The 144,179-nt window shown below is 38.8% G+C and overlaps 4 protein-coding genes and 1 non-coding gene across 12 annotated transcripts; 2 read left to right on the forward strand and 3 right to left on the reverse strand.

Annotated features, from left to right (window-relative positions):
* The first annotated feature begins 8,703 nt into the window (after positions 1-8,703).
* Positions 8,704-77,357, forward strand: lyn.L (LYN proto-oncogene, Src family tyrosine kinase L homeolog). 6 transcript variants are annotated; one of them, XM_018266189.2, is made up of 14 exons: positions 8,704-8,834; positions 9,110-9,396; positions 39,028-39,092; positions 49,923-49,968; positions 50,049-50,154; positions 50,899-50,997; positions 51,432-51,535; positions 53,119-53,268; positions 54,423-54,575; positions 63,531-63,713; positions 64,789-64,865; positions 73,231-73,384; positions 74,956-75,087; positions 76,924-77,340. In XM_018266189.2, exons 3-14 carry the CDS (start codon positions 39,033-39,035, stop codon positions 77,124-77,126), a joined length of 1,467 nt encoding a protein of 488 aa, XP_018121678.1. In that variant the 5' UTR covers positions 8,704-8,834; positions 9,110-9,396; positions 39,028-39,032; the 3' UTR covers positions 77,127-77,340.
* A 5,388-nt stretch (positions 77,358-82,745) lies between these two features.
* On the reverse strand, positions 82,746-102,392 carry XB5953084.L (provisional ortholog of kinesin family member 20A L homeolog). 2 transcript variants are annotated; one of them, XM_018268006.2, is made up of 19 exons: positions 101,939-102,392; positions 99,907-100,032; positions 99,016-99,099; positions 95,876-95,995; positions 95,646-95,784; positions 95,379-95,563; positions 93,789-93,873; positions 93,140-93,319; positions 90,593-90,704; positions 90,373-90,444; positions 89,893-90,039; positions 87,987-88,149; positions 87,447-87,605; positions 86,481-86,620; positions 86,213-86,378; positions 85,865-85,943; positions 84,795-84,838; positions 84,568-84,678; positions 82,746-83,098 (listed from the first exon to the last, which is right to left on the reverse strand). In XM_018268006.2, exons 1-19 carry the CDS (start codon positions 102,002-102,004, stop codon positions 82,832-82,834), a joined length of 2,445 nt encoding a protein of 814 aa, XP_018123495.1. In that variant the 5' UTR covers positions 102,005-102,392; the 3' UTR covers positions 82,746-82,831. The 2 variants fall into 2 exon arrangements, with proteins under 2 accessions (XP_018123495.1, XP_018123496.1); XM_018268007.2 differs by lacking the exon at positions 101,939-102,392 and adding an exon at positions 101,659-101,905.
* A 2,428-nt stretch (positions 102,393-104,820) lies between these two features.
* rps20.L (ribosomal protein S20 L homeolog) lies at positions 104,821-120,532 on the reverse strand. 2 transcript variants are annotated; one of them, NM_001085938.1, is given in 5 exon segments: positions 104,821-105,044; positions 105,431-105,504; positions 105,818-105,917; positions 108,213-108,313; positions 120,506-120,532. In NM_001085938.1, coding segments are annotated over 4 exon segments (360 nt in total). In that variant the 5' UTR covers positions 108,216-108,313; positions 120,506-120,532; the 3' UTR covers positions 104,821-104,861.
* LOC121394936 lies at positions 105,594-105,658 on the reverse strand. The gene has a single exon (XR_005962107.1). It is a non-coding gene; the product is annotated as a small nucleolar RNA U54 (small nucleolar RNA).
* On the forward strand, positions 120,115-128,711 carry LOC121394492 (traf2 and NCK-interacting protein kinase-like). The gene is made up of 12 exons (XM_041565654.1): positions 120,115-120,174; positions 123,228-123,263; positions 123,383-123,448; positions 123,738-123,794; positions 124,559-124,681; positions 124,922-125,032; positions 125,157-125,247; positions 125,635-125,750; positions 126,106-126,160; positions 127,106-127,184; positions 127,758-127,909; positions 128,259-128,711. Exons 1-12 carry the CDS (start codon positions 120,115-120,117, stop codon positions 128,270-128,272), a joined length of 960 nt encoding a protein of 319 aa, XP_041421588.1. The 3' UTR covers positions 128,273-128,711.
* The last annotated feature ends 15,468 nt before the right edge of the window (positions 128,712-144,179 follow it).

Consider the following 144,179-nt stretch of genomic DNA (forward strand, 5'->3'; position numbering starts at 1 on the left):
ATTTTTTGGAACCCATACCCGCAACCTGCATTCTTACCCGCTTGTACCCGCTACCCGACCCGCAAGTACCTTATCCACAACCTGGACCCGCGACTCGCTGGCCATCAAGAATCAGGAAGTGCTGTCATTGTAAACGGCAATTGACATCATCGGAAGTAGGCATGATCAGAAAAATGGAGTAAAACAGGAAGTGCTGTCATTGTAAACTGGACGTGACATCATCGTAATTGGCCGTGATCAGAAAAAACGAGTAAAAATAGCGATTGAGCCTTACCGGCAGAACTGCCGACCCACATCTATACCTGCACCCAGAACTTCAACACAACCCACAGGGTACCGCAGGTTTTTGCGGGTACCCGACCCGTTGCAGGACTCGAATTCAGGTGCAGACTCTAAACTAACTGTGGCAGGACTGAGGGGCATAGTAGACTATACCTTATTAGTTTTATAAAGAACCATTATCCAACCAGGGGCCCTTAGCAATACACAGGGTCATACTGGACTTTGGGGGTCCACCAGACTGCAAACCTCCGGGGGTGCCCCCCCCCTGCAAATTTATTTTTAGGGGCCAGTGGAAGGGGGAAGGTGGTCAGGGCCAACAGGGGCCCACTGGGTTTTTTCCCTTTGTCCTAACATCCCAGTCTGACCCTGGCAATACATAATGGATAATGTGATTCCATGGCAATTAAACGTATTATGTGTTTCAGCTCCAAAGGCAGATCTTTGTGATAAATAATGTTCAGAAAAAATAGCCATTGCATTAGTGTTGTCTGCCCCATGGCTTGGTTTTATTCTACAGTCTGACTTACTAGTGAGTCCAGCTATTAGTTACAAGTTCCCAGTCTCTTGGTTTTGTTCCTCAGTCTTAATATTCAGTTGGTAGTCAAATAATTGTACTTTCTCTGCTTTTGGACTATGGTTCCAAGCCGTATTTTGCACTAGGACTCCAAAAAGCTTATTTATGTCTGCATTACAGTACCTTAAAATGTGCTCCTTGTACTTCCCTATGGTTGAGCTTGGTGCAGTCCTTCCTGCTTTCTGTTTCAAATCAAGGGCTGCTGCTACTGATGCAGGGAAACCCTGAAGCCACCACCAACTCTGGACCAGGTTGTAGCTCCAGGGTTCCCTCAGCACCCTGCATGAATTACTGCAGTTAAGTTGCTGCAAAATAATCAAGTCACATTCTGCTTTTGGCACAGTGATTCTAAGACAGAAAAGTAAATTGCACAAGAAACCTGCATGTACAAGTTTATATTCCATTGTTTTTAAGTTATGACATCTCATCTTAAAGGATACTGTCATGGGAAAACATGTTTTTTACAAAATGCATCAGTTAATAGTGCTGCTCCAGTAGTCATTGCATTGAAATCCATTATTCAAAAGAGCAAACTGATTTTTTATTTTCATTTTGAAATTTGACATGGGGCTCGACATGTTGCCTGCTGCCCCCCAGTCTTGTGACTTGTGCTCTGATAAACTTCAGTCACTCTTTACTGCTGCACTGCAAGTTGGAGTGATATCTTTCCCCTCCCTTTCCTGCAGTAGAACATTGGGAAGGTAACCAGGTAACAGCTCCTGCACTGCTAAAAATGCTCCAGTACTCCTAGTAGTAAATATCAGAACAGCACTCAATAGTAAAAATCCAAGTCTGGCTTACTCAAGTCACTACTCCTTCAGTTACATTGAGTAGGCGAAACACAGCCTGTCTGAAAGCAGTTCCATTGTAAAGTTCTGGCTCTTTCTGATCAGGCAAAATGACCTGACATGGCTGCCTATACACCAATATTACAACTAAAAAATACATTTATTGGTTCAAGAATAACATTTTAAATGGTAGAATTACGTGCAATGTACACAGTGTAATTTAGTAATAAAAGCAATTTTAATGTAAGTGTAAAACAGGTCCCAGCCTACTGCAGCTTTTCCCAAAGAATAGCTTCCCATTGACCTCTGAATGACAGTGACTTTACCAGCCTGAGATTTTATTTGCAGCCATGACACCGAATCAGAATGGTGCAGCCTGAAAGCGGTTTACATTAACTTTTCGGTTGGATTTTTGAAGAGATTGTATTTTCAAGCTCTTGTGCATAGCTTGTGTTTATTTAACAATGCACGGGACAATTCCCTGAACCTACATACTTAACCAGTTTCCCTTCAGTCGATAAGAGCCTTGCACAATGCCAGAAAGAAGTACATTTTGAAAGCAAGGGCAGGAAAGGATATATAAGGAACTGCAATTGAAAGGGAAAATATATCCCCCTTTTGAACATAAACTCATTCAGTTGGGGTTATATCAAAAAGTGGAATGAACTGAACTGTCAAAAATAAAAATAAATGTATTGTTTTTTTTAAACAGACATATCTGATTACATGGATTTTATTTACATGGATGCTCACAGGGACCCATTCTCCACCCTTCTTAGGGTCACAGTATAATGCAACCCCTCCTACACCTTGTTCCATGATATTGTTGGAATCTGGGACTTTAAATCCCTCTGCTTTCCGCAGAATCAGTGGCCAGCCCACAATGCAGAGGGACCTCAAGTACCAGAATGCATAATTTCAATTACAAAATATTCATAACGGCTTAAACCTGACCTGTTATATGTACAGTATGACCAGCTATGACACCTCACTATCATCATACCTGAAGATATATATAAATATATATATATATACATATTTAATATTGGATTAAGATGTAAAATCACTTGAATAAAAACTATTTTCTTCATCTACAAGTGTGCTGGTGCTGTGGGATAGTATATATATATATATATATATATATATATATATATATATATATATATATATATATATATATATATATATATAACGAAAAGAAAAAGATGCACACCAGGATTTGTGTACAAAAAATTAAAATTCCATATTTATTAATTTACATTAAAAATTCGGCCAACGTTTCGGTCTACTCCTCAGACCTTTATCAAGACCATATTCTTAGCAAATCCACCATGTTTTAAATAGCTAAAAACATGTCACTCACCCAGTCGTGCACACCCCCGCAATCATGTGACTGTGAAGAAACCCAGCACCATGTAGATAAAACAAGTTTGTGTTGTTACTACAAAGTATAAGAAAAACCTTGTTACACAAAAATTGATACAAAATAAAACAAAACATACAGACAAATCAATGTGGAAACATTTTAAAGCTTAATGGCAACTATATAGCTAGTAGCTCCTGATTATTGCTGATTTAGAAATCATAAGAAAGAATAAGTATTCATTTAATCCTGCGGGGGCAACAGTGTTACGTTTATGGATCCAAAAGGTTTCACGCTGCAGTAGCAATCTAGATCTGTCTCCACCTCGCTTCAGCGGTGGGATATGATCGATAGCTATGAACCTAAACGTGGGTAATCTGTGACCTTTTTCTAAAAAATGTTTGGCCACAGGTTTGGTGGTATGACCATCCCTGAAGGCTGTGCTGATGGCAGAGCGATGCCCATCCATCCGTAACCGCAATGTTTGATCAGTTTTGCCTATATATGATAATCCACAAGGGCACGTGATCAAATATATCACATGGGTGGTGGTGCAGGTAATGTGGTGTCTAATAGTTAGCCGTTTACCAGTTTGGGGATGGAGAAATGATGTACCTGGGCTCATGTATCTACAAGATGTAAAATTTGGACATCTGAAGCAACCGGGTTTCAAAGTGCTTAGCCAACCTCCGGGTTTCTTGGAATAACACATTGTTGGATCACTCTTGACCAATAGGTCTCTTAAATTAGTACCCCGTTTGTAGCACAGCATTGGAGGCCCTGATACCACTTGTCTTAAAGATTTATCCGCCTCAATAATTTCCACTGATCCCTGGATCTTTGTCAGGAGCATGTTTGTTTGTTTGTTTTTGCTCCTGACGAAGATCCCTGTGAGGGATCGAAACGTTGAGGCTTAATAATAAAACATTTTTTTGTTTTTTCACTAAAACCCTGTGAGTGCCGCAATCCTTGTTCACTATATATATATTATATATATCTATATCTATATATATACAGTATATATATATATATATATATTATATATATCGCTATAGTAAACTGACTTTGCTGTAGTCAGTTCTAGCTACTTTCCGTGTGGCATAATGCCACAAATGAGGCCCTCTCTCTCAGGGGTAAAACCCCCCCCAGGTGCGATAGCACAAATGATGGGCGCCAGTAGTTCTTTAAAGCTTAACCAATAGACTGCCTTTATTTAACATAGCACATAGCAAATATCCACAATGGAGCTTAGAACGATCAGACAGCATAAAGGTAGCATATACTCACAGTACCAGTATAGGCTGAATCCATGTAGGCCAGGGAATATACAGCATGTAAGGAGAATTACCAACTGTCTAACCCCTCACATTAAACACAATCCAGAGTTTTCTTGGTGCAATCACTCCAACTTTTATTTCTTCCAATTTCTCACAGCCAGGCAAATTTACATACAATCAGGCATTCCACTCTGTCACAGTATAGGCCCACGTACATCACGGGTTTCCTTCTTTCCAAAGGGATCCACCCGGAATACTGGAGAAGGGCATTCACAAACAGCTCCAGCCTACCTGCTTCGACAATCCGTTGCTCACACAGCACCCCTTTGCCACTCTCACAGGCTCACCCACTTTAACAATCCGGTACCCCGTCAGCACCCCTTTGCTATTCCAGTTGGTCTTCTTTGCTGGCAGCTCTCTGGCCCAAGGCCTTCATACCCTCTCTTCTCCTATTCATATCCCCTCTAACCTCCTCGTTGGGGCATTAAGCGGCCCTTGCTAAATTTCCTGTCTCACGCACCTAGTGCCTGCTCAACTTAAATCTTACTACCTCAGCCTGTCACTACTTACCGGGCCTCTCTATCTGGACCTTCTTTCTTGACAGTTCTTTCCCTTCACAAGACACTTAACCCTGGGTGGCTCCCTTTTATACCCCCTAGGAAGAAACCAACTCCCACTAGTGGCAGGGAAAATAATTACACTTGTACTTTTGTTACACTTGCCTGCCATCAATTGGCCATGTACCCACATTACACTTATTATTCTGCACACACATTTTGCTCACCTCCTTACAAGCAGAGAGAGTTGCCCAGTGGGGGTATTGCCCAGTCTTCAGGAATCAGGATCACTTTGAGTGGCAGTCTAGGGGAATTCCTATCATCCCTAGTCTCAACACTTTGGTCCCTACTCTGGGTCAGTAATACCCTGGGATCTTAATCCCTCTAATATCCTTGTCGGAGCCTTGAGCTGCTCAACTATATAACCTCTCTATCACTCCTAGAGTGATCTATAAACGAGTATGCTATAACTTTACTAGGGCCACTGGTCCTAGGATCACACTACCCATTCCCTTCCAGCCTGCTTGGTTGGGCTAAAGTAATGGACCCAGACCGTATGATTCCCAAGACCTTTACGAATGGAGCGCACACCTTACAAAAGATATAGCCTGGGTGCTAGTCAGAACAGGGTAAAATAAAAAATGCAGCAGCAACAGCACTTCAGGGGATTTCAACCAAATAATAGTGGTGAAATAAAAAGGTTTATTAATATCCAACGTTTCAGTTCCTAATTCGAACTTTCATCAGGGAAAACCAAACAACCAACTTGCAGGGCACATTTAAAGCTAAGAATTGGCGCCAGCTGTGGTTGCTAGGTAACCGGAAACAGGAAATGCAGGTCCGTGAGAAGTGACAGGGAAGGAGAAGTGTAGCGCAATATCGCTACTAAGAACAGCAGGGTACTGACCTCAGATGCATTATAATCCCCAGCCAAAGTGCGCACAAGCATTCAAAGGCACCTCTGTATATTCAGTTCTGGACTGCAGGGGGGCATGTCCAGCTCCCCGTCCAAGGCCCTGTAGAGGTGGGAGATCCCAGAATGGCAGGGAGGGGCAGTGGGATGACACAGAGTGTACAAACCCATCAATCACGCCCACACGTTACCATACAGCCATGGTCTTAGCAACGCCACGCGCCGTGTACACCAGCAATATTAATCTCGCAGCAAGGTGGTCAGGCCACGTAATAATGCAGCATGACCCACCTAGCTCAGGATAAAGCTCCAGAGCCTCCGGCTTTTGGTGGGAGCGTCAAACCACCTTACTCCCAAACCCACATACAGTGACCCAACAGAGCACTAGGGTCTGCTCAGAAGTGCGACTTAAAAGGCATACAGGGCTAGGTAACAGGAAACAACCTGTAAGTATAGAAATGCTCTGAGTCATGGATCAGAGTTAAAAACAATGTTACAGTATATACTGCAGCAAGAAGGAAACCAGGAAGGGTGGACATGATGAAATACTAGAGACAGGATGGACATAGCATGTGAGGACAAATGACACCATAATGTAGTAACTGGCAGATATATATATATATATATATGAAATCTCTGCTCTGGCTAGGGTTAGGCTTCATTTTCTGCTTTCTAGATCCAGGGTTAACTGAGAATACAAATTCTAACCATTTTATATATCATTATAAGTCTTCCAAATGTCAGCTTTCTTCAAGTCCTTGTTTGCAAAATAAAGAAAATCTATATAATTCTCAATAGTATATTATAATTCTATATATTTCTCTGTATTAGTGATATATATACTATACACACTCAATTTGAGTTTTTGTTAAAAATGTGAATTTGATTTTAGAGATTTATCATACTCTGGCTATTTACAAACTCGAATTTGACTATTCGCCACCTAAAACCGGCCAAATTGGTGTTTTAGTCAATTGGAGATGTCCTGGGATCAATTTGGAGTTGTTTGCTGCCTTCCTGACATTCAAGTTTTTTTCAGAGACAAAAACTCGAATCTATTTAGATTCAAATTCAATTTGAGTTTTCGGCTCAGCTATTTATTGGAAAATTTGATTTTTTTAATAAATTTTGATTTCGAGTTCATGGGAGTTTATGGGAGTTTTATAAAACCCCCATGAATTCGAAAGTCGACTCAATTTTGACGCCAGTGAGTTTTTGCCAGCATCACAATTCGCGATTCACAAATTTTTCGCCAATTTCGTGAATTTCGTGGCAAAGCTAAATGGGACAAATTCGCCAATCACTACTGGCTACATCACAAAGAAAAGAAAAGATGCCTCCAGTTGTGTGACACACCCTGACTGGGATTAACATTGATCTGCTGAAAAGCAAATGAAAATGCTACTAGCAGGAATTGAGTATTATGAGGAATGCTGTTAAGAGCCTTGGGAAACACACACTAAACCCTCTCTATTTTAGTATGAACATGGCTTTCCTTAATGGCACTAGGGTGTAAAAACCCAGCTCTATGTAAAACACATGAAGATACCAGAAAACACTCCCACAGGCGGATCTGAGCACTAGGCTACCTGCACCTGGAGGGAGCAGCCATGTCCGGTCACTCGCATTCGCATAATGAAAAGCTGCCCCGTATTGCTCATTATGCGCATGCACGTGACATGACATGCACGCTATGGTCATGCGAGTGACACAACATGGCTACTCGCACCGGGTGCTCCCTCCCAGTGCTGGTAGGCTATCGCTGGCGGGGATCATATAGCAGGCCTATATCCAGAGTCCCTCTGGCTGATGATTTCCAATCCTGTCCTATAGATTACAGGGCAGAATTTTAGCCAGATTTTAGCAAGGTAGGTCCTCCCAAGGGCCCAATGCATTGGCCTATAAACTGATACCTCAGTATGGAGGGAACAAGATCAGTGGCGGAACTACAGGGTTGAGGGGCCTGCTGGAGCAACAGGAAGGTTTCCTTTGTGGACAGGAGGGCTGGGAAATTTGAGCACAAGCGTGTGTTCAGTGCAAGGGGCACAAGTTCGCTGGAAGGGGGACCAGTTGCGCATCCATAACCTGATCTTCTTTAGTTACGTCACTGAACAAGATGTCCGTTTTATCTTCCCGTGTATGACCAACTAGTTGGCAGCAGAGTTTACTTGTTGCATTTAAAGGAAAACTATACCCCCAAAATGAATACTTAAGCAACACATAGTTTATATCAATTTAAGTGGCATATTAAAGAATCTCACCAAACTGGTATTTATATTTAAGTAAATTTTGCCATTTTACATCTCTTGCCCGTTTTATCTTCCCGTGTATGACCAACTAGTTGGCAGCAGAGTTTACTTGTTGCATTTAAAGGAAAACTATACCCCCAAAATGAATACTTAAGCAACACATAGTTTATATCAATTTAAGTGGCTTATTAAAGAATCTCACCAAACTGGTATTTATATTTAAGTAAATTTTGCCATTTTACATCTCTTGCCTTGATGGTCTGTGTGCTGCCTCAGAGATCACCTGACCAGAAATAACACAGCTCTAACTGTAACAGGAAGAAGTGCAGAAGCAAAAGACAGAACTCTGTCTGTTAATTGGCTCATGTGACCTAACATGTATGGATGGTTTGATTTGTTTGTGTGCACCGTGAATCCTAGGATCCCAGGGGCCGGCCCTTGTTTTTTAAAATGGCAATTTTCTATTTATGATATTCATTACCCAATGGCACATACTACTAAAAAAGTATGTTATCATGAAAATGGTTTATTTACATAAAGCAGGATTTTACATATGAGTTGTTTCATACAATATATTTTTATAGAGACCTACATTGTTCGGAGGGTATAGTTTTCCTTTAAGCTGTACTTCAGCCGCACGTTCATTGGCCAATAAAAGCTGCTGACTTGACCCTTCCAGATCGGGTTGACGGCTTATTGATACCTGTTTGGGCCTCTCAGAAGGGCCTGCCTGACCAATAACTGGCCAAAAATTGTCCAAATATCTATCAGGCAGATTTTGAAAACCCTGTCAGGGAAGGGCATAATGTATGATTTTGGCACAGCTCATGGGTAAGAAGAGATCTCATGAACTCCACATTTTACTAGCATTACAGTCTGTGTTTACATTATGTGACTGATCTGTAGTCTGTAAGAATTATAAGTGGTTGTTGTATTTATGCTGAACTACAACTTGCAACATCCATCACTCTGTAGTGAGTCTTCCCTGGATGTAGTTCCTATTCAGCTGCAGATCCTTGTGTCGCCTGAGTGACTTTGCCTGCAATTGTAATTACACCTTATGAGTTGATAAAACTAGCCCTGGGTTTCTTTTTCCCTCACAATAGGACTTTCCCTGCCCTCCAGCCTGCGAAACTCTATGCAAATCCACTGAGCACAGAGACACCAGGAAGTAAGTACTAAAAAATACACACAAAGCCCAGAGAGCAGAAGTTCCTCCAGTGACTGGAGCGAGGAGAGAGAAGTGGCAGAGCTGAGGCGGCTGTAGGACTGGTTTTACTTGGTGCTGGGAACCTAAAGACTCGTTTGGGCTGGGACCATTCCTTATTGAGACACACACTGTGCTTTATCTTGGGGACGGAAGGAACGACTTATAACTAACAGACCGACCACAGTAAGTGATCCACCTGCTCTGTGTCTGCATGTTCTCTCATTACTATTCCACAGCCTGTCACTCTCCTCACAGCGGAAAAGGCTCAGCCCCGATTGCCTGAAGCTTCTTTAACATTGGATCATGTGCTTCCCAAGTCAGTGGGTGGGGGTTGATGACTTGGGGGGGATCCTGCTCAGGCGAGCATAGTAACTGGTATCTTGTATATGATGTTTGTAGCAAATGATCTTGTTTCCTATTCCCTCGTGCCTCTGTGTGAGTAGCTAGGTTACTTTGCCTTTGAGACATTTCCTTATCTGGGAACCAAGCTAATCCCTTGACACACCAGCAACTTGAAGAAATGGGTTACACTATGAGGAAAGACAATCCTTACATTTAGGGCAGCGACACACGATCAGATTCTGAGAGATTTAGTCGCCTGGCGATAAATTGCCTCTTCTTCAGGGCGACTAATCTCCCCGAACTGCCTCCCGCCACTAGAATCTAAATCGCCGGCGGAGTGCTTCATTTACCGAAGTCGCCCAAAGTTTCCTCGTGAAATTAGTCGCCCCAAAGAAGGGGAGATTTATCGCCGGGGCGACTAAATCTCCCCTAATCTGAGCGTGTGTCTCTGCCCTTACAGTCCATGATGTTTGGCCCAAAGAATACATGAATATGAGAGAGGGTGACCTGTGACTTCCAATGCATTATTGCCCTATATCTCCCAGCATCCAACCACCAGCCAAAGGGTGTCATTGAGCGCTGAGAGTTGTAGTTTATCACTGCCACTGCAATAAAACTATGGCATAGCCTGTATATAGGTCATTCTAATGCAGCCACAGTGAAAGCAGTTGTCTGGCTGTTCTTGATTTCTGAAATTGTTCACAATGCTCTTTGTGAAATGTCCTGATGGGGTCTTTTATTCAGTGAACCTAGGCCACACAAGTGACTGATTGTAGCTGACTATAATCAACATAGTGAATGTCTGTACTAAAATGTGTGATCCATGTGGTCTGCCCTATAGAGGTATGCAGAGGTGTAACTAGATGTTACTGGGCCCCACAGCAAATTCATTTTATGACCCCCAGCATGTTCAGAATTTGTCCCATTTTACCAATATATGTTGAAATGTCTTATTAACTAGAGCCTCACGGGGCCCCCTATACCTCCTGGGCCCCCCTTCAGCCACAGGGTCTGCTTCCTCTGTAGTTACGCCCCTAGAGGTATGGGAGGTTTCATTATTTTTAAGCTGGCCATATATGTAAAGATTTTTAAAAGATCTGATCATTATCGTGAGACCACGAATATTTTGAAACGATCGTTTAAATGTACGATGTGTCCATCAACTAAAAAGACCATTTCAGGCGATATTGCCAGCAAAACTGAAGGGTAGCTGCCTGCTTGGCCCTGCAGACAAGATAGATTGCACTGGGACCGATAAAGATTTTTAAACCTGGCCTATCAATTTTCTGACGGATGTCGGGCGAAAAATCCTAAGATGTACGATCGTTCGATTCCCACTAACCGCACGATAATTTTAAGGATTGGTCGGACTTCGCTAAAATCGGTCATTCGGCAAGAAAAATCTTTGCGTCTATGGGGACCATTACTGTATAAAATAGATTACAACGTATAACTAATGGGTTCAAATGGGTTCAAATCTGCAATTGGCGGAGTATTCGTGTGAATACTGACCAGATCACCTTTTTAAGCTGGGCTTTATAATCACCCTTCAAAATGACTTTTTTTTCTTCCTGCACCTAAGGCATGCCTAGAAGAGGCTCTGTCCACATGAATCCATTCCTATAAGTTTTATAGAAAGAATATTGAGTTGCTAGATTATATCAAAAGCAGAAGTAAAGAGGAATGGAAATAATTACACAACTTCTCTTTTTTAAGTTGCTATGCATGGCAAAGATTTACAGTCTTTAGTTAGTGTTTCCCTTCCCCCTTTTCGGATTAAGTTAGTGAGGCCAAAATTATCTTTTTTTTGTTAAATGCTAAAACATCATTTTCTTTTATCTGAACTCAGTTCATCGTGTTAATAGCTGAAAAGCTCAGGAGTTTTACAATGAGTATACCAACCACTGATCTTGTCGTGAGTCCTATGATACTATTCTACATCTCATCAAAACTCCTTGTGGTTAATGGCACACACAGGGTCTAAACACTCTTCCAGCCATCAGCCACTTCCCATTCATCTGAATGGCTGACTTACAGTGGTACTGTCTGGTTTTGGTACATTTGCTTCTGGGTGTCCTGCTATGCTATAGAGCAGAATTCTCCCTTCAGCAGCCCCCCAGCCAATAGGAGACAATGTGAATTGTAGTTTCAATCAAGTCTCTTAAAGGGGTGGTTCACCTTTGAAATATTTTTAGTATGATGTAGAGAGTGATATTCTGAGACAATTTGCAATTGGTTTTCATTTTCTATTATTTTTAGTTTTTGAGTTATTTGTCCTTTTATTCAGCATTACTCCAGTCTGCAATTTCAGCAATGGGGTTGCCAGGGTTCAAATTACACTAGCAACCATGCACTGATTTGAATAGGAGAGGCCTGAATAGAAAACTGAGTAATAAACATTGAGAATAACAATACATTTGTAGCCTTGCAAAGCATTTGCTTTTTAAAAGGGGTCAGTGACGCCCATTTGAAAGCTGCAAAGAGTCAGAAGAAAAAAGGCATGTCATTATAAAACGATAAAAATAAAGACTCAAAACCAATTGAAAATTTGCTTAGAATTGGCCATTCATTTGGACATTCTATACCAGGGATCCCCAACCTTTTTCACCCGTGAGCAACATTCGGATGTAAAAAGAGTTGGGGAGTAGGGATGTAGCGAACCGCCGAGTATGTGTTCGCGAACGCCGTTCGCGAACACCGGCAAAAAATGCGAACAGTTCGCGAACTGTTCGCGAACTTCGAACATCCGAAAATCGTTCGATTCGAACGATCGAAGGATTTTAATCGTTCGATTTTAGCGACCGAATGGTCGAATGGTCGAACGATTTTGACGCGAACGCCTATTGGCGAACGTCGCGCGACGTTCGCGAACTTGCGGCGGACGCGAACAGTCGAAGTTCGCGCGAACTAGTTCGCCGGCGAACAGTTCGCTACATCCCTATTGGGGAGCAACACAAGCATAAAAAATGTTCCTGGATAGAGCCAAATAAGCACTGTGATTGGCTATTGGTAGCCCATATGTGGACTAGCAGCCTACAGGAGACTCTGTTTACCATTACACCTGGTTTTTATACAACCAAATCTTGCCTCCAAGCCTGGAATTCAAAAATAAGCACCTGCTTTGAGGCCACTGAGAGCAACACCCAAGGGTTTGGGGAGCAACATGTTGCTCACGAGCTACTGGTTGGGGATCACTGTTCTATACCATTCTAAAAGTTACCTTAAAGGTGAACCACCCCTTTAAAGGGGTGATTCACTTTTGTAGTAAATTGTAGCATGTTATAGAATATCTAAATCCTAGTAATGTTGCAATTGGTCTTAATTTTTTGTATTTTATAGTTTTTGAGTTATTTGCCTTTCTCTTCTGACTCTTTCCAGCTTTCAAACAGGGGTCACCTTTGAGCTAACTTAAAGCATGATATAGAGAGTGGTATTCTGAGACCATTTGCAATTGGTTTTCATTTTTTAATATTTGTGTAGTTTGCGTTTTTAGCTTTTTAGTCAGCAGCTCTCTTTTTTTGCAATTTCAGCAATCTGGTTGCTAGAGTCCAAAGTACTCTAGCAACCATGCATTGATTTGAATAATAAAAAGTAGCAATAACAATAAATGTTTGTTTTCGGATGAGGTCAGTGACCCCATAGGAAAGCTGGAAAGAGTGAGTGATTAAAAAATTATGCAAAATAGATAATGAAGACCATTTGAAAAATTGCTTGGAATTGACCATTCTATAACATACTCAAAGGTGAACCAATCCTTTAAATGATCTACACTCCTGGACAAATCAGATGACTTGGTGCTTATGCTGATAGGGTGTAACCAATACCCATTGCTTCAAATTCTTTGCAGCTTTCAACAGGGTAAACAAGCTTTACAAGTGTTTAAAATCTTTAATTTCTGATGTTTCAGAACATGATTTATTTGTTCATTTGCTTTGAATAAGAAATACACTGCTGTTCTGAAACATCAACCATTATAGTGGACCTGTCACCGAGACACACAAATCTGTATAATAAAAGTCCTTTTCAAATTAAACATGAAATCCAATTTCTATTTTTTATTAAAGCATTCATAGCTGCTGTAAACTCAATCTCAGCCAATCAAATATTGTCTGCCCCTTAGGCATAGAGGCGGGGCAAACCATTACTTTCACTTTCCATTCAGCACTTCCTAGATGTCACTGCTCTCCACACATTCCCCCGTTCTCTTAACCATTTAATTGTGTAACCAGGGCATGGGGATGGACATCAGGTCCTCCATTCTGGTGCACAAACAAGATTCTGAGATGATACAAGGCTTGTCTTAATAACAGTGTCCATGAAATGGCTCCTGCCTGCTTGCTATAATTATGATTTCCCAGATTGAAGGAAGCAAGATTCAAATAATTTATATAGTGTACTTAAAGTTCATTTTGCTTGACTAATGGGATAAAATAGGATTTTGAATATCTTGTAAATTATATCCTTATAAATGGTGAGTTCTGATGTCATCAGTTATAAACGTGAGTAGTGATGTCATTTCTGTCACATGACTCGCTGAAATTTGTGTATTATAATAAATAAAGTACCCCCAGTTGCAAAATATGAGGATATTAGAAGTTACCTCGGAGTTCAATGACCTGTATGAAACGCCTCGGTAACTTATAATATCCTTATAGTTTACAAGAGGGGGTACTTTATTCACTATATAATTTACAGGATATTCATGGCTCTTGTGTATTATAACAAAATGATCACAAGCACTGTACAGAAAACTTCCCAAAGGAAGGGGTTCAGATATGAACTGATGCAGATTTAAATTCTCAGGCTTCATTTGTAATGGAAAGGGAGAGCACCCACAGAACCGAGGCCACCAGTATTCGTTATTATCTCTGGAATTTAGAAATAAAAAGCTACTCGTATGAGCAAATGTTTGGCACAGTTCTGGATTTCAGGCGTCCAGTACATAGCACTTGTGTTCCGCAGATCAAATATACGGAAGAGTTTCAGGTTTGGCTTGTTTAGCGTATGTATTTTTCTGTTTGTTTATAAACAAAACAGCTTGTTGAAACTGATGAGAGTTGTAGTTTAGCAACAGCAGCTGGCGTGACAACTTCTTATTCTTGTTAGTGAATTAGTGTTGGACTGCAGTGCTATAGAAATGCTGCTTTCACCCCATGTACGGCTCAGCGCCATTTTTACTCTTACAAAGGCATAAGAACTGATTAGAAAATGAAACAATTAATGGTGTGCAAACAAGATGGAATGCTGCTTAGTAAATAATAGCTGGGTCAGCACAAATCTGCCTTTAATAGCATGAACAGGCAAAGTCTAATTAGCTTAATATGTTGTAACGATTCTCTTTTATCTGGACATTTCTTTCTCTCACTTCTGCTTGTTTTTTTTAATAAAGTAAATGTACAGTTCTAATGGGAGCAGGGCTCCTTAATGGTGATGCAACTGTGGCAAAATTAATATTTGGGGCCCTGTTTTTTTTTAATAATAAAACCTTAATTTTTCCAGGCGTTGCTGCACCTTAATTTCCAGCATGGCTAAGAGGGAATGCTGACCGTTGTAATTCAATAGGGATATACAGCATTTATTAAATGGGAGGTTCAGCTTTAAGTCAACTTTTAGTATGTTATAGAATGGCCATTCTATGAAGAAGAATGGTTCTTCACTGTCTATTTTTTATAGTCTTTTAATTATTTTCTTTGTTCTTCTAACTCTTGACAGCTTTTTGTATGGGGTCACTGACCACATCTAAAAAAAAAAAAAAATGCGCTATAAGGGAACACATTTAGGGGTGAATTTACATAGGGTCGAATATCGAGGGTTAATTAACCCTCAATATTCGACTGCCAAATGTAAATCCTTCGGCTTCGAATATCAAAGTCGAAGGATTTACTGCAATTCCTACGATCGAACGATTCGAAGGATTTTAATCCATCGATCGAAGGATTTTCCTTCGATCAGAAAATTGTTAGGAAGCCTATGGGGAGCTTACCCATAGGCTAACATTGGCCTAGGTAGGTTTTATTTGCCGAAGTAGGGGGTTGAAGTATTTTTTAAAGAGACAGTACTTCGACTATCGAATGGTCGAATAGTCGAACGTTTTTTAGTTCGAAGCGTTCGATTCGAAGTCGAAAGTCGAAGTAGCCATTTTCGACCATTCGAAATTCGAAGTATTTTTTCTTCTATTCCTTCACTCGAGCTAAGTAAATGGGCCCCTTGCTGTTATTTCTACTTTTTTATTACTCATCCTTCTATTCAGACCCTCCCCTATTCGTATTCCAGACTTGTATTCAAATCAATGCAGGGTTGCTAGGGTGATTTTGACCCTAGCAACCGGATTGCTGAAATTGCAAACTGGACAGCTGCTAAATAACTCAAAAACCACAAATAAAAAAATGAAAACCAATTGCAAATTGTCAAATATCACTCTCTACATCATAATAAACTCAAAGGTGAACAACCCCTTAAAAATTGACCTCACAATGCAGGCAGTTATGAATGTACAGCCAGTGAAAGCAGTCTGCTTGAAGCGGAGTGACTGGGTCGAGCTAACAAGTTTTTTGGGGAAATCTATAGTAAAGCAGCAGCAAAAGCTAAAACTTTTTAACAGCCCTTCTACTTTTAGATGTGTATAATCCAATAGCAAATATTTGTTCTATAACCTGTATGTGCCTTATTATGAACTGTGGGAGGCTACATGTAGGACAAGAAGAGTTACTAATATTGGATTTGCGAAGAGTTGCAGAGACCAAGGAGTCATTATAGTATATAAAGGTATGTGCCTCTCCTCTAGCTGGATGCAAAACCTTTGTTGACTTTGTTACCACTGATTTCAAATACATTAAAGGTACATATTTTGCAGTACATACAGTAACTTTCTTCCCCAAATTAAGATTTAATTTGGGTGTCATTGTATTCCTCACTGGTGAAACCAGTTTATTGCATTCAATAGGTATTTCTCTGTTGTTAGCAGCTATTTGCCTAAAAAAACACACTGCATGTCTTTTATCCTGTACAAATAATGCAAGGGCACAACAATTTGCTGTATTAGTTGATTCATTTTTCAGTGGCAGTCACATACTATCAGTTGTAATAGTTGACTTTAATAAAGTGATGTGTTTATGCTCAGTAGCAGGGGCATATCTACAGAGGAAGCAGACCGCAGGGGGGCCCATGAAGTATAGGGGGGGCCCCATGAGGCCCTGATTAATGAACAATCTCTACGTATATTGGTAAAACAGGACAACCGTTAGATATATTGGGGCCCTACAGTTAATTTTTCATTAGAGTTTCTAATGCTGACGGACTGCTGCTGCACAAATATGGAGGCTCTCTCATAGGCGATCACAGGGAGTTAGATAGGTAATGTAAAAGCATTGGGCAAATACTTTATAGCAAAATTTAAGAAGCATGCAAAATCAATATGGTAGATGGTATGGTAGAATTCCTGGTGTCAGTATATCTTTAAATTGTTTTTAGTAGCCTTAAGATACACTGATACAAATTACAGGCAAAACCTTGTTTTACCAGCAGCAGTGATAAGATGTGTATTCTTTAACTCATTAACATCATTTAACTCATTTAAACAAGGAATCGCGTAGCCTGATCACACTGTGCTGGCGGGCCACATTATTATTAATTTCATGATGGAGGCTGCGGGCCGGTGTAAATTTGAAAATGGGCCGCAATTGGCCCCTGGGCCTGACTTTGGACATGCCTGCTCTACATCATACTAAAAGTTGATTTAATTTAAAGTTGAACAACCCCTTTAACTAAAACTTGGCGTTTGTGTAAAATCTTTGTTTACACCAGAAAATCATCAAATGACATATCATCTTAATTTCAAATGTTACTTATTTAACTTCAAATTGGTGTAGTACTCCTAATTCACTAAAGTAACATTCTGCAACGACGGTCACGTTAACTGCAACAAAAAGCTTTTGTGAATTTGAAGTTCTTTTAACTCCAATGATATTTCTAACTCCAACTTCAGTTCACTCCATTTTTTGTGAATTCAAAACTGTCAGAGCCATGAATGCAGAGAATATAAAGACCGGCAAATAAGTGTTTCATGGAAAATATATTTATGAATGCAGGAATGGGATTCATTATCCTGAAACCTGTTAGCCAGAAAGCTTTGATTTATGGAAAAAAAGCCGTCTACCATAGACTCCATTTTATCCAAATAATCCAAATTGTTAAAAATGATTTTCTTTTTCTTTGTTTTAATAAAACAATACATTGTACAGGTATGGGACCTGTTATCCAGAATATTCGGGACCTGGGGTTTTCCGGATAACGGATCTTTCCATAATTTGGATCTTCATAATTTAAGTCTACTAAGGAAACCCCAGGTGCCAAGCAATCCACATTCCAGAGATTCGGAAAACCCTTTAAATTATGGCTCCTTCAAAGGCATACGACATGTTTATTGATGTTGTTTTGGGTTGAAAGCATAACAGTTCTGAGTCCTCTGTTCCAAGAGAATTGGTCATTGGCCTGATTGTCTTACAAATTAAAAGTAGTGCCGCCAGTATATATTTATAGTGGCGTATACAAAATAGATCACATGAATATCTGGGATATTACTGCCCTACGTAGAGTACTACCTGTTTCCTAAAGAGACTTTATGTGTGCTTGGTTAAGGAAATAAATGCTAATAAAGGTGTGTCCGATACAGTGGAGAGAGACTGCTGCGAGGCACATCTTATCACTGCTGCTGGTAAGTTAAGGTATTTGTTTCAGTTAGCCACTTCATATCTAGTTTCTCTCTTTTTTTTCCCTACAATTAGCGACTCTGAGTCACAAAGATCAGGGATTTCCATAGTGACCCCCTCCCCCAGCTATTGAATACTAAGGGAAGCAGAGCTAGTTCAGCAATTCCTGCGCTCGAAAGCTGGACTGTCTTAGAACAATCAGAATATTAGTACTGACAGTGGTTCTAATAAAGGGGTCCTCTGCAATAAAGAGAGAACATTCTAGCCAACTTTGCCATGTACATTAATTGAACATTTTCAGTGGTTGTGTAAGTGTAATTGCAACTGAAAGCAGTGCTTGTTTAACCCTTTCTGTTCTCTGGGTTTGACTCTCTGTAGAACAACAAAAATGGCATTAAAGGGGTGGTCCAGCTCAGTAATGTAACTAGGTACAGGCGGGCACCCCCTCCATGCCGATTTTCTTTGTGGCTGCAGCTGGCTACAGCAAGGCACGATCTGCCGGGGGGCCCTGTGGGGGTGCGGACCCTGGTCCAATTGCACCCCCTGCTCCCCCAGTAGTTACGCCACTGGTTCATCTTAAAGCTAACTTTTAGTAAGTTACAGAACAAGAAACTTTACAATTGGTCTTCATTATTTATTTTTATTAGTTTTTGAATAATTTGCCTTCTTGTTCTTCTAACCCTTTCCAGCTTTTACATGGGGGTCACTGACCCCATCTAAAAGCAAGTGCTCTGTAAGGCTACACATTTATTGCTATTGCTAGTTCTTAGTACTCATATTTCTATTCAGGCCTCTCCTATTCGTAATCCAGTCTCTTATTCAAACCAATGCATGGTGGCTAGGGTAATTTGGACCCTAGCAACCAGATTGTTGAAATTGTAAACTGTAGACCTGCTGAATAAAAAGCTAAACAACTCAAAAACCACAAATAAAAATGAAAAACAAATTTCAATTTCAAATTGACTCTCTACATCAAGAGTGTCCAAACTGTTTACAAAGAGGGCCAGATTTGGTGAGGTGAAAATGTGTGGGGGCCGAGAATTCAGCCTGTATTCTTTAACTCATTAACATCATTTAACTCATTTAAACAAGGAATCGCGTAGCCTGATCACACTGTGCTGGCGGGCCACATTATTATTAATTTCATGATGGAGGCTGCGGGCCGGTGTAAATTTGAAAACGGGCCGCAATTGGCCCCTGGGCCTGACTTTGGACATGCCTGCTCTACATCATACTAAAAGTTGATTTAATTTAAAGTTGAACAACCCCTTTAACTAAAACTTGGCGTTTGTGTAAAATCTTCGTTTACACCAGAAAATCATCAAATGACATATCATCTTAATTTCAAATGTTACTTATTTAACTTCAAATTGGTGTAGTACTCCTAATTCACTAAAGTAACATTCTGCAACGACGGTCACGTTAAATGCAACAAAAAGCTTTTGTGAATTTGAAGTTCTTTTAACTCCAATGATATTTCTTACTCCAACTTCAGTTCACTCCATTTTTTGTGAATTCAAAACTGTCAGAGCCATGAATGCAGAGAATATAAAGACCGGCAAATAAGTGTTTCATGGAAAATATATTTATGAATGCAGGAATGGTATTCATTATCCTGAAACCTGTTAGCCAGAAAGCTTTGATTTATGGAAAAAAAGCCGTCTACCATAGACTCCATTTTATCCAAATAATCCAAATTGTTAAAAATGATTTTCTTTGTTTTAATAAAACAATACATTGTACAGGTATGGGACCTGTTATCCAGAATACTCGGGACCTGGGGTTTTCCGGTTAACGGATCTTTCCATAATTTGGATCTTCATAACTTAAGTCTACTAAAAAATCATGTACACAATAAATAAGCCCAATAGGCTGGTTTTGCTTCCAATAAGGATTAATTATATCTTAGTTTGCATCAAGAACTAAGATATTCAAATTCATTATTACAGGGAAAAGGGAAATCATTTTTTAAAAATTGTATTGTTTGGATAAAATGGAGTCTATGGGAGATGGCCTTTCTGTAATTTGGAGCTTTCTGGATAATTGGTTTCTGGATAATGGATCCCATACCTGTACTTGATCCAAACTTGCTACTTGAGCAAAACCAGCCGATTTGGTTTATATAATGTTTACATGATTTTCTTGTAGACTTATCATTTGAAGATCCAATACGGAAAGATCCGTTATCCAGGAAACCCCAGGTCCCGGGCATTCTGGATAACCTGCCCCATACCTGTAATTTTAAAACCAATGACAATTTTTAATTCATGTATTTTGAAAAGTTGCAGAGAATAACATTTCCATTCATTTTGCAACAATCCATTTTTGGATGGAAGGCTTCTTTAAGCAAAGTTGTATATCATACCAGTGTCACCCCCTCTAAATTCCAGTTGACTGACACCGGCCCACTCAGTCTATGCCCCTGCCCCTGTATAGGACTGGCCAGTTTAATGCTACTTCTATACAAGTATTAAGGAATGGCTATGGCTGCCTATTTTCACCTCAGACAAGAACTTTTTATAGATATACTATTTGCCTGCAAAGGTCAGAACAGAACATGTGCTCTAAGCAAATTGATATAACCAGAATATTGTGATTTGATTAAAATGATTCACAAAGCTGCCAACAATTCTAATCCCACTAAACTAAAGCACCAATGTTAGATACCCAAGATAAATATGTGTAGCACCTATATACTATTATGCTTATATACACTTTACTGTCTAGACAGGTTTTATTTTCATTTTCTATCTCTTTATCTCTTCTATCTCTTTAAATAGGCAGTGAGGTATGAAGGCCTAGTATAGAGTGTGGGGAGATGGCTGTGTACAGAGAATTGCAGAGTTTTTCCACGGGAGGAACAAATATGAAGTGTGTGAAAAGCGACAAACGCCTTTGATTTTATCCTCCCAATCGTAATGCAATGATCATACAGTGGAACCTGAAATCTTTTTTATTTTTTTCCACCCATATTAGACATCAAAATCTATGGCCACCAATTAATCTTAGGAGGAAATTCATGTTATCTATTTGATTAACACAAAAACATAGTCCGGCCACCTTTTTTTTTTTTTTAATCTATAACCACATTGGCATGCTAACATGACTGAATGAGTGCAGATTGGTTCTGCAAATCTGCTCTGTACCCTGACTCTCTAATTTAAAGGGATTTTGTCATGTTTTATGATGTATTTTTGATTTTTAAATGACACTGTTTACACTGCAAATAATTCACTCTACAATATAAAATTTAATTCCTGTACCAGCAAGTGTATTTTTTTGTTGTAATATTGGTGTGTAGGCAGCCATCTCAGGTGCTTTGATGTGCTTTCAGAAAGAAAGAATTGGTTTCTGGCAGGCTGTTGTTTCTTCTACTCAATGTAACTGAATGTGTCACTGTGGGACCTGGATTTTACTATTGAATGCAGTTCTTATATTTACCAGGCAGCTGTTATCTTGTGTTAGGGAGATGTTATCTGGTTACCATCCCATTGTTCCGTTGTTAGGCTTCTGGGGGGTAAAATATCACTTCAATGTGCAGTACAGCATTAAAGAGTGACTGAAGTTTATCAGAGCACATGACTGGGGGCAGCTGGGAAACTGACAATATTTTTGACACTTGACAAAGAGTCTCACGAGACTCGAAACATGTTGTGTTAAACAATAAACACTGAAGTTTGAGCAGTTAACCTGCATTTGGGTTGATCCTTGTGAACTTTAAACTTTGTGAATAATTTCAGCAGCACACACGGCGGAGGTGCTCCACATGGAATTCGACTAACAATTGGTTTTTGCAGTTGGTTGGAGGTAACAGCATCACTTCTTTTTCGAAACTGACTATGTCTAGCTCCATGTCAGTTTTCAAAATGAAATGTAAAAAAATCAGCTTTCTCTTTTGAGTTAGTCAGTGACTTTAAGGGACCCCACATTGGACATAACAGTGAGTTTGCAATTGATCCTTAGCATGCAGCTCAAATTCAAAAGCAAACAGTTGTGACCCATGTGACCACCCATTAAGTAACTGATTGGTTACTGCCTGGTAACCAATCAGTGGAAACTAAGAGAGCTGAAAAGCAGGAAGTAGTGTTCTGGCTGTTATGTCCAGTCACTCCAGCCTTTATACATTACATTTTTGGCTAACTAACTAGACTGCCCTGTTGCATTATAATAAAGGGAAAGATTCCACACACTGCATGCATGTAAAGGGTCAAATAAACTGAATTCTTGGCTAAACAAAAGCAATAAAAAAAGAATGATTAACAGCATATTTAGAAGGTGTGTTAAGTGTAATATTACAGGGTCAGAGAAAGAGTTAAGCTTGCTCATATATATGTTGAAAGCAAACATTGGAAATAATTAAAAAATAACACATTTTGAAGTTGGAAGCAGGAAGTTAAAGTTACTTGTGCGACAAGTTTTTGGAGAGAGATGATGTGTAGAACAGAATAGAAGAACATGCAATAAATGGAGCAAAGCTGGCTACAGTTCTAATCATTGATAGCAACAAATCAGCTTGTAGCACTGACTCGTCCTCTCCTCAAATGCAACCATCTTATTGGTTACTGTGGGTTACTGCACCAGAGCAAACTAAGTATTTGGGGATAAATGTAAGGGGTAAATTGTCTAATATTGCCAGAAGCCATAACAAAGAGCAAGTCTTATATACACAGAGTGCTAGTGAACCAGTTGGTTAAAGAAGAATTTACTGTGATTTGTTTGTTGCATACATGTTGTTAAAACTCACTTTGTGAAAAAAAACCCACTGTGAATAAACAGGTGACTTTCTGTTGTTCTACTTGGGAAAGGATATTACCATTTATGCCATTTGAGTGCATTGCCAAAATCATTATTATATAGTGGCACAGTAGCCTGGAAGACTTAAAAGGTAAGCTATATTCTGTTTAGCTACATCATCATATTTTCAGAATGCTTGGGTCCTCTGCTTGGGTTACTTATAAACACCTAATAGGAATGTTTTACTGTCAACATAGATTTAGATAAAGTACAAGGTGCTGCCTTATTATAAAGAAAAAGCAAACAAGTCAAAACAGAAAATATTTATGTAGATGTAAAACTATAGGAAATGGCAATCCATAATTCTAAACTTTCTGCATGACTGGTTTTCACATAATAGATCCCATACCTGAATTATGTACTGTACACATGTATTTAGAATCAAGGTAAAGGATGGCCATTAAAGACATCCTCTGTGTCAGGTTCTCCAATCTCATTAACTACCTATACATGAAGCCAAACAGAAATTCTGATTGCAAGAGTATCAATGCTCTGTCTTTAAATATTGACAATAGAACAGAATCACTGGATAATTAACAACTTTATTTAAAATCTATAAACAAAACATGGGTATCCAAACCTGATTCATGTCTAAATTACATGAATCTCTCATTTAACTGCAAGTTGTCATAAGTACACCATTTTATGTGCAAACAATTCAAGCAGGTGATGACAGCCAGAGAAGGAGTTAATAGATATTAAGAGATAAAACATATAGGGCCACAATACTGAAAATAAATCATGCATCTTATTAGGCAGTTTTAAAGGAAAACAATACCCCCCGAACAATGTAGATCTCTATAAAAAGATATTGAGTTAAACAGCTCATATGTAAAATCCTGCTTCATGTAAATAAACCATTTTCATAATAATATACTTTTTTAGTAGTATGTGCCATTGGGTAATCATAAATAGAAAATTGCCATTTTAAAAAATAAGGGCCGCCCTCTGGGATCGTAGGATTTAGGGTGCACACAAACAAACCACATGAGCCAATTAACAGACAGAGTTCTGTCTTTTGCTTCAACACTTCTTCCTGTTACAGTTAGAGCTGCAGTTTTTCTGGTCAGGTGATCTCTAAGGCAGCACACAGACCATCACAAAATGGTGGTTCAAGGCAAGAGATGTAAAAGACAATATTTACTTACATATATATGTCAGTTTGGTAGGATTTTTTAATACGTCACTTAATTTGATACAAACTATCTGTTGCTTAGATATTCATTTTGGGGGTATAGTTTTCCTTTATTAGCTTTCTGTTCGGAAGGAATTGAAACAGATCAGCATTGTGGCAATGAATTTGTTCTAATAGGGTTTAGCTAACGATTTTGATACAGAACCACACACAAGGATATACAACAGCTTATTAAACTGTTAGAAAATGATAAAGCTCAAGGGCAATAGAATCCTAGATAAAACAAGGAATTTAAAAAGAAAGAAAATAAGAGACATAAAAAAATAAAAAGTGAAGTTTTCTGTTTTTAGGAAATCATTTAACATGTTGTCACACTGAATAAACTTCATTTGTAATATCCTTGTGTTTTTGGGAAGAAGGGGTATACTATTTTTTTATAGTGACCAATACCAATGAGTTGTGACACAAGTGATATCAGGCACAGGTTGGGCATAGCTTTTGTCCATATATTATCTTGTGGATTATTTAGACATAGTTGCTTGACAGGCAAAGGGGTATTCATAATATGCAAGAAGTAACTCTCAAAAAGATTACCAATTTTGCACACAAATTTAGATATAAAACAATGGCGCTCATGCCAGGTAGTGTAGGTTTTCAAGGAGAATGAATTCCATTTAGAAACTACTGTGAGATTAGCCACTGTTTAGGCAAGCATGTTGAAGAAGTTGTAATTACCTTAAAAATGGTTATGTTATAGAGATTTAATATTTGGTGTTAGGCTTTAAAAACATTACTCAAGGCAAAGTAGGGAAAAAAAGCACAGTTTGGGTTTATATCATCTGTGGATCATGAAGAAACGATCCTGTGAAACTAAGCCTGATTTTTTTCCACCTTAGAGGATAAAGTTGAATAAAGGATAATGGATAAAGTTATTATTCGCTGCAACAGGGTGATTTTGCATGATTATTATTACAGATACAGTAAATCCATCTTTTTTCAATTCAGCCAAATGCTGAATCCTCCACAAAAATGTAACTAAATCAAAACTCTCATTTGCATATGTTAATTTCAGCATAATTTGTGAAAACAATGTATTGCCTTCATTTGTCCACAGTTTCAGGATTAATTTCCAGTTGGTTAAACCCTAATGTTTTAGTCAAATCCATGTCTTGCATATATGGTTGGAATTTGTGCAAATCCTACATCCTAAAATTATTTCTGGCTTCATATACTGTGTATACATAGTCTCTGTGCTTTCTGACTCCTGAAATAATGAAACCAGCTGATTACCAGACCGGGAGAAGAGCTGAGAGTCAGAAAGATGAGTGGCTGTACGGATAAAAGCTACAAAAAATGTTCAATTAATGTTTTTTGAAAAAATGCTTAGAATTAGATTTTCTTTCATTACATTCTATTATAATTGGTTAGCATAGTCTTGTTTTTTTTTTTTTTAATGCAGATGTCATGGAAAGAATCTGACCATGCTGTGTTAGCTTTTTTCTCATGTGAAAGGGGAAGTGAGTTTGCCTTCCCCAAAGCTGAGAATACAGTGCTACCACCCTTCTTCCGAAACAAGTTGCTCTCTGTGTCTGTGTTTCAGCATGCATCACAGCACAAAACCCATGTGCATAATTAGCCAACTCTATTGGCAGTAATAGTGGTTGAGTTTTAATACACTCCAAAAACATAAAGGCAGGCTAAAAAAACTGGACCTACTGTGAATGTAATGGGGACCCTAGATTGTAAGCACCCCAAGGCCAGGGACAAGTGTGAATAATGGATAATCTTTGTAAAGTGCTGAGTGAATGTGATGGTCATATATAAATAACATTCATGATTTCTGATTAAGAAAATAGGACGCACTTGTAGGTATGAAGTGTCAACAAGTTACACTAGGCAGTTTGTCTGATCTTGATTCTCTAGGCAACCTCTCTGCCACATTATCCCACCTACACTGCCATTATCCGAGGTCTTTTAATCAGCCATTAACTCTGTCACAACTTTATCCTTCCATCTTCATTATTCTATACTATTTTACCACTCCCTTCTCTATCTGTAGACATTTTCACTGTTCCAAGTCTCGTTTAATTAATCATTATAGTGTTTTATCCCCAAGTAGCAATATCCCCTCTAATTCGTTCTCGGCAATGTGCGCAAAAAATAATTTTGTGCACATGTAAAGGGGAGTAAAATGTGGATTGTTAAAAGGCACCTGTTGGCAAATTTTTTTATCCCTAACCAAAGGTTAATAGAGCTGTAGTAACTGTAGTTTTTTTTTGTTTTGTTTTTTAAATTGCCCCCCCCCGCTAGCTCTTAGCAACCTGTTATGTTTTGGGTAGCCGAGGATGAGTAGAGTATATCAATGCTTTATTAGCAGAGTCAGACAGCCATTTGTATAAACACCATATACGGATCCAAGCAGTAAAAGGTATGGTAGGCTCACCAGGGTTTGGAAGAAAAGGTGCAGGCTGCTGCAGAGGTAGAAGAGCCATCCTCGTAGCCATTAGTTATGTTTTGGGTAGCCGAGGATGAGTAGAGTATAACACAACTCGCACCAGGAGAAAGTTCCTGGGGCTAGCAGCCATCTTGGGGCAAATGGACTTCAAAATCAGCGAATGTCACAACTTGCTTATTACGTGCGTGACGTCGTAAGCAAGTTATTCGCATGCACTCTGAGCGACATGGGCGCTCGCTCTGGAAACTCCTTCCCGGTACGATTGTCCTAGTGTTGGCTGTGGACAGTTTTTTTTTTTTTTTTTTTTTTTTTTAAAGAAAAACCTACTGTTAACTCCAACCGAAGTGCAGCCTCTATTAGCCTGCACCTTTGGTTGGGGATAATATTTTTTGACAACAGGTGCCATTTACATTAAGTATAATTAGGTGGGCCACTAGAGGGAGCCAAAGAGTTCATAGGTGTAGCTAAAGTATAGGAGCCTCTAGAGGGAGCTAGTGAGTAAAATAATTGCATACGAGTTGAGGGAAAGTCCCAAAGGTGGAGAAAAGAAGGTTATAAAAAGGGGAGATTCTGGAGGAAATTGAGATGCCTCATGGGAAGAGTGGTAGGAAGACACTAAAGCAGTAGAGGCAGCCAACAGGAAGAGGTACTGAGTTCAGATGAGTGAGAGGCCTACCTGGTGTAGTAGCAAACTATAGTAGTGTGAGGTGAGATAGGATAATTAGCATGGGTAGATGTAGCCCCAACAAGGAGTAAGTGAGTATAGTGACCCAGCGGGTAGTCAGAGTTTGAGTAGATAATTAGGACACAGGAAGAAAAACTGTTAAAGAGTGTGGGAGTCCCACTGAAAGCACCTGGCAAGACTGGTTTCTGGGCAAGGCCCTGGAAGTGGGTGGAATGGCCAGGAGGACACTAGCTGCGGGTAAGAGTGGGAGAGGACACTGGAGGAACCCTGAAGTGTATTTGAAAGGTGCCTTGGTATATCCCACATGTCGGTGTGCAAAACTGTGTATTGGGAGTTTGTGTTTGTGGAAATGCTCCTGCATGTGCCTGCGCAAGGTGTGATCAACGTTAATAAACAAGTTTTGTTCATTTGCAACTGCTGGCATCCTGTGTTCATAGTGTGGACTAACCCCAAAAATATAGCTCACACACACATTTTAAACTTGTGTGTACAGTTTTTAAAAATTGTGTGCTCAGGTCGCAATTAATATAAAATATTGTGTGCACCACAGTTTGTGGTATGCGCAGGTTTACAAGAAGATTGCCAAGAAGTATTAATACTTAACCCAAATCCAGTCATTTATTTTAAACACCCTTCACTCGTGTCCCTCAACTCAATCCCAATTTTGCTCAGTTAATAACAGCTGTTGTTTTTAGCGATGGTATGCGGATATATAAAGTTATAAAACATCAATCATGAAAAGATTTATAACATGTTCATACATTTTAAATTGAAGGCTCCTTTATATGTCAATTCTCCTCTTGGGAAAAATCACTGGATAAAAAGTATATATATATAAAAGGATAAATCTTGCCATGTTGATGAAAACATTGGCAGATGGATGGGTGATTACAGAGCACCTGAAACAGCGTCCTCCCATACAGTTCAAAGTAAAACACCTGATAATGAAAGTTTTGATTCCAGGAAGGCACCTTTCATCTTCATCTCTCCTATGAAGCCACAAACCGTTGCCTGGTACCACTGTTTATGTGCCAAACTGAGAGCTTGCTGTCAGAGGGCAGAGGATCATGGCAGCCTTTCAGACTTATAATCAGAGCAGAGTCAAAGTAGTAGGAGAAATTGTCCAGTGTACACAAAACCAGTTGGACCAGATTTTAAAGGAGCTTTAGCCAGTATATATGACATCACTGGGCTACCTATTTACATGCAGCGTATGATTATACCTTGAGTCCAGGTCAGGCTGTGGATCTTGCTGCCAGGTATAGAATAGTACTCTCCTCCACCTTGTTCTACATTTTCCTTTACCTGCACTCTCTTTATAGAGAGCTGACATTCAACATATATGATTTCCCCATTATGTCTGACTTCTTTTTCTTCAGTTATTCTTTGTTCATGCTTCTTCCTGGAACGCAGTTGTAAAATACACCCTACGTATAGATTCAGTTAATCTAAGCACTTATTTTCCTGATAGAAAAGGTCTCAGACCATTCATTCTCCGTATATTTGCTTTTGTACAATACTGCGGGAGTGGCATGTTGGTTGTGTGGATATATCCTCTTGGAAACACTAGAGTAACTTTGCACTGGATTCTCTGCAGAAGGCGTATATATAATCCTCCAAAGTAGAAACCGCACTCTCAGGGCTTACGAATATATAAATCCTTTATTAAAGAAAACTAATGTTTCAGCATATATATCTGCAAATTGCCAACTTTTAAAAAAATATTTATTTTAAAAAAACTAAGATCTCTGATTGGCCTTCATGGGTTGCCATTTTGCACCATCAATTACAATAGCCAAAGTATTTTCCATTACACACAATCCAAGATTTGCAGAAATGCTGATGTTTCAATAGCAGGAGGTATTCTCCAGCTCTCCATTAAAACGATGGAATAGTACTGCACTTAATCTACAAGGCAGTGAGTCCATGGCAGGCTTTGTGATTGACTGCCAATACAGCGTGTTATCAATGTTGGCTAGGTGCCTTTTTTTGTTATCTCACTTACAGAAGCGCACCATGAAACATGTTACCGATACTTATCTTCCATTTAGTGGAGATATTAAATAAACTTTATGACAAATGACAGGGCCCAACAAATCTAAAAGGACTATTTTCCTAGGAAACAGGATAACCATAAGTCATGCGTATTGTTTCAAGGTAGGAAGCACAGGTGTAATGTTAGGCCTCATGATAGATAGGTCTGTATAGAGATGTTTATTTACAGTATATGCACTGGGCTCATTTGGAGAGGTTGATTTTGATGGACTTTGGAACCAAACTAACTATGTACCAAAAATCAGCTTCAATGTTATACAGTATTTATACCCCACACATGCTCTTGAATGTTGCCACCATTTTCCCTGTTTCTACTACAGTGGTATTTACTGCTCTTATTTCTTTCTGCTCCATATGCTCTTAAACCCATCTTCCTTCTTTAAGAGCCACTCCCAAATCTCCTTAAACTCTGCAAATATACAAATAACGAAGAGTGACTGTTCAGATAATATTTTAATATAGCATTGTGACAGAATGATATTAGACCACCAATCTGGAAAAGTCTGAAGATCTCCGTTATTTTCTAGTGTTGCATTTATTACTTCTTATTTGCTACCAACTTGTAAACTCTTTGGGGCCGAGACATCCTTCCTGTTTTTATTTTTGGATACCTGGTACGTTAAACTTTGTGTGTACAATTAGAATATATTTAGTTCACTTGTTCTCTGTATTTACTCTCATGTCTAGACCATATTCCACTATACCACGAATTTAGGACATAGATGTCACTTTAACTCATGGGCAGACTGCGGCCATGTTAATTACTACAATGTTGCTTATGGGCCTCCATTTGGACAGCCCTGTTAGTAAGAGTTTTTAAGGCTAAGACTAACGTCTACAATATTTAATGAGGGTTTGGGGCTCATTTATAAACACTGGGCAAACTGCACCTGGCCAGTAACTCATACACATCAGATATTTGCTTTTATTGTTTAACCTGAAGCTGGCTGAGGAATGTCAGACACTGATTGTTTGCCATGGGTTACTGCCCAGTGTTTATAAATGAGCTCCATTGAGTATGTACATCATATACAGTACAACCTCTTCTGTAACTACTTTTGGAACCACTGTGTAAGTAACATTTTTGTAAAGATGACCCCAGATATGAGAAGCTGCTAAAATGCCTTAAGTGTTGCAATGTTTCTGCCCAGTGAGAACACTTCCCCAAAGCATAACTGGTATGCAAAATGGAATCCTCTCAGCTTAAATATTGTGATTAACAATGCCTGGTAGCAAAAGGAGGAAACCAGGAAACAATATTGTCATTTCGTTTGACCTAAATCTTCTCACATCTTCAGTTAGTGGCATAAAGGCAGTATTCTACTTTTAATGATTAGCCTTGTGACTGTTAACTATAATGGTAAATACATGCGCACATCTAAAAACATATTTTCAGTACATAAACATTTTTCTTCATATTTTAAATTCCACACATCTAACCAACAATTGTACATTTTCGAGTTATTTGCAGAGTAGGTTGAACTGGATATAGAACGTACTTAAGTGTCTCCATGCTCTCCAAGGTCTCCATTCGCTCAACTTATATCTTTACACATTCTCTCAACCCATTACACATAATGACTTTCAGACATGGGGCATTTTGTTAATATGTAAGGCCACAATGTGTGACTGCAGCATAGAATTACAGAGCAGTGGAATGCATGCACTGGAGTAAGAAACTGAACTACACCATCTGGCAGGTTGAGGGACAAGAGTGGGTTTGATGGAGGAGTAATGTTGGTTTAGGCTGTCTCCTATGGTTTTATGCAACGTAAGGAACATTTAGGGGCAGATTTATCAAAGCTCGAGTGGCTTTTTTTCTTTTTTACCTCGAATGACCTCAAAATTCTAATGGTGTCTTATTTAAGAAGAAACTAAAATGTCTAAAATTAGAACTAATATTGCCAACCCTTAAACTTGGCCTGGGCCTGTTTGCAAAGGCCTTTTGCAGTTTCAATACCATAGAATAGAATTGGACTTCTGAGATGGGAGTAAAAGAGCTTGCCTGGTTTGCATAGAGTCCTGACCTCAACTCAACTGAACTCAGGGATGAACTAGAATGCAGATGGCAAGCAAGGTTTGGTCCCTAACATTAGAACCCAGCCTTACAAGTGTTCTTGTGACTGAATAGGAGGAAATCCAACAAAAAATATTCCACCATATAGTGACATTGGGAATGTAGGATTAATCTTTGACCATCAGAAAGTCACTAAGCATAGCTTAATCTGTCCCCAAATAATGCCTTGTACCTAGGTGACAGTATTACTATATTGTTGCTGCAGAATAATTCCCTGTAGACATAACTGTGCTTTTGTGGTGCTCTTGCTTAGCAGTGTATAGGAATTATTCTGGCAAGCCAAATAGTATGCCATCCCCAACTCTGTATGAAAAGAAGAATGCTCTAAACATGGTAAAAACGATACCCTACTATTATTATGGAGATAAATGGAAGATGGATTTTGTTAAGAATCACATTATGCTATGTCTCTAAACATATAACATAGTTTCATTTAGATGCCGTTGGGAAATTTTGAGTTGTATTTTAACAGCAGGAGAGGCATAGATTGAAGATAGTCGATTTAAATCACCACTGGGCCTAGTTCCCACTGGTTGATGTTGATGTTACTCTGCTTATTGTCAAAAGGGGTTTTTGCATGAGGAACTACACAAATACTGTATGTTGCAAGAAAAAAAAATAACTTGCTAGCTAATATAGTTTCATTTCCATGTAAGGTTTTACTTTGTTTGGTACAAAATGAACCCTAAAAATCCTGTGTAATTAATGTTATTCATCATAAAATGTTTGTTCTGAATGAACACGTGCTTTATTGGATATGCTTTTTACTATGCAAAACTGCTGAACATACTGGAGGCACCTTTGTTTTTTTTGGCAGATGAACCCTACTTAAACACCATGGAGTACTTGGAGATATGTATACGCAGGATTTGGAAAGAGACTATGAAAATAAGAACAGGGAAACCTTTGGCTTGCTTCAAATCAGAATAATAACAATAATAATAATAACAGGAACTCTGTATTTTGTAATAATAAGCCAGTTAAGGACCATCTAGTGCAGTGATCCCCAACCAATGGTTTGCAAACAACCTCTAAGATGCTACTTCCAGTGGCCTCAAAGCAGTTGCTTATTTTTGAATTCTTGGCTTGAAGACAAGTTTTTAGTTGCATTAAAACCAGGTGTACTGTCAAACAAAGCCTCCCTTAAGGTGGCCATACACATAGAGATCGCTTGTGTCGCGATTTCGTCAAACAAGCAAATCTCTCCCTGATATGGCGATGGTGGGCTACTATATCGGGCTGATACCGGGCAGTCACATTGTGGGACTGCATCAACAAAGAGATACAGTCCACCATACGACAAGATTTTTACCCCTGCCCGATTATCATGTTGCAGACTCTTGGCCAGATATTGATCGGGGAAGCCTGTGGAGGGCCCCACACATGAGCCAAAAAACTGCTGACTCGTTCTGTCGCAGCTGTTATAGGCCCATGTATGGCTAGCATTAGGCTGCCAATCGCAACACTTATTTGACACCCCCAGGGACTTTTTTCATGCTTGTGTTGCTCCCCAAATCTTCTTACATTTGAATGTGGTTTGCGTGTAAAAAAAAAGGTCAGGGATCCCCAATCATCGACATTAAATACAGGTAATACTGTGTTTATTTATTTTGCTTTTTTGTTTTGTTCTTTGACACTCTCACATATAATTTTCCTTATTGCATTTTTTCTTTTTTTAATGCTCTTATATACAGCTTTTCTACTGATTATCACTTCCTTATTTCTAATCTCAGGTAGAGCAAAAGTCTGTAATTGGTAGTGATTCACTAAAAAGCTTCCATGTCATCAGTTGTTATATGGTATCAAAGGAGCAATGTATTCTACGTCCATTGGACATTGGAAGTGCTTCGTCTTTGTGAATGTTTGTTCCTTTATATTCCACTGTGGTTGGTCACAAAGAATGTGCATTTTGTTATAATAATTTCTATATGTTTTATGTTTGGTAGCATGGAAAATTGTGTAGGCCACGGCCATTGCGATTCAATTTTATATTCTATTTCAGTTGTGATTAGTAAATACATACTTTTAAGTACTCGCTGAATTCTAAATAAGTATACATAACACTCCACAAAACAGAAATGCAACTGTACATACATTTTTGGCTGTAGCTTTATTAATACAGGTATGGGATGCTTCATCTGGAAACCCGTTATCCAGAAAGATCTGGTTCACGGAAAGGCCATCTCCCATAGACTCCATTTTATCCAAATAATCCAAATTTTGTCCCTTTTCTCTTTAATAATAAAACAGTACCTTGAACTTGATCCAAACTAAGATATAATTAATCCTTAGTGGAAACAGAACCAGCCTTTTTAGCTTATTTAATGTTTACATGATTTTCTAGTAGACTTAAGATTCATTATCTGGAAAGCCTCAGGTCCCAAACATTCTGGATAACGGGTCCCATCGATAGCACAACTGTCAAGGGCGGTTTGGTCACTTACAGCTGTCTCTGCGACAATGGAGTTTTCTTTTCAGAGCCACACAAATACACACTCAAAGTCACTTTAATCAGATGTCAGTTTGTTAAACACTGCAGAAAGCAGAAAGCTATTGCTATATATTTTATTATGAGCAGGGTAATGAATTTATCATCACTGAACAGAAAGAGATAGATATTTGCTCAAACACCAAATAAAAGAGCAGTTGTGCTGTTATGGTGTCAGGGAAAACAGCTGTAATTTTGCCTTTCGGAGCCCTAGTGTGAAGCAATAGTATCCTGTGTAGTGAGATGGCAGCTCTGTCAGCAGATGTCAGCCGCAGAAATAAGTTCAGAAATAGCAATAATAGAACGTTATCGTCCTCGGCAGCTTCTTGCATGAGTTTCCTTGGTTTCACAAGTGACCGAGTTTATTTGTTACTCTCCCAAATATTTCCGTTGACTCTTTAAAGCAAGTACATTGCAAGCAGTTAAGTAAGAGGGCAGTGGCATCTCGTTCAAATGTAATTCTTCTCTCCCAAAATAAACTCTGTCTGACAAATAATTCATTTTTAATTTGCTTGAAATATCCATTTCCTCTCAAGTCTGCTTCCTGGCCATTGAGGCATGGCTTTAAACCAGTGCAGTTTTAGGCAAGTTAAGAATCGTACGTTTCACATCTCTCATAATATTGCCTTTGAAAGCTACTTATAGCTTTAACTATAATATTATATATTTAACTATACTATAAAGTATTTGCACAATGCTTTTTCGTTACCTGTCCCCCATGTTCCTCTATGAGGGGGCTGCCATATTTGTGCAGCAGGAGTCCGTTAGCATTGGAAACTTTAACTGACAGTCAGGTTGGCAAAACAGTCAGGTTTAGAAACTTCATCTAACAATAACTTAGATAACCAAACCTCTCAGCAAAAAATGATCAACATGACCTGTAGGTAACTTCTAATGTACATTCATATTTTAAAAAGTATAGATGCGCGCCTGCTCGCCCCGCCGATCACATCACAAAAGGGGCGGGGCAAGCAGGCGAGCGTCTATAAAAAAGGAAGCCGGAAGCCACCACCCGCAAATGGGGTTGCGAGGTCGGTCCGAACCTGCCCGACGCACGGATCCCTCGGGTATCTGGTCGGCCCGCAAATCACTAGTAGAGAGTGATATTCTGATATAATTTTCAATTGGATTTCATTTTTTATTATTTGTGGCTTTTGAAAGTTCAGCATTCTGGTTGCTAGGGTCTAAATTTACCTAGCAACCATGCATGGTAATCGGTGATGGTCTGAATAGAGAGATGAGTAATAAAAAGTAGCAATAACAATATATTTGTAGAGCAGATGAAGTGACCCCCATTTGAAAACTGGAAAGAGTCAAAAGAAGAAGGCAAATATTTTCATGTTTTTTCAGTTTTCATGTAAAAACTTGATAAAATCGAGTGAAAACTCGAATGGTACACATTTTTCAGCCTTTTAAACGATTCACTCTATTTTTTAATTTTTTTCCTGAAAAAGTCGGATTTTTGGGCTAAACTCAGTGCAGGCTTTTTGCAGCATCGGGGGTATAAATAAATTCGAGTTTGAGTTTTCTAGTAAAAAAACAAGATTCTTTTTGAGATTTCACAACTAGACCTTTAATAAATAACCTTCTTAATGCCTCAAAAACTGAATGCCACATTAAAAAACACAAACTTTATTAAACCTCCAGTATCTTTAGACAGTTCCCCTTCGAGTACATTTTGCAAGGCTTTAATTCACTGCAGGTCTAAAGGGTATTCCCTTCTTATGCAAAGCTGTTGCAAGACTTTTCTAGAGTTTTTAGCAGTTGGAAAAACAAGAATTTCCAGAGAATTTGCAACATCTGCATCTCTTAGAGCAGGGATCCCCAACCTTTAGAACTCGTGAGCAACATTCAGCAGTAAAAGGAGTTGAGGAGCAACACTGGCATGAAAAGATGTTCCTGGGGTGCCAACCAAGGACTGTGATTAGCCATTTAGTAGCCCCTATGATTGTCAACCTACATTGAGACTCTGTTTGGCAGTACACCTGGTTTTTATGCAACCAAAACTTGCCTCCAAGCCTGGAATTCAAAAATAAGCACCTGCTTTGAGGCCACTGAGAGCAACATCCAAGAGGTTGGAGAGCAACATGTTGCTCACGGGCTACTGGTTGGGGATCACTGTCTTAGAGTGTGAGCCAGTAAAGAATGAGTGGGTCCATTTGAGTACAGCAGTGAGTAGTTTGTTGATGGCTGACAGATGTGCTGTAACTGTTTAGTATATCTACACAGACAGAGCTGAAAACTTCCTGTTTCTGTGCTGTCAACCTTATCTATTTTAACAAACACAAAAAAGGAATTGAAATATTTTCTTGTGAATTATTTGCATGCTGGTGCAATAAAAAAGTGCCATGAAAATAAGGGAAGACTTTTCAAAATGCTTTCATTTTCTGGTAATCAGCGAAGATAATTAGACAACTTTAACTATATCACACAAAATTCTTTTTTGGGTCATTCTTTTTATATTTTTTTCCTATTTCTCCTTACACAACATGTGAGCTTGACCTCGCATAGCACTTTTGTGGAAAGTGCTTTATATGTCATATATTTTTATCCAGTTTGCAGGTAAATATAGCTTGACACCTTCAATAAAATCTCATTTCCAATATGAATGAATATAAAAATGAGCTTACATTTTTATTTAGCCCAGGGCATGTAGAGTTTGCAGCTTATTCCTCAAATCTGCAAATAAAAATAAGTGATGGTATTTAAATCATTCACTAATTTAGACTGAATGTTAAAATGCAACACCCTCCTTGCCCGGTTTGTCTGGGCACATCGATTCTCAAAATGGATACGTAAGAATTAGGAGTAGTCATTTCAGATGGTGTTGGTAAGAAGCACATTGTGGTCAACGAGTAAAGAGACCCAACAACGTCACTGGTAATTTAGATGTGGCTCCACTGAATATAGCTTTATTTATACCCATAGCTTCAGGGTGGCAATCATAACAATTTCTACTACAAGTACTACAGGTATGGGACCTGATATACAGAATGCTCTGGGCCAGGGGTAATTTGCATCTCCATACCTTAAGTCTACTACAAAATCATTTGAACATTAATCAAACCCAATAGATCTTTTTTTGCCTCCGATAAGGATTAATTGTATCTTAGTTTGGAACAAGTACAGTTATGGGATCCGTTATCCAGAAACCCCTTATCCAGAAAGTCCTAAATTATGGAAAGGCCATCTCCCATAGACTCCATTTTATCCAAATGATCCAAATTATTTCCATTTTTCTCTGTAATAATAAAACAGTAGTTTGTACTGAATCCAAACTAAGCTACAATGCATCCTTATTGGAAGCAAAACCAGCCTATTGGGGTTTTTGATATTTACATGATTTTTTTTAGTAGACTTAAGGTGTAAAGATCAAAATTAAGGAAAGATCTGTTACATAGAAAACCTCTGGTCCCAAGAATTCTGGATAACAGGTCCCATACCTGTTCAAGGTACTGTCTTCTTTATACTGTGAAAATAGAAATAACATTTTTTAACATTTGAATTATTGGATTAAAATGGATTCTATGGGAGTTGGCCATCCTGTAATTTTGTAATTGGGTTTTTCGGTTAATGGATTCCATATTTGTACACCGATGATTAAACTGCAATATATAACTGTGTTTAACATATGCCCAGTAAAGGCCCTTGCTTTGAAATCGCTGTGCATCAAAATTGTCACAAAGTATCGGCCCCACTGTAAATCAAACACAATGTTCATGGATTCCATTGATGCTTGAAATTGCCAATTTATTACATGCCTTCTATGTTTGTGCTATGTACCTGGGATAGAGTAACTTGCCTATGTAGAATGCAAAATTGCCCCCTTTTTTTGCATCTTGCTCTACAAACCTGATAAATAGGACCCTTTGTGCTTTTTAAACTACGTTCATAACTTGGTAATTCTTTCTGCATTCCTTATGAAAGCCGCAATCTTGAATAATTACATTCAATCACTTTAATGGCGATCATTAAAAGGGAGCTATTGCATTTCTGCAAATCATCCTCATTGTATGCAGTGATAATTAATAAAGGGTTCATGATTTTAATATGGGCTAAAAAGGATTGTTTATCGTTCAAACATACACCTTTCAAACTCCCCATAAATCCTGTCAGTTTTGTTATGTTACAAATAAATGGTGGTGTGAGTTGCCAATTACAGCAATGCCGTCACACAGGTAATATTTGATATCCAGGAAGCTCCGGATTACAGGAAGGCCATCGCCTATAGAGTCCATTATAAATCCATTATAAGAAAATCGTTCTAATTTTTAAAAATGATTTCATTTTTCTCTGTAATAATAAAACCATACCTTGTACTTGATGATAACTAAGCTACATGAATCCATATTGGTGGCAAACAATCCTATTGAGTTTATTTCATGTTACTCAATGTAACTGTGGGAATCAAGGCCAGATTTGGGTTTTTACTAATGAATGCCATATCTAATTCTAGGAGCATTAGAGTATTTGTAGCAATGTAGGTGTCAGGGAGCTTTTATCTGGTTACCTACCCATTGTTCTGTTCTGTTGGCTGGAGGGGGGCAGATATCACTTCAGCTTGCAGCATAAGAGTAAAGAATAACTGAAGTCACATGGCTAAAGATGGCCATACACTGTAAGAGCCTGGGTGGAAGATCTCATCAATCAATGATACGATGCAGTCCTCGATCCGACAGTTTGGATTGTGATCTATCCGATTTCTGGCCAGATATCTATGGGGATGGCCTATCGGAGGGCCCCTACACACGCAGCTAAACTGCCAAATTGAGAGGAACTAAAGGAGGCCATACACAGAGAGATCTGCTTTTTTGGTAATGTTGCCAAATGAGCAGATCTCTCCCCAATATGAGGTGGGCGATATCTGGCTGATCCAATCGTGGGACCCTAGGGCCCAACGATCAGAGGATTCTTCTGGAGAAGCTCTATTGACTGATGCATTTCGAAAAAAAATGTTTTCCAATATTGTTCAGATTAATCCTCCTATTAATTGTAATTGTACAATAAGACAATGCACTTCTTATGTAGATTGCAATGCATTTGACCAAATCTTCTGCCCTCTTGTTTTTCTACAGAAACTATGGGATGTATAAAATCAAAAACAGACAATCCTCGAGATGCGATGGGGAAGAATAATCCAGTACGTAAAAATGATCGAACTATTTATGTGCCAGATCCAACGTCTAAACTGCAAAGGCCAGTAAGTAGATAGAAGTAGAGGGGAACTCCGTAGAATGCACCACACTGCAAACCTTTACATTATATGTAGCTTTCCAGAAGGATTATTATAAAGATTATTCGAGCTGTGTCTGATGTTTGTTTGCATTCAATGGTATTGTGCAAAGAGCCACATAAAGCCCTTGCAATCAATTATTTGCAGTAAAAATTAAAAAAAAAAACCTGCCAAAAAAATCTTTTGCTTTCTAGTTGACATGGTAGGTAGAAAAACATTATAGAATAGATCAAAGTACTGTAGTTAGCAATTGCTGTATTCAACCCCATGCAATAAGGAACTTTGTTTTCCCTTTGTCTCAGCAGTCTCTTTAAATAGGCACATTTTGTGTACCAGATTTTGCAACTGCAGTGTTATGCTGGATGTGGAAGGGGGAAGTTTTTGTCAATCAATTGTTGACTGTTCTTAGGGGAAGTATATGACCGCACCATGAAAAGTCTGGTAGATCTCAGTATTGGTCAGTGGAAACTTGATTCTTACCGTACAAAATATACACTTTGTCTGCAGTGTGAAACATATTATTCAGTGTACATGTGTGCCTACCTATAGTACGACAGCAAGATTATCCCATTTTGAAGCTGAAGTAAAGATAAAGTTGGCAATATGCTCTACAGTTATGCCACATTCTAGTCATTGCTTTAACCTAATGCCAGACTTTTAGGGAAAAGGTGAAGTTACTACTCTGCCATAACCATTACCTGAGATTTCTTTAATATGTGTAGTGTTTGTCAAGGGCCAGCTTTAAGACTCATGACGATTTAGTGAGCGGTTTCAGCGTGTATACACTGACATTATTGTGCCATTGCCCAAGCTTAAACTGATAGCATATTTACGTGGCGGTAAGCTTTTATTTAAAAAAAACGAACCACGGCGAAACTGATTGCTAAATCCGCATGTGTGTCCGGGCTTAATCCATGGTCCCTAGACCAACATTTGGATCTATTAAAGGGGCAGCTCACCTTCATAATTACTTACGTTATAGAATGTCCAGTTCTAAGCAAATTTTCAATTGGTTTTCATTTTTTATAGAGTTTTATTAATTTTCCTTTTTTATCGACTCTTTCCAGCTTCAAATGGGGGTCACTGACCCCATCTAAAACAAATACTATGTAAGGCAACAAATGTATTGTAATTGCTACTTTTTATTATTCATCTTTCTATTCAGGCCTCTTCTATTCATATTCCAGTCTCAAATCAATGCATGGTTGTTAGGGTAATTTGGACCCTAGAAACCAGATTGCTCAAATGGCGAACTTCTGGAGAACTTCTGAATAAAAAGGGAAAAAAACAGAAATAATAAAAAATGAAAACTGATTGCAAATGGTCTTAGAATATCACTCTCTACATCATACTTAAAGTTAATGTAAAGGTGAACAACTCCTTGAAAAAACATATACACACATCTTTAAATATACAAACTGCTCCTTATTACAATATAAATTCTAGACAGGACAATTAACCCTTAGGAATCATGGGGCCCCATTCTACTAACCCCAAGAGGTTGCCTATTATTAACCCACTGGTTACCTGGGTGGAGGGCCCTGCCAACAAGTAGGAGACCCCAATGGGAAACAAAAGACCAGTTACAAAAAAAAAAAGACAGATGAGTGCAAGGATCTTGGTTCTCCCTAATGGAAACTTCTGTAATGTTTTCCTGCACCTCAGATACCAAACATAGATGTGAAACTCTGCAGGGCAGGTACTCGCTGTTTCAGAATAACCTTCTACAAAGCTGAATATAATTAACAGCTCACTGTGCAGCATATTCGTTGCTATAAGTTGTTAGCTCTTTAGATGGTTTAAAAGATGGCTATAAGGGCACTGATATGCTGACATTTTAAATGTAATTAGGAAGAAGGAACCTCAAATATTTTCCTTTTTTATATTAGGGATGCACTGAATCCAGAATTCGGTTCGGGATTCGACCATAATTTGGCTTTTTTCAGATGGATTCGGATTAGGTCAAATCATTGTGCCTGGCCGAACTGAATTCAAATCCTAATTTGCATATGTATTTTAGGGAAGGGAAATCACGTGACTTTTCATCACAAAACAAAGAAGTAAAAACATTTTTTTTCACTTTTTCTTCCGACCCTAATTTGCATATGCAAATTAGGATTCTGATTCGGTTTGGTGTTCGGCCGAATCCCAAATAGTGGATTCAGAGCACCCCTAGTTTATATGTGTTTGGTATATGAGAATGTTCTTACTTAGAGTCGTACACATGCTTTGTGAGCCACTGGCCTTAGGATTCATGAGCTTTTGGGATTTCTTTGCCTCTTCTGGGTCAGTGATGTTGGATCACTCATTGAACAATTGAACTTAATAGAGACGCTTCTTTCCATTTACAGTTAACTATTCTAGTAAATGTGTGTGCTTTTCTTATGAATGCTTTGTATCATGAACAGCAAACATCTGATTGGTTGCAATTGTGAATAGTCTATTAGACATTTTGTTATTACATAATTCCAACCACAAGCCTCAGAGTCTACACAGCCAACATTTAAATTCCCACTAGGTAGGGCAGAGAAGTTGAGATGCTACACACAGCATGTACCTAACCAGGGATCCAGAATCATTTGAATGGGAAATTTGTCGGTATTTGAATTGCCACATTTGGCAATAAGAATAGAGGGGTGAGTAAAATGGAAAGACAGGTTGGGTCAAAGTTAATACATACTATGTGGCATACACATAATATATAAAGGGACACTACTCTTTCAATTGTGGCTACCTTATGTACCCAAGACAAAGAAACAGTGGGTTTTGTTTAACATGCGACAAATAGTAATAGTAATCTATGGTGCCCAATCAAATTTTTCCTTTTGTGGTCTACCTAGAGCTTGTTGAATAAAGGTTATCACTGATAACTGCCCATGTGTAAATTTGCCCAGTGTTGATAAATGACCCACAGTTTGCTAGGAGTTCAGATGTGGATACTCAAATAATGAAATCATAAAATGTTTAGGCAGCGCCGATTCTGGGGCTGCTGTCACCTGAGGCAGCCTAGATGCCACCTCCCCAGGCTCAAAGGGGGAAGCAGAAGCTGAATCGCTAGTGCATTGAGCGCAATAGCGATCTCTGCAGTAGCAGAGCCGAATCTCCGGGTTAAAACCCGTAAGTTCGGCTTTTAAAGTTCCTCTTGTAACTGGCCGCTCACTGCCCCCTGAGGCAAGGTTCTCATGGCAGGAGTGGCCCTGAGCTTAGGAAACATTAATTGCTGCTGGTTTATTTCATATTATTGATCCACAGGGGGGCATGGGACACCTCTTTGTACCAAATCCAGGATTCGGTGCAGGATTCGGATTCGGCCAAATCCTTCTGCCCGGCCATACCGAATCCGAATCCTAACTTGCATATGCAACTTGGGGTCATGGAGGGAAATCACATGACTTTTTATCACAAAACAAGGAAGTAAAAAATGTTCTCCCCATCCCACCCCTAATTTGCATATGCAAATTAGGATTCGATTTTGGTTCGGTATTCGGCCGAATCTTTCGCAAAGGATTCAGGGGTTCGGCCAAATCCAAAATAGTGGATTCAGAGCCTCCCTACCTCTTAGACCACCCTGGTTTAAGGAATTATTAATAATTACTATTATTAGAAGTGCTTCCCTTCCAAGCATAAAAGAGGAACATTTTCGTTTATGCAGTTTTTATTTTTGCATTGCAAAATGTGCTTGATAAAAGGGCTTTCTCCCTGGCCTACAGTCATATTGTTCTTTTGCACATATAGAATATTTTTACTGCACATTAGATTCAACCGGGGGTTGCCCTTAATGAAAGCAAGGCCTTGCCTCCAGTTATTTATATTGTAGTTATTTCCATTCTGCAGCAATTCAGCCATTGCTGAATCCCAATTTCGAACCTCACCCAACAGAAGAAAATAGTTGAAATTAACCAGCAACTGGAAGCTACAGGCTCTGCAGCTGAGATACAAAGGGGGTTGTTTTCTAAACTCCGAATTTATCTGATCAGGCTTTTTGGGACTCGAATTTTTTAAAAACTAAAATTTTTTGAGATTTGTAAAAACCATAATCTGAAAATCCACCATCTCAGACCTGCCAAGGTCGTGCATAAGTCTATGGCAGAGGTCCCTATCCTATTTGGAAGTTCCTGTGGTCTGAGCTGGAACTAGCCTGAAAATGCAATCATTTTGGCTTTATGGGCAAAAATCCAAAAAATTCAGCAATTCAGGGGAAAAACCCTGAAAAATCATACGACTTGGGTTGATTAAATTAAGCTTTATTGATAATAAATAAGGTAAAATTGGTTATTGGAGTTTGGTCCTGTTTTTTTTTATTTAAAAAAAGAAATAAATTTGGATTTTAGTAAACAACTCTGAAATGTTGTCAACTCCATTTTGCCTTACTATACAGGGTTTCTCATATTTACCCCATTTTAGAAAGAACCCAGTGGAGATTCTTTGTTCTTTGTCTGTATATCACAGATTACTGCTGCAGTACATCTGTCTTTAGTGAGTCTGAACAGACTCTAATGACCAGGTATCCATGCACAGAAGCCCTGTTGTAGGTAGGCAGAGTATCATATAGTAGGTCAAAATAGCAACAGTGGATCTTTATGCCCAGTCTACAGTTCTATGCTGCTGTTGGTGGGAGCTGGAAGTGCAACTTGCTGTACCCACCAACAGCTGCATTGGGCCTTTCTTATTTTTTAGGCTGTGTGAACAAACAAAAACTTTTTAAAAGCAGGGTTATCATCCAGGTTGGTTCCAAGGAAAAGAGTGGTTAACTGCAGTGCAAGGTTTAGTAAGGTTCTTGTCTTTTTCCATGGAATATCCTGTGCATGATCTTAAGTTTATCTGTTACAACTCAATAGTAGTTAGAGCAAACTTAAAGGGCCTAGCCCAAGACATGTTGTATTATCCACAAACCCAATAAACACTTACAGTCTAAGTTTACTGCTTAAAGGAGAACTAACCCCTAAAAAATCCATATTTTATTTACTGAACTCACTGCACCAGCCTAAAGTTCCAGCTTCTCAATAGCAGCACTGATCCAGGACTTCAAACTTGTCACAGGGGGTCGCCATCTTGGAAAGTGTCAGCGACACTCACATGCTCAGTGGGCTCTGAGCAGCTGTTGAGAAGCTAAGCTTAGGGATCATCGCAAATATCAAGCAGAAAATGAGGTTGGCCTGTAATATAAGCTGATGCTACAGGGCTGATTATTAAATTCAGATGCTTATTGCAATGGTTTATGTGCTGCCATGTAGCAATTATCGGTATTAAATACTAATCAGCCTTATATTGTGACATTTATATTCTATGTGTACTGTTTATTGTGAGTAGGTCCCAGGGCTCAGTACGTGACAGCACTTCACGATGGAACTTCTTTCAGTTAAGCTATAGTTTCTCCGACTCAATGTATCTGAGGAGTTACAATGCGACTTGGATTATTACTACTGATTGCTATTCTGATATGTACCAAGGAGCTGTTATCTTGTGTCAGGGAGCTGTTAATGTTTTCTTTCCCACTGTTCTGCTGATGAGTTGCTAGGGGGGAAAGGGAGTTGGGTGATATCTCTCCAACTTGCTTCTTTTCTTATCTTATATCTTATCAGAGCACAAGTCACATGACGGGGGGCACCTGGGAACCTGACATGTCTAGCCCAATGTCAGATTTCATAATTAAATAAAAAAAATTTGTTTAGTGCATGCAAGGCAGGGGCTAATCACATATAATTCAGTGCCCTAAGAGTTTTGGTTGCCAGGACTGTGTATTTATTTCAGATACTGTCAGATATACCCTGGCAGCCTGTGCTTGGGTAATTATTGTTATTGTTACTTTTTACAGAAGTCTAATTTATAATAGGCCTGTATGTGTGTTGTGAAGGCTGATTAATTCCTGGGATACATTCATATTACTCTTTTATATTTAACAGTTTCCTCTAGTGCCAGCCAGTGATTATCTTTAGTTTAGATTTAATTCAGCTGCTTCTGTCCTGTGTCACATCATGGATAAAGACTAGTGTCCCAGTGCCACTGGCAGCCATGTACGCCCAAGCCATCGCACTGCCTCCGCCATGTTTTATAGAGATGTGGTATGCTTTGGATCATGAGCTATTCCACGCCTTCTCCATACTTTTTTCTTGCCATCATTCTGGTAGAGGTTGATCTTGGTTCATCTGTGCAAAGAATGTTTTTCCAGAACTGTGCTGGCTTTTTTAGATGTTTTATATCAAAGTCCAATCTAGCCTTTCTATTTGTGATGCTCATGAGTGGCTTGCACCTTGCAGTGCACCCTCTGTATTTACTTTCATGCAGTCTTCTCTTTAAGATAGACTTGGATATGGATACACCTACCTCCTGGAGAGTGTTGTTCACTTGTTTGGCTGTTGTGAAGGGGTTTCTCTTCACCATCGAAATGATTCTGTGGTCATCCACCACTGTTGTCTTCCGTGGAGGTCCAGGTCTTTTTGCGTTGCTGAGTTCACCAGTGCTTTCTTTCTTTCTCAGGTTGTACCAAACTTTAGATTTTACCACTCCTAATATTGTAGCAATTTCACCTGCATGGAGAGCTCCTTTGATCACATGTTGTCTGTTAACAGCAAAATCAAATCAACTCCAGGGCTTTTATCTGCTTCATTGATAATGACATAACGAAGGAATTACCCACACCTGCCCATGAAATAGCCTTTGAGTCAATTGTCCAATTGCTTTTGAGCCCCTGAAATTAAGTGATTGTGTTAAAAAAAGGCTTTTGTTCCTAACATTTTTATGCAATCTTTTTGTTCAACTCACTGAATTAAAGCTGAAAGTCTGAGTTGTTTCATTTAAAATTCATTGTGGTAATACACAGAACCAAAATTAGAAAAAAGTTGTCTCTGTCCAAAGATTTATGGGTCTAACTGTAGATACTATCGGAATGCCCTACAGGAATGCCAAATGGTTTCCTCTGAAAGCCACCCCCAGCCCCGCGAACCTTAATTAAGCTGACCCTCCGACGCAGATCTTCTGCATTGCTTCAGTGACACTGGGCTGGAGCAAACCTTCCATAGGCTAATTACAAATGAAAAGAGCCTATGAAAGGATGGCTCCGCCCCCAGTCCAATGTCACTGAAGCAATGCAGAAGATCCGTTAGCTGTGTCAGAGGGTCAGGTTAACGGTAACGTGCCTGGCTTTGGGGGGCTTTTAGTGAAAACTATTCAGCATGCAGCAACTCCTAGATATGGACACCTTCCTATGATTTTTATAGGACCGTGTTGGTATCGCTTTATTGGAGGCAAATCAATCCTATTGGGTCTATTTCATGTTTAAATGTTTTTTAAATAGACTTAATGTATAGGATCTAAATTATGGAAAGACCAGCGCCGATTCAGATTTAGGAGCCGCCTGAGGCGGCTCCTGCAATGCCGCCCCCCCTCACCAACTTACGTGTCGGGAGGGGAGGCAGAAACTCTATTGCGGAGAGCGCAATTGCGCTCTCTCGCAATAGTACAGCCGGAAAATTCGGCTCTTAAAGGTGCAGGAGCGGCTTTTTGCCGCCCCTGGAATCCTTTCAGGCGCTGCTGCCTGAGGCGAGCGGCTCAGCTCGCCTCATTGGCGGCGCGCCCCTGGGAAAGACCCTTTATCCGGAAAACTCCAGGTCTCGAGCATTCTGCATAACAGGTCCCATACCTGTTTAACTAAGCATCTCCAAAATGTTTATATATAGGGATGCCCAGTAACAATTACTGGTATAGCTATAAGGATTACTTCTATCTTATTATATCTTAGTTGGGTTCAAGTAAAAAGTACTTTTTTATTATAAAAGGAGAAAAAGGAAATCCGTTTTAAAAATATGAATTGTTTCATTAAAATGGAGTCTATGGGAGATAGTCTTCCCGAAATTTGGATAACGGGTTTCTGGATAATGGATCCCATACCTAAATTTGAAAACATTTTATAATTGCTGTTCATTGCTGTTGTGGTCAGGGGACAGTCGGTCATAACTGGCGATAACAGTGAACTTTTCTGCAGGCTTCTTTAGATTCAGGTACTTTCAACAAGAAAAGTGAGAAAGGGGAATTTCCCATTCATTCGCAAGGTTCTTCATGGCTTATTTAAAAGGTTACTTCCCTGTTTTTAAATCTTATGAAACGTATAGAACAGAAGCACTAAAAATGTGCTGCAAGCAGAACAGCATGAAATTCTTTTAGCTTTTGCTGTAGGTCATTAATATGTAGGCATTAATATTATAGTGATCATACCTATTATTATGTTGCCCCTGCAGCTCCACTTCACTTCCTCATCTGCTGATGCAACATAAATAATATTTAAAATTGCAGGATGATCTGTGATCACAGGATGACTGGCCAAAAAGGTCACCCAACGTGGCTGAGTAGTGTTGTTGAAATCAGCCAAACTTCCTAACCAAATCTGGGCATGTATGACCAACATTAGTACATGTACTAAGGTAAATTTTAAAGTTCTCTGTAGGCGGTTGTCTATCATATGTTTGTGTTGACAAAATACTGTGAATCTTGCTGCTGGTATCTATATTAAATTGCAATATTTTGGTGCCTTTAAGCAAATAATATCACACAGACCTCAATCTCCTAATAATAATTGGGCAGAGATCCTTTTGTTTGGTGGTCATGTCTGTGTATGACCAAGATTTAAGATTTCTACTGGAATTCTTTTTCTGCATTTATGTATGGCCGACGTAGCTTTTTTCCAAGAAGCATTGATAGTTTTACATTTCACAAATATGCAAAACTGCTTCACTTCTGTACAGGAACAGTGTGACCTGGTTTTAGACAGTGTTACAGTAAATAAGCTCATCTCAACTAACAGGTTGCTATACAAAAGTGCAAAGAAAAATATTTATACTTGGGGTAATTTGTTTTTCAGACATGGACATTTGAAAATGTATGGATTCTGAGAAAGGAATGTCATCTCTTTGCAGAATCAGAATATTTAGAGAGGTTAGAATATCTGACATTCCTGCTTGGCTTGACTGGGGTGAGGTGCACTTTATGCTTTTCACTTCATATTGCTCAAACACAGTAGATAAAGCACCACAATTGCCGCAAAGAGTACCTCATGAAGATGGAGTCGCTTGTTTGCATTTGAAGTTGGCTTTGTAATTACTGTACTATCTCTGCTTTTGCTGATGGTACTAAATTGTGCAATACTACAAGTTCCATGCAGGATGTTTCCGCTTGAAGAGAGCGTTGGACTGAGCATCAGATTGGCAAATGAGGTTCAATGTTGATAAATGCAAGGTTCTGCACATAGACATGAACACCTGTTATCAGTGTCAGACTAGCCCGGCGGGACACGGGGAAAAAACCCGGTGGGCCTCGACCCTCATGGGTTCCCCACCGGGCCAGACCCCCTCTCCCCCCCAATTTTGGCGCCGCTCTGCCTGCGCCGCATGCGCGTTGTGCCGAGCACGCCCTCATGTGTGGGCGGCAGGTGCGGCTTCTTATGTGCGCACCGAATGGTGCCTCATAGTAGGGGATGGCTGGAGGAGGGCCCAGGGCCCCCCAGTCCGGCCCTACCTGTTATGCACAAAATAGTTTTTCGTTGGGGACATCTTTAATTGAGAAGTGTAGAAAAAGGTAACAAAAAAGATATAGAAAAAGATTAATATTAAAAATCGAAGTATATAATTTGAAATTATACTATGGTCGATCTCATTTGTCACCCACAATTCTCAGCACGTAACTCCAGGTGTTCTTGAGCCCCAGTGTTACTTTAGCCTGTAATGGCATCATTGTCCTCCCCAAGCTTTTAGCTGATTGAAACACATCCTCTTACAGTGTTTTCTCTGTATTTTGCACCTTTCCATTTTCTATTTTGACAAGATCTGCAAAAAATCCATAAAGATGTGTGCAATTGGCAGACATTGAAATCATACATTACACTGTGAATTAGTGATGTGTGGGCCGGCCTGAAACCCGCAGGCCCTGCGGGTCAGGAGGGTTCGGGGCCATCTACCGCAAAAAATGTTCAGGTTTGGGTTAAGCACTTTCTTCCGCGCTCCCTGACCTCCAGTGTCAGACTGGGACACCAGGGACCCTCCAAAAAACCTTAGATCAGGGTCCACCAAAAGTTTTTAGACCAGGGACCCACCCTCAGTACTATTTTCTTCCTCTTCTCATTCAACCTCTATTCACCTAGTCTCTTTTCTTTACATACTATAATCTATTATTCCAACTATTTACCCACTTTATTCTCATAGAAATAGGGAATGGCCATGAAATAGGCCAACAGTTTAGCAGCATGAGGGCCCACTGACACCTGGGCCCACCGGGAGTTTTCCTGGTATCCCTGTGGGCCAGTCCAACATTGCTGACCTCACACTGCCGGCTTCTGGCCTGGCAATTTATAGACTTGCGCCTGCTCCATCCCTTTCATGACGTCTCCGCGAGGGGTAGGTTTGCCACCTTTTCGGGAAAAAAATACCGCCCTTCCTATACATTTATCTTTTTTCCCTATTAATAACATTGGGATCAGCCATCATTTTTACAGGCCAGGCCAGTGAAATACTGGCCAGGTGACAACCCTACGGACACAGGTCTGTAAATATAGGGGGTGAAGCGGGCTGGCCCACGTTAGGGTTGGGCGGGTGTGGGTCGAGAAAAACTTGACCCGTACATAACTACTGTGAATGTAATAATATCTTTTGAGGGGTGAGCTAGAAAGAGGAGGTAAACCGAGAAATGATGTTTTTGAATCTAGCATAATATTCCCGCAGATATAACCAGATATTGAAATTCTATTTTTAGGCTTCTCGTACACCAAGCCTTTTACCAGGACAAAAAATGATACAAGGTATGTACTCTCAATAACCGATTGTCATAAAACCAATTTAACACATACAAAAAATCTACAAAAATCCATGTTGCTTTTAGATATTGAAGAACAGGGGAACATTGTGATAGCCTTGTATCCATATCAGGGAATCCACGAAGATGACTTAAGTTTCAAGAAAGGAGAAAAACTGAAGGTTCTTGAAGAGTAAGTTTTATATGTATATCTATATATATTTACCTTTTAGCAAAAAGAAGCCTATATAAAATGTTTTTTAAAAGAAAAGTTTTGTTTCCAAATCAGTGACATCACATTTGTTGCATGACCACTGTTCTGCCTATCAAAGCGTAGCTTGTTTTCCATGAAATATAGGTGATGCTTTGCAATAATTAATGACCACTGTGCTGTTGAAAGCAGTTTACTATTTAGCAGTGTCTGGAGGTGTTTTGGTGCTGGGATGGGTAAAGTGTGATATTGGTGCTATTCCCCATTCTTAGTGTTTTGATATCTGTATAATTTTCTCACGTGCCATGGAGATGTGTCTATATTATTTTGGAGCCATTAGACATTCAAAAAGAGTTCACTTAATCATTAACATCCCCTTTGCAGTAGGGATTAAAGACCCAGAAGTGTATTAGAGCCCAGCTCTTTCACTGAGCTCTAACACTCTGATAGACCCTGATATTCAACTGCTCAATGTAGTTGGAAACAATCTTTCAAATTGACAAAAACGTACTTGAGTGTCACAAAAATTCCCTGAACTGGGAAAGTGTTTATAAATCACAAAAATATGGAACTGCTGGGAATACCTTTTGATCTCCCAGTTCAATATTTTTGTATCTCTGCCCCAACTATATTTATGTAGTTCTGCACTGGGCGATGTACAGTATGTTTCTTTGAGTGCAATAGAATTGCCACATAGACAGAACCCTCCTTTGCTCTTTCCTGCAGGCATGGAGAATGGTGGAAAGCTAAGTCTCTATCAACCAAGAAGGAGGGTTTTATACCAAGCAATTATGTGGCCCGAGTGAACACACTAGAAACAGAAGAGTAAGTTAACTTTAATTATTATTTAATAATAAATTTTATTAATAACTTTTTGAGGCCATTAATGGAATTAGTGCATTCGAGGCTTCATCTCCATTATTTATTTATTTGCGGTTTTAATTAGGGATGCACCGAATCCACTATTTTGGATTCGGCCGAACCCCCGAATACCAAACCGAAAATTAGGGATGGGAAGGGGAAAACATTTTTTATTTCCTTGTTTTGTGACAAAAACTCACACTATTTCCCTCTCTGTCCCTAATTTGCATATGCAAATTAGAATTCGGATTCGGTTCGGCCAGACAGAAGGATTCGGCCGAATGCTGCTGAAAAAGGCCGAATCCTGGCCGAATCCCGAACCGAATACTGGATTCGGTGCATCCCTAGTTTTTATTACAGTAAATGGATATCATTCATACTAAATCCTATATTTTCAGATGGTTTTTTAAGGACCTTACCAGAAAAGATGCAGAAAGGCAACTTTTGGCACCTGGCAACAATCCTGGAGCTTTCCTGATCAGAGAAAGTGAAACATCAAAAGGTTCCTGATTTTTTTTTATCTCCTTAAATGTTTTTGTTTCCTGTTTCTGTCATGATTTTTATGGTGTAGTTTTTATTCTTAAATTACACTGTTTACACTACAATTCACTCTACCATATAAAATGTCATTCCTAATTCAAAAAGTGTATTTTTTTAATTGTAATATTGGTGTGTAAGCAGCCATTTCAGGTCACTTTGCCTGGTCATGTGCTTTCAGAAAGAGCCAGTGCTGCACTATGGAACTGCTTTCTGACAGGCTGTTGTTTCTTCTACTCAATGTAACTGAAGGAGTCACAGTGGGACATGGGTTTTACTACTGAGTACTGTTCTTATATCTACCAGGAAGCTGTTATCTGGTTACCTTCCCACCGTTCTGCTGATGGGCTGCTAGGGAAAGTGAGGAGGGTAATATCACTCCAATTTGCAGTACAGCAGTGAAGAGTCAATGAAGTTTAGCAGAGCACAAGTCACATGACTGGGGCAGTTGGGAAACTGACAATATAGCTAGCCCCATGTCAGATTTCAAAATAAAATATTACAAATCATTTTGTTCTTATGAAAAATTGATTTCAGTGCAGAATTCTGCTGGAGCAGCACTATTATCTGATGCATTTTGAAAAAAACATGTTCTCCCGTGACAGTATCATTTTAAGTTCCCAAAATAGCTCAAAACTATGACTTCTTTGGCACATATTATTGGGTTGATTTATTTATTGATTGATTGATTCTGACCATCCCATATCAATTTAGAGATAAAACATCCCAAGTAGCAATTTAGATCAATTCATAAATACTTTGGGATTTATCCTTCAACAGTTCAGATGTATTAAATACAGTTGTGAGATTTCTAATTCCAAATAATGATACAGATTGATTGTGAACGATTTGTTAATAATTAGTATGGTTTGGTGCTGGTGTGTGGTGTTCATTGGATTATCAAGAAAAAAACTTTAAAAACAACAAAAAGGCCCTCTACTGCATTTGGCATCCAAAACCATTTGGTCGGTTGGTTTGGCATAAGAAATCTTGAAGGGTTGGTCATTTATAGATATAGATCTATATGTATTGTATCAAATCAATTTGCCAGTTCAACTTCCCAGGTGAATATTTAATGAATCAGCCCCTATGTGATAGAACTAACTAATCATTTGTGTATGGTAGTAGATAAAGAGGTTATTCATGTGCTAGATATATTTATATAATACACAAAAGCCATGAATATCCTGTAAATTATATCCTTATAAACGGTGAGTTCTGATGTCATCAGTTATAAACGGTGAGTTCTGATGTCATTTCTGTCACATGACTCATTGAAATTTGTGTATTATAATTAATAAAGTACCCCCAGTTGCAAAATATGAGGATATTATAAGTTACCTCGGAGTTCCATGACCTGTATAAAAACACTCGGCCTTCGGCCTCGTGTTTTTATATGGTCATGAAACTCCTCGGTAACTTATAATATCCTTATATTTTACAAGAGGGGGTACTTTATTCACTATATAATGTAAATACTGTATGTATAATAATGACATTTCTAACCACATAACATTTTACTATAATTTTGCTACATCTCTTCCACAGGCAGCTACTCATTGTCAATTAGAGATTGTGATCCTCAGACTGGAGACGTTATCAAGCACTACAAGATCAGGACTTTAGATAATGGTGGCTATTACATTTCTCCTAGAATTACATTTACTTCCATCAATGAGATGATCCAGCATTATCAAAGTAAGTCTGCCTTGTTAGGATTAGTTATTGCATTATTCATGTAGCATTCTAATAGTAGATACAAATGTGTGTCATCATTAGTTGGTGCTTTCCAATATGGTGTAGGGTAAATAGCCCAACCTACCAAAGGAGCTGGTGAGAAAATTATATTGGAACCGGTATAATTCCAAAACATCTAAATGGCACTTACCCATAATGTACAATTGTCTATAACATACATGTATTTCTCCTAAAATTTACCTTAAAATAGTACAGTATTATTCTAAGACAACTTGCTGTAGGTATGGGAATTTATTTAATATTCTCGGCGCTGTCTGCTGGCTAGATCTTAATTATCCCAGCGAGCAGTCAGCAGTTTTGAGTTGAGAATAAATAATAATAATAGGAAAGGACCAGAATATGAACATAAGTAGTAAAAGATAAGAAAAAAGCAATTGCTGCTTCACATATGTGATTAATAGTGTCAGTGACCCAACAGCCAGATATCATTTTAAAATTACAGGATGGAAACTAATTATAAGGAAGGATAATAATTCATAAAAAAGTCAAACTATTTTAAAAACTGCTTAGAATAGGACAATATAAACTGTACTAAACGTTAGTTAAAGAGGTGAATATAATGAGATAATATATAATTTTAGGACTTGCAAAGACATATTTTTGGGGCATATTTTTAAAAATTGGAGATAAGCATCACCGGCGAAGTTGCCCATAGCAACCAATCAGATCTTTGCTTATGTTTTCTTACTTGTAGGCGCCTGTTAAAGTCTAATTGCTGATTGCTTGCTATGGGCAACATCACCAGTGATGTTTATCTCCATTGTTAATAAATACACCTCTTATAGTGTTAATGGAATTATACGAATTTAACAGACAGCACACAAACCAGAGGATGAGTACCATGTGTTTTGTATGCATTTAAATTTAATCACTATTACCCTGCACTGGTAAAAACGGAGTGTTGGCTTCACAAAAACAAATGGAATTTATATAAATAAATTGCTGTCTAGCCATGGGGAACCATTCAATGTGAACGTGGGCTGCAGGGCACATAAGTTCGATAACTAATAAGCCCATTAAAAAAACTCAGTATAATTAAAAATGTTATTTAATATAATAACCCGATATTTTGTGTCCTGATGAAATTGATTTAGAGCAAGCAGATGGCCTGTGCAGGAAACTTGACAAACCGTGTTTTAGCCCTAAACCACAGAAACCCTGGGACAAGGATGCTTGGGAAATTCCAAGGGAATCAATAAAGATGGTGAGAAAGCTTGGAGCCGGTCAGTTTGGTGAAGTGTGGATGGGTGAGTCTGATATATACTTCATATCATAGTTTTTAAATTAACTAATGATTCTTGATTCACTAAAATAGTGTAAGCTTGCGGGATCCACAACAGACACTTTGGTTCACTTTGAGGCCGTTTATTTACACAGAGGGGTGAGCATTTCCGCATACAAAGCATAAATCATAAAAATAAATTCTGCCCTTTCGCTACCTTCACACATTTGATGAGTTCACTGACTATACTGGGCCCCATGTGGACTACCAGCAAAAACCCATAAGTTGGGGTCACCCCTGTACTCAAAGGGGATTGCTCAGCCTCCTGACTTTCCTCAGACTTATGATCACTTGGTCACAGGCTCCCTCTTCTCCTTGCAGTTGCAGGCAACACCCAGCTCCTCTGGGAGTTCTTAAAGGAGAAGTAAACCCTAAAAAATTAATATGTCTAAAAATGCCATATTTTGTATGCTGAGTTTTTGATCCCAGCCTAAAGTTTCAGCTTCACAATAGCAACAATGATCCAGGACTTCAAACTTGTCACAGGGGGTCACCATCTTGGAAAGTGTCTGCGACACTCACATGCTCAGTGGGCTCTGAGCAGCTGTTGAGAAGCTAAGCTTAGGGGTCGTCACAAATTATCAAGGAGAAAATGAGGTTGGTCTGTAATATAAGATGATGCTACAGGGCTGATTATTAAATTCTGATGCTAATTGCACTGGTTTCTGTACTGCCATGTAGTAATTATCTGTATTAATTACTAATCAGCCTTATATTGTGACATTTTTATTCCATGTGTACTGTATATTGTGAATCCGTCCCTAAGCTCAGTAAGTGACAGCAGCACAGAGCATGTGCAGTGAATCAGCAGAAAAGAAGATGGGGAGCTACTGGGGCATCTTTGGAGACACAGATCTTTCCTGCTAAAGGGCAGTAGTTGCCTTGGGCTGGTATAGAAGCCCAAAACATAATGTACAACATTTCTATCTAATTCTTTAGTTAAGCTTTAGTTCTCATTTAACACATTCCTGCTGTGTCCTGCTCAGAGAGACCTTCCTAATACTCTTCCATGGGACATCATTCCTGTGGAAAGTGAGCTCCACTTTGTGAGCTGGACTAATGGATCAGAGAGGAGTACTTGGCTCGCCTGTTCCTTCCCGAATACTCCAGAATGCTTCCAAGATCTGGCTACTAGTCTTTAAACAGAGAAACCCTTCTCTGTCTATTAACACCTTTCCTGGATCTTACATCTCCTACTGGGGGGAGCAATTAAAGGAAAACACACCTTTTTACTCATTTCTTTGCTCACTCTACCACAATAGCTAAAGTAGAAGCATTCAAGTAACTAAAATTAAAGTAGAACTCTTTTAAATAGCTTAGTTACTTTCAGCTACTCCTCCCAGTTGAAATTTTCCTTCTTTACAGGAAACATACATGTAAAGGTAAATGTAAATGTTTTATCTGGTTCTTTTCTTTCACTTTAACCAATGTAAAACTGCTTTTGGTTCCTAAAAATAAATTGTGATAATAATGTGGCATTTCAGGTATACAGAGGCCCAAACAGCCCAAACAAGCCCACTAAATACTGACTTTCTATGGCACCTAATAGCAGCCCCTCTGGCATTTGCCAGAACCCACAGATTGCCAGACCGGGCCTGTGAGTCAGTATGTCTAATTACAATACACAGCTGTAGGAATGTATTGGTCAATCCAGGGCTGTTCCATTGGAGACTTATGAGGAAGATTGAGTTGTCCACATTATTTTCAGGGCTGTAAGCTTCTCAGGAGCTTGCTCTCTAGGCACTTCAGTGCAGTTGGTTTCTATGTGACCATGCGATAAAACTTGTTTCTTTTGCTCAAGTAAATTTCTCCTATAAAAATGTCAGTCAATATTGCAGCATTGTGTGTTAAGCGTAAGTCTCTCCTGAATCAGAGGTGTCAACACCGAGACAACTTGGATACACCTTCGTTTATATCTACAAGCTCGTTCTTGACATTTAAAGTAGTTTGAAGTGCATTGTGGCCAAGCTGTGCTAAGCCTTGGTATTTATAAAGTCATTGTACCTCTGAGTTTCTGCTGAGATAAAACAAGGCAGGGGATGGAGGAGATAAGCACAACAACAAATATACACCTTTCCTAAATATAGCTTGACTCTGTATTGATCATTTTCTTGGCTAATAATAGTGCTCATTAAAGGGGTGGTTCACCTTTAAGTTAACTTTTAGTATGTTATAGAATAGACTATTCTACCCAACTTTTCCATTTGTCTTCATTATTTATTTATGTTTTGTTTTTAATTATTGGCCTTTTTGTTCTGATTCTTTCCAGCTTTCAAATGGGGGTCATTGACCTTATCTAAAACAAATGCTCTGTAAAGCTACAAATCTATTGTTTTTGCTACTTTTTATTACTCATCTTGCTATTCAGGTGTCTCCTATTCATATGCCGGTCTCTTATTCTAATCAATGCATGGTTGCTAGGGTAATTTGGACCCTAGCAACTGGATTGCTGAAATTGCACAGTGGAGAGCTGCTGACTAAAAAAGTTTAAAAAAAAAACCTCAAAAAACACACATCATTTGCAAATTGTCTCAGAGTATCATTCTCTACAACATACTAAAAGTTAACTCAGAGCTGCACAACCCCTCTAAAAGAACACAAATTAACCCTTTAGGTACCCAGACTATGCTCTGCTTGTGAGATCCCACATCTTAACCCAAAAAAAAGCCTGTAACCTAAAAGCATAGACTTGAAAATATATGGCCTATAAAGAGTTAAGCAGGTGTATATATGTGTGTGTGTGTGAATGCCAAAGAGATTGATTGAGCCACATTGATAATATTTAATCAGTATTATCACCCTGTGACTTGGCAACAGTTACCAACCTGTGGTTGAAATAGATGGTGGTGCTGGTAGGACAGTACCCTGCTTTTCTTTGTTCCTCTATATCTTCTTGTATCAAGTAAAATGTTTCCATTCTGCAAAACTCTGTATTACTTCCCTATCTGCTTTTAGAATCTTGCTTTAAATACATATTTAGAAAACTAAATGAGCTTTGCTCCTCATAAAGCAGGATGCCTGGGTGCAATACATAGAAATATGTTTATAAACCCACAAAAATAAAAAGGAGCACTCATAGGACTAGCTATAGATATTCGTATATTCAAGAGTTCGCAGCTCTCAGCTGTCTTGGAAAAGGTCTCTCCTTACACTGAGGCTTTGATACTTTAATGCGATTGAACATAAAAGGGGACCCATCACCCAAAAAAGATTCCAAATCCTATTTTATCACGTTAGTCAAGCAAATTGAACTACAATTACACTATATAAATTATTTCAATCTTGTTTCCTTCGGTCTGGGACTTCATAATTATAGCAAGCAGGCAGGAGCCATTTTGTGGACACTGTTATTAATTTTGAAATCTGACATGGGGCTAGACGTATTGGCAGTTTCCCAGCTGCCCCCAGTCATGTGACTTGTGCAAGTTGGAGTGATATCACCCTCCTCTCTTTCCCCAACAACAGCCGAACAATGGGAAGGTAACTAGATAGCAGCTCCCTAACATAAGATAACAGCTCCCTGGTAGATCTAAGAACAGCACTCAGTAGTAAAATCCAGGTCTCACTGCGACACATTCATTTACATTGAGTAGGAGAAACAGCAGTCAGCCAGAAAGCAGTTCCATCCTAAAGTGCTGGCTCTTTCTGAAAGCACATGATCAGGCAAAATTACCTGAGATGGCTGCCTACACTCCAGTATTACAACTAAAAAAAATGATATACTTGCTGTTTCAGGAATTCAATTTTAAATGGCAGAGTGAGTTATTTGCAGTGTAAAGAGTGTAATTTAGAATTAAAAACTACATCATAAAAATCATGACAGAATCCCTTTAAGGCAAGCCTTGCATCATCTCAAAATCTTGTTTGTGCACAAGAATGGGGGACCTGATGTCCATCCCCATGCCCTGGCTACACAATTAAATGGTGAAGAAAACCGGGGAATGTGGGGAGAGCAGTGACAGTGCTGAATGGAAAGTTAAAGTAATTGCCTGCCATGCCTCAATGCCTCAGGGCAGACAATATTTGATTGACAGCTGGGATTTTCAAAAGAATAAATGATTGCTTTAATAAAAAAAAGAATTTGGATTTTATGTTTAATTTGAAAAGGACTTTTATGTCTGGATGACAGGTCCGCTTTAATGTGAGTTTGGGTTGATGGACACCTGTCAGTTAGCTTCAATTCTTCACTGTGTCTGCTATCATTAATGTTAGGCAGTGAAAAAATATGTGCACTGATATGCAATAAAAGTAGGATGGTATGAGAATACCAGTCATAATGTACCAACTACTGTAATATTATGACATTTATGACAGTATGTAAGTGCAAAACTACGGTTCTTGAGTAACAAATCAATTTAATGAGCACGTTCTTACAGTAAAAGGTATAAAAGTTCAACTACATGTTTCTGGTTTCATAATTCAGTCCAAGTACAGGAAATTACAATAGCATATATTTACGTTAGTGTGAAGTGTGTGCCGTTCGCATTTGCTTCAAGATGTTTCCTCTTTTTGATGCAGTGATCACTTTGTCCAATATGTGAAGTATTTCCTCCCTAGATTATTGCACATTCTGGAAAATTACACCGATCTGCATTGCAGCCAACTGTTTCCATGTCACTTTCAGTACTCGGAGATGAATGTGGCTCATGTCAACTATAAAAATAACTGCTAAATGTCCGAGAAATGGAGCTGGTTTGATGCAATGGAACATTCCTAGCGATTAATGGTCTGAACATTTGTGTTTGGGATTAGTTTTCAGTACAGCCATATTACCCACTAATATACTCAACGGCAGGGTTCCCCTACTTTTTTACCCATGAACCACATTCAAATTTAAAAAGTGGAGCAACAGAAGCATTGGTTATTTGGTAGCCCCTATGTGAACTTGCAGCCTACAGGAGGAACTATTTGGCAGTACACCTGTTTTTTATGCAACTAAAAGTTGTCTCCAAGACTGGAATTCAAACATTAGCTCCTGCTTTGAGGCCACTGGGAGCAACATACAAGCAACATATTGCTCAAGAGCCACAGATTGGGGATCACTGCTCTATGGCATAATCCCATAGTTGGTCCCTGAATTAGCTTATAAAAAATGTACCTATAAGGTACTGACAAACTGGTTTTCTTTTTCTAATTGTTACCCCAATACTTTAAAGGGATACTTTCATGAGAATTATTTTTTCAAAACGCATCAGTTAATAGTGCTGCTCCAGCAGAATTCCGCACTGAAATCCGTTTCGCAAAAGAGCAAACATATTTTTTTATATTTAATTTTGAAATCTGACATGGGGCTAGACATATTGTTAGTTTCCCAACTGCCTCAATCATGTGACTTGTGCTCTGATTAACTTCAGTCACTTTTTACTGCTGTACTGCTAGTTGGACTGATATCACCCCCTCCCTTCCCCCCCCCCAGCAGCCTAACAACAGGACAATGGGAAGTTAACCAGATAGCAGCTCCCTAACACAAGATAACCGCTGCCTGGTAGATCTAAGAACAGCACTCAATAGTAAAATCCAAGTCCCACTGCGAGACATTCAGTTACATTGAGTAAAAGCAGTTCCATCCTAAAGTGCCTGCTCTTTCTGAAAGCACATGGCCAGGCAAAATGACCTGAGATGGCCAGCTGCTGGGTCAGGAATGACATTTTATATTGTAGAATGAATTAATTGCAGTGTAAACAATAGTGTAATTTAGAATTAAAAACTACATCATAAAAATCATTACAGAATCCCTTTAATCAAAGACTTTATAATTGAAATTCCCATAATTATAACCTGACTTATTTGTGGTGTGTATGATTATAGTTGGGTGCAATCCCCTTCACTTATATATGGTGTGTAGCATATTCTCCTAGTTAGTGATAAACTCTAATGTTTTGGGCCTATGGCTTCAGCTGGCAGAGAAGCCCCTAATGTGGCATTGGACTCTGTCACTGTTAGGTGAATTCACTGGAGAAAAGACAGGCACAACATCCACCTTCAGACAGCAGAAAGCATTGGTGGAGAATTTGCTCTATGTGGCATATGTCTTAAAGCAAAGGGTCACTAGCCCTTTAGAAATATACCCAGCAAAGGTTTTGTTACTTTTAAACTAGACCCCCTGTCTTTCCCCCCAAGCCCATTGGGACATTCCAGTGCCAGACTCCGGCAGGTATTCTGCTTCAGTTACCACACTGGGTGAGGGTGCAACACCTTCATGCTAGCAAGTACAAGGAGATTTGTTCACACTGGTACCCCAGCTCCCACACCAGATCTTTAAACCACACAAATTTCCCTTCTTTTTTACATTTCATAGAAAAATCTATTCCAAAGACCTGCTCACTATACCCAGTAGCATGTCTTTCAACTGGTTTAAACACAAGGTATTACAGAAAGACACAAACAAACTCATTTTCTGTGCCTCTTTCCTTCTTAAAATGGTTATAACTAATAATTACATTTTCTCTCCCCACCAGTTCTCCATAAATACTATTACATCAAAATTCCCCCATAATGTTTAATATAACCCTCCTAATTTGTTTGATAAAATCTTTGTATTTTTGACAGTTGTACATATCGTTCATTTTAGACAGTTTGGCATTAGGTGCACCTGGGATCTATATACCCAATATGAATAAAAAAAAAGCTGAAGGAAAAGAAAAATGAATTTCCAAATTTCTCCATGTTACTAGACTCCAGTGTTTTGCAATATTTCAACCTACTGTTTGTGTAAGCAGTGAGCATTGCATTCGTAAAGTAACTAATAAAAGGCATGTTATCTTGTTAATGGGGAAAATCCATTTTATCTACAAGGTAAATATCAGAAATGACTGCTTAGGCAACACTACAGTAACATTAGTAATCTATAATGATTGGTTAATTTACTGTCCAGTCATCTGACTTATGAGGTTTATATTTCACATGTATATTGACTTCCTTGTTTCCCTGTTTGTACAGGGAGTGGCATATGCTTTCTAAGTCAATATAAAGGCCAAACATTGGCTGATATTAATTGCCCCTCCAGAGTGAGTTGGTAATGAGTGTATGGGGGCAAACCCACAGGCTGCCCACCAGTCTGTCAAAGATATATCTGTTATATATGAGGATTGGGGGGGCAAATGATTGATTGCCCTGATTTGGCCCAGTATGTGGCTGGCCACATTGGATAATACAATCTGTTCATTTTGTGACCTCTTAAAGGAGAAACAAACCCTTAATTAAAAAAATCCTACCCCCCTACTCTACATAGACCACCCTCCCTTCTCCCCACCCAGCCGATCGCCCCCCCCCTCCCCCTCCGGGCAAATGCCCACAACTCTTTACTGACACCTGCGTGCAGATTCTGTCCAGCGGTGTTCACGGGCGCCATCTTCTTCCCTTCAGTAATCTTTGGAATGAGACCAGCGAAGTGGTGCTTGTGCAGTTAGAGCAATTTTCTGTTTCGCGACAAGTGCGAATGCACCGAAACTCACAACTCACAAAAAAGAGCCGGTCTCATTCCGAAGATTACCAAAGCGGCTGAAGATGTCGTCCCGTGAACTCCGCTGGACAGAATCTGCACAGAGGGGTAAGTAAAAAGTTAGGGGCATTTGCCCGGGGAGGCAGCTAGGCTGGAGGGGAGGAGGGAGGGGGCCTATGTAGGGTAGGGTTTTTTTTTAATAAGGGTTTGTTTCTCCTTTAATGATCAGATATTCTGGCATAACGCCAGTTTTAGTCTCTAGGTCATGATCTTTAACCTATGGCTCTCTCAGTTAAAGCTGGAGAGACACCGTTGGAGAAACAAAGCTCACCAGCTGGACCCTCATAGCTAAATGATGATTTTATGGCCTCCCATAGACTTTATTTTGGTATAATCCAACCTTCTGGCATGTTATATATAGTATAGATCAGTCCACCATAATACGTGTGTGTTTGTATATGTATATATATATATATATATATATATATATATATATATATATATATATATATATATATATATATATATATATATATATATATATATATATATATATATATATATATATATATATATAGACAATATTAACAGTACTCACGCTCACTTTCTTATTGTGCTGTGCGCATCCCTTGAAGTCTCCGGTCAGTCCTCCATATTATAAAAATGCACACCTACAGTCTGTATGCACATTTGTAGCAACGAGTTTTCGAAACCCAGACAGGCTCTTTCTCAAGCCATGTGAAACGATGGTGAAAAATGTGATCCAAGTCCGAATAGCTTTTTAAAGTCCATCGTAGGACGTGACATACAGTAGCATCTTTTCCTTTGTACTCCTGGTTTGGCTGGAAGAACTATTTTTCAAAGAATGTGTGGCCTTCTAGCTTCAGTGAGCTAATCCACAGCAACACTGTAGCATCATTGTCTTGTTATACTGGGTTTTTGGTCTTGAAAATGATCAGTACACTGTGTAAGGTTCATATATTTCTCCCTGTATTGCACTGGTTTCAGCCAAGTTCTAAAAACATACTGGTTGGCTAATTGGTTCCTCCTGAAAATGACCATTTTGTCCGAGTGCCGAAAGTGATTACACTGGACTAGTCTAAATAACTGATGGTTTTGCAAAAAAATATTTTGGCAGCTTGGTACTGTTTAAATGAAGAATGACTATAATCCTTAACTGCCTGCATATCATGTTTTAAGGATGTTTTGGAGACACTATTTTCTAACACATGCCCCAAAAAAGTGTTGGCTAAAGTAAATTTCAGCAAAGCAATTAGTGAATATTGATGCGTTATTTTACCTAGGTCTTTGAGCTCAAAACCTTTAATTTTGTCTTTTATTTTGCCCATCATGGTGGAACAATGAGCTGGTTGTAATGTATAATTAGATTTAATCTTACAAATTAGCATACCTGAAGGAGAGCAAATTACAAATTTGTGCATTTGTTCTGTAATTAATATGACTGCCTTGCATTTTTAGGATTTTACAACAACAGCACAAAGGTAGCTGTGAAAACTTTAAAGCCGGGGTCCATGTCTGTGCAAGCATTTATGGAAGAAGCCAACCTCATGAAGACCCTCCAGCATGACAAACTTGTAAGGCTATATGCTGTGGTCTCCAAAGAGGAACCCATTTATATTATCACCGAATATATGGCAAAAGGTAAGTTGTGGCTGTGACTATAGTTTTGTATGCACACCTATAGTCTGTCCTTCAAAGATCTTTAGTTGTGAACTGAAGAATAGTGAATGAGCGAATTTATTTGCCAGACATGGATGTTCGTCAAAATTCTGAATTTCGCCATGTGCAATATTTTTGCGAAAAAATGCCTATAATGAAAAACGCCCATTGACTTTAATGCATTTGGAGATAAAAAGTCACCATAAGAACAAAACGCCCATTGACTTTAATGCATTGGACAAAAAAAGTCGCCATAAGAAAAAACGCCCATTGACTTTAATGCATTTGAAGAGAGAAAAATTGTTGTGCGCGTAAAATTTTACTCCCAGAAAAAACGCTCATTGACTTCAATGCGCTTCATGAAATTTGTCAGTTTCACGATTATTTTTCCAGTTTCCTGAATTTTTCAGCGAAGTGAAATGGAACAGATTTGCTGATCGCTACTGAAGAGACATTTACTGGTCACATGTTTAACAGCAAATATCCAATTGGTTGCTGTGAGTTTCTAGAGCTGGTACAAACATTGCAACTTCTATTGCGTTACCTTCTTGAATTAATGTAATAAAGTGATCAACCGGGTCAACCCACAGCAACCAATCTGCAAGTAGCATTTACTATTCACTTTTATAAAAACAAATATCTGCCTTGGATTCAGTGGCGTACCAATCGGGAGCCGCACGCCAAATTTGCAATAAGAATAAGATGTTATAAGATGTTTGCTTTAAAGTAGGTGACCAATAGATGCTAACTTTAGTTGCTATGGGTTACTGGACCTGTGCAAATTGCCTTTTTTTTTTTTACATAACCCCATACATGCAGTAGATGGATTAGTGGACTGTGAACATTCTTGTTATTCATCTAATCGACCTTTAAAAGACTATATAGTTTGCTGTAATATTAATTTGCAGATCTTTCAATAACTTTTCTTAACACAGTGCAAGTGGAATATGCCCCCTCTTTAGAAGCATCTGAAATCATACCATTTTTGGGGATTTGCTCTGTAAAGAGGCACACACACACCTCATGCCTTAACAGCTTTATTCATCTTTGTTAACAGGAAGTCTTCTAGATTTTCTGAAGAGTGACGAAGGGGGCAAAGTGATCCTTCCAAAATCAATAGACTTTTCCGCTCAGGTAAATATTGTTTTCAGAAATGCTCTTACATTTATAGAGATTCTAAAAGAAGTCTGATACCGTTACTGTATTGCATGTTGATTTAATTGTACTCTGGGAATTGTCTGTTATAACAACCATCAAGGGGGTTATTTACTAAAATCTGAATTTATCTCATAAGTCAAATTAAAAAACTCAACCAAACTCCCATTCCTGTTTTTGAATTATTTTGAATTATGTAATTAATAAAAGACCCCAATAAAATCGAGCAAAACCCTGAATCGTAAGATTTTTTTCTGACTTTTTTTTTTGCCTAAAAACCCTGAATTTATCAGATTATTAGGCTAAACCCAGCGCAGACCATTATATCTTCCAGTTAGGATAGGGACATCTCCCATTGACTTCTACATGACCTCAACAGGTCTGAGATGGGGGATTTTCGGATTTTGGCTTTTTGCAGCATCGGAGTATAATAAATCTTGAAAAATGTAAGTAAAAAGCCTAACCAGATAAATTCAAGGTTTAGGAAATAACCCCCTTAAATGTTTGTTGTTTCCTGAATTTAAACCATGACTATTATCAGTAGTATCAAACACAAGTAATTAGGGATGCACTGAATCCACTATTTTGGATTCGGCCGAACCCCTGAATCCATCGCAAAAGATTCGGCCGAATACCGAACTGAATCCGAATCCTAATTTGCATATGCAAATTAGGGGTAGGAAGGGGAAAACATTTTTTACTTCCTTGTTTTGTGACAAAAAGTCACGCAATTTCCCACCCATCCCCCGTCATATGCAAATTAGGATTTGTATTCAGTTTGGCCAGGCAGAAGGATAAGGATTCGGCCGAATCCTGAACCGAATCCTGGATTCGGTGCATCCCTACAAGTAATACATTTACTGGATGGCTTTGTGGACATGTTAGCTTATATTAGACATGGCTTCAACTCAACTCCAATTTTATACATATATATATATATATATATATATATATATATATATATATATATATATATATATATATATATATATATATATATATATATATATATATATACATACACAGTATATTTATATATATTTTTAATGCATCATTGAATCCCACCAAAGAACCCTGTAATCCTATGTTGCCTGGCAAGAAATGTCTTCACTTGGCTGCTCATACAATACAATAGAAGATTAAACCGTCTTTCGTTAATTTCATCCATTTCCTCTTGCTATCCTAGGTATGACATGTTTGGTTTTGAATATATGTTTATTTTTGACTATATCCACCGTATAGCATGTATTTCCTAGGAAAAATCTTCCCTTTGTAAAGCCTTTCCTTCAGGCTGCATAATGAGTTTTCCCTTCACCACATTAGTGTTGGTCTGAATCTGTATGTCACATTTAAGGTGTGTTCTAATGAATCATCTATAAATAGGAAGACTTATGATTGTGACCTCTGAATCATTTAATGTAAAGGTACTTCTTTATAAAACATAATTAATGATTATGCTCTTGTCTAAATAGAATTGCTGTATTGTTTTCCAGCTCCAGTACTTGTCTAGTGTCAGGGATCCCCAACCTTTTGTAAAAAAGAGTTGGGGAGAAACACAAGCATGACAAAGTTAATGGGATGCTAATTAAGGGCTGTGATTGACTACTGGTAGCCAGTGTCGGACTGGGACACCAGGGGCCCACCAAAAAAACCTTAGACCAGGGGCCCACCAAAAAACTTTAGACTAGGGGCCCACACTCAGTACTATTTTCTTCCTCTCTTCACTCATCCTCTATTCTCCTAGTCTCTTTTCTTTACATACTATAATTTATTATTCCATCTATTTAGCTTTTTTTCTCATAGAAATAAGGAATGACCATGAGATAGTCCAAATGTTTAGCAGCATAAGGGCCCACTGACACCTGGGCCCACCGGGAGTTTTCCTGGTATCCCTGTGGGCCAGTCCGACACTGCTGGTAGCCTATATGTGGACTGGCAGCCTACACGAGGCTCTGTTTGGCAGTACACATGGTTTTTATGCAACATGTCTCCAAGCCAGGAATTCAAAAATAAGCACCTGCTTTGAGACCACTGGGAGCAGCAGCCAACGGGATGGTGAGAAACACATTGCTCATGAGCCACTGGTTGGCGACCACTGGTCTAGTTTAATGTTATAACTATAAGCCATGAACACAACAAGTTCAAGTATTTTCCAGCATAACACTATGTAATATAGTACAGGTATAGGATCCTATAGATATCCGGAAACCTATTATCCAGAAAGCTCCGAATTACGGAAAGGCTGTCTCTCATAGACTCCATTTTATCCAAATAATCCAAACTTTAAAAAATTATTTCATTTTTCTCTGTAATAATAAAACTGCACTTTGTATTTCACCCAAACTAAGATATAATTATACCTTATAGGACGCAAAATCAGCCTATTGAGTCTATTTAATATTTACATGATTTTCTAGTAGACTTAAGGTATGTTCAGCTGCTAAGCATTCTGGATAACAGGCCCCATACCTGTATGTGTTTACTGATCCTGTGGTAACCATAATAAACAGGGAGCCAATGTTACACAATAGGTGCTAAGTTTGCTGTGGTGACTGGCATGTGTGGGTGATGTCAGTGGGTATGGAAGCAGAAGATTGCTTTGTATATATTATATCAATAACTGGTTTCCTGTCTTTTTTCAAAAAAGCAACCACACACAACAAGCTCAGTATATACTTGGGTGAGTGACACGTTATGTACACATATGACAGGTTCGCAGGACATACACCAGCGTCTCATACACCAAAAGGGGTTTTTTACATTAACATTAACTTTTAGTATGATCTAGAGAATGTTATTCTGAGACAATTTGCAATTGGTTTACATTTTCTATTATTTGTGGTTTTTGAGTTATTTAGCTTTTTATTCAGCAGCTCTCCAGTTTGCCGTTTCCAAAGTACCCTAGCAACCATGCACTTGATTAAATAGGAGACTGGAATATGAACAGGATAGGCCTGAATAGAAAGATGAGTAATAAAATGTAGCAATACCGATACATTTGTATCCTTACAGAGCATTCGTTTTTTTAGATGGAATCAGTGACCCCACAATTTGAAGAGAGCCAGGCAAATAATTCAAAAACTATAAAAAAATGAAGGTTAATTGAAAACTTGCTTAGAAATAACCATTATGCAACATATAACAAGTGAACTTCCCCTGTAATGGGCATGTATGACAAATTAGTGTGAATTAAAGCTGGCCGACATATGAATTTTAATTGTAAATTATAAAGTCAGTTGCAGCAGTCATCCAAAAATATTAAGACATTCAAATATGCTTAGTAGGGTAGGGCTCATATACATGCTGAAGTGCAACCCACAGGAATATCTGTACAAAACACTTGGCCTGAGCAGACATTATGAATAAGGGTCCAGAGCACCTGTTTCCTTTAGATGTTATTACAGAAGGAAGGGGCTTGTTGAAAGATCACATATATCCTTCCCATGCGCTGCCCCTTCTGTATGCCACGCCAGCATTAATTGAGAATTTATTGTGTGCATTTCAATAAGAATACTTTTCACCATTTATTAAAAGTATGGCGATATACCCTAAGCAGCATAGGCACCTATTTTGGGGTCCTAGCCCATAGCATGTGTGATGTTTAAGTGGAGACAATGGAGTAAGTTAAGTGCTTTCAGCTGATTCCAGTTGGCAGCTATTGGAAGCAGCAGGGGTGATTTGGGGTGTTCAGATGCTGCATTTTTAGGGTAGGACTACACAGACAATGCACGGACTACACAGACGATTTTGGAGCAATCTGATGCGCTGCGCAAAAACGCAGGCGTCAAATCGGATGCAACAGATGTTAAATGTTAGATGAAGTTGCAGCGTTGATCCTACGTGACCTGTGTTTTTGCGTAGCGCAAAATCGTCCGTGTAGCAAGGCAAATGCTTTGGGACAAATGGCCAAAAATTATAAAAGAGGCTGCATATGTGATCACTGAAGAACCCTGATGAAGGCTATATTTAGCTGACCTTTCATGAATGCTTTATATATATTTATATAACTTGCTTGAAGCCGGCACAGCACGTATAAGGGTTTAGTGTGCCTGGGTGCAAAATGCAAACAATAAGATAACGGTCCCAAATAAGGCATGCACTCACAGGTCTTATCCAAGGTGAAAAAATGGTGTTTATTCAGCAAAAAACTGCTAACGTTTCGGCTAGCCCTCTAGACTTTCAATTTGAGAAAAGAGAAAGGCTAGAATATATATATATATATTCCAAGTCCAAAGAGATCCGCACTCACAGGTCTTTTTATAATTCAATAATACTGTATATATTTTATTTAGAGCTACAGACTTGGGGGGTTATTTATCAAAGTCCGAATTTATCTCAATATTTTCTGTAAAAAAACTCTGACCAAATCCACACAGGTTTTTTGTGCTTATTTATTAATACACTTTCCCGTAAATTTTGTTTGTGGAAAAAAATTTGACAAAATCGTGAAAAATCCGATTTTCATGATTCTTTTAGATCTTTCATCTGATTTTCACGATTTTTTCGGATTTTTCACCCGAAAACTCAAAATTTTGCCCGAAAACTTTGGGGCATTGCCAAAAACCAAGTGCACATCAAAAAATCATTGGGACTTCTCCCATTGACTTATATGCAACCTGACAAGTCGAGAGATGCCAGATTTTCAGATTCAGACTTTTCCATACTCTGGGTTTAATAAATTCCGAAAAATTCGTGATTTTTTTAAAAGACCGATTTTTAAAAAAAAAAAAATTGTGATTTTTGCATTTGGAGTTTAGTAAATAACCCCCTAAGTCTGTAGCTCTAAGTAAAATTATTTAATTTTAAACAGACCTGTGAGTGCGGATCTCTTTGAACTTGGAATTGACAATTATATGGTTTCTGCACCCAGGCACATGGACTATTTATCGAGAGTGCTGGCATCATGGGGATATATATTCTGTTTCTACTTGTAATGTACCTAAAGCAAAAAAAACTGTTGCCAGAAAGAACTATTATCTGCATTACATTGAGTGTAGACAACTTTTTGCTAATATTTTTTGAAAACCTTGAAGAAAAAAAAAGCTTGTATTCAGTGAGTAAATGTACAGTATATGCCCTCCTGAAAAGTGCTATTGTTTTGGGTTATCACCAAGTGTTTATATACATAATGGAACAAGGTGCACACACAATGGGCTCACTGTTGCCTTTACTTACTGTAAATAAGAAATAAGGGAAAGAAAGCAACACAAATGCAAACACAACATTTATATCTAGAAACAAAGGGTAACATTTAGCAATGGCAATTAGTTCACAAGGGCCATAAGAAATATTTGAACTTGTGCTTCATTCTGTGGAAGAATGTCTTCTGTTTGTCGGACAGTATTGCAGTCTTGGCATTTTACATAATTGGACTGAATCACGTGATGTATTAAAACACAGTAATAAAATTCTTTAATTAATTACCAAGATTCTAATAAACTCACCTAATGGACTGAAATCCTACTTCCATATGAGAGATATAACATTGAGCTGGGCACTGGGGTAATTTTAATGGTATGATCCATTGCTGACAAAACTGAATGAAGGTCTGATGGTGTAGCCTCTTCTTAAAGGAGAAGCAAACCCAAAAGTTAAAAAAACCCTAGCCCCCACCCTACATAGACCCCCCTCCCTCCTCCCCAGTGTTACCCCGGGGAAATGCCTTTAATTCTTGACTTACTCCTCGGTGCAGATTCAGGCATCAGAGTTCACGGGCACAATCTTCAGCCACTTCAGTAATCTTCGGAATGAGACCGGCTCTTCAGCAATTTTTGTGAGTTTCGGTACATTCGCAGTCGCGAAACAGAAAAATGCTCCAACTGCACATGCGCCGCTCCGCCGGTCTCATTCTGAAGATTACCAAAAAGAAGATGGCGCCCGTGAACTCTGCTGGACAGAATCTGCATGGAGGGGTAAGTAAAGACTTAGGGGCATTTGCCCGAGGTAACACTTAGGCTGGGGGGAGGAAGGAGGGGGGGGTCTATGTAGGGTAGGGGGTTAAGTTTTTTTTAACTTTTGGGTTTGCTTCTCCTTTAATACAAAGAATCAGCTCCAGAAACTTCTGGTGAGAATCAGAACTTGCCACTCTGAATGAAAAATTACCAACTGATGACCTGATTTTATTAAATATGTTGTTTTCAACATTTTGGACCCCCTTTGGGACAATATTGTATGTATATTGTATTGTACATGTGAAACCCCCATATCTAATTTAAGGCACTTAAATGTTTGCCCAGGAGCAATAACCCATATCATCTAATTTTAATCAAGTGACCAGTAAATTGTACCTTTTCATTGGTTGCTATGGGTTACTGCTCCAGAGCAAACTTTGTGCCTTTTATTACATAACCCCTTGTAATAAAGTAAATGAGTCCCGCGTCCACATTCCAAAATGTCTAAATCTCCATTGGTCAGTTTATCAGCACAGGCAGTCATCAGATCAAATGGCATTAGCCCAGTAAGCAATTGCAAATTGTCTCAGAATATCATTCTCTACATCATACTAAAAGTTACCTGAACAGTGAACAACCCCTTTAAAGGAACATTAACACCAAAAAATGAGCTTTTTTCAAGTAATGAAAATATCATGTATTGTTGCCCTGCACTGGTAAAACTGATCTGTTTGCTTCAGAAACACTACTATAGTTCATATAAACAAGCTGCTGTGTAGCAATGGCAGAAATTGAAAAAAGGCTATATGGCACAGGTTAAATAGTGGATAACAGATAACGACATTATGTTCTACAGAGTTATCTGCTGTGTAGCCTGAGCCTATTCTCCTTAAAATGGCTGCCCCCTTTGTTACACAGAAACTTCTTTATATAAACAAAATTAGTATTCTGTAGCAAACACAGCAGTTTTACCAGTGCAGGGCAATGCTGCATTATATTTTTATTACAGTAAAACACTTTTATGTTTTGATGTTACTATTCCTTTAAGCAGAATGAGGAACCTTGTGCCTTATTCTGGTATCTTTGGAATGCTGTATAGAAGAAACAACAGGAGTGGCTCTAGCTGAGGACAAGCAGGTGACAAGTTAAGTGTCACTTACACTGAGCAAAATGGGGCAGATCAGATTTTGCTGATAGGACTGTTACAAAAGGGAAATGAATATAAATTGCACTGCCCTCTTAGTAATATTAGACCAACATTTTTCAGTAAAGTTAGCCTTATCAGCTTTCCACATATGATCTGGATTATTTACTTTATATGGAATGGAATGTGGTGTATTCATTACCTGCAATAGCTTTAGTATGCAAATAATGGTGAACCTCTGAAATGACAGTTGCTCCATGATTCTAATTCAGGTGTAGTGTTATTGGTACCTGATTGTTTTCCACATAACTGAACGCTACAGACAGGGGCCCGCTCTTGGTTTTATGATGGGTTGTGATTATAGGCAACAGATCGTGCAGGTCCCGGAAGAACCTCTTCTCTTGAGCACAGAATAGCAGAACTGTATGGAAAAAGCAATGCCTGCCTTCTAGGGCTGTGATTCCCCCCAGTAACTCGTGAGCAACATGAACCCCTTGGATGTTGCTCCCACTGGCCTCAAAGCAGGTGCTTATTTTTGAATTCCTGCCTTGGAGGCAGGTTTTGGTTGCATAAAAACCATGTGTACTGCCAAACAGAGTCTCCTGTCAGCTGCCAGTCCAGATAGGGTCTACCAAATCACTAGCCAATCACAGCCCATATTTGGCACCCCAGGAACTTTTTTCATGCTTGTGTTGCTCCCCAACTGTTTTTACAATTGAATGTGGCTCACATCAATAGACTTCAGTAGTCACACGTGTGATATGTTTGACAGAAATGTGTCAGGTACAATACAGGTAAAACACCCACACTTTTGGGGTAGCTCTACTCCATGTATTATGTGTTAGTGAGCAGAGAAGTCAATGACTGGGACTAAGCAGTTGGTAGCTATTAATTCACTGGGAATGTACATCATTAGTGAGCAATGAGATTTTGTTTTCACTGGTCTATAATGGTTGTCATTGAAATACACATTTTAGCTATGGTTTCCTCTTAACTAAAGTGCATTCTGGTGTCATATTCAACCAGTTTTTCCAGCTGTACAACAATGCAGTCAGCCATGGCTTAGATTTCCTTGTTTCACATTGTCTTGTCATGGCAGCAACGTTAACCCCTTCATACATATACCAATACTGAACATTCAGCTCTACCAATTACGGCCAAGAACTTTTGATTTTGGTGTAGCAGATGCCTCACTTGTTCAATGCTGGAAATGCAAACTTTGAGCTATTTTTATTGACACCTTCAATTGGAAAAGATTAATGGCTTTTACAAATGGTGCTCTTAACGAATTTAATAATCTCTCCTACAGATTGCTGAAGGCATGGCTTACATAGAAAAAAAGAACTACATCCACCGAGATCTTAGAGCCGCTAATGTGCTTGTTTCAGAGTCCTTAATGTGCAAAATAGCTGACTTTGGTCTTGCACGAGTAATTGAAGATAATGAGTACACCGCAAGGGAAGGTATGTGCTCTGCTTTCTAATGTGCCGTAAAACAGATAAATGGGAAGATCTGTTCCAGCAATCGAGGGTTCTCTTTTATTACCCAACCAAATTACATCCATTATTTACAATAAGATGCCTGGCTGTTAACAGATACTGAGAATGCCTATAATAATAAACTATGACTCCCTAAAAAATTTAATTGCCTGGATCCCCATATTTATAACCCTGTAAGAAGCGCAATGATCTGCAAAATAATGTGATAGTCGTGTGGTAATAAAAGAGATTTAAAAAAAAAAAAGTCTCCGTTCATATAAATAAATCTTAATGAATTACCGCTGGGTCCACCATAGAACCTCACCCCAGGGCCTTGGCAAATACAGAAGACCCCCCACTGTAGCTGTTTCCCACCCTCTGCTTTGTACCCGGAAAACAAAATATGGGCCTAAAGCAAAAAGATGTGCGACGTGTAGTTCAAGCCGCACCCCATATAGCACTTACTTTAGCTATTATCACCCAGATGTTACAGTAAGATCACTTCAGAAAATAAACAATCCATTAACCCTAGGCATGATAGTAGGATCAGTACAGAAAATGGAGCATATTAACCCCAGACATGCCAGTAGGATCACAACCGAAATAGTCAATCAGTACTACATTAACCCCAGTCATGCCAGTAACAGCTCTGCATAAATGGATTATGAGCATATTAATCTCTAGGCTTTAATTATTTTGTGTGGCCATGTTTAGCAAAATGTGAATAAATTTGCAAAACTCCCGAAAAGTCGCTCGCGTCAAAATGGCCGTGCATCAAAACTATTCAGACGCCCATTGACTTTAAAATTGGCATCAAAATTGACACAAGCGACTTTTCAGGACGCGCATCCAAAATTTACGCAGGCGTGAATTTTCGAGTTTCACAATTTTTTAGCGGGAGAAATTCGCCCGTCGCTAAGCAATAGTTTCTATACAAACTGTAGTCCTATCAGTGCTCTGGTTCCTTTTGTCAATCCATGAAGTTATTTAGGGTGGGGAGCTAGTGGAGCAGCTCTCATGTTACAGCTGTTGCAAAGACACAATAAAAGCAATATGAACTCCCTTCCACAAAACTCTAGGAAGGAATGTGACCAGTTAATGGAGCCTGAAACTGTCTCTAACTCAATCTTGGGCTCATTTCTAAGGGAAACTGCAAAAACTGGTTTAGCATCCCAGCATTGTAAGGTACTATAGAATGAATGGAAACATGATTCCGTCTGTTAGCTGAACAAACACAGCTCTAAAGTCAGCAAGGGCATGTTGGCTAACCTATTGTTTATAAAAGGTGAAGTCACCATCATGGAGCAGAATAAAGGGCAATTCCAACTGTTACATGACGTACAAACTGTTAATGAGGCAAGTTAGTGAACTTTAAACCAACTCTACGGTAATTGCAAGCTCACTGTTTATAGTCCTTTAAGTGACAATACACAAATACAGAATGTTCCTTACACTAATGCTGCTGCAGATTTAATGCTAATTGTGTAGATCTCAAAGACTGAACATGATGTCATGCCTCTATATCATGATTGTCACTCCTCGCTTTTCTTTCGAAGGTGCTAAATTCCCTATTAAGTGGACTGCGCCAGAGGCAATTAACTTCGGCTCGTTCACAATAAAATCCGACGTGTGGTCCTTTGGCGTTCTGCTGTATGAAATAATAACCTTTGGAAAGATTCCTTATCCAGGTAAATGGAAACTCTTTGGTGAATAGATTCTTTGGTGAATAGATTGATGGATTTCTATTTTGCAAACACATTTTTGCAAATGCGTTTGTATATGTAGACATTATACAGGTATGGGATCCATTATCCAGGAACCTGTTATCCAGAAGGTTACTAATTATGGGAAGGCCATCTCCAATAGACTCCATTTTAATGAAATAATTCTCATATTTAAAAATGATTTCCTTTTTCTCTGTAATAATAAAACAGTAGCTTGTACTTGATACAAACTAAGAGCCTTATTGGAAGCAAAACAGTCCCATTGGGTTTATTTAATATTTGCGTGATGTTTTAGTAGACAAGTTATAGACCCCTTATCTGGAAAACCCCAGGCCTCAAGCATTCTGGATAACAGGTCCCATACCTGAATAGGGATTTTCGGAAATATGAGAATATTAAAGTCAAACAGCCAATCTGTCAGTGTCACAGACACTTTTAGTAGTTACAGATATTTAGATCAAAAGAGTGTATAACATATCAAATGACAAAAAGGTGCATCCTAGTGACACATGGTCGGCCCCCATACTCTGCCGTCCTTATGCATTTTGTGCCATTGGGCTCTTCATCATGTGACTTACATGAAACATGGCTTTTTTCTGTCATTGAAATGCTTTATTGAGGATTATTGGAAGTCACCAAGGAGTTCCATGACCATATAAAGACACAAGGCCGCAGGATTAAATGAGAGGAATGGTCGAGCATATTTTAAAGCAAAAGTAGACAGCACAAGTAGTAGGAAATAATTCAAAAACAGGATTATGCAGTATTAAACATAGATCCTCCATGCAACCCTCTGCAATGCCTCCCAAACCTTGTGTAAAGGTTTATTATCAGACTGCAACACTTTATTTAGTTCATACATACGCAGCCTATTATTGGAATGTGATTAAACCTCATAAGGGCTCTTACTGATGAGCGTTTTTACCTGCGCTCCCCTGCGTTCCTTTTTTGCTGCGTTCAGCCGCAGGGGAGCGCAGGAATAGACGCATTACATTTTTTCCAATGGGGCTGTACTCACACAGGCGCGTGTAGACGCCAAACGCAGGAAAAATGTAGCATGTTGCGTCTCAACCTGCGTTCGGCGCCTACACGCGCCTGTGTGAGTACAGCCCCATTGTATAAAATGTAATGCATCTATTCCTGCGCTCCCCTGAGGCTGAACGCAGAAAAACGGAATGCAGGGGAGCGCAGGTAGAAACGCTCGTCAGTAAGAGCCCTTATCGAGTAAGCGATAAAGAGAGAGTTAAATCCTGAAACATGTTAGGGCTCCAGGTAGGCTATGTCTGCCTAAGGCAGGCAGTAAGGACAGGGCTACCATGGCCCTCTGAGCCCACTAGTAGTAAAGGTGGCCATGTGGTCCTTTAGACCGACGGGTCTCCCCGATTGATATCTGGCCAAAAATCAGCCAGATATCGATCAGGCAGGTTTGCAGTCCTACAACCCGTCTGCGCCCATTGCCATCTTTTAAATCAAATCCTTTGGCCCTAGGGCCGAACAATCGGATTAACCAGATTTTGCCCTACCGCTGGTGGTCATATAAGGGAAAGATCCTCGCCAAAGGAGCGCATCTTATAGCGTATGGCCATCTTTAGGCAATTGGCAGAAATACATTTATTGCTATTGTTGCCATTTAGCAAGGTAAAGAAACAGCTAATAATTGTGAGGGTAATTGAGTGGCGATGTGAGCGTTGGTGGCAGTTTAATTTTTGTCAGTGTCTTTTCTACAGGCATTGACTGATAAAGCTATGAGTTGGCTTTTGTTCAGAGCAAAGGCCTAATGGCTTTCTTTTGTTCCCATAGGAATGAGCAATTCAGATGTGATGTCCGCCCTGCAGCGTGGTTATCGTATGCCCCGCATGGAAAACTGTCCCGAAGAACTGTACGACATCATGAAACAGTGCTGGAAGGAGAAAGCCGAGGAACGGCCAACGTTTGATTATTTACAAAGTGTTCTGGATGATTTCTACACAGCGACAGAAACTCAATATCAGCAACAGCCTTAGAGCAGGACACACGTTTCCTTGTTATTCTATAGGAAAACAGACTGAACTGGTTATTCCATTCATGTTTTGTCTCTCACAACCTGGAAACTTTGAACATGCTGAAAAGACAGAATAATACATTCTCACCCCCTTCGCATCGCGGCCTGTTTACTGGCGTTGCTTGTGCAGAGCTGGTGTCATAATCTTGAGCATATGGAAATAAATAGGCAACACAAAAAGCATCATATCGAACATGAGTGGAGTTTATCATACGCAGATAAATCTTTTGATGATCCCAACCATCCTCACAGAATCAGTTTAAGCTTTGCCCAAGCCCATGTGTATAGCGTCATGGCATATTCTTGCTTACACTCACCAACTCTCACACCCCCAAATGCCGTGCAACGTTGGTTCACCCGTGTATGTATGTGGGAACAGTAGTATTTATAAAACTCAATGCCACATGAAGCTGTTTAACAATGAGTTAAAGGTTGAATTAGAGAGTGTCGCTGTTTAGTATCTTTTAAAGTTTTTCATTCACAAAAAATAGCTTTACAGATATTCAGCGTATTTATATGTAGCCACTGATTTAGAGTAAGGTTCACATAAAGAAGCTGTGTTATAAGTGTAGTCGTTGTTATGGCAGGCGTAGGCGAGATGCAACACTTGCACACCTCCAGCTGCTGTGGCTACAACTGTTATTAGCAAGCTGTGGTCTAGCAGAGAATCATGGGACCACAACACTTGACGAGGTTTGACTTGGACATCCTCTGTAAAGAATGGGGCAAATTCTATTGTGTGATCATTATGGACGGGTCATATACATTATACATTGTTACCAAAATGTGTTAATTGACTGCAGTTCTGTGATTCTTTAGCATAATAATGGTTTTATCATGATCAGGATGTTCTGCCAATGAAGGCTGATGTGGTAAGCAAAGTGGAAAAACTGAATGTGAAATATTCCTGTAAGTGCACTTGTACCATGATCTTAGACTTCTTGCTGACTATCAAGTCATCAAAAAATACCATTTATATTTGTATATTTGTGTAGACTATAGTATACAGCCCTCTATAAGACAACAGAAAACAACAAAAAAATGGAAATTGAGAGGTTATGGGACATAAAATCATTAGACAAGTTTTTCCCAGTCCAACAATTGTAGTTAGGGTGAAGCAGGGCCGGGCCAAGGGGTAGGCAGAGTAGGCACGTGCCTAAGGCGCAAAGCTGGGGGGGCGCCAGGCTGTACCTGCTCTGTCACCTACCCCATCGTCCGGTCGCATCTTTCCCTGTGTAATTGCGCTTGTGCGCATGGCAATTAGCGATTCCGCGCATGCGTGCACAATAATGTGCGCGTGCGTCAACTCGCGCATGTGCGTAGAAGTTTCCTCGGCCCGGGAAAGTTGCCTAGGGCGCCTGTCGGGTCTGGCCCGGCTCGGGGTGAAGATACACAGAGCTACTAGTAGCAGCTACACGCTGTGCCAAAAAATACCCTGCTATAGACAATTCTGAGGATTGCCTCTGCTAAAACACACATTGGGGTTATTTATCAAAGCTCGAGTTGATTTTTCCACGACCATTTTGAGTTTTCAAGGGTATTTTTCAGTCAAAAATTGATTTTTCAGGTTAAAAAACTCATTTTTTTTAAAACATGTATTATACTCTGAAGCTGGAAATAGCCCAAATCTGAAAATACACCAGCTAAAACCTGTCGAGATCATGTAGGAGTCAATGGCAGAAGTCCCTAAAACCATTTGAAGATGTTAATAGTCTTCATGAGGGTCAAGGTTTTTTTGGTGGGTTTCGCACAAAAACTCAATCAATTCGAGCGATTTGAATTTTTCACCCTGACTACACTGATTCCAGTTTTTTGTACATTCGACTTTTATCTTAAATTGAAAACCATTTGAGTTGTGAGTTCATTCGATGTCCAAAAAGCTCTAATTATCACTATTGCCTGTTTTGTAGCTATGACAAGTAGCTGCTACTAGTAGCCCTGTGCATCTTAGGGTAGTGACAGACGGGAGATTAGTAGCCCAGTGACAAATCTTCCCTACTTCGGATGACTAATGCCTTCCCGCTGGAAGGGATGGCACACATTTTCGAAGTCACTCGAAGTTGCCTCATGAGGAAACTTTGGGGGTCTTCGTAAATCCGAAGCGATTCATATGCCATCCTGCTGGCGATTTGTAGTCTTGCCAGCTGGAAGGCATTTTGTGGATATTAATCTCCCCGTCTGCCACTACTATAAAATATAAATCTGATGATTAGTACAGCCAGGGCGGAAGCAGATTATTGAACCACAAATAGTGCCAAAAGTAGGCCACACTCTTAGGCTACTGTAAGAACTGGTGGTTTCTCTTCCGGTACAAAAATATTGGCGCATTTTTAAGCCTTAGATGCCTGTACTATTGTTGACAGGTGGTTTCCATTACTCTGTGCCAATTATGATGTTAGCTTTAAATCTTATTAAAGATATAACTAGAGAGTTTACAAATATCTGCTGTGCCATCCCCAGAACCCAAATATCCCAATGGCATATTTTTGGGGCTATGGCAGCCCCAATGATAGTGCTTTGGAAACTGAGGTGCTTCCCAGTCCCTCTGAGGAAAGTGGGGAGCAACCCAAGTCTGGTTGCTCCTTGACACTCATGTAGGCTGTAACCTGTTATACACAATACACTGGACCTGGGATTTTACAGATAACAGATGTTTAGAAAATCAAGTAAACCCAATAGGCTGGTTTTGCCTCCAATAATGATTAATTATGTCTTAATTTGGATCAAATACAAGGTACTGTTTTATTATTACAGAGAAAATACATTTTCAAAAATTTTAATTATTTAAGTGGAGTCTATGGGTGACAGTCATTCCGTTATTCAGAGCATATTGAGTAACTGATGATGTGTGAGATGATGCAGAGAGACCCCAGGCAAGATGCAAGTCATTAAACACAACAATGGTCACTCTTAAGGGAAAGTATATAGTGAATAAAGTACCCCCTCTTGTAAAATATAAGGATATTACAAGTTACCGAGGAGTTTCATGGAACTCCAAGGTAACTTCTAATATTCTCATATTTTACAACTGGGGGTACTTTATTATAATACACAAATTTCAATGAGTCATGTGACAAATGACATCAGAACTCACCGTTTATAAGGATATAATTTACAAGATATTCATGGCTTTTGTGTATTATATCTAAATAAAGTACTTTGCAAACAGCAGCAGCATTGAAAGAGCCTGTAAAGGTCCGATACAATCAAGATGATAAATTGTAGAACTGATATTTTAATTGTATATGGTGCTCGTGCAGCCACATTGGTTCAGAAGTAATGTACAGTATATGACCTCTGCAAAGCAAGTGAAAGAAACACTGCTGTTGGGCAGGTCCTGCAGGTGTACAATCATTCATATCACACATTTCAACTAAAAGCCTGGTTCTACATATATTCATGGGTTAAATCCAGTATCTGCTTTTATTGACACGTTTAGAGCCCCAATGGGAGCAGTCTCCGCCGCATCATTCTCACTGTCAGAAAACAAATGTACATATTTCCCAATGTTATTCCTTAGCTTGAATTCCTAAACTCTGCTGAAATAATTGTAATTCCTCCTTTTATGTTTTGATCCTTCTAAACACTGTAATTTAGTCTGATTTAATTAAAAAATATTTAAGATGTGACAAAAGCGTATATTTTATGTGTGTGTTATATCTGGTCTATACCGGTGAGGTTTTTGCTCTTACTAGCTCATACAGTTATTTACATTTTTAATACCGACAGATTAGAGGAGCCAACCCATAAATGTATGGGTTGGCTCCTTTAATCTTGATAATCTGTTAATGTTTAGCTCAGTTCATTTTTACCTCTTGCACCCACTTACTGCCAGGCACAAAATTCCAGAGGAGCAAAGGTTTGCATCTGTCTGTGATGGGTGAAAATATTGTGAGTGGACTGTCTATTTCCCCATTTGTTTGCATTTAAAGGTCTCTCATCTAAGAACCCCTCTAATTCAAGGGGTTGTTCACCTTTAAAGAAACTTTTAGTATGATGTGGAAAGTGATTTTCTGAGACAATTTACAACTGGTTTTCATTATTTGTGGTTTTATTGTGGAGTTTAGCTTTTTATTCAGCAGCCATCAAGTTAATCAGGGTTGCAAAAACCCTAGCAACCATATACAGATTTAAATATGAGACTGGAAAATGAATAAGGGAGGCCTGGATAGAAAGATAAGCAATAATGAATTTGTAGCCTTGCAGAGCATTGTTTTTTAGATGGGGTCTGGAGTCAGACAACCACAAAATCAGGCAAATAATTAAAAACAAAAAAAAAATTTGAAGGCCAACTGAAAAGTTGTTTAGAATTGGCCATTCTATACCATACTAAAAGTTAACTTAAAGGAGTGGTTCACCTTTAACTTAACGTATGGTATGTGATAGAATGGCCAATTCCAAGCATGTATAGTTTTTAAAATTATTTGCCTTCTTCTGACTTTTTCCAGCTTTCAAATGTGGGTCACTGACCCCCTCTAAAAAGCAAATGCTCTGTAAGGCTACAAATTAATGGTTACTGCTACTTTATATTATTTTTAATATTCATGCCTCTCCTAGTCATGTTACAGTCTCTTATTTAAATCAGTGCATAGTTGCTAGGGTAATTTGGATACTAGCAACCAGATTGCAAGCTGGAGAGTAGAGATGGGCTAATTTGACCAGTTTCGTTAAAAATTCGCCGCCAGCGAAAGGTCGCCAACAGGCATTAAAGTCTATGGGCGTCAAAAAAATGTCGTGCGGCGAAATTTTTTTGACGCGCGTCTTTTTGACACACTATGCCATACAAGTCTATGGGCGTCATTTTTGCGGCGAAACAAGGCGAAAAAATTCGCCCATCTCTACTGGAGAGCTGTTGAATAAAAAGCTAAATAACAAAAAAAAAAAAAACACAAATAAAACTTTGTCTCAGAATATCATTCTTTACGTCATACTAAAAGTTAATTTAAAGGTGAACAACCCCTTTAAGGTGATACAACCCTTTAAGGGTTCACCATGCTGCAAGGAGCTGGATCTCAAATAATACTAACAAAAGAAAGGGATGATACCATAGGCTAGACTATTGAATTCCTTTAACACTAATTTATTGCTGCATAAAATGCCTGCACTGAATACAAATTTAGTTTTATTTAGATCATAGCCACAAAGAATTTAGGGTTACCAGCCCTGGCAAAGCAAATTTCTTGCTGTACGTCAGACTGAATGGAGCTCATTGATCCTGAATAGATCTTAGCAGCAATACACAAGTAAGGTGATGCTAATGTTGTGCTGTTATATAGAGCATAATGTAAACCCTACTGTAATTTAATTGTATATAATCTTGGCTCCATGTAACTGCCCATAAGGGGAACTTGTGGTTGATAGAGAAACATGGAGTCAATTCAGCAGCAGAGGAGGCTTATGGCAGAGCCCAGAACATTTGTTTATGGTAAAATATTAGAATATAGGACCCCTTTATGAAGGATTCTTTACATAGAGCATCTGCAATAAAGTGGACATAAGCCGTGCTATCACCTACAGAGCAGGAACACAATGAAGAGAAGAGTATAGTTGGGACAGGGCAATCAAACAGCAACTCACCAAGAAACATATAAAGCCTGGTTTTATTTACTTACAGAAAATAAATACGAATATATACACAAATATTTAAAACATCATTTTTAGGTTTCTTCATCTGCGAGACAGAAGTGGCCGTTTTCTCGAAGTACCAGACACTTCCTCAGGTTTCTCTTGAGACTTACTGGTGGTTCTCTTAGGTGTGCCAGCCATAGTGCTTCTAATATTAGAGAACAGACCTTTTTTAGGTTTTGGTTCGCAGACTTCCATGGAGGACAAGTGTTTGCGACTTTGATCAAGTTCAGTCTGCAGTTCAGTTACCGAAGCCTCAAGCTGAATTGCGCGTTCGGCCAAGCTCTGGAGACCTTTCACTTCCTGCTCCTTTGGGAAAAGTTGCTCACAATGAAAAGTTTGCACTGCTGATACTTATTCAGTTGTAAACCCCACTAAACTTTAATTTTACAACCAAGCCCCCATTTTCTATGGATTTAGAACAGTGATCCCCAACCAGTGGCTCATGAGAAACATTCACCAACCCCTTGGATGTCAGTCCCAGTGACCGCAAAGCAGTTGATTATTTTTGAGTTCCTGACTTGGAGGCAAGTTTTGGTTGCATAAAACCAAGTGTATTGCCAAACAGAACTTACTGGAGGCTGCCAGTACACACAGGAGGCTACCAAATGGCCAATCACAGCCCTTTTTGGTACATCCCCAGGAACTTGCACGCTTGTGTAGCTCCCCAACTCTTTTTACATCTAAAAGTGGCTCATGGGTAAAAAAAAAAAAGATTGCGGAACCCCGATTTAGAGAATTGGCCTTTACAACATTCAAAAACTATGTCCATTGTAAAGACAATACATTTGAATAGAAATAATTTCCAGGGAGCATTTTTAAAGCCTGAGCACCATATTGATACCAGAACAATCAGTGAAAGGAGGCAAGGATAACGGAGACAGAAACAGCTTTTAAATGCAATTAGATTACAAAATACTTTAAATCACTGATTAAATCATCTGTACCCAAAAGTTGATTAGAATTATACATCTTTGTTGTGCATAAAACCATATTATACAGAGACACAGAGTCCTTTACACTAGAGTTTTGTTTTATTTTTAATTTAAAAAAAAAGTTCATGTGCCTACAGTGTCTGGTTGTGGTCACCCCCCCCTTGATCGGAAACGTGGTTTTCCTGTGCCTTTACACACAGGAAGTGAGATGGACATCCACATGCAAGTTCTAGTAACATTACACAGCCAGTGCCACCAACATATGCAATGGTTTATGTGCATATAATGGAACTGCTTGATACTGGTGTACTGCAATAAAGCAAAAGCACTTTGTAATAAACACAACATTGGTTTAGAATTAGATTATACATAATGAACTTGCTTCTGTGCATAGTAGGGGGTCTATCTATACACTGGGTGGGTGTGGATGTGTGTGTGTGTTCAAAAAAAGTTGTATAAACTAATTGAGCAATTAATTTGCATTGTTTGGAGTAGAAAGATATAATTCCGGATTTTAAATTCATTGAAATGTTACGGAGGCTTTCACATCTAAAGGGTTAGACAGAAACTTGTGCCCGGACTATAAATTGCTAATCCCTATTAATATGATAATAATTCCCCAATGGGTCACCTACAAGAGGTGTGAAATGAAGATTGTTTGAACCAAAAGCAAGTTATTTTAGAATTGTTCTGACACATGGGGAATATATAGTTATACTGAGCTTTTCAAGTGTGAGTTAAAAACTTTTAAAACACTTCGTTTTTTTCTCAGTTTACTCGTTTTTTTTTCATTCTACATATCCCCAAATAAAAAAACAGGTTTAATGTAATTTTATGACATACCTTTATTTTAAGGTGCTGCTTCAGGAGCTGGTTTTCGTCATTCAGTTTTATTGCAGTTAAAGCAGCTTCATCTTTAATACCCTGAACCTGAGTCTTCAGAGTGGCAATGATCTGGCATATAAATGGCAGAGGTTAGCAAGCAAAACAAACCTTGCATGGCCACATCTATCACTATATAGTATCTGTGCTCGCAAAACTGAAGTGGCAAAGGGAGGAAATGGAATTACCTTCTCCTTGTCCTGGCATCGCTTTGTTAATGCTTCTACCGCACCTGAAAAATAAAAATGAATGTCTTAAGACTAATGATTCACAATCCGTGGCTCACGGGCAACATGTTGCTCCCAGTGGCCTCAAAGCAGTTTCTTATTTTTGAATTCCAGGCTTGAAGGCATGTTTTGGTTGCATAAAAAACAGGTGTACTGCTAAACAGAGCCTGCTAGTTCACAAAGGGGCTACCAAATGACCAATCACAGCCCTTATTTGGCCTCCCAAGTTACATTATCATGTTTGTGTTTCTCCCCCTTTTTTTTTTTTTAAATCATCAGAATGTTGCTCATGGGTAAAAAAAAAGTTGAGGACCCCTGTCTTAGAATAATACAACACTAAGGAATATGGTAGATTTTGAATCACATTTGCGGATCCAATGATTAATAATAATTTATGATTAATGATTAATTAATAATAATGATTTGGAATCAGGAGGCACACACAGACTTCCGTCTGGGCTATCATCACCATAGCAATCAAAAATGATAACCTCCTTTGTCAGGTGCAATTACAACAGACAAAGGTGTTACCTAAAGCTTTGTGCCATTACTTCCTGCTGCAGTGTACCCATCTTGCTTTTGTGTTATTGGTTTGTATTCTGTGCATTGCCAACTATGGATATAGTGGCCACTACAAAAGCTGTGCCTCCGGTTTACTGAAAGTATAAATAATATACTGTAGTAGTCCAGTGGTGTCTACAGGGTTAAGAATTCTGTATCAGATACACAGGTTGAGTTGCAGTCAGGTTAAATATTGATTTGAGGTTTAGCCTTACCCAACCCACCAGCTGTCAGGCTGAAATGGCCATAGATTAGTGTTCTGCGAGATGACCTCAATAAATTAATTTAGCTTATGAAGTGCCAAGAAGAAAGCCCAGCTATCAATAACGTAAATTGGCACCTAGTAATAACACCATTAAATGCACGTTTTTGTATACAGAGAGCCAATGGAATTATATATTTTCTACAACTCCTCTTTTTACCATAGTAAATACCTTCTGATAAACTTTAGAAATCAACAGAAGCCTTACCTTGGCTTGCTTCCTCTTCACCTGATGGGTTTCTAAGGCCAAGTGCAATCTCTAACTCTTGAATTCGCTGCTCCTTTTCCTGTAAAGAGACTTCACTATCAGAGGCACAGCTTTGCCAATGATCACAGTCTATGAGAAACCAACCTGAGAGAACTAGCAACAGTTTTAGTCTTTTACAGTAGGGACATGCTTCAGTGACACTTAGGTTTGATTATTACCTGTAAACACCATCTTAAAAAACAAATTTAAAAAAAAAAAAAAAGGACCAGTTTTAGAGTACCCCATTTATATGAATTTTTCCCCCCAACCTTCATCCATTTCCAGTCACCGATACTTGGACCCACTTGCCTCAACTTTGTCTTGTTCAACTTGGAATTCTTCCAGTGGGACATAATTATCTTCAAGGTCTTCCATTGCCTGGCGATAGGCATGATTCTTTATTGCTTTCTTGTACATTTCCAGTCTGCTCTCAAGTTGTTCCTCATGAGTTTCCTTCAGATCCTCAAAACGTTTACTGTATTTTTCAGCAAGTATTGAAAAAAAATTAACAGAACATTTTAGGAGTTCATAGAGAGAAATATGGAATGTTTGGGATTTTTGGAAGCAGCCACCATACCTCCATGTTTCATCAAGATCAACCATCTGCTGATACATCGCTTCACCCATTTCTTTTCTGATCTGCAGTTCAAGAACTAGTTTGCTTTGCCGTTCCCCAAGAAGTTTGTCTCTAAGCTCTTCTATCTTTCTCAACAGATCCTTTAAAAAAAAAATTCAAGCCTTAAGCACAAATGGATTTATGGATTTCATAAAAAAAGACCATAACAGCAACATTTGTTGAAACTGGTTTCTATATTGCTTTTTGGGTAAAAGAACTCCTTAAACACAAGACAGGGATTGATAGTCCATACAGGTTCCCCAGAGTAAAAACGATATTGTGTGATTTGCATTCAGTTACTAAATACAATTTAGATTTGTTTTATTGCGAACTGTGTACGTTTTATTTTTCCTAGTGGAAATCCCCTCAGGTGTGCTCCTCCGTGTTCCCTAGGTTAAGGCACTGCACTGTAAATCCCAGTTCTTTTCATAAACAAAAGGGACTCGGGCCCTGGATTGCCAAGGATTAATTACTATTTAAAGAGACAGGAAACAAATAAGTTATAATGCCTTAGATGCTGAAGGGCTATACAGATAGTCAAGGCCTATTCAATTCCTATACAGTCACTTCTTTGATGTGTAAGACTTCTGTGCAATCAAGATTTTTAACACAGACTATTTTACCCTTTATATATAATATATCAGCAATTTTATGTTAACACACAATGCATTAAGGTTTCCATGTCTTTAATGCATATGAAATTCAGCTGTGTTAAGAATACTGCGATTTTATGTATATACCAAGAATAGTTTTAACGATTGTACAGATGAAAAAATAATGACAATGTAGTTTAAATTTATATGAAATTGGGTATTTGCATAGAGTATTATGTCCATGTCCGAGTACACGAACGGCTATCCATCCAGCCAAGGGTTTCCTCACCAATCATAACCAAGCAAACTGGGAATATATTACAATACTTATTACCTCTGGATTCATGGTGATGTCCAGCTCCTCATCTTCATCGTCAGAAAGAAGTTCCTCAACAGAAATATTTGGATCGATTTCTGTGATTACCTTTCCATCTTTCCCCACTATTCTTGGGCCCATAAATTCAAAGTTCCTGGGTTGAATTGACTGAACAACCTTAAATAAGCAAACATTGTCTTTGAACTAATTATTGTTGTAAGTAAATATTTAAAAAAAGTATAAAAAAAAAAAAAAAAAAAAAAAGCGCCAATAAGCAAGTGAAGGGATACTGAGAAACATCCACGGACGCTGCATTTGACCCTTTGCTATTTCTACAGTTTATTTAAATGTGGCCCCCGTTTTCCTAAGCACATAAGTGTAGGTTGGGGGGTATTTCATGTCACAATGCAAAGTCAACAGGAATAGAGAAAAACATTTCAGCTATGCCTGGACTAAGCTCACAAACTTCACTCCATTTTAGCATTTTTTCAGTCCACTCCACCCTTCGTTTTGCTAAAAACCACACATTACAGTCATGCCGACAGGAACAAGACTTACTTGTTTTGCTACAGCTGAAAACTTCATGACGTGCAGGGTCTCATCATACGTTGAAGCACACTGATTTATATTCACAATCATGCACGCTTTGCCCTTGCCACAGAAGAAGGGCTGGAAGAGCCTAGTCAGCTTGCTTTCCCTGAATGGGACATAGCTGGCCTTTCTGTAAAGGAAGAAAATTGGACACAAAAATAATGCACCTAGAATCCTTAATGGCAGTGGCGTAACTAGATATTAATGGGCCCCACAGCAAATTATTTTTCCGGCCCCCAAAATGTTTAGAAGTGGTCTTGTTTTACCAAAATGTATTGAAACTGTACATGAATTAGGGCCTCGTGGAGCCCCTGCCCCTCCTGGCCCCCCCCCTGCTTCTTCTATAGTAAAGCCCCTGCTTACTGGTCTGAGCTGGAGGAGAACACTGGATTGGGAATTAAATTAACCAGTCATAACATGGAACCTACTTCCCTCTGCGGAACCTACTTCCCTCTGAGGTTAACTGACCTTTTATAGATTCTATTTTTTTTTTTTTTTTAAACACTTCTTCTAGTTGTAAACCAAGACTCCATCATTTTGTACAACCCGACTCCCAGTAATGCAGTCAGCTAGGGATTCTGCATGTGTAGTTGTCAAGACTGAAGGGATATTTAAGCAATGCTGTTCTGCTGCTTATGTTCACACCGGACCCAAGACCCTCACTTAGTCCTAAATTTCTCATCCTTTGTTCTACACAGAAAAAGAAACAAAATGTACTGGAGTAACGCATCTCCAAAAGGTGGTAAAAATAAGTTGCACTGTACATCCAAGTAGCAAACAGAGTAGGTATTGGAGATTTTCACTCACCAATTGTTGATATGGAGATAAGTCAGGTGCCACAAACCTATTGGTATATCATTCAGTAGATCCTAATACTTAAGACTATATGCACTTAAAAACTGATTTTTTTTTCAACTATTAAAGGGGGTTGTTCACCTTCCAGTTAACTTTTAGTATAATGTACAGCAGGGATCCCCAACCTTTTGAACCTGTGAGCAACATTCAGAAGTAAAATGAGTTGGGGAGCTACACAAGCATGAAAATGTTCTTGGGGTGCCAAATAAGTGCTGTGATTGGTCATTTTGTAGCCCCTATGTGGATCGTCAACCTACATTGAGACTCTGTTTGGCAGTGTACCTGGTTTTTATACAACCAAAACTTGCCTCCAAGCCTGGAATTCAAAAATAAGCTCCTGCTTTGAGGCCACTGGGAACAACATCCAAGGGGATGGAGAGCAACAAGTTGTCCATGAGCTACTGGTTGGGGATCACGGATGTAGAGAGATTCCGAGGCAATTAATTGGTTTACATTTTTTAGTATTTGTGGTTTTTGAGTTTTTTAGCTATACATTCAGCAGCTCACCAACAATCTGGTTGCTAGTGTTCAAACTACCCTAGCAACCATACATTGATTAGAATAAGAGACTGGAATATGAAGAGGAGAGCCCTGAATAGAAAGATTAGAGTAAGAAGTAAATGAAGTAGCATCAATAAATGAGAAGCCTTACAGAGCATTTGTTTTTTAGATGGGGGTCAGTGACCCCCCCATTTGAAAGCTGAAAGAAGTAAGAAGAAGGAAAATAATTAAAAAAAAATATTATAAATGAAGACCAACTGAAAAGTTGCTTAGAATTGGCCATTCTACAACATACTAAAATGTGAACCGACCCTTTAAAGTCCTGCAATTTCTATGCAACTCATAGTGTTACATCTAGAAACCAGCTATGCGGAGGTTTGTACATGAGTACATAAGCTGATACCACAAAAAACACCTAAAGGGGCAGCATTATCTTAGTTGCTTCTTATAGAAATATGAAAATGGATTTAAATGGGACAAGATGTTGCTGTGAAACAGATGTCTCCTTCTAACTTACTTGGGATTCTGACTTTGCTTCAGTGCCCCGATACACTTGCCCAGGATGAGAAGAGAATTGTTGATGTTTCCAGCTTCTTTCAGTCTGTCGCCAACAGTTTGAGTTTTATTACAACGTTCAGATCCGGCCAGATCACACAAGGACATTCTGAGATGAATAATCAGTGATGTTAGAAAAAAACAGTCAGAAGCCCAGTGCTAGCCTCCTGCCTATTCACAGGCCATTTGATCACAGCCATTGCTGGCAAGCTCTCCACGTTGCAAGGAAGTCATATCCCCAAACTTTCTTTCCTCGTTGGTTTTTACACATTAGTGGTCTGTAAAATGACCCTGCATAGATACCTATCTAAGATATGGCATGTATTTTACAAATAAAAGCATAAGCTGAAATGAATTGGGATGGAAAATAAGACGACATATTAGGCTTTGGGCACAGAGGAGCCAAGTGCCATTCTGCTTGCAAACAAAGCATAATACTCACTCTGATACTGACAGTACTCGTGGGTCTTCGTCAGCAGTAAGTTTCAAGAGCCGAACTGTAAATATGCTGTGGCTGAAATAAATTCACACAGTTAAAGCATCTTTCCTGAAAGAGTGCAAGGAAAGAACATGTAAAATAGAAGTAGCAATTAAATAGAAAACAACCCATTACCCATCCAGGCACTAATCAACCCACAAGCCCTGTGACAGAATTCAGGTACCTCCTGCTAGACTGTTGGTTCATGCGAGTAGATGCCAGACTTCGGTTTTTGTTGCCAAATTGTAATATTTTGCAGGCTTCATCGGTGCTAGTGATATTTATCCACTTTAAATCTATAAGAGATGAAGACAAAAAAAAAAAAAAAAGCCTGCTTCACATATCCATCTTTGGTTGGCCTCCTTAGGTATCCCCTACAACAGGGGTCCCAACCTTTTTTTTGCGAGGACCGGGGGGGGGGTGGAGTCGGGGGATGGGTTTGGCAGCAAATTTGGATGGGCCGGCGTTTTTGCGAACTGGGCTTGGCAGCCCAGTGCGGGAGTGTCCGCGGCCCGGCGGTTGGGGGCCCCTGTCCTATAAGAAAGTCAGAATATGGCCAACTATACACACGGGTATGGCATTACAAATGCACCTGGTTGCTAGGATCCAGTTTAACCAGACAACCAGGCAGTGGTTTGAATGAGCGCAAAGAAGAAAGCACATAATTCAAAAACTATAAAATATTCTATGAGCATACTTAAAAGATAACTACAACCTTTAACAATTTTTCATTTTAAACTTTTGATTAGTCTTAATTTGTATGGACCTTGAAAGAGTAAACGGGCCTCAGTCTGAAAAAGAAAATAGCAGACCTGAACTGTAATATAATGAAACAAGAACTGTTTTTCAGTCATTGGTTACCCCAGTGTTGCCAGACTACAGAAAACAATTTACAGCGAAACATCAATTTTACATCATCTGATTTTCAGTTTACCTCAATTTACATTTTTTTTTATGTGGGTCCTGTCTATATTATGAGAATACATTTCTCTGATTTTACACTTTTTAAATTTTTTCTGGTCCCCTGAAAAATATAAAATGCAGGGGTCTACTTATCACCGAGGGTTAAAGCATGCTGGGAGCTGGAAAGATTCTCAAACGCACATTGTTTAACACAGTTTCTCCCTTACTTTACAGGGAAAGTGGCCCAATGAATGCAAAAAGGATCACCCAGGTAAAAACCCAGTTACTCTGTGTACACAGCATTCACCTCCCCTGAGCTTTGTTCATATGGTCTGTGCTGGTAACGAAAAAAGAATTCTTCCAGAAGTGGCCTCTAAAACTATGTGTATGTTTGAAGCTTCAATACAAAGAAGCAGATTTAGTAAACCAAATCCTTTTTTAAAAGGCATTTCAGTAGCTTGTAGAAATCTTGGCGCCCATAATAGCATCACGTTTCTAAATCAAACAGAACTAATTCAAATTGTCAACGATTTTGGATGTTGAAAGTAATGATATACTCCTGTTTTGTTTGACGTGTTACCAGACATTTTTTCCCTTTAAAGGACATGTAAACCCCCTCCACAAAATTGAATCAGTTAACAGTATCTTTAAAATCTTTAGATAACATTTTAACAACCAGAGTGGCAGTTAACAGTAAGGCTGCAGCATCTCCTTAATCATTTAGAAATCCTTCTCCTCCTCTGCCCCCTCAGTCAGGAGTTTGCTTTAGCTGTTGACTTATGAGCATGCTCAGTTCTTCTCAGCTCAGATTACTAAACACACCCTCCAGTCTAACAGCCAATGAAGAGATAGCATTACTGGTTCCCATAGAAATTCTAGGGGGTTATTTACTAAACTCTGAACGCCAAAAACCCGAGAAAATTCATTTTTCGAGTATAAAATCAGAATTTTTTAATGGGAAAAAAAACCAAAGAAAAACTGGCATCTCAGATCTGCCGAGGTTGCATTTAAGTCAATGGGAGAAGTACCAAAGAGTTTTTGGGTGGAAAATCAGAAAAATTCATTTTTTTCCCCGCAAACAATTTTTTCGCGAAAGTATATTAAGTCAAAAAAGATAAAAATACTGCTGATTTGGTCTGAGTTTTTTTCAGAAAATATTGAGATAAAGTCGGACTTTGATTAATAACCCCCTAAGGGTAGGACTACACGGACGTTTTCGGTGCGATCCGACAAAACGCCGGCGACAAATCAAAGCGAGGTAAAAAGGTAAGAGATAGAAATGTCCGATGAGGTTGCATCGTTGATCCGGCGCGACACGACGGTCGGATGCAGTCACTGCGTCTGCATCAGACAGTCGTGTCTGATCAACGCTGCGACTTCATCCAACAATGCATTCACTTACCTTACTTCCGTCGCATCGCGTCGGATGGTGCCGAAAACATCCGTGTAGTTCTACCCTAACTGTCTAATCCTATTTTTTTCTCCTAACCACCTCTTCTGAGCTCAGTTTAACCATTACAGTGCTCACCCCCAGCAGAACTTTTTATCAAAGTATGTTGTGTCTTTGTAAACCTGCATTCTGCACTGTATGAACTTTACAGCATACATGTCTGAATGTTACTGATGTGTCAGAGGGAAAATGGCCGCTGGGTGAAAGCTATTTGTTTTAGAAAAATGTGATGGCGCTGGCAAATGGAGGGGTATATGCAGTACAGATGATGTGGCTTGGGTGGGGAAGATGTGCCCAACTTATATACATGGTAGGAAAATGAAGGCTTTACATGTCCTTTAACAGCAAGGTGGGCCCCAGAGATGACATAACAGATACCTTTTACATAAGAAGTGCCCGATTGGTCATCGCAGATTTTTAACACTGGTCGCTTTTGATTCTTTGATGAAGGAAACTGGTCGAGCAAATCATAGACATACTCATTGTAGATTTCAAAGAATGCCACCCACGCAGAGAACTGAGCGGCATCTCCATCCTCACTGCCAAGAGATCCACAGACTGTACAACAGCAACAAGATACACGTTAGTATTCTGTAGCGCAACTTGAACTTCTTGCAACACTGAAGCACAAAATCTGTCTAAGGGGAACAAAGTTGTACTGCAGTGACACCTAGTGGAATTCGACTAATACAGTTATAGCTTCTCTGCTCTGTTTTAGTGATGGAAATCCAATGCGTTCAATATTTCCAGACTTTTTCTTTCTAATGAATAAATGATAGTTTTATACAGGTATGGGATCTGTGACCCAATAGGATTGTTTTGCCTCCAATAAGGATTAATTATATCTTAGTTGGGATCAAGTACAAGCTACTGTTTTATTATTACAGAGAAAAGGGAAATCATTTTTTGTTAAAAATGAAGTCTATGGAAGATAGCCTTCACCTAATTCAGAGCTTTCTGGATAACAGGTTTTTGAATAATGGATCCCATACCTGTATTTACTTTGTGTTTTATAGTTGGACTTTACCTGACCCGTCATTGGAGATGCTTTCACAAGAAGTGGATGGGCTTTGCTTCAGGTTACTTGAGCTTGGGACACTTCTCATTCCATCCTTAAATACAAAAATATAACTGTTAGAAGAAAAAAAAAAAAAAAAATGTACCAGTGTGAAGAGGAGATCTATTATGTAGTATATAGAGGACCTGGGATTTTTTGTACTTCCAGACGACATGCCTAAAATATATCTGAACATTACATCCGAGAGTAATTCAGTCATTGACTTTGTGCCAAAGGGGATCTAAGAAAGTGTTCTGTTGAGTCGCTCCACATCATACACCCCGAGTCGATTTCTTAGTATTTTGCTGCTAATGTTGCAGATGGGTATAGTTCACCTAATCACTGTAACTTCCAGTGCTCTCTTTCCCTGTTCATTTTAAGAAGCCTGACCTCTAATGGCCACAGCATCCAAGTTACTTTGTTCCCTCCTAAGGGTAAGGTCACACTGCGAGATTCGGGGAGATTTAGACGCCCGGCGACTAATCGCCTCTTCTTTGGGGAGACTAATCTCGCCAAACTGCTTCCCCCTGCTACAATGAAAAAACGCCTGCGGCATGGCACTCGCAGCGCTTCATTTTCCGAAGTCACCCGAAGTTTCCTCATAAGGCAACTTTGGAAAAAGAAGCAGGAAGCAGTTCGGGGATATTAGTCGCCCCAAAGAAGAGGCGATGCACCGAATCCACTATTTGGGATTTGGCCGAATCATTCAAAAAATATTCGGGTGAATACTGTACTGAATCCTAATTTACATATGCAAATTAGGGACGGGAAGGAAAAAAAGTGTAAAAAAAAATTTTACTTCCTTGTTTTGGGACAAAAAAAGTTTAGTTATTTCATATGCGCATTAGGATTCGGTTCGGCTGGCCGGGCACGAGGATTCGTCCGAAACTGAATTCTACTGAAAAAGGCCGAATCCCGAACCAAATCCTGGATTCGGTGCATCCCTAGTTATGGTTTAGCACTTTCAATAGTTACACTTGGGCCGGCTGAATACGGTACTGGACTTTCCATTTCTCATTAAAAAGATTAAACAGGTTCTTTACCTTAACTTCTAGTATGATGTAGAGGGTGATATTCTGAGACAGTTTGCAATTGGTTTTCATTATTTGTGGCTCGAGTTATTACAGCTTTTTTTTTTATTCAGCAGTTCTCCAGTTTGCAATTTCAGCAATCTGGTTGCTAGGGTCCAAATTACCATAGCAACCATGCAAATTTGAAGAAGGGACTAGAATATGAATAGGAGAGGCCTGAATAGAAAGAGGAGTAATAAAAAGTAGCAAAAATAATATGGTTGTAGCCTTACAGAGCATTTGTTTTTAGATGGGGTCAGTGACCATCTTTTAAAAGCTGGAAAAAGTCAGAAGAATGAAAATTATTCAGAAAATATAAAAAGAAAAAAGAAAATTGAAGGCCAATTGAAAAGTTGCTTAGAAGGAGCCATTCTATAACATTAAAAGTTTAACTTAAACGACTCCTTTATACTTTCAGTTTGACATGTACAGTATCTAAATACAAAGTAACCTCATTAAGTAAGAGGCTACAGAAAGGTATTTTACGCACCTCTTTTACAGAAGAAAGAAGCGAGGCTTTCATGGATTCCTCCTGCTTAACTTGAGCGGCCTCCAGTTTCATGACATCGCTGCTGAGATAGGGCTTCAAATTCATCTTGTGATACTGCCTTCCTTTTATATGGCTGAAAATCACATCCAATGACCGGGGTAAGATACCCCCATCTTTTGGGGTACCTGGCAACGATATATGACCAACATTGTAGTATCTGCATCAATCACACACAAAAAAAAAAAAGAAATGAGGTTCATCTCATACCTTGAATAGTAAAAGTTTTGCCCGCATTGGTCACACCATATGTAAACACAAGCCCATTCTGCCCATCAGTAAAGGAATTCACCACCTCCTTCATTGTGCCCTCAAAAAAATCTGCTTGGGATGTTTCAGGTCCGAAAATCTACAGGTTTTGGGTCCAGAAAAAAAATTAAATGAAATCAATATTTAGAGAATTTCTGTATGGTTGAGAAAAAAACACCTTTCATACCTACCCTAGTGAACGTGAACTTGTGTATAGCCTGCCCAATTCCCCTTTCACTGTTTTTCATTGTAGAGGAATCTTTAGGTGCCCGCAAAGATACCACCTCCACATCTTCAATTGTCACACAATCCTAAGGAAGAAAACCCATTCACTTTCCATGAAGCCAGAACAAGAAGGGAATTAGATGACACTCATGCATGAAAGATGTGCTGAACATTTTGGGCTTCATTGTTTTAGAGCAGGGGTCCTCAACCTTTTTTTTTACCTGTGAGCCACATTCAAACGTAAAAAGAGTTGGGGAGCAACACAGGCATCCCTTTGGGGTGCCGAGTAAGGGCTGTGATTGGCTATTTGGTAACCCTATGTGGACTGGCAGCCTACAAGAGGCTCTACTTGGCACTATGCTTATTTTTTGTGCAATTAAAACTTGCTTTTAAGCCTTGAATTCAAAAATAACCTGCTTTGAGGACCCTGAGAGCAACATCCAAGGGGTTGGAGAGCAACATGTTGCTCACGAGCTACTGGTTGGGGATCACTGTTTTAGAGGCATTTCCAGTGGAAGAACTTTAATTTACCAATGAAAGTATATACAGTATCCAGTTCTTTCCAAGATTTCTAAAGGTGCCTTTGTCAAATTCCACTTCTGTAAGAAGACATAGTGCTCTAATGGACTTAGACAGACATTTTTATTTCATGCATGAATACACAGTGGATTTGGAAAGCTGTATTTGTACTTTATTTTAATTAAGAGTTTCAGGAAGAAGATGGTCCACTTCTGGATATAGGAAGAATTCTTGAGGACTGCATACCTTCCAACATTTGAAAACGAAAAGAGGAACAAAAATGTGCCACGTGCAAAAAATGTTTGGACATGCCTGTTTTCATGGCCACACCCCTTAATTAATGTCCACTTTATAAAATTTGGTAGGTTATGGAAGTTTGAACACATTTCTGGAATTTTTAGTGCATTGTTTTATATGTTATAACAGTTTTCCGAATGAAAGTAAACTGCCCTTAAGGGTGGTGGCACACAGGGAGATTAGTCGCCAAATGAAATATCTTCACTACTTCGGGCGAATAGTCTCCCCTAATGCCTTCCCTCCGGCAAGAATGGGAATCACCGGCAGGATGGCACACATGTTTCTTTGGTTTTCTGAAGTCGCCTTACAAGGAAACTTCGGGACAACTTTGGAAAACCGAAACAACATTAGTCGCCTGCAGTAGCGAATATTTGTCGCTTGCGGACTAATCTCCCTGTGTACCACCACCCTTGAGCTGCTAGTCTCAGTTCTCCCAAGAGACTTGCTTATCTTTAATAGTTACAATTGTATTGTGAATTTTAACAAAAGTATCTAAGTGCAGCTGCAGAGTGTTCTGGACTCTCTGCCAAATGCCTTCTATTTTAATTAAGTTTCAGAAACTTTGTATCTTTTTGTGGCATCAGTGCAAGAGATCAAAGAGAAAGTTGGGACATTTCAGTAAGAAACTGTGGGCTGAGCTGTCAAAAACGGGACAGTTGGGAGGTATGAGATTGCACTAAAGAAGGTATTCAAATCTGTTTATCAGTTTTGCAAGTAAGAGTACTTTAAAGCCTCCAAACCATCTTTGTCAAGGTGGATCAAAGAAACCATTCAGATGGTATAAATCAATGTCAGACTGGTTCACCCATCTAGATCACAGCTCACTATTTCATGGGCTAAAGTTGCAGGAGTGTTTATGGATCATATCTGCCGAGTAGCGACTTGGCCTAATCCTAAATTTATGGGCAGACAGGCTGTTGGTATCAGGCTGAGAGAAGCAGATCTACTCTGCGCTCTATTTCCTCTGATTTAAATTAGATTGTGTTACGTGCATTCACACACAGCACAGTCTTGTACTATTTCATAGTTTGCAACTGTGTAAGAGCATAGGAAAGAGGTGTTTTTTTGTTGTTATTAGAATGAAATGCTTGGATACAATAACTAATCACTGGTAATAAATTCAAGGACAAGTTATACAGACTTGTTACTATAAATTTCTGTACCAAAGAAATTCCCAACCCTGAAGAAGTCATTAGTTCAGCGCACGCGTTTGATCTACCAGCCACCCATTACTCCAAATGGCACGCGCTCATTAGAAGCAAGGGAAGTATAGCAATAGACTAAGAATGGCATAAATCTGGAAAAAAAAAACTATTAAAGTTAGAAAATTGCAAATCCAGAAGTTAAAACCCCTCAGAATAGGAAGTACAGAAAAAAAAATACAATAATTAAGAGCGAGTTCTAGCAAACAATTAGGGGAGCCCATGCAGAACAAATAGCAATTAATTTTCGCTAAGAAGGGCAGCGCTTGGGGAAAAACCACCAGATGGGTGAGCTACTTCTCAGGAAATTGTCAATTACGCAGCTAATGTTCTCTGATTAACAGCCTCCCGCATGGTGGAACCTGCAGGGTAGAGGTGGCTAATGAAAGTACCCTGCATGATGGAAAACCTGAAGTGAGCCACAATCTATTGTTTTTACATTCATGAACGTTAATAACGCTTTCCAGCTTGCATATTTGCTTAAGAGTACACACATGGTATGCAGGTTAAATTAGTACCAGAATCATGGGGGTCACTGACATGCCCTGAATTTTACAATGCTGACTTAGAGTTGGGGGGGGGGGGCTGCTCAGTTGAACACCCCCGTCTGGTCTGATTCATTCCTTCTGGCACTGACAAACCGATATGGCAGCTGGTTCAACCAAGGTATTCTGGTGCTTATACATTAGAGCAAAGGTTTTGTTCTGATCCACAAGTTTATAGCAACTACAGGTCTGATGAAATATTTGTATATGTTAGATTGGTGAAAGCCAGTTACTGTAATAAATCAGATTACCACGTAACGTCTTAATGGCAACATATTCCCTGGTCCAGAAGAAACCTAGAACCACCAATCAGCAGCAAACTTTTACTAGACTATGGTGTTAAGGACATTGAAAGACAACATCTGTTGAGGGTATTGGTGGCAAATTGCAAGGCTGAGGGAGCATTAGTCAGTTGATTGCAACAAGAGTAAAGTTCCCCTTTAATACCGTCCAGTTACAAGAAGGTGGACACTGATCACCCAGTGTAGGGTGTTGTGGAACTGGAAGATGCACACCATAATCATAGTCAAGTGATACACTTACTTGCGCTTCATTGCTCGCAAGCTCTGCTTTTGAAAGGGGCCGCACTCTCAGGTACACTTTCAGTGGATGAGAAACCTGATCATTCTGAGGAAGCAAGGATGTACATGGTTAAATTCTGGCAAATTTCAAAATGTTCCCTTGGCATAAATAAGGTAATACGCCCCATTACAAAGTCTTTTTAGTCCTCACCCACAAACCTATTGGGGCAGGTAATCTGTATAGCATAGGGGACCCCAACCTTTTTTACCCGTGAGCCACACTAGCATGAAAAATGTTTCTGGGGGTGCCAAGTAAAAGGATATTATTGGCCATTTGGTAGCCCTGTGTGGAGTGCCAGCTTATAGGAGGCTCTGTAAAGCCATATGACAAGAATTGAAAAATAAACACCTGCTTTGAGACCACTGGGAGCAACATCTAAGGGGTTGGTGAGTAACATGTTGAACTGAAAGTGTGGATCACTCAGCTCTCCAATTATGTCCCAGAGTCAAAACACTAGACAAACATTCACCAGCAATTTCTGGCATTAGCCATTCCTCCACACGGGGGCAATTTTTAGCATTTTGTCCCCAACAACAGGCCTGCAACATGCTCAAGTCAAGTACAGAAGTGAAGCATAAAGTATAGGTATATTATTTTACATGTCATCACATTTCTAGCCCTGCATATAACTGCAAGGAAAGGAAGGAAACACCTTCAAATGTAGAAAAAACACCATAATTATAAATGGTCTGATAATTGATTGTATGGACTTCATTCCATTCACAGCATCCCAACAGCCAATTCATGGCAGTGATATATTGTGCAGCGGATGTATAGATTTGAGCTCACTAAAGTGCACCTAAAACACAGTATTGCGCTTATGCTATAAAGTCCAAAGTAGGGGAAACTTACCAACACTACAGAGTCAGAATCTATAGTATCAATGATGGTACTGCACGCTGGAGGATTGAGAATGGAGCTCAACTCTGCTGGATACACAGAACTCTCATTTCTACTGTCCATCACTCTCTCTACTTGCTGTATCGAGAGAAAAAAATACAACCATATCATGTAAGATTAAACAAATGAAAAAAATATTTTTGTTTTATCCATTAAAGGGGCGGTTTACCTTTAAGTTAACTTTTAGTATGTTATAAAAAGGCTAATTCTAAGCAACTTTCCAAATGGCTTTCGTTTTATTTTCTCTTTTTTTTTTTAATATAGAATGGCCAATTCTATGCAACTTTTCAATTGGTCTTCGCTAGTGTTTTTGCAGTTTTTACATTATTTTCCTTTTTCTTCTAACTCTATCCAGTTTAAAAATCTAAAAAACAAATGCTCTGGAACGCTACAAATTGCGATTTTTTTATTTTTTATTACTTATCTTTTTATTCAGGCCTTCTCCGATTCATATTCCAGTCTCTTATGCAAATCAATGCACGATTACTAGGGTAAATTGGATACTAGAAACCGGATTGCTGAAATTACAAATTGGAGAGCTGCTGAACAAAAAGGCAAAACCGAATGCCAGTTGCAAACTGTCCATGCTCTAAATCATACTAATAAGCTAATTCAAAAGTGAACAACCCCTGTAAGCAGTTCCAGGTGGCAAATGCCATTTACTTAAGCACCATGGGAACCAGCCAACTCTTCCTAATATAAAGCTCCCACAACCACCTATCCCGGAACCAGGGGTGTAACTTCAGAGAAAGCAGACCCTACGGCTGCAGGGGGGCCCAGGAGGCCATAATTAATGAGTCATTTTAATATATATTGGTAAAACAGGACAACCTCTGAAAAATTTGTAGGCCCCATCAAATTATTTTGCTTTGGGTCCCAGTAACATCTAGTTATGCCACGGACCTGAACCCCTACATGACAAAACTCCCCCTTATATATTAAAGCTTAGTACAACTCAAGGCATTGTGCAGGACTGTGCTAAACCAGTAGCATGCATGAAGGAGCTGTAGTGGAGCACAGTATAGCATTTAATTATACATACATTATGCTACTTGTGCATGCAGTCCTGTACAGCAGAAATATTCACTCTGTACTTTTGCAAACATTTACTACAAACGTATGTCTTTTAACCTTTAAAGTTGCACACATTGAATTACAGCCGCTGTACACAACATACTAAACACACTGCAGACCCCAAGAGGGAGATGCACAAAGCCTCAGTTCTACCCTACACAATGATTTTTTCCCCCCCATTAGTGTCCCCTTTGTAAAGGGCAAATTCAGCATACAAGGAATATAGCAAAGACACATTCTGTAAGTAATTCAAACTGAGGTCAATCAGATGAAAGTTACAGCAGATAATAACAAGGCAGACTATGGAGACCAATTGGATAGAAGGAGCCTCTCCTAATCATGACAAGCAGCTGGGAACAGGTGCTCTACTAAACATGCCCTGCACAGGCAACACAGTTACACACAAAGGCAAAATAAGCCAACAATGTACTGCAGCCCCTGAAATAACACAAGAGAACCTCGTATGCATGACAAATTTTCCTATCGCATAGAAAAGCATAAAGTGCTGCAGCTGTACCAGACAACTGAAAATCAGGAGACAATAAAACATGCATTCTGCAGGACTGCATTAGACTGAATGGTGAAAACCAGAATATATTTAATATATATATATGTATGTATTATACACACATGCATACAGTGCCCCAATCATCAGAGTGCAGTCTTCAAATGAGCCATTTTGGTGGGGTTAATTCTATAACAGCCCAACATATCTAGAGGACAAACAGGCTAACATATGCTAAAGGGAGTCCACTGCATGTTACTACCTGCCCCTGCTGCTACTACCATCTAAAACAACTTGCTGATTAACATTCTGTACAGACTCTAACTTATTGGCTGCAGAAAATAAAAAGAATCAGAACACAGAAATGCTTATATACTATATAGAGGGCACATTTGGGCTCCCTACCTTCCAACCAAAGGCAACAGAACACCTAGAACCTTCAGCACAAGGAAGAACACACCTGAGCTGCATAGGAAGTAGTTATTTATAGGCTAATATTTGGGGGAGGCTTTTAGTAGGTGGGAATAATCCCATGATGTATGGTGGCTTGAAGAGTCCAGGGAGATGTTTTCAATATGAGCTTCCTGGTTGTTGCAGGAAAATCCACTCTGTGGACCTTTAATTAAATGGTTTCTTCCACCCTTTCCAGGAACAGACGTTCCAATATTGCCTTTTAACCCTTTTCCTGCCAGTTTCCATTCATCATTCTGCGTTGCATGTTGCCACATTAAATAATATACTGAAAAAGAAATGTACTTTTAATGGCTCAGTGGTCAGGAGCATGACAGTCAGTGCTGTTACCTTTATAATACCAGGCAGGTAAGAGATAAAATGCACTGTGCATGACTGTTATGCAAATAATATATCACATCACCAATACCTCCCAACATTGGAAAGAGGGACAAAAAGTTGTGCTGCACACAGTTTTTTGACCATGCCCATTTTGTGGCCACACCCCCTAAATACCATGTCCGTTCTAAAAAATTTGGCAGGATATGAAAGTTTGAACACATTTCTGGGAGTTTTAGTGCATTATTTTGTGTGTTATAACAGTTTTTCTAATGAAAGTGATTTAAGCTGTGAGTGTCACTCCGAAGAGACCTGCTTATCTTAAATAGTTACAATTGTATCTTTGGTCTTAAATTGTTACAAAAGTATCTAAGTGCAGCTGCTAAGTGTTCTGGGTTCTCTGCCAAAAAGCCTCTTATTTTAATTAGGTTTCAGAAACGATGTATCTTTTTCTGGCATCAGTGCAGGAGATCAAAGAGAAAGCGGGGACATTTTAATAAGAAACTGGAGACAGCGGGCTGAGCTGTCAAAATCGGGACTGTCCCGCAGACAGTTGGGAGGTATGCAAAGCATTCCCATCAGGCACAATCAGGAACACAATCAGGAACACAAGCAAATGCCCACGTTTTTCAGTGCTTTCAGGAATCATTTTCAGCATCATCATTTCTAAATAGCATTACTACCCTGAAATGTAACCTTTCATACGAGTGCATGTCCTTTAATGCATTTATAGTCCCATGTCTGCTTTTTTTAGGAACTGGCAATAATGTACAGTATATTATATTTCATACATATATTACAAAAATCATGCTCTTAATTTTAAAATGAGGATGAAATTAATAAGGCCATTCCCATCGTAAAAGCAACTAAGTGACATATTCTTCAGGTTTATGCCACACATGGGGCTTTTCAGACAATTGGAGAAATACATGGTGTTGAGAGACTGGTAAATTGCAAATGTGGTGCCGCTATTCAAAAAGGGACCCTGTTCTCAGCCTCAAAACTATAGGCGGGTTAGCCTGACATCAGTAGTAGGAAAGCTTTGAGGGGTTGCAAAATCATAATTATGCAAACCATAATACGTGTTTGTGCCAACATGGTTTTATATGTAACCAATCTTGCCAGACTAATTTTATTTTTATGAGAAGGTGAGCAAGGACCTAGACTCTGGGATGGCAGTGGATGTGATCTTAGACTTTGCTTCAGGGCCACACAGGTCAATGGTTAAATTAAGGAATATTGGCCTGGAACATCGTATTTGCACTTGTATAGATAACTGGCTAAAATATAGATTACAAAGAGTGGTGGTAAACGCAACATTTTCTAATTAGGCCAGTGTTAGCGGAGTTCCGCAGAGCTCTGTACTTGACCCTTTGCTTTTTAACTGTGTAAATGACCTGGAGGTGGGCATTGAAAGTACCATTTCATTTTTTGCTGATACTAAATTGTGCAGAACTATAGGTTCCATGCAGGATGCTGCCACTTTGCAGAGTGATTTGTCCAAATTGGAAAACTGGGCAGCAAACTGGAAAATGAGGTTCAATGTTGATAAATGCAAGGTTATGCACTTTGGCAAAATTATAAATGCAAGTTATACACTAAATGGCAGTGTGTTGGGAGTTTCCTTAACTGAGAAGGATCCAACGGTTTTGTAGATAACAAGTTGTCTAACTCAGGGCAGCGTCATTGTGGCCATTAAAGCCAAGTTCCATCTTATATAAAAAAGGGCATTAACTCAGGGAAGAAAACCAATTTTGCCTTTTCATAGGTCCCTGTCAAGGCCTCATCTGGAGTATGCAGTGCAATTATTGACTCCAGTCCTTAAGAATGTTAAGATGGAGAGAGTGCAGACGTGCAACTAAACTGGTTAGAGGGATGTTAGACTGTCAAGGTTGGGGTTCTCTGGGGGGGAAAAAAAAGTAGCTTGCAATGGGAACGATTACACTTTACAAGTTAGACGACATTATAGACAAATGGCAGGGGAACTTTTCACCCATAAAGAGGATCACCAAACCAGATGCCACCTGTTCAGATTAGAGGAAAACCTTCAGTTTCACAGTGAGGTTGTGGAGTATGTGTCCATTTCATTTAGAGTTAAACTTGGACTTAGGTCAGGTCTTATTTTCAACCCAATTTAACAAACTTTTTTTGTAGTATGTTGTGGAAGAGCGCACATTTCTACACTTTCAAACAAAACTAAGTGCTATTGCATATTCACGGCCATCTCCGCCGTGGACAATTTAACATTTGCAATCTTAAGCTCTGGGGCAAGAAGCCATAGCTCCCAATTCACACCTTGTACCCTCTATCAGCACATTTTCCCCTTTATATAAATGGGAAGCTGATCTCAGTATTGAGCTTGGTCACAGTTCTGCCTAAACATGCTTGAAAATAAAAATGAGGTGTAGAACAGTTTGTATAGAGATTATACAGCTTTTAGCAAATGCTGCTTGACTCCCACCAATCTGGTTCATAGGCATAGAAAACAAAAAACTCTTAACAATCCACATTACTTTCTTTTATTAAACAGAAGTGTCATTTATGCATCAGCAATAGTAACTTCAACTTCTACGCCAGGTTCGATACTGATGGAAGTGATCTGCTTAACAATCTCGGAAGGACTGTGCAGGTCAATCAGGCGCTTGTGGATGCGCATCTGGAAACGATCCCAGGTTTTGGAACCCTCACCGCAAGGTGTTTTTCTGGTTGTGATACGAAGAGTCTAAGGATAAGAGGAAATGTGAACATTACATTTCTCAGCAACACTTTCCATACAGTATGGCTAGGATAGGTCAATATGTGGCAGTTACCCATTTAAGACTTAAGCCAAATGGCAAACCCATATTTAAAAACAAGCCACCATGGGTTGTCAGAGCAAACATTTCTGCTGTGGAAGACTGGGCGATATTCCCATAAAAACAGTAAAAGCATGCAGACAGTAGTATCCCCAGTATAGATAGTTATGTAACCAGATACAACAAGTCAGTTTGCTTCCTTGATCAAGGGCTCAAGTACTCTAGAGCAGATGCACAGACAGTAACAGACTTCTCAGCTGTTCAGGTTGATTGTGCTGGAATTTACAGCTTTCACACATCAATACAACTGTACCTTGGTAGGCATACGGACTGGGCCCTTAACCTTCAGGTTCTTCTCTTTGGCACCACGGATCAGATCAGCACACACTGAAAACAAAATGAAGGCAACAGATTTTTACAAGTGTGAAATGTTAAAATCTAGTTAAAGGCAGTGTTCAAACTTTAATTGAGGTATGATCAAGCTCAGAATAGCGTATAAACCAATCACTTTGATTCATGAGAAGGAGTATCCTCATTGCCAACCTCTCCCACTTTCCAGTCAAGCACTTATTAAATGGCAACGCCCACTAGTCCATAAGACACTTAAACCCACAAAGGCATCGGCAGTTTTCCAATAAACTCAAAATATCTCATTCTACACATTATAGGTTTGTGGCAAACAACTAACAAATGGATTTACCTTTTTCCAGAGACTTCACATTACGACTTGTTAAAGTAATCCTGATACGATGGATGGCCACTTCCTGGTCTACAGGGGCTTTGCCTGGGTCTTTAAAAGCCTGTTCAGATAGAAAAACCATAACCTTGGTCATTTTGAGCAGCATGTTTAATATACAGTACAATAATACAACCTTGTTATCATTCACATAGTATAGCAGGTAGTGTGATCACACATCAGTCCCTGGCCTAATCACAAGGATACAAACAAGAATTAACTATAAAGGCAATATACCTAGAACAGTATTTATGCAGACTGTGGGATGAAGAGACAGACACAAATATAGAAATAGCAGATGGCATGAGCTCTAAGCCTAAAACGCAAAGGAATTCTTCTGAGGGAGTAATGGCAACACCAATTTTAACACACCGTTAAGTGAAAGCACAAGACATAACTAGTTAGAATACCCCTTTACAAAAAATTACTGTAAATTCCAACTATTAGAGAAGAGGGCAACTAAATGCACTGAGGAATAATGGAAAACCGAAAACCCACCACGCTTGCACACAAAAAGTGAATGGATGCTCAGTGAAGGAGGCCTCGGCAACCTCCAAAAGTAGAAAATTTCACTGGCACTCAGGTTAAATCCAAGCAGGGACAGGCCCGTGCTAAGTTTATTGCGAAGGTGCACCATTTCGGGGTAAAGCCCTTTGTCAAGCAGGACAGACAGCGGAAACTCAGGGCGAGTTGCCCCTTCATCTTACAGACAACTACATTCATGAAAGGGACGACTTTTTTATAGGAGGGCAAAATTTCAGCTGCACAGTGCTGCAGTATTTGGAAACCAAACACTAGAAATGCTTACTAAGACTAGATTTACTTTCCATTTAAAAGACATATGGTCACATTTTGCTATAGGATAAACATGCAGGTAGTTGGAACTGGGGGGGTGTAGGGTTGGACTAATTCCATATGGATGTAACCCAGTCTGTGTATGTTGCATATGGAACCCTTAAAGGGATATTGTCGTGAATTTTTTTTTTAACAAAATGCATCAGTTAATAGTGCTACTACCAGCAGAATCCTGCATTGAAATCCATGGATTTTTTTTAGATCTTATTTGCTGTGGGCTTGACATTTCCAAGGTGCCCTCAGGTCATGTGCTCTGATAAACTTCAGTCTCACTTTACTGCAAGTTGGAGTGATGCCATTACCCCTCCATGCACTGTTACATCAATTACAATTCCCTAGTCTTTATAAGGCATTTATTTAAAACCAAGCCAGACTACAAGAGTATTCAGGGACCTTAAACCTGCCCAAATCAAGCGCAACATGCAAAACCAAAGCAAAAGAAAAAGTGCCTTTGATTCCCCTCAACATAGCAGCTGGAAGCAGCAGGGGATATTATATAGTGAATAAAGTACCCCCTTTTGTAAAATATAAGGATATTATAAGTTACCGAGGAGTTTCATGACCATATAAAAACACGAGGCCGAAGGCCGAGTGTTTTTATACAGGTCATGGAACTCCGAGGTAACTTCTAATATCCTCATATTTTACAACTGGGGGTAATTTATTTATTATAATACACAAATTTCAATGAGTCATGTGACAGAAATGACATCAGAACTCACCGTTTATAACTGATGACATCAGAACTCACCGTTTATAAGGATATAATTTACAGGCTATTCATGGCTTTTGTGTATTATATTAATATATAATACACAAAAGCCATGAATATCCTGTAAATTATATCCTTATAAACGGTGAGTTCTGATGTCATTTCAGTCACATGACTCACTGAAATTTGTGTATTATAATAAATAAAGTACCCCCAGTTGTAAAATATGAGAATATTAGAAGTTACCTCGGAGTTCCATGACCTGTATAAAAACACTCAGCCTTCGGCCTCGTGTTTTTATGTTGTCATGAATCTCCTCGGTAACTTATAATATCCTTATATTTTACAAGAGGGGGTACTTTATTCACTATATATTAGAATACAGCCTTAAAATGTGCTGTAAAATACTCAAATCCTATTTATAATCGAGGTATAAGCAATGTCCCAATATTCCTCTGTGGTTTAGAACAATTCCCAACTATAACTGATGGCAGAAGCATTCTGTTTGTTCTCTTCACTATCGGTCCTGACTCGTGAAACAATGTAGCAGACAGGAGAACGGACTATATACAGTGCATCAGTCCCAAATAACATCCTTTTGAACTAAATGCTATTTATATGTAAGTGTAAAGCATTAGAGAAGGCTTTTTTAGAGGATTGAAGTTCCGCCCATGATGCACCGGGCCGCCATCCCCAGTGCTATGCATTGGCCTCGCTATGAACAAATGGTAAAAATAAACAAACAGGCCTTTGAGGCAGCTAAACCAGCGCACGGCATCCAGTCACACGTACCATTTTTCTTATCACTTCCCTGACCGACTTATTCGTCCGACGGTGCGATCCGATGCTTGCCGAGCGAACAGCGGTGAGTCAGGAACAGCCACGTGTAGAGGCCCGACTGCCTACACTCGAAGAGAGGGAAAATGGGAAGCGCCCTCTCAATTTATAACTCAGCCGCAGTGACGTCAATGCGACGGAAACGTGTGATGAGCAATAGACATTCTGTGCAGCCATTTTTGTTTCGGGAATGGGAACTGAAAAACTGGCATTAAGAAACCATAGGACCTTCTTTTTGAATTACAGCTGTTTATTTAATGTCACATTGTTAGTGCTAAACATTAACTGTTTTTTTAAAGTGCTTATTAGTGGTCACTTTGTGTGAACTGTGTTTAAAACTGTGCCAGATAGGTCAAGATTTTTAGGCGTTATCATATATTGCCAGCCCCTTGCCTAACCCACAGTAATGGCCCTGGATCCTGCTCTGTACAAATTGCAAACTCATTCTGAATCCACATCCATTTAAACCTAAGGCTAGGGCCAGACAGGGCAGAAATTAGCCTCAGGGCCGGATTTACGTTGCGGGCATACTGCCCAACATTTTAGAACTAAAAAGAGTGACAAAAAGTTGCAGCCGATATTGCAGCACAACATTTTTTTACCACTCCCATTTATGTTGTCACACCCCCTAATTACCATGTTCATGTTACAAAATTTGTCAGGTTATGAAAGTTTGAACAGTTTTTTTCAGGTATTGCAGTTTTACTAATGAAGGTGAATTGCCCTTTAAGCTGTGAGTCTAACTTTTCCAAAGGGACCTGTTATCTTATATTGTTACAATTACTTATTTGCTTATCTAGAAATTGTTACTGCTGTGGCTGTTCTGGGCTCTCTGCCAAAAGCCAATTAAGTTAGAAACTTTGTTTCTTTTTCTGGCTGTTCAGTGCAGAGAAAAATGGGACTTTCCAGTACAAACGAGGGACTGGCGGTTGAGCTGTCAAAAGAGGGACTGTCCCTCTAAAAACGGGACAGTTTGGAGCTATGCATAAAATTACATTTAAATCACTGCCGTCCTCCCCGACATGCTTTGAACTATGACACTTGAGGTGTTGTGCTTGTTACTAGTTGTGTTTGTCACAAGCCATTATCACATTTTTTCAATCACTAAAAACCAATGCCAAGTGAACTGCAGCCCTGCCAAGTCATGCAAGTAAGAAACAATCCCTGGTGAGGAACAGTTCTTATTGCTTTACGGTATAGAGCGGTGTCCATACCAGAGGCGTGACAACAGAAGAAGCAGACGCACCAATTCCAGGGGGCCTAGGAGAGTAGGGGGCCGAGTAAGGCCCTTGTTAATGAACAGTTTCAATAAGTGAAATTACAAATGTTTCAGGCCCTAAATTGAATTTGCTGTGGGGCCCTATAACATCTATTTACACCAGTGTACCATACTCAACCTTGCAAAAAAAAAAAACAAAACAACAAATTATTGTGGGTAATGAATGGTGCTGAAAAGAAAGATCACTGTTATGGACAGTATTATTAAAAAAAAAACCAAGGCCTGGTTTTTAGGCCTAGAACAACATGCACTTGCCCAGATGCTTATAATCAGATGGTTAAAGGGGCAGTATAACCCTCTTGTTCAATGCGAGTGCAGTGAATAGGGCTTGTGCTCAACATCTTTTTTTACATATTGTTTTAATCATGAATAATCTATGGGTTTATGTTTTTTCGTGAGCCAGTCATAAACAGGACAAACTGGAAATTGCAACTACTCCAGGTTTGGTTCTAGGTCAGGGTTAACACCTGGCCGGTAGAAATGATGGTTGATCCCAATGTTATTAATAGGAAAGAAAGATAAATATATAGGAAGACCGGTATGTTTCTCCAGAAAAGGTGGTAACCCTAGGGGGGTCCCTTTAGTGTCGTGTGACAGAACTAACATCACCCATGTGCCACAGAGGGGCCTAGGGCATCACCGGATCGAAATACACTGTTGGGTAGAGCCATCGTTTTACTTTACAATAGCCCTCATATTATAATCCACTAACAATAAGATAGCAAGTGGAAAGGCCTAGATATGCAGGCAGTGTGTCAGATGTCACTGGGGCATGATCTACTAGACTGAGCCCAAAATAAAATGTCCTATAGTAGGAAAACATCCTTACTGTATTTAATAGCCTGTAGTGCTGCCTAACCGATGATGATATAGAGAGAGAGGTAAACCAGGACTATTTTACCTCTACATTCTTCCCCTTTTCTAGCACATGATTTTATGTTATGGGAATCTTTAAATTAGATGTGATATATACAAGGTGGTCTTACACTTAGACTAAACCCTTCTCTAGTGATAAATTACTAGTTTTATTACTGCTTGCTGAAGCGGAAACACTACAAATGTCCCTTTGGTTCACAAGTTAATTTTGATTTTAATACACGGAATAAAGGTTTGTGCACTTGAAATCTGATTGCAGGGGTAATAAAACAAAAGCAACCATCCATGCATAGGTTGTGTCGTGTTCCCTGGAACAAAATGAAGCACAATCAACACATTAAATGCAATATTAGGAGAAAAATGTATTTCAGAAACACATGCATACACACACAGATATCTTTAATAAAACTGCATCAAATATCTTGTTGGCAAGTGACAAAAATCAAAATATATTTAAATGTGTTCACAGAAGTGGTATTTCTGTATACAAAGGTTTCTGAGTGCATACAAGTGTACCATTTATAGAGAAAAGCTGCCCAAGTTAATCGTAAAGAGACTTTTTTTTTTTTGCATAAATATGCCCCTTTTAGAGCAATTGCACTCACTATTCCAGTCTAGTGATGGGCGAATTTGCGGCGTTTCGCTTCGTGAAACGGCGCCGGCGTCTCGTTTTTGACGTATTTGCTGGCGGCGAATCGCACAAATTCGCCGCAAATTCGCGCCTAGCGAATAAATTCGCCCATCACTATTCCGGTCCCCTTCACTCTGGTTCTAAGTACAGGAGGTAAAGGTAGGAAGGGGGGCAGGGGCTGCCCAGAAGACCCCCTGACTATAGTGTTGAAGGGTTTCTGTTTTTTTTTTTAATTATTGGCTTTGATAATGTGCCTTTTCAGGCTTGCCACCAATTATACTATGTGGGTGCCAAGCGCTGGCACTAGCAACTGAAAAACACTGCAAAACTTCTATTTCATCCTTACTCTTATTTTTACTAATTATAATTATTTTTTGGCCCTCTGCTATTTATCTTCAATTCTTACTTCCTAATTGCTTGAGTAATTAAGGTAAACGCTGTGTTTTCTTTGCTGGCATTAAACCAGTGCCTATTAAACATTCACTTACTCCAATATGCCCCATACTGCAGCAGCACTGGCAGACATAGCACCCACCTATCAGTGCAAACACAGATAGATACTATACCTGCTAGTGCTGCTGCATGATATGGCAGATAAGCAGAAATCTGTAGGTATTTTCTCTGCCAAAAGAGAATAATTCATATGTGCCATTACCTTTAAGCCCTGGCAGGCAGATAACGGTACTACAAAAGAAAAAGGGTTAAATAAACACATTACAACTTTCTCCCTGGTACTTAAAGTTCATCTTATTCCTTTCAATCTCTAGAGTTTCCATTATGCTGTCGTGGATGTATTTTCCACATTTGCAGCTTTTTTTCTCTATAACACTGTATAGAAGTACAAAAGTACAGGGCAAGTCTTTTCATTGTCACAAGCACTCATCTTCAATGTGTCCAGTTAAAACAGTAAATCCTTAAATGCTGAAAACTTTCTTAGTAAATTGTCACGAGCAGAACATTTTTTAAAAAACATGTTCTTCCCTGGTTGTAAATCCCTATGAAGCACTGCCATCTTGTGGATTGTAGCCATGCTATCATGCAAATACTCTCAGTAGACTAGGAAAAATAGATTTTAAAGTAAGAACATTTTGCTCTGGGATTCTAAAAGATATAAACATTAAAAATATGGTGTTAAAATGATCATACCAAGCTATCCATGGCCAATGTCTATGTAAAAATTCTCCTTAAAGGGGTGTTTTTTATTCTTCTGAAACTTTCCAGCTTTCACATGGGGGTCACTGACCCCATCTAAAAAATAAATGCTCTGTACGGCTACAAATGTATTGTTATTTCTACTTTTTATTGACTTTATATAGAGAAAATAGTAAAAAACCCTCTCTTCACCACTTAACCAATTATAATCTATGCCAGCTGACAAAGTACTATGTACAATTAGTAAAATTTGATTAAAGTAATCCGTGATCACAGGTATAATTCATTAGTCATTAATTATGATCATAAGAAATGAATTGATTAAAGTGCTTGTGCTAAATTAAATTAGTGTTAAACTTAAAAGTGCTATGTGCCAATTAATTCGCAAAATTACATTTTAATTCATTGATAATAAATACAATGATCTAGACCTTGAATTATATACTGTCACAATTAATTCCAATTAAAGTGCAAGTGCTAATGCCAATTGCAATCTTAGATTGCCAGTGATAGAATAAGTTAATAAAAATTGGTTAGATTAAAAAAGCTAATGTTATTAGGTATTAGAAAATGAATTTATTAAATTCATAAAATTCATAAAAAAAACCAAAACCAGCATTTAAGAAATACAAGTAGGAAAATTAAGAAAGTATAGAGGTGGAGAAGTCCCAAAGAAACTGCTGCCTATTAGTTTTTTAAGGGAGAAAGTAGTACACTCGAAGCTACCTTTCTAACTTGGAGGTGCCAGTGCCATGTAGTAAAATAAGATTCAGAGAATTAAATGCAGTGAGGTAAGGCTAGGTGGAAGGCCCCAAATGCAGGTGGAATGGAACACAATGCAATGCGTCCACTTTATATTGGCAGTCTCTATATGCTCCTTGTTCTCTAAGGAGGGAAATAGTGTTCAATACCACAGTGAAATAAGGCCCAGATTTGTGGCGAGGTTACAAAGGCTCAGGCCTAGGGCGGTAAATGTTTCAGGGGCGGCATACCATCCAGCCGCATTCTGAGGAGCTCCAGTGACCCACTACATATGCGCACGCCTGCGTGGTGGTGGGGTATCGGGTGCACGTAAAAGAGGGCGGGCGCTAGGACCTGGCAGCCTAGGAGCGCCGAAAAAGGAAATCTGGGCCTGAGTGAAATACTACCTTGAAGATACTGATAAAAGACACTTTTAGGAAGATGCATCTGCTGTTAAAGATCACAGAAGGACTGTAGTACCCCCTTTATACAGACATTGAAATGGTACATGTCTATAAGAACCCCATCGAAAAAGCTTTAAATGCAAATTTAACCACTCAAACACTGAAACGGGGTCACAGGAGATTTAACGGGGGTACTACAGGCGCTTTTAGTCGCTATGCTATCAATACATGGGATATTGTAGGTGGGACATGGTTTACATTCACATGCTTAATTGGGTGCTAGAGATCCCATTATTTGGGGATTGTCACAGGATAGAGATAACCTTGTTCAATTTATGCCCAACATTTACCTGTATCAAGTGTGTAACAAAGCAGCGGCATTGTAATAGTTAATTATGATTGGGAAGTCTATTCCCCTTAAAGGGGTTGTTCACCTTCAAACAACTAGTTGGTTTCAGATACGTCACCAGAAATAACGACTTTTTCCAATGACTTTCTATTTTCTATGTGTAACGGTTTTTCTAATATTGAAGTGTAAATTGTCATTTCTCTCCTTCTGAAGCAGCTCTGGGAGGGGGGGTCGCCGATCCTGTTAACTGTTCTAAATGGATACATATACTTGATACATTTCTTATCTTTGTCCCTGCTGAGCAGAATCTCTGGGTTTCATTAAAGGCAGCTGTTAGACTTGATACAATAGTTGCTAATACTCCAGAGATGCTGCTGAGAAATGGATCAACTCAATGTTGCAAAATTGTAACAGTTCAGAGTCTGCACCTGAATTACTGAGCTGCCAGACTCAAACACCACAGACACAAACATTCAACTCTACACTTAGATTTTAGAAAAAACGTAAAAGATAAATAATGGAAAGTATATGAAAAAAGTCTTTATTTCTGGGGAACAATCTAAAAACAACTGAATTGAAAAAAGTGTTTGGAAGGTGAACAACCCCTTTAATATGTCTAAATAACATAAGTACCTAAATGTTCTATGAGTGCTGCTTTACCATATTTTAAATCCTTCTGGATTCCTAGTTCAATCTCTAGTAAATCTGTCTGATAATAAAGGGCACATTCCCATTAATGATGTATTATACATACAGTAATGTCATTCCCTGTACTGATACCCATAATAATGAATGAATCCCCTCTGATGATATAGTATAGAGCACATACAGTAATGGTGCAATTATCATTATTGATATATTTCAAATGCTGTACAAATATCTGGGCCATTCTCTATACCTGTGTGCTACTTATGTATTATATCTCCATACTTTATACCAGTATATTATACATTCATATATTTACACTGTCTACATAAAAATAAAATGGTAAAAAAATAAACAAACAGTATTTTAACCATAATCTCTTTGAAATAATTGTTGAACTATGTGCAGTTTTTATGCTCATTTTGTATCCTCTGATCAGCAGCTAGTCATGTGACATATCATTGTGATGTCATAATGGACATTATCACAGCTGTACATAACCAGCCCAGACTGTCTCATTCTTGATCAGGAGACTGAGGTGAGTGGAGCTCATGACACGATGGGGAAATTTTTAAAATAACAATATTAATATAAATATAAAGGTAGCTGCTGGATAGGCCTTATTAGTGTCTGCTAGTGGGGTAAATGCAGGGGGGGTTGCTTGGCCCAACAAACAACAATGGTGGCATTGCCTGTACTAATAGCCTATAAATAATATTAGCACATTCCTTATTTTAATTTAACATACATATAGCAATGCAATAGAGTTATTATAATATCATAGCGCCGCCAACAAAAGACATATTCCATTTTAAACATAATCTCAATACAGGCTTTCTATTTGCATTCATTTCTAACTGTCCTTAAAAGAGCAGATTATCTGCTAAGCCTGAATTTCCTGACCATAGTTTGCAGGTGTGATGTCATAATGGGACACATAATACATTGTGATGTCACAGTGCACACAGAGTTAATGTTTGAAAACAAGCTCTAACTGCCTCATTCTGTATCAGGCAACTGAGGTGAGTGGAGCTCATGACACGCTGGGGAAATTTTTAAAATAACAATATTAATATAAATATAAAGGTAGCTGCTGGATAGGCCTTATTAGTGTCTGCTAGTGGGGTAAATGCAGGTGGGGGTTTGCTTGGCCCAACAAACAACAATGGTGGCATTGCCTGTACTAATAGCCTATATATAATATTAGCACATTCCTTATTTTCATTTAACATACATATAGCAATGCAATCGAGTTATTATAATATCATAGCACCACCAACAAATGACATAACTCAATATAGTCTTTCTATTAATTTATAACTGTCCTTAAAAAGGGCAGAATATCTGCTAAGCCTGAATTTGCTGACCATAGTTTGCAGGTGTGATGTCATAATGGGACACATGATACATTGTGATGTCACAGTGCACACAGAGTTAATGTTTGAAAACAAGCTCTAACTGCCTCATTCTGTATCAGCCAACTGAGGTGAGTGGAGCTCATCATCATACACTGGGGAAAATGTTAGAAAAATTAATATTCATATTCATATAGCTGCTGACTTAGTAGGGCTTAGTAGCTGTTAGTGGGGTAATTGCAAACCATTTGAGTTTGAAGGGGATGAAGTGCTTGGCCCTACAGACAATAATGGTCGCATTCCCTTTACTAATGGTATACATATGTACATATATTATACATTCCCTATTTTCATCTACATATAGCAATATAGCTGGATATAGTTGTGTAGGCCTAAGTATCTGCTAGTGGAGTAATTATGGGGATCTGAAAAGATAATAGTGTGCTTCAAAGTGCTGATTTTTCTGGTCATTAATTGTCACTCTAATGTTACCTTAATGTTACTGGCCATTCATTTTCAGTTACCTTATTTATAACCAATTCATAGGATTATTACATAATATGTAACCAATGATTTTTCTCTCTCCGCAGAAAGAATATTCGACATACAAATCAACAAATTTTTTGACATACAAATCAACATAATTTTCGATATATAAATCAACAGAATTTTTGACATATAAATCAAGAGAAAGAATTTTTGACATATAAATCAAGAGAAAGAATTTTTGACATATAAATCAACAGAAAGACTTATCGACATACAAAAAACCATCATGTTTCGACGCATATGCAGTATTTTTAAATGTTTTACGAAAGTAAGGTTTTTTTTATACTCATATCCTTTATTTTTAGTTTTTATGGAAAAACTGTATAAACTGTTATTGACAAACTAAAATGCATGTGATGAAAAATAAAATTTCATCAAATGTACCTTTGAAAATAAAAGTGCTATAAATGTTATTTTCCTGTTAACTCAGGGGGCCACAACCACCGGGCCACGAACAGTCCTGAACTGGGCCGCTGAACAATCAACATCGCTCATAAATTGGACTCTGACCCCTCCATATACCATTCCCGATCCCTCCTGACCCACTCCCTGACCCTCCGGTCCTTGGAAAAAAAATTGGCTCTTTTTTGACCAAAAAAGGTTGGGGACCCCTGTGTTAACTGATTCATATTTGAGTTCACTGGCATAACTATAGAGGAAGCAGACTCCACAGTCGTGATGGGTGGCCCAAGAAACAAGGGGGCCTTGACCATGGGCTCCTCTTTCTCTATAGCTGTTTAAGGCTGAAGAAATCACCCAGCAGCTCTCCTACCTCCAGCCAGGGAGCAGGGGAAGGGTGGGGGACATCAGTGGTGGCAGGAAATGTCAGCCAGGGGTGGTGAGTGGGTGGGCGGATAGTTCTGGGTAGGTATAGCTCTGCGCTGGTCCCTCCAAAGATTTATTTATTGGGGGAGCCCAGAGCCAGCAAGTTATGGCACTCTTTGAGTGATTTAGTGACTTTGTTTCCCCATGTTATAATAACAAATAAAAAAAACAAACAAATACAAAACGTATTGTAGAAGTGATACCTATGTTAAAGCTAAAACAGCTGCATGGTGGGATGTAGCTTTAATTTATGATAATTTTGCATATAGCAGGATTCCGTTTCGGCGGAGTCCTTCTGGGTCCTTTGGCCGAACCAAATCTGTGCAAATTAGGGGCGGGAAAGGAAATTGCATGAAAGTAAAAAATGTTTTCCAATTCCCATCTATATATATATATATATATATATATATATATATATATATATATATACATGTGCAAATTAGGATTCGGTCCGCTATTCAGCCGAATCTTTCAAAAAGGATTCAGGGGTTCGGCCGAATCCAAAATAGTGGATTCGGTGCATCTCTGATTACAAATTTCATATATCTTTGGTTTTGGGTAGATCTAAACCAAATCCTTTCATTACTCACTGTAAGAAACAGCTTATAATAGCCTTATATTTTGTACACTTTCTGCATATCTAATATTAAATCATACCTTGTTTTCTGTATTGCTTTATAAGGAAAATGGTCTTAAGGGTTGGGAACTGCTAATTTTCCTAATTCTAACTTCTAATGAACCTATTCATTTAATTACACCTTGATCATTGCCTCTAATATTCAAACCTATTTTCTTTTGCCAGGTTAAAAAAGAGAAAAATGAAATCATTTTGGTAAGTAGAGAAACTTGTCATCCATAAACATTTTGTTAAAGATGTCGGATAATGTAACAATTTTAAGGGGCAGATTTACAAAATTCGAGTGAAGAATTCGAATGTAAAAAAATTCGAATTTCGAAGTATTTTTTGGGTACTTCGACCATCGAATTGGTTAAATTCGTTCGAATTCGAATGATTCGAACGATTCGAAGTAAAAATCGTTCGACTATTCGTCCATTCGATAATCGAAGTACTGTCTCTTTAAAAAATACTTCGACCACCTACTTCGGTAGATAAAACCTACCGAAGTCAAGGTTAGCCTATGGGGAAGGTCCCCATAGGCTTGCCTGTGATTTTTTGATCGAAGGATTTTCCTTCGATCGTTGGATTAAAATCCTTCGTATCGTTCGATTCGAAGGATTTAATCGTTCGATCGAACGAAAAATCCTTCGATCGATCGATCGCAGGATTTGCGCAAAATCGTTCGACTTCGATATTCGAAGTCGAACGATTTTAGTTCCCAGTCGAATATCGAGGGTTAATTAACCCTCGATATTCGACTATTGATGAATCGGCCCCTATATGTACATTTTAATAAAAAATATAATAAAACTTAAAAACACTCCAAACCTTCTTCTTGAACTATGATGCATAGCCTAGCATATGTTATTCCCAAGGAGCCACATTTGTTCAGTTTGTTAATTAGATTTTGTTAAATTACAAGTCAGACTTATCTGTGGATCAGTAGCCTTAGACACAACTCTACACAAATGTATCTAACATTTCAGTTGATTTACAGATTGGCCATTGCCACTTACATACCAACAATGACCTGATTGCTAAGAACCCATTTCATTGCTAATGTATAATTATCCTTTTCTTTTCCAGCAAGGGGCAGTCCAGTAACCCCTTGCATTTTTATGAGAAAAGAGATGCCAACCCTGCATTCATTTATACTCAAAACTATATCTCATAGTATAATGTGTCTTTTATTTATCTTGATCAATAATCTCTTACCCTCCTTTTTTTATTCAAAAAACAGGTACTACCGAAGATGTACACAGAAATGCCCGGTTTGGTAAGCAAATAATAGTTTATTATTAGTTATATTTAAATAATATTAAATTAAATAAAGCAACATTACATATATGAACTGTTCTACTTTGCTGTCTTAAACAGGTGCAACCGACTGGATATGGCAATCTCCTCTGCCAGGTAAATATTTTAGAGAGGCTAACACAATTAAAACAAAACAAACCCATAATATCATGGGAAGTATATTTTCGCATTTTCCAACAAATAATTGCTTTCATTTTTTTTTCTTTCAACTAGGAACCAGTAGAAACCAATGTTAATAATATCAGTGAGGTAAGTAGGAAAACATAAAATTTTGAAAATACTTTGTCACATTGCCATATGCAATAGATATTAGTATAGCAACAAATGGATTAATTGTATGTTTTTATTCTTAAACAGAAAAAACCCGAGGAAATCATTGCCCATGACATTTGCCAGGAGACAAATATTGGCCATAACAGCTGCCAAGAAGAACCTGATGAAAACAATGGTCATGACATCTGCCAGGAAGAACCTGAAGACAATATTAGCCATCACAGCTATCAGGTAAGTAGTTTTAAATTAATTAAAACAACATGCCTCTTCCCCATCAATACATGGCTTTTTGCTTAATATATTTTAAAGCCTTCTTTATAAAGCCTTCATTCTTTGTAGAGCTCAATTAATTATCTTACATTTGCTTAACAGAATCAATCATGTGATCCATGCGATCAATAAACTTCAATCTCTTTTCCAGGAGCAACCTGAGGAGCCTGGCACAGAGATCAGCCAGAGTAATGCCTCAGAGGAGGAAGAAAATCTTGAAGAAGAAAGTCTAGAAGAAGAAAGTCTAGAAGAAGAAAATCTAGAAGAAGAAAGTCTAGAAAAAGAAAGTCTAGAAGAACAAAATTTAGAAGAGGAAGAAGAAAGCAGTAATGATAATCTGTTTCCATTTCTTGAGGTATGGCTTTTTGCTAAATATATTTTAAAGCCTTCTTTGTAGAGCTCAATTAATTATCTCACATTTACTTAACAGAATCAATCATGTGATCAATAATCTTCTATCTCTTTTCCAGGAGCAACCTGAGGAGCCTGGCACAGAGATCAGCCAGGGTAATGCCTCAGAGGAAGAAGAAAATCTAGAAGAACAAGAGGAAGAGGAAATAAATAGTGATGACATGCTTATATCTAGTGGGGAAGAAGAAAGCATTTGTGATGATCTGTTTCCATCACTTGAGGTATGATTTGCTATCAAGGACATTAAGACATTTTGTGCATTGAACTGATTGATTTATTGGGACATGTTTAGCATAACGTTTATTTAGTATGGCTTTGTTTAGGCCCACTAATGTCTAGGAACCTAAAAACCAAACTGCAGTTTAAATCACCAGTCCAGCTCTCATGCTAAAACACTTTAAGAACTATATATTTTTGGAGTGTCCACATAAATTGCAGTGCCCAGAGGGAAGCCATCAATGCTTATCACTACAACACCATGCTGCACACATTACATGGGGAAACCCACAAACGGGTCATTTTTTTTTGCAGCTCTGGAATACATTGAAAACTTTGAAAATACATTTTACTTTTATTAAAGTTGTCTTTGAGTTAGAACTCCTGTTATCTCTCTCTTACCCAGGGGAAACCAGAGCAGAATGTAGAAATTGCCACAGACAACTGCCGCGTAATTGAATAAAGGGAATTATAAAAAACATTTACCTTGTCATAAATGCATGTTTTTGCACCTTCTCTATAAATCAGAATTGATCTGAAATGATCTTTGTCATTCACTCTCTCTCTTATACATCACCAACCAGATAATCACAGTATTGATGCTTGAGAGGAAAACATACGGTAGAGATGAGCGAATTTTTGATGCCCATAGACTTTAATATATTTTGGCCAATTTCCACTGCCGGCAATTTTTGGCAAAGTGAAATGGGTCAAATTCGCCCATCTCTACAATCAAGATATTCACATAACACATTACCAACTTTATTTTCCAATACTGTGTCACATTGCCATATGCAATAGATATAAGTATAGCAACAAATGGATTAATTGTATGTTTTTATTCTTAAACAGAAACAACTTGAGGAAATCATTGCCCATGACAATTGCCAGGAAAATCCTGAGACAAATATTAGCCATTTCCAGGAGCAACCTGAGGAGCCTGGCACAGAGATCAGCCAGGGTAGTGCCCCAGAGGAAGAAGAAAAGCTAGAAGAACAAGCAGAAAAAGAAAACAATAGTGATGACATGGTTATATGTAGTGATGAAGAAGAAAGCATTATTGATTATCTGTTTCCATCACTTGAGGTATGATTTTCTATCAAGGACATTAAGACATTTTGTGCATTGAACTGATTGATTTATTGGGACATGTTTAGAATAAAGTTTATTTAGTATGGCTTTGTTTAGGCCCACTAATGTCTGGGAACCTAAAAACCAAACTGCAGTTTAAATCACCAGTCCAGCTCATGGTAAAACACTTTAAGAACTATATATTTTTGGAGTGTCCACATAAACTGCAGTGCCCAGATGGAAGCCATCAATGCTTATCACTACAACATCATGCTGCACACATTACATGGGACATTGTAGGGATGAGCACATTTTTGAAGCCCTAGACTTGTATGTATTTTGGCAAATTTTCACTGACGGTGAATTTTTGGCTAACGAAATGGGTCAAATTTGCCCACCCCTACAAACAAGATATTCACATAACAGATTACTAACTTTATTTTCCAATACTGTGTCACATTGCCATATGTAATAGATATTAGTATATTAATAAATGGATTAATTGTATGTTTTTATTCTTAAACAGAAACAACCTGAGGAAATCATTGCCCATGACAATTGCCAGGAAAATCCTGAGACAAATATTGGCCATTTCCAGGAGCAACCTGAGGAGCCTGGCACAGAGATCAGCCAGAGTAATGCCTCAGAGGAAGAACATAATCTACAAGAACAAGAGGAAGAAGAAAACAATAGTGATGACATGCTTATATATAGTGGGGAAGAAGAAAGCATTTGTGATGATGTGTTTCCATCACTAGAGGTATGATTTACTATCAAGGACACTAAGACATTTTGTGCATTGAACGGATTGATTTATTGGGACATGTTTAGCGTAACGTTTATTTAGTATGGCTTCATTTAGGCCCACTAATGTCTGGGAACCTAATAACCAAACTGCAGTTTAAATCACCAGTCCAGGTTATGCTAAAACACTTTGGGGTAAATTTATCAAAGAGTGAAGTTCCACAGCTCTCAATTCATTGCTATGGGATTTTGAAAGGCGTATTTATCAATGGGTGAAGTGAAAGTTCGCCCTTTGATAAATACGCCTATAAAAATCCCATATAAATGAATGGAGAGTGGCGGAACTTCACTATTAACTTCACTTTTGATAAATTACCCCTTTAAGAACTATATGTTTTTGGAGTATCCACATAAACTGCAGTGCCCAGAGGGAAGCCATCAATGCTTATCACTACAACACCATGCTGCACACATTACATGGGGAAACCCACAAACGGGCCATTTTTTTCTTTGCAGCTCTGGAATACATTGCCCAAAGTTTAAAGGTGTTATTTACTAAACTCGATTTTTTTTTCTGCCTGAGTTTTTTTGGGCAAAAATGTTAATGTTTAGAGGAGAAAAAAACACTCACGATTTCAAACCTGTCACTGTTGTGTATAGGTCAATGGGAGATGTCCTTTTTATAATTTGAAGGTATCGTGGTCTGCATTGGATTTTGTCTGGTAAACCAAAAAAATTGGGGTTTTCAGGCAATAACCTGAAAAAATTAAGCAATTCAGGATTCAAATCCAAATAATTTGGGGTTTTCCCCGATTTCGCAATTTTTTCCCCGACCTGACTGCTTCAAGTTATTTTATTGATAAATAAGATAAAATTGTGGATGGGAGTTTAGTCAAGCTTAGTTTAATACAAATATGAGAAATTCGAGTTTTAGTAAATAACCCCCTAAAAGTCTCACACACCTTAGTTCTATTAGGACAAACCATAACCCATATACAAAAGAATAATAATCTTTGTAATAGTTATGTCCACCATTAACAACACTGTTTGGGCACAAGGCCTCTTTGCTATACTAAATATAAATTAAAAAACTACGTAACAAGGAACACAGTGAGGAATCTTATGGGGATGCCTCTCAACCTGAACAAACTAAATGAGCAACAAACTAAAAAGAAAAGCTTGCAATATTTATTCTTTTTGTCTATTTACTGAGTTGATCTAAAATAATGTTTTCCTTTACCAGGTCTGCAATGAACATGGATTTGACAAACTATGCCCGGTATGCAAAAACATTTTTTACATTATTATCCCTGTTTTCAGCCTTCTCCCTCTATTCTCGCCCCACCACCTGGCATTATATTGTCTTATTTTCAAATTTTGCATTTTACTTTTTTTTAGGACCCAACTGGCTGGATAGACCTCGAACAATGTGTTGGATCAGGAGGATTTGGAGTAATCCATAAGGTCAGATATGAGATTTTAAGACTGTAAGGGGTGGGAATGACCTACCTTTTGTGGCCCTTAACATCTCAATGTAATTCTATATATTGTATATATTTATCTATCTAGTATATAAATATTCATACATATGTCATGTATCACTAAATTGCCACATATGCCACATTTTAAGCAGGATTCATATTTCCTTTTGGAGTTTGTTTTTTGTTTCTGAGACTGCAAAGACCCATGTCGTTATACTCAGGTACTTTATCAAATTCAAGTCAAAATTCACCACAAATCTGTTTTCTTTCAGGCATGGCATTTTAAGGAAAAGAAAGAAGTGGCCATAAAAGTGATAAAAGACCTTAGGGTAATGTATATTTTTTACTATTTAATTTATTATAATGAGAATGTTGCAGAAAGTGTTGTGTTACACATACAAATCAACTGCCAGTAAAAAGAGACTTTATAAACCATGATTAGCAAGTCGCCCCCTTATATAATGGATAGTCATAATGCAAAATGGAATTTTTAATGATTAGAAATGGACTTCTTTAAACGCCCCAAGCTCTGCTCAGCCCGGTGAAATATTCACTGGAGGTTTAATTATTTAATAAATGCAAAACTAACTATATCATCCGCTTGTAATATTTGCAGCTTATAAAAGGCAAATATGTGACTTATATTCATTAATCTCTATGTAACAATACTATAAAGTAACCACCCCTAACAGAAACACATGGAGCGGCATAGAAGAGAAAGAGGGGAAGTTAGATTCTATGATTGAGAGTGGACGCCATTACAGTACATCACAGAGAGACTTGAGAGAACTGATAACCTTTACTATCTTTACGCATTCAGAAGCTTCTGATGAAGTGACTCCAGTCATGAAATGCGTAAAGCTAGTTCCCCTGCCCACTTACAATTTTGTATTCTTAACATGGATTAATAAAGTTAACTGGCTCTATCCAAGTTTGGTTTCCTTGAGTTCTGATCCGGTGAGGTCATCCCTACTATCAAGTTTGTTTGGGAAGTTAGTATCTGTGGTGTTGGCAAACTAACGAATTCTATGTTTTACAACAAGGATTAAATAGTTATCAAGACTAATTTAATGATCATTATTTCTGTATCTAGGATAATGAAGAGATCCTTGCTGAACTGTACGTACTTGAACGCGTTTCTGGCCACGACAACTTCCCTGCCTTTTATGGAGCCTTTTATCTACGGCCCAGCATTTCAAATGAAGAGGCGCTATGGGTAAGAATATACTTCTTAAATAAAAGCACACAATGGTCTTGCATTGCACATGCCAAGAAGGGGAAAATCTCAAAGTTAATAAATATAACACTGATTATTTCAGACCCGTTACTGCTACTGATTACTAGGAATGTTACACAGACACACAGACAGATACATAGATTTTAGGCAACATATATATATATATACACTATAATATTTATATACACTATAAATAAAAACATTTTATTTCTATTCTAGATTGCTATGACAATGTGTGCTGGTGGCTCCGTAGATGCCTTAATTAGGAGCACGCCCAATAGATCCTTGGATGAGACCTGGATTTCATACATATGCAAGAAAGTTTTACAGGTAAGACAGATATTAACCTCTTCATTGCTTTTCATAATCTCTGCTCACCGACTTTGCATCCTATTAATTCTAGAATATAAAAATATATACATGTTCATCATGTTTGCTTTATTCATCTTTCTAGGGCCTGGATTACTTACAGGAACTGAACGTGATACATCATGATCTCAAGGGCGCCAATATAATGTTAACTTCTACGGCCCGTGTGAAGATAAGTAAGTGACGTTTATTATCTGTAGGAAGAATGGGTGCCACAAAGCAAAGGGTACATTTATTGCTCATCTCAATGCCTAGCTTTTCTTAGGTATCATAAAACTTTAAAGGGGATCTCTACCCAAAAATTGCACCTTTGCATAATGCAAAAATATCATTGTAAGCATCGTTCCAATATACAGTCATTAAGAATGTTTAGTGTTTTATTTGTCTCTGTCTTTACACTCTCTTTGCACCTGGTTCAAATCAATAGTCAGCACCAGACAAAAGAAAATACTGCTTCAAAAATATATTTCCATTTGTAATAACTGTAGCACCTTTCTGTATTGTCATAGATGTTATTACTGTGTTGTAGAAAGTAAATTCATGTTTGTTTCTTTCATTTTCAGTTGATTTTGGCCTTGCCACAATAGGGCCCATCAGTACAAGTAATGCAGGAACCCGCTGTTGGATGGCACCTGAAGTCCATGCATGTTTTACAAGAAGTGTACATTATAACTACAAGGTATAATTAATAAAATAGTTGTCATTTAGTTCAGTTTTCATTAAAGTGATTAAACAAAATGCACTCTTAAGGCAGGAATAACAAATCCATGCCAAATGTAATTTGTAGAGCTTTTTTCTCCCAGTAGAGACTCTTGAAAATGTAAAATCATAAATGTTTATAGTTGAAGTCGGCTACTGGAAATGTTTCATAGTAATAAAACGTAGCTTGGCTTTAAAGTATTAGTCATTTAGCATCCCATATTGACCCTGAGACAGGATGAGGAGGGATAGTCAGTAGAAGTATCTTTATCTTCTGTAACAGTGATTATAATTTGTTTGCTAAATGGGTGTTGCTTTTTCTTTTTCTTTTCTAGGTGGATGTGTGGTCTTTAGGAATCACAGCCATAGAAATGGCAGAATACAATCCTCGTAAGTAATCTTAAATAACATTTTGCGTGCGTTTATGTTCATTTATGGAGGAGTGTTTTTAGGAAGGTCAGGGGGTATCTATCACCTATTCTATGAACAATGAAACATGTAAATCGGCCATGAATCAGAGAATCTTTTCTGTGCTTTTATTATAATGGTGTCTTCTGTAATTTGCATTAGTTACTTTTCTTTTTAGTGATACACTGGAAAGCAAGATATAACTTCTTGTTTCAGAGACAGGAGCAATCAGATAAAAGATATAGAATGTGTCTTTCCTGTATCCCCTTAGGCTAATGGCAAATAATGTGTTTTCTCTGCTGCTGAGAAAATGTAGATACAGCCATATACTGCCCTATATGTCCAATATCTGTCTGTCATTGTGCACACACTACAATTATTCCAACCAGACTGCATTTATTTATTTGTTATGTATGAGGGTAAGGCCACACTGGGAATTTTGGGAAGATTTGGTCGCCTAGCGACTAATCGCCTCGTCTTTGCGGTGACCAATCTCCCCAAATGCCTTCCCTCACTCTGCGCCGGCTAAAATAAAAAAATGCCGGCGCTAATTCGTTTTTCGCAGTCGCCTGAAGTTTCCATCCTTCAGGCGACTTCGGAAAACGAAGCGCCGCATGTGGTTAGCGCCGGCGTTTATTATTTTAGCCGGCGCATAATGAGGGAAGGAGTTTGGGGACATTGGTCACTGCAAAGACGAGGCGATTAGTCGCCAGGCGAACAAATCTCCCCAAAATGACCAGTGTGGCCTTACCCTTAAAGAAGGAAATTATTATCTCAAAAAGTTTAAATAAATCATCGATTGGTTCTGATAATAGAAACTCATCAGAATATTTGATGTAGTCACCCTCTACTGTACAATGCTGCAAAATATGTTGGCCCCTTGTAAATTTGTTAGAATAATAATATTGTGTTCTCTTACATTTACAGCACACATTAAACTCCGTGGTGCTGAGCTTTCCGAAAGGATTATGAATGGTCCAGCTCCAGCTCTAAAAGAGGATATATGGTGAGTCATTTTTTTTTTTTTTACAGAAATAGGACTTAAGGTGGCCATAGACGTTACAATTACAATCTTTCCTGGAAAAAATCTTTTTGATCGATAAGCCAACCCAAATCCAAGTCTTCTGCCAATATCGGTTGGCTCGTTTCCCACCATACACGCACCGAATATGGTACCAGAATTTTTTTTGTACAATATTATTGATGCGTCTATGGCCACCTTAAGCAGTGAGGGTGGGGTAATGGGGAAAGAGACACTGAAGCATAAGGCCGGGGAAGGTGTTAAAGTGGGAAAGAGATAAGTTCAATGAGCTCAAATGTAAGTGTCACTACTGTATCCACTCTATCCATTGCTGTGTTGATGGGCTGTGTTCAAGTTATTAGTATTCTTTAAGAGACATCACCCTTTTTATAAATTCAAGAGCTTACACTTTGTTGGCCCAAATTATTCAATGAAAAGAAACATCTCCCATTTTAATTCCCTATCACCCAACAGACTTCAGTGTCCTTTTTGAATAATTCTGGCTCTGTGTTTTATTACATCATCAGTAACACTTCTGCCTTGTTTCTTTCCCCCCAGGAGTAATAAATTCCAGAGATTTCTTTATAAATGCCTTCAGAAGGATCCAGCCAAAAGACCATTCGCAAAGGAACTCCTATTAAACCGATTCATCACATATAATCGAGATGAAGACGAGGTGCAATATAGCATAGCGGAGCATATACATAAAGGTAATGCAAATGACTCATATTCTCTACAATCAAAAAGCAATTACTGGGAAATCTTTAATGTCTATGTGGTTATTCAAGGCTTTATGTATTTAAGGATTCCTATTTTGATCACTATCCAAAAAATTTGGGATTTTAGGGAATTTTCATTTTCAGGTGTAATTAGTTTTTTTTAATTACTAATGGTTTTAGCTCCAACCAGTTCTGCTTTAAATTGTGAAAGTTTCTATCAATTACTAACTTAGCTAGCCAGTTAAGGAATCACATTATGACCATTTTTACAGTGCCCTATCATGTGCATAGATATAAAACACAGATCTTCTTGTCTAACATTAAAAACATTTTCTCCTAGGAGCAAAGAAATAAGACATTGAAGTTAAAGATTCTCTCGCAAAACCTCATTAAGAAGACTTTGTCAAGACTTAGGAAGGAAATGGAAGAATAATATATAAATCCCAAAATGGATTCTACCCTTGCAAGATCTGAAATGTGGCTCCTTCATTATGTTCCCAAAAGGGAAAGGAGGGAAAGGGTTGGGAACACAATGTAGGAGCCACAGTCCATCTACTTTGGATACTTTACCAAATGTTTATTTTTATATAATCTATTTAAATGTATACTTATTTTTATATATTAATAAAAATAATAAAAAACAAGCTGATGTTTGACGTTTGAATAATTAATATATAGTGTAAGAAAATGGGCTGTTGAAGAGTTGCATTAACTGTAAAGGAGAGGGAAATGTTTTAGAAAATATCAACTGGGAAAAAATCAATTAGGAGAATATTATTGTGGATGATATGGATGTTATGAAAGTACCCAATGAATGAATGAATGAAACACGTGTTGATGGCACTGGTATACAGGCAAAATAGGTAGAAGACAAATAGGTAGATAAAGTGTTGATACAACACTTTTATGTGCAAAATGGCAGCTCCTCTTAATACAATGACTGAAACCATACAGGATGGCATAATTTATCATGGAAAAATACAAATAAGATTTTATGGGGCATAATTACTTGTATATACTGGGTCTCACTTCCCACACTGGGAGGCAGCCAGCAGCATTTATGGGGCTGAGATTCCACCAGCCCCTGACCTAGCAGAGCCGAATGTCTGTGTTAAAAAACAGAAATTTGGCTCTTAAGTTTACCAGAGGTGGCTTTTTGCCGCCACTGGTATTTGGCCATTCCATGCAGCCTCAGGCAAGTTTCTCACCTTGCCTCATTGCAGGAGCGGCCCTGGAGGTAGCAAGCAAAAAACAAGTAACAAAAAACATAAACTTAATTTATGTTTTCTTATAACAGACTTAGTTGCTACACTTGAAGCTCTAAAGACCAAACTGCAGTACACGCAAAACATGTAAATTAGTCCCTGATCAAGAGATACCAATAGTCTCTCTGTACAAGAGGTCGCATGTGCAATGAGCCCTTACAAACATGGAGAAGTTGTTTTGGATAAAAAGAGGATAGCCCGTGTTGGCTCAATGAGTAGCACTGTTGCCTGGCAGCAATGGGGTCCTAAATTCCAACCAGGGCACTATGTGCAAGATGTCTAAATGTTCTCCCAGTCCTCATGTCTCCGTGGCTTTCCTCCCCATACAGGTTAATTGACTCCTGATAAACTTGTCCCTATTGTGTGTGAATGTGATAGGGGTCTTAGATTGTTGGGGCAGGGACTGACGTGAAGGGTGTACATTTGTCACCCATGTTTACACCTGACACATTTCCTTGAATGCTACTGACATTAAAGTAAATTGCTGATGGGAAAACATATGCTGCATTTCAATTTCCAAAGTAGCCCAAACTTTCCTTGCAAGTTTATTTGACTGAAACAGACACGGTACAGTCATCGGACACACTTATGTTCCTACAGTTGTGAAAAACACCAAGGGCTCTAACTTACTAATATGTCTTATAAGATCCTACCATTAGCTAGTCCTCATTCGGCGGGTTCTGATTTCCATGGCTTTCACTTAGGTCTGGTTTTACCCCAGGGTTCTATGTTCACTGTAGCCTGCCCTATACCAGGCTTGAACATATCTATCCCATACAGTAATGAGAGCAACGAGACCCTGCCCTGTATTTAATGAGGCAGATGGACAAGGCAGGTATTAGGTGTAAGATTTCAATGAGCCGGAGCACATTGTGCCTCGCTCTTTACAATACAATGTACACAGCCTAAGTACATTTTGATGAGAGCACTATTGTAATGCTGTGGACAGTGAGAGTAACTCACTCGATTGAGGTGAATTATCTGTGACAGTGAAACATTTGCTTTTAGGTTATCCAAAAATCAGAAAAAGATTGCTGAAGTGGATTCTTGAACCAATTTACATTATCCACATTTCCAAAGCCCTGGTTGAAGTTTTTTTGTCCTATACAATATTTAAGCCAGGATAAAATGAGAACAGATGTGTCTGGAAAGGACATTTGCTCTCCACACAAGCAATTGCATTTAGACATTTACACAATTAGCTGTAAAGTCAACTCCGGCAAGAGACAGGTCACCGTGTACAGTTTTTCCTGTAGAATAAATTTTAGGTGGCAGTAAATTTTAAAAGGACCAACAAAATGGTTCTTAAGTGAAACAAGTGCACTAAAAAGAGTAATTTACAACAGTGGATCCAGGATCCTATGAACTGTAATCAGTAACAGTCGGAGAGGCATAGCACAGTAACCCCTGAACTACAGAAAACATAAATGAAGATGTTTAAATGGAAATATTATGGTCCAAAAAGCAGGATTCTTAATTTGTTGTAAACTTTAAGGCAAAACATCAAGTAAATTTCTGTGCCATATTGGTGGAGGACAATGTAGACTCCCAAGCCTCCAATATAATGATTGGATACCAACTTCTACTCCAAGTTCATCTTCTACATCTTGATCCTCAATCATATCATTTGCAAGTTGCAAGACTTAGGGTGAGACAAGGGTTCAATGAGAAGGTTATATTGACTCTCTGAGCTACAAAGTGAACTTCTAGAAATACATGCTACAGAATTTGGAACAAATTGGTGGAATGGTTTTCGGGAAGAAATTCATTTAAGTGAGAAACCATAGGATTTATAGACTTTGTACAATCCGGTCTGGATGGAGGTCTTATTACAGGTGCCTTTAGAGTAGAGACTATGAATTTTTGCCAAAACAGACAAAAGTCTGTTGACCGCCGAACGTATTAAAACATCTGGCATGACAATGGAAAAGCTAAAGCCTCCATGGGACTTGATAACAATATTTAGGTTATTACCAGAACTTCGACTATACCATTACAAGATGTTCACACTAAGTTACCAAGGGACATAGTTATTGTGTCAGCTAGACTAACCAGATGTAAGGGCACAATTAATAGTCAGTGCTATGTCTACTTCTTGGGTAGTTAAAGGGGAGGAGGGTTCCTTTGAGGTGGTAGTAGAGCTGCAACATGGTCCTGAACAGACACATTCATCTCTCTCTCTCTATAAACAACGTTAATAATACTCTGTCCAATACTCTGTCCCTTAGTATAATCCCAAGATAAGAAAAGACATAACTACACTGACTCAACGCGATCTTGTGGTTTAAGGCCGGCAGCACTTAGCATTTATCTGGGTGCAGGAAACTGTTGGCGTCCCAGGCCGCACAAAATAGAGGAAGGAAAAAGGGTGAAGTTCTGCACGCCAGATTATTGGTAAAAAGCTGAAATCTTTATTAATCCATATTAAGAACACGCTGCATGGTTAGCTTGACACGTTTCGCCCTCAATCATAAGCACAAAAAAGCAACGGTAAGAACATCAGTTTAAATTGTTAGACCTCACAGTGACCTCCAATGGCAGAATTAGGTATTACATTACAAAATGTATCTACCTGCTCTAAAAGGAAATGTGATTGGATACAAAATCACTGTACAACCACATTATCAATAAAACAATGAAACATGATTAGTTACAAACACATTAAGAATTCTCGGGAATCAAATGCAAAAAAGTAATTCATATGAAATGTATTTATACATGGGTTGGTGGGAACGGATCCAGGTCATTGGAGATAAAAATCCCAGTAGCGACTGTATCATTTGGTACGGTCGCTACATTGATGACCTCATATTTATGTCGTGGATCACAGGCTAAACTGGATATGTTTTTGGAATACACTAATAATTGTGCTTATGATTAAGGGCAGCTGTGCCCAAAACACATCAAGCTAACCATGCAGCATGTTCTTAATATGGATTAATAAAGATTTCAGATTTTAACCAATAATCTGGAGTGTGCGGAACTTCACCCCTTATCCAATCCCAAGATAATTTTGGTAATTTCTATTGTGCATGCTGTTTATGCATAGCAGGAATGAGGGAAAGTGGAGATCAGCCCATTGTGTCTGCCCTTTCTCCAGAATCCTGGAAAGAGAAATTACACTACATACAAAAAGTATGATTGAATTTTCCTAGTTAAAGGGATACTGTCATGGGAAAGAATGTTTTCAGAATTCTGCGCTGAAATCCGTTTCTCAAAAGAGCAAACAAATGTTTTTATATTTAATTTTGAAATCTGACATGGGTTTAGACATATTGCCAGTTTCCCAGCTGCCCGCAGTCATGCGACTTGTGCTCTGATAAACTTCAGTCACTCTTTACAGCAAGCCCCCCCCTCAGCCTAACAGAGCAATGGGAAGGTAACCAGATAGCAGCTCCCTAACTCATGACAGAATTCGTTTAAAGGAAAGACAAAGGGTCCCCTGCACTGCCCCCTCTCCACCAATATGGCTCTTGCCGCTTAACTTCTGGTCCCCTGCTCTTGGGTGGTGGTTGCACTGTATATATTTATATACATACATGAGAAACTGGGGCATTGTTGAGTTTGCAATGATGAAAGAATTCAAAAACTTTATTGACCTACAACCTGATTATAATATGCCAGATGAGAACCGATATTGTACAGAAAGTTGTACAGAATTTTTACATAGAAAACTTTACAGGTCGGTACCATAAACATTTGTCCAGTAATTCTACATCCACTGCAATAAGGAATGCTTGTCAGCTGCAACCGTAACCTCCTTCCCGCCGGAGCACTATTCAGAGTAGCGGGATTTCCCAATCACTTTCCCTTTCCTTAGGCAAAACGAGGCCAATCCGTGACTTTAAAGGAAAACTATACCCCCAAAATGAACACTTAAGCAACAGATAGTTCATATCATATTAAGTGGCATATTAAAGAATCTTACCAAACTGGAATATATATTTCAGTAAATATTGCCCTTTTACATCTCTTGCCTTGAGCCACCATTTCGTGATGGTCTGTGTGCTGCCTCAGAGATCACCTGACCAGAAATACTACAACTCTAACTGTAACAGGAAGAAGTGTGGAAGCAAAAGACAAAACTCTGTCTGTTAATTGGCTCATGTGACCTAACATGTATGGTTTGTTGGTATGTTTGTGAGTACAGTGAATCCTACGATCCCAGGGGGCGGCCCTTATTTTTTTAAAATGCCAATTTTCTATTTATGATTACCCAATGGCACATACTACTAGAAAAGTATATTATTATGAAAATGGTTTATTTACATGAAGCAGGATTTTACATATGAGCTGTTTTATGCAATATCTTTTTATAGAGACCTACATTGTTTGGGGGGTATAGTTTTCCTTTAATGTAACACTAATATCTGTACAGAGTGAAATCTACATCAAACAAAAGAACGTAACTTTAACAGCAGACAAGAGCAGGGCTTGCCCAGTGATTCCAGCCCCAGGCCACCAGAGAAGATATACTTATATTTATTTATATATTTCATTGCTCTTTGTTTACTCCAAGCCCTGCCATTATTATTTGTACAAATAATTTATTCCAATATAATGTCATCATCCTCTGCTTGGGAAAGTCAGCAGCAGTTACATTAGGGCTAAAATAGAATCACAGAAAAAAATCTAAAAAAATACATCTTAAATATCAACCAAAAAAACCTAGTGCATTCCATGGACAATAAAATAATGGGATTTGCAGGAAATCAGTGAGAAATTAGGAAATAAAATATTGCGGGAAGATCTTAACGTAGTGTTTTAAGACAGTTTCCGTTATGGAGGCGGACTCCTGCCAGACGTAGAGTGCAACACAAACGACCAATCATGATTCCTTATGGATCTTCCCACAATAAAGAGTTAATTTGCTCTATTGAAAACATTAATTGGGACCACAAAACCGTTACATCTTTTCCCACACACAAATAAGCCTTATTATATACTGCTCCCCCCACCACTTCATGGTACCAAAGCCTTTCACGGTGAAACCCCAGCTCTGTGCTGGAAGTGATCCTGTTGAAAGGCAGAGAGACAGAAAAAGAGAGAGAGAGAGACAGAAATTGAGAGAGAGAAAGATAAAGACAGAGAGACAGAGAAAGAAAGAGAGACAGAGAATAAATACCCCTAACACAGAGAGGCAGAGAAAGAGAGAGAGAGAGGTAAAGACAGAGAGACAGATAATAAATACCCCTAACACAGAGAGGCAGAGAAAGAGACAAAAAGAGAGGAAGAGACAGAGACAGAGAATAAATACGTCTAACACAGAGAGAAAGAGAGAGACAGCTAAAGACAGAGAATAAATACCCATAACACAGAGATGCGGAGAAAGAGAGAGACAGACAGAGGGGGTCATTTATCAACACTGGGCAATTTTGCCCATGGGCAGTAACCCATGGCAACCAATCAAATTGCTGCATTGATTGTTCTACTTGCAGCTGGCTTCAAAAAGCTAATCACTGATTGGTTGCTATAGGTAATTGCCCATGAGCAAATTTGCCCAGTGTTGATAAATGAGCCCCAGAGAGAGAGAGAGAGAGAGAGAGAGAGAGAGAAAAAGATAAAGACAGAGAGAATAAATACCACTTACACAGAGAGGCTGAGAAAAAGACAGACAGAGAGAGAGATAAAGACAGAGAGACATAGATAGAGACAGAGAAAGAGACTGAGAAAAAGAGAGACGGAGAAAGGGAGAATAAATACTACAAGTAGGCAATCACAGCACTTATTTGGGACTTTTTCATGCTTGTTGCTCCCAAAATCTTTTTACATTTGAATGTGGTTCCCAGGTATAAAAGGTTGGGGACTCCTGGTCTAAAGCAATCATGTCAGTGTGTCTGTGTGTGTTTTGTTTTATCACAACCCACATTTTGCTCAGATGATGGCTACCTACCACCCATCTCTTTCAGCTGATTTGAACTTGGAAGCTAAAAGATTTTGCTCCGCACAAGCAGTTATTGGCCAGACATGATTCAAGTTGTGGACTGGTTTTTAATCAAAATGAGCAGGGATTCTGAAACTTTGGCACAGCAACCAAACATAAGTCTCCAAGATCCCTTTCTTCCTAGAAAACATGCTGCATTTATGGTTTTAACCATTTTTTGGTCCCTAAAATGATTTACAAACTTAATCTGTAAAGGTTATGTATTTGGAAACCGTTACTGGCCTTGCGAGAGTATTGGAGATCTCCCAGTCTGTCCCACCCAAGGACAATTCCCATCAGCTTTTTCTTATTCCCACCATAGGTCTATATGACCCCTACGTGCCCCAGTCTGACTGTAGTAAAGTATGACACATAAGTAGCCAGACTTCACCTAGTTAAATTATAGTGTAAATTAAGATTGGTGCTATCTACAGTATGAGGCAGCAAACCTGGGCACTAAAGCAGCACCTGTCCTGTTTGTGTCAGTAGCAGTATCATGTCACGTTACCATTTTGTGATGTGCTTATCTGTTAAGAAATACAGGTATGGGTAATAGTATCCGGAATGCTTGGGAACTGACATTTTTTTTGATAATGGATCTTTCAGTAATGCTGATCACCGTACTATCACTCTACTAAAAAAATGTAAAATGAATCACAGACAGGTAAGAAGCAAATGAGAAACATTGATTCCTCCACTAGACACAGATAATGAGACAATGTTGTGGTTTGAACTCTAGTCTGTACCACCCTTAACACTAAAAGTGATGGTGCATAAGCCAAATATCAATGGCTCCAAATGCCAAAACCAGTATTTACAATTACATTGCGCTGTCTCCAGTGACGTAACTAGATATTACTGGGCCCCACAGCAAATTATGTTTTAGGCCCCTAAAATGTCTAGAGGTTGACTTGTTTATGTATTAGGGCCTTATGGGGCCCCTATACCTCCTGGGCCCCCCTGCAGCCATGGAATCTGCTTTCTCTGTAGTTACACCCCTGGCTGTCTCAGTAATGTCCCTGTGGTGTGTTTACTGGGATTGGTGATGACTAAAGATGTCAGTGTTTTATGCCAAAAAACTAGTAGCCATGAAATGGATGAGCCTGCTAGCCCCAGCACAACAGTAGCTTAAATATAGTAGTAAGAAGCTCCCTCTGATCAGGGCCGGATTTACATAGTGGGTGCCCCTAGGCCCACTGTCATTTGTCGCGAGAAGCGTAACTTGAGGAAACTGTCCTAGAATATGCGCCGCACAGCTGTGGACTGCGTGGACTGCCGGGGGGCCCTGAGGGGGTGCGGGCCCTGGCCCACTCGCACTCCCTGCTCCCCCGGTAGTTCTGCCACTGTTTGTCGCCCCTATCCACTCCCCTTTTTTCATGCAAATTTTCATCTGGACCAATGTGGGTGTGGTTGGACAGCATGCCCCCCCCTAAAATCCTGCCATCCTAGGCCCAGGCCTAGGTTGCCTTTCCACAAATCCGGGCCTGCCTCTGATCAACGTAACATGTAGCAAGGGGAATCCAGGCAGCTTTTATAAAAACCGGGTTGTCCAGGTCAAAACCAAGTACCAATTCTACACCTAAATATTAATGGCTGCTAGCGGCTTCATCTTGACCTTCCAAGGGGTCCCTGTTACCTACATGTCGTCATGACTACTCACTACTGTTTCTTGGATATGCCAGTTGTTGCTAACTTGCACTCCCGTCCTTAATTGACCCAGAGAATTGTTGTCTGCTGTAAAAAAAAAAGAATAATCAAGAACCTCTGATACTTCCCGAATCCAGCACATACCTCCCCACATTTGAAAAATGAAAAGAGGGACAAAAAGATCTGTGGCCACACCCCCTAAATACCATGGCCATTTTATAAAATGTGGCAGGTTATACAAAGTTTGAACAAATTTCTCTGGATTTTAGGTACATGTTTTATGTGTTATAACAGTTAATGTAGGTGAGAGTCCCCTTAAAGCTACAAGTCACTGTTCTCCCAAAAGACCTGCTTATCTTAAATAGTTACAATTGTATCTAAATGCAGGTGCTGCGTATTCTGTGCGCTCTGCCAAAAGCTTCTTATTTAATTACGTTTCAGAAACATTGTAATTTTTTCTGGCTGCTCAATGCAGGAGATCAAAGGGAAATGTAGGACATTTCAGTAACAAACCTGGACTGTGTGCTGATATGTTAAAATTGGAACAGTTGGAAGATATGCCAGCAGACCAAATCCACAGTATATTGTTGGCTTATGGCTTAAGAGTGAGTGCCTTCCCTTCCTTGGGCCTAAAAGACTAGTGTCCTCTCCCCCATTAAATCCCACTGTTGACATCACTGTGCCATGCCTACTCCTGTGCTTCTTCAGTGCCCCTTCTGCCAACTCCTCTACAACCTGCCAGAAGGCTCAATTAGTTCTTGTTCGCTGGCCTGCCCTGTCCTGTTTCTGTCTGAGCACAAAGGTGAAAAGTTCTTTCGGCCTTTAAAAAAACAAACTTTCTTCTACCCCGGGCCACCATCAGGGGAGTACAGGAGATACTGCAGTCAGGGGTCAGTCAAACAGAGGCCCAAAGGTAAAAAGCACAATGGGAAGGGTTTGGGCGGTGCAGGGGTGGAGTTTTATCATACTTCAGGGGTGACCAAAGTAGATCTAGGCATGGCCATAGATATGAGGGGAATCCTATGTTTCATTGAGGCCCAATTTTGCATGTATATATTGGAAATTCAGATCAGATCATCAGGGCCTAGGAGACTAGTGGGCTAATAATTGGGGCACTGTAGGGTGTGGTCCCTACTACATTATTAGTATATGGCCCAATGATTACTGATGGTGGCCCCACTTTTACCTCCTACACCCCCTGTTCTTTGCAACTTCTTCTCCTATTATTGTATTTCTCTCTCTTATGAGCAAATTCATAATGTAAGGGAATCAAAACACATTTTTTGTATGATTTTTTTGTAAGATTAGGACCTTGCAGGAGGGGTGCAGAAGCTTTTCTGATCTAAATGTACAAGGAGTCATTTTACTGGCAAGGTGTATAAGGAGCTGAAGTAAACATTAATGAATAAATGACATAAATGCAGGTAATTGGTATACAGTCAGAGGTGAGAATTCGAAAAAAACTTTGACTTAATTTCGTTAACTGAGATTAAAAATCAAAGTCATAATTATGAGATTAAAAGTCATAATTATGAGTTTTAAGGAATTCATCCATTACAAAACAAATAAAAATCAAATGCTAGTTCTAGTGCCTTCATTTTGCGGCATTCCACCGCAGGACAAAACACAGCCTAGTCTTTCTTATGGGCCTGTACTAACAAAGGTGCATCCAAGCCCCAAATGCAGGTGGAATGGAACACAATGCAATGCATCCACTTTATATTGGCAGTCTTTCCATCAAGTATTGGGTATATTTTTATATATATGCTCCTTGTTCTCTAAGGAGGGAAATAGTGTTCAATACCACAGTGAAATAAGGCCCAGATTTGTGGCAAGGTTACAAAGGCTCGGGCCTAGGGCGGTAAATATTTCAGGGGTGGCATACCATCCAGCCGCATTCTAAGGAGCTCCAGTGACCCACCACATGTGCGCACGCCTGCGTGGTGGTGGGGTATCGGGTCAACGTAAAAGAGGGCGGGCGCTAGGACCTGGCAGCCTAGGAGCGCCGAAAAAGGAAATCTGGGCCTGAGTGAAATACCACCTTGAAGATACTGATAAAAGACACTTTTAGGAAGATGCATCTGCTGTTGAAGATCACAGAAGGACTGTAGTACCCCCTTTATACAGATATTGAAATGGTACATGTCTATAAGAACCCCATCGAAAAAGCTTTAAATGCAAATTTAATTGCTCAAACATTGAAACGGGGTCACAGGAGATTTAACTGGGGTACTACAGGTGCTTTTAGTCGCTATGCTATCAATACATGGGATACTGTAGGTGGGACATGGTTTACATTCACATGCTTAAATGGGTGCTAGAGATCCCATTATTTGGGGGATTGTCACAGGATAGAGATAATCTTGTTCAATTTATACCCAGCATTTACCTATATCAAGTGTGTAACAAGATTTAACTTGTTCCAAAGCAGCGGCATTGTAATAGTTAACTAGATGGTGTAGTTCTGAAGAAACCACAAGATGTTGGCTTTGAAACGCAAGAGGTGTTGGGGCCAGTCGCCCCTGGTGCATAGAGAGTACACAAAGTTGGTAGAATCTGCTTTAAAACGGTGAAAATTGAAGCAGATCAAATTGTACCATTAAAATCAATCCAAAAACCTGATTGGCTGTTTTTGGCTCCACCCACTTTTAAAATTTGAATCCCAGTTCCCCTGTGACCTACTGTGCCAAGTTTGATGTCCCTGCCATTAACTGTGAAAGAATGGCAGCAACTTATATATTGACATTGATTAGCAATAGGTAACATTTGATTGGCTGTTTTAAGCTCCACCCAGTTTTCCGAATTTTAACCCCAGTCACCCAGTCATGGTCTGTACCAAGTTTGGGGCCTCTGGCTTTAAAACTGTGAGAATGTCAGAATTTGAAACTTTTACATTGAAGTCAATAGGTAAAATCTGATTGGCTGTTATTGGCTGCACCCACTTTTCCTAAATTTTGACCAGAGTCACCCAGTGACTAATTGTGCTGAGTTTGGGACACTTGGCATTGACGCCGTAATAATAGCAGCAATTTGGCGTTTTTCATTAAGGTCAATGGCTGAAATCCGATTGGCTGTTTTTGCCCCGCCCCCTTTTTTCCCTAATTCTGAACCAGAGTCACCAAGTGACTAACACTTTAAGGTTTCGGAATCATGACATTTAACATGTAAAAATGGCAGCAATTTTATGTTTTTCTATTCAAAATCAATGAATGACATTTGATTGGTTGTTGGTGGCTCCACCCACTTTTCCTAACTTTGAAGTGCAAACACCCAGTGAGCACATTTGTGATATTCAAGGTCCATGACATCAATAACGTGCAAATGGCAGCAATTTTAAATTTTCCCATTTAAATCATCAAAGAAATCTGATTGGTTGTTTTTGGCTCCACCCACTTTTCCAGATTTTGATCCCGGTCCTCCAGAGACCAACTGTGCCAAGTTTGAGGACCTTCCCATGAACAATCTAAGAGAGGCGACAGTTTTAACTTTTCCCATTAAAACAAATAGCTAATATTTGATTGGCTGTGGTAGACAACGCCCACTTTTCCAAATTTTAACCCCAGTGACCCATGGTGCCAAGTTTTGGGTCTCTGGCTTTAACACTGTGGGAATGACAGTGTTTGACATTTTCTCATTGAAGTCAATAGGGAAAATCTGATTGGCTGTTTGTTGCTCCGCCCACTTTTTGGAGTCCCCAATATGTGACAGAACTTTTCAGGTTGACCCCATGACTAAGTGACCCAAGTTTGGTGAGTGTAACTTTAATGCTGTACGAGTGGCAAAAGTTTCAAATTTTCCAATGAAAGTCTATGGGAAAAAATGGGGTCTTTGGGGGGCTGCCACAGGGCCACGAAGGGTGGGATTGCTTAACAGAGCACAAGCAACCTATTTGGGTATGAGCCCAACAAGTGTGCAAAGTTTCATAATTGTACTCCTAAAACTCTGGGAGGAGTAGCGTTTAGAAAATTGCTAAAATTTCATTGGCTGTTGGTAGCTCCGCCCACTTTGGGGTGCCCCCCAAAATACATATTTTTATTCGCGGTGGCACCAACAATATGCGGTCTGAGTTTGGGGAGTGTAGCTTCAAAACTGTACGAGCGGCAGCGGTTTGAATATTTTCCCTGTCAAAGTCAATACGAAAAAAGGCGTCTTCGGTGGTCCGCCGCATGGGCGCAGTGGGTGGGATCGCTTACTAAAGCACAAGCAACGTACTTTGCTATAAGGCGAATAGGTGTGGAAAGTTTGGCGCTTGTACCCCTAAAACTGTAGGAGGAGTATTATGTAGGAGGCTTCTTCAAAGCCAACATAATTATGATTGGGAAGTTTATTCTTAAAGGGGTTGTTCTCCTTCAAACAACTAGTTGGTTTCAGATACATCACCAGAAATAACCACTTTTTCCAATGACTTTCAATTTCTATGTGTGACGGTTTTTCTAATATTGAAGTGTAAATTGTCATTTCTCTCCTTCTGAAGCAGCTCTGGGAGGGGGGGTCGCCGATCCTGTAAATTGTTCTAAATGGATACATTTACTTGATACATTTCTTATCTTTTGTCCCTGCTGAGCAGAATCTCTGGGTTTCATTACAGGCAGCTGTTAGACTTGATACAATTGTTGCTAATACTCCAGAGATGCTGCTGAGAAATGGATCAACTCAATGTTGCAAAATTGTAACAGTTCGGAGTCTGCACCTGAATTACTGAGCTGCCAGACTCAAACACCACAGACACGAACATTCAACTTTACACTTAGATTTTGGAAAAAACGTAAAAGATAAATAATGGAAAGTATATGAAAAAAGTCTTTATTTCTAAAAACAACTGAATTGAAAAAAGTGTTTGGAAGGTGAACAACCCCTTTAATATGTCTAAATAACATAAGTACCTAAATGTTCTATGAGTGCTGCTTTACCATATTTTAAATCCTTCTGGATTCCTAGTTCAATCTCTAGTAAATCTGTCTGATAATAAAGGGCACATTCCCATTAATGATGTATTATACATACAGTAATGTCATTCCCTGTACTGATACCCATAATAATGAATGAATCCCCTCTGATGATATAGTATAGAGCACATACAGTAATGGTGCAATTATCATTATTGATATATTTCAAATGCTGTACAAATATCTGGGCCATTCTCTATACCTGTGTGCTACTTATGTATTATACCTCCATACTGTATACCAGTATATTATACATTCATATATTTACACTGTCTACATAAAAGTAAAAGGGTAAAAAAATAAACAAACAGTATTTTAACCATAATCCTCTTTGAAATAATTGTAGAACTATGTGCAGTTTTTATGCTCATTTTGTATCCTCTGATCAGCAGCTAGTCATGTGACATATCATTGTGATGTCATAATGGACATTATCACAGCTGTACATAACCAGCCCAGACTGCCTCATTCTTGATCAGGAGACTGAGGTGAGTGGAGCTCATGACACGATGGGGAAATTTTTAAAATAACAATATTAATATAAATATAAAGGTAGCTGCTGGATAGGCCTTATTAGTGTCTGCTAGTGGGGTAAATGCAGGGGGGGTTGCTTGGCCCAACAAACAACAATGGTGGCATTGCCTATACTAATAGCCTATAAATAATATTAGCACATTCCTTATTTTCATTTAATATACATATAGCAATGCAATAGAGTTAATATAATATCATAGCGCCGCCAACAAAAGACATATTCCATTTTAAACATAATCTCAATACAGTCTTTCTATTTGCATTCATTTTTAACTGTCCTTAAAAGAGCAGATTATCTGCTAAGTCTGAATTTGCTGACCATAGTTTGCAGGTGTGATGTCATAATGTGACACATAATACATTGTGATGTCACAGTGCACACAGAGTTAATGTTTGAAAACAAGCTCTAACTGCCTCATTCTGTATCAGGCAACTGAGGTGAGTGGAGCTCATGACACGCTGGGGAAATTTTTTAAATAACAATATTAATATAAATATAAAGGTAGCTACTGGATAGGCCTTATTAGTGTCTGCTAGTGGGGTAAATGCAGGGGGGGTTGCTTGGCCCAACAAACAACAATGGTGGCATTGCCTGTACTAATAGCCTATATATAATATTAGCACATTCCTTATTTTCATTTAACATATATATAGCAATGCAATAGAGTTATTATAATATCATAGCGCCGCCAACAAACGACATATATCAATACAGTCTTTCTATTAATTTATAACTGTCCTTAAAAGAGCAGATTATCTGCTAAGCCTGAATTTGCTGACCATAGTTTGCAGGTGTGATGTCATAATGGGACACATGATACATTGTGATGTCACAGTGCACACAGAGTTAATGTTTGAAAACAAGCTCTAACTGCCTCATTCTGTATCAGGCAACTGAGGTGAGTGGAGCTCATCATCATACACTGGGGAAAATGTTAGAAAATTCATATTCATATTCATATAGCTGCTGAGTAGGGCTTAGTAGCTGTTAGTGGGGTAATTGCAAACCATTTGAGTTTGGAGGGGATGAAGTGCTTGGCCCTACAGACAATAATGGTCGCATTCCCTTTACTAATGGTATACATATGTACATATATTATACATTCCCTATTTTCATCTACATATAACAATATAGCTGGATATAGTTGTTGTGTAGGCCTAAGTATCTGCTAGTGGAGTAATTATGGGGATCTGAAAAGATATTAGTGTGCTTCAAAGTGCTGATAGTTTTTTCTGGTCATTAATTGTCACTCTAATGTTACCTTAATGTTACTGGCCATTCATTTTCAGTTACCTTATTTATAACCAATTCATAGGATTATTACATAGTGTGTAACCAATGATTTTTCTCTCTCCGCAGAAAGAATATTCGACATACAAATCAACAAATTTTTTGACATACAAATCAACAGAATTTTCGATATATAAATCAACAGAATTTTTGACATATAAATCAAGAGAAAGAATTTTTGACATATAAATCAAGAGAAAGAATTTTTGACATATAAATCAACAGAAAGACTTATCGACATACAAAAAACCATCATGTTTCGACGCATATGCAGTATTTTCAAATGTTTTACGAAAGTAAGGTTTTTTTTATACTCATATCCTATATTTTTAGTTTTTATGGAAAAACTGTATAAACTGTTAATGACAAACTAAAATGCATGTGATGAAAATTAAAATTTCATCAAATGTACCTTTGAAAATGAAAGTGCTATAAATGTTATTTACCTGTTAACTCAGGGGTCCCCAACCACCGGGCCACGAACAGTCCTGAACTGGGCCGCTGAACAATCAACATCGCTCATAAATTGGACTCTGACCCCTCCATATCCCATCCCCGATCCCTCCTGACCCACTCCCTGACCCCCCGGTCCTTGGAAAAAAAATTGGCTCTTTTTTGACTAAAAAAGGTTGGGGACCCTTGTGTTAACTGATTC

Source organism: Xenopus laevis, chromosome 6L (genome assembly GCF_017654675.1).
Source record: "Xenopus laevis strain J_2021 chromosome 6L, Xenopus_laevis_v10.1, whole genome shotgun sequence".
NCBI classification, from domain to species: Eukaryota; Metazoa; Chordata; class Amphibia; order Anura; family Pipidae; genus Xenopus; species Xenopus laevis.

Excerpts from the sequence above, each read along its gene's own strand:
- LOC121394492 (XM_041565654.1), top strand. The coding sequence starts at position 120,115 with ATGCTTATATCTAGTGGGGAAGAAGAAAGCATTTGTGATGATCTGTTT. Across the intron at positions 126,161-127,105 it reads AATGGCAGAATACAATCCTC|CACACATTAAACTCCGTGGT; the intron begins GTAAGTAATCTT and ends TTACATTTACAG. Across the intron at positions 127,185-127,757 it reads GCTCTAAAAGAGGATATATG|GAGTAATAAATTCCAGAGAT; the intron begins GTGAGTCATTTT and ends CTTTCCCCCCAG.
- rps20.L (XM_041565247.1), bottom strand. Across the intron at positions 105,505-105,817 it reads TGTGAAGTCTCTGGAAAAAG|TGTGTGCTGATCTGATCCGT; the intron begins GTAAATCCATTT and ends TTTTGTTTTCAG. Across the intron at positions 105,045-105,430 it reads CAGTCCGTATGCCTACCAAG|ACTCTTCGTATCACAACCAG; the intron begins GTACAGTTGTAT and ends TCTTATCCTTAG.
- lyn.L (XM_018266185.2), top strand. The coding sequence starts at position 39,033 with ATGGGATGTATAAAATCAAAAACAGACAATCCTCGAGATGCGATGGGG. Across the intron at positions 54,576-63,530 it reads GTTTGGTGAAGTGTGGATGG|GATTTTACAACAACAGCACA; the intron begins GTGAGTCTGATA and ends TTGCATTTTTAG. Across the intron at positions 75,088-76,923 it reads TGGAAAGATTCCTTATCCAG|GAATGAGCAATTCAGATGTG; the intron begins GTAAATGGAAAC and ends TTGTTCCCATAG.
- XB5953084.L (XM_018268006.2), bottom strand. The coding sequence starts at position 102,004 with ATGCAGCTCAGGTGTGTTCTTCCTTGTGCTGAAGGTTCTAGGTGTTCT. Across the intron at positions 95,996-99,015 it reads TTGCGAGCAATGAAGCGCAA|GATTGTGTGACAATTGAAGA; the intron begins GTAAGTGTATCA and ends TTTCTTCCTTAG. Across the intron at positions 90,040-90,372 it reads CGAGTACTGTCAGTATCAGA|AATGTCCTTGTGTGATCTGG; the intron begins GTGAGTATTATG and ends TATTCATCTCAG.